Raw genomic sequence first — 144179 nt, 5'->3', positions numbered from 1 at the left:
ATATTGTACGTATTTCACTCACTGCTCACTTCTCAAAATTTGCATTCAAAGTGTGTGTGCAACAGGGGAGTATGAACTCTTCACATTGGTAAAACACATATAATTTTAGTAACCAGTATAAAGTACAATGTAAAAAAATCTTTATGTACTCACAGACTAACTTTAAGCCTTATCAACTGTTTTTCATGTATTTATTCTTAATATATCTTGTAGTCATTCCTTTCTTTCTGCTTCAGTTGTTCTCAGGTTGGTTCCACATTTTCCCCTCCACAGCCCTTGCAAAGGAACAATGCCCTGCTGCTTGAACTTTTCCTCCTCAAAACAACACCTGATGAAAAACTAATGTTAGATTAGCTAAATAAATAACACAAAATAAACACCAGTTCATCCCAGAAAATGCTCCTTATATATATTACTCCTCCCCCTCCTTCTTCACTGACCTTGGCATCTGCAGCAGTTCCTTTCACAAGAAATTCTTCACAACAGGCTGGAAGACTCCTCTTAGGATCTCTTCACATCTCATTCACTTCTCCTCTCCACTTCTTGCAGCCAGGCCGGGCCGAGTTGGGCCCAGTTGGCCACCCAGCAGGAGGCCAGAGGGTGAGGCCTGCAAGGCCCACAAGGCTCGCGCTTCCCACTCTCTGTCCCCGCTTCAGCTTCTTCACATGTTTTTTTTTCCCTGTTTTTCCCCTTCTTAAATACATTATCACAGAGGCATCATCATGAACATTCTGCTACCAATTGGCTTGGCCCGGGCCAGCAGTGGGTCCACCCACTGGACAAAAGCACAAGTCCACTGGACAAAAGGGAAACAACTTCTAGCAGCTTCTTACAGAAGCTGCCACCGTAGCCCCACCCTCACTAAAAAAAGCCCAACACACCAAATCTCAAAAGACATCACTATAGCATGTGTATTTGCAACAATATAGAAAAGTTTATGGGTAGGCTGGTCTTACAGGTTGCGAACTTTAATTCACATCAAGGTAATGTCACTGCCTTCAATGCAAGCATTTTAATATACACCACAGATTATCCCTCTTAGATTTGATCCTGTTGTCCACAGCCGCAAGAGTAATACGCTGGTAAAGACCGGCAAATTACAAGGTGTGCACTACACTTCAGTTGTGATTGGAGAGAGAAGAAAACTACCCAATTCAGGAATTGATTTTGCTTAAATGTCATCTAGTTCTTCAGGATAATATATAGGTGTGCACACAGTTTCATTACTCTTTTGCTCCTCAGTTACCTGTGAGCAAAGTGTATAGTTTGAAAAAGCTTCAACACCAATATGTGTAGCTTTTATGCTTGAATGAGGTGTGTTGCAGCTGTACCTAACTTCAACAGTAATACTATCAGAGCTGAGGTTGTCTCTGCTTCTATGGACTATATAAGATTAAAAATTTTATTTTCCCTAAGAGCAATTACTGAGAAATGCAAATAAACAGCAGAAAATGAATGCAGTAAGGATGACAGTGCATAGATTTTTTTGTGAATTTCTTATTGATCAATCATATTTTCAAAATAATATTTCGCAGTACATCTACCCAGAAAGAGGATATAAATGCTACACTGTCCAAAGGCCTGGTGCAGCTGATTTAATGACTAAGTCACACAAACCTCAATATTAAAGGTGATCTCAACATATAGAATGTTTATCTAAGAAAATTCATCATTTTCTTCCTTTTCTATTGTTAACATAAGACAGCACTGAAAAATGAAATGCTGTTTGATTGTTCTCTAGCTTTACTTAGGCTGTAAATTACGTGCCTGAAGATATTTATTACTTAGTGGATTAACTTTACTGTGAATAAGAAGAGTTGGTTTGTCTTTGGCAAAAGGAATTGAAGTTAAACTTTAAAAATATTTTGGAGCTGCAAGGTGCAGTGTATTGGGTATTTTGTCTATAACTGTGAAGGAGTTCATGAGTATCTCTCATAAAGCATCCCAGAAGAATGAACTTGTACCTTGTGATTGCAAATATACGTGAAAGTAGGAAATAAAAAATAGCACTGACATTTAAAGCATGAGTTCTACTTCAGAGAGGAGCTGGGAAGACAAAAAGAAAAAACTAAATAAAAGTGAGGATATGTACATATTTATCTTTCCTCTGGTATGTCTTTACATTAAAATATGACAACTATAATTATAGTTAGTTCTTATAGGATGAGATCTAGATTTTGTCTGAGCTACTGTAAAGGTGGAATGAGCCTTTGGAACAAACAAAAGTTTGTTCATGATGAGTCAAAAGCTGGATAACATCCCAAAAACTTAGAACCCATGTAAACTTTCGCTTTCAAGTGTGAACTGCAATATTTAAATTTTGGTATTTCTGAAGACAGAAAAAAAAAACCACCCCAACAATAACCAGTATGGCTATAATTAAAACCAGTAAGTACGTAAGTGAATTTTATGTTGAGACAGGATAACAAAAGAATAAAAATAAATAACACATAGATAATAATTTAAAAATGTCTCTGTGACGTAGTGAACACATTGAATGTATTTATCTTAATCTCATGTGGGGCTGGTGATCTTGAATAAAACAACAGGCTAAAGCAGTTTGTTATTTCATCTGTCATTGAATTAAATTTGAATATTCTCCAGTAGATTCTCATTAATGTACAAATAGAGTGAATGCAATTTTATTGTTTCTTTTTTTTTGTCATTTTGTTTTTATTTTTCTCCATTATCCACATTCAAAAACCACAACCGTCTGGCTGACTTAGAAGTCCCTGTCTTGAAGCCAGGTTACTGATGAATTCAAATACTATTTCCTATTTGGTTATTGATCCATCTGCCATTCACAGTGTATGCAAGACTGAGATGGAAACTAGCTCTTAGATCATCCAGTCCATCTGGAAGTGCTTCAGGCTTTCTACAAGATGGTTATGTCTTCACACCTCTTTTTGGTGAATTAGGGTGTACCACTGAGTGACTTCTATCATCAAGACTTCTAGGAAAGCAAAAAAAATTTCGTGATGGTTTTGAATGAAATAAATATATTGATAAAGAAAGGTTATGAAAATACCTCACATGGAAGTCTTCATCCAGGAGTTGGAAAACAGCAGAACTCTGCCATAAAATACAGATAAAATGATGAACAACCCAGAAAATGGTTTCTAGCCTTTCTTCACCAATAATAATGAAATGCATGTTTGATATTTCTCTTTATATTTCATGTTTACTAGGACAGACTGCTAAAAGCAAGTAGGTTGAAATACTAGCAGAAAGCAAATTTTCCATTTTAAATCTGAATTGAGGATTTATATTAGATACCCGGTACCTAGAAGCTGGTTAATCAAAACAGAGGATACTAAAATCTGTTACTCTCTGCCTTCATTAAGCTCATCGATGTTGGTGAAACTGAGTGTCCATCACTTCAAATTTAGATCCTTTAGTCTTCCTGTAGGTACAAAAATTAGAATATATTCTGCCTGTTTATTGCAGTGTTCAGACTAGGGACCAGCTGAAGAAGCAAAACTATTCCTCAGGTAGCTTGCTAGCTAGTGAACTGAGATAACCAGGTCCCCATACCACAAATCTGAAAACCATAAAATAGCTTAAAGCCATGATACAGTTGATATAATATGACTAAGGTAATTTGTACTGTTTTATTTTGGGTTTAAAATTTTCTTTTTTTTTTTCTTTCTACAGCTAGAAAAAAATCTGCAATTAAATGTACATGAATTCAAGATCCTCTTGTATTTGTATTCCTCTATCTTCTATCACAGACTTTTACAATATTACATCTAAAATATAAGGAGTATTTCTAATACTATGAGTCTCATGGTAAAATCTGACCTACAGTGATGGGAATGATTTACTGGTGGAAAAAGGGGAAAAAAAGATAAGAAAATTATATTTCCTAGATATCAATAACACTTCTGTTTGTTAAAGCAGGTTGTGTGAGCATATAGATACGCTGAGCAGCACAGCCTGATGCAGGAGCAGCGAGTTAATTCTGATCGATCCAGAACAAGGAGTAATACATTTGTGTTAGTGCAGTGCCAAAGACAAACTGTTTATCCTTGCTAAAAAGGAAGATCTATTAGCTCAGGCAGAGCAATGTCTCTGTGATTATACTGATTTTAGGACATGAGGACATAAGAACGGCTGTATTTGGCTGTAGCAAAAGCCCACTTAGCTGAGCACCTTGCCTCCAACAAGGTCAATAGCAGATGTCCAAAAAATATATAAGAATTAGAAACCATGTTTTATTCCTAGCATATGTTCCTAGATACCAGCTAACTTTAGCTCAGGGGCTTTGCAAGCCGTGGCTTATATCTTCGTGTTTCAGATGCCAAATTACACAGAGCCGTGAGTGCAGCTGTCTATCCAGAGAGAGCCTGAAGATCTCCTGACCAAAACAAGCGCATGACACATGGGTATCTGCAATGTCTCAGCTGCAATCAAACAGGAAATACCAAGTTCATTTAAAATGCTTACTAACTTAACAAATTATTGTAGCTAAATTTTGCTAAATGTAAACAGTGCCCCAAAAATTATCCTTAAATTAAAATGTCCATGTAAAATGTGGCTTAACTTAGAAGAAACTATTTAGATTAATAGGCTATGCCAAAAAAAAGCTAGTTTATGTTTCTAATTGTATAATAAATATTAATCTGAGGTGACTATTTTCTGAATTACCACAAGCACAATTCTATGTGAATTAGTTAAATTAAAATTAATTCATCAGCTATCTGTTCCCTTTTTTTTTTTTTCTTTCTTTTTGTTGAGCAAAAGTTAGGCACTAACTTCCTTGCTTGAGGTCAAAATGCATTAGTGGCAATACTACAAAACCATCTGACACTAAAACAAAACCATGAATCTGTCTGTCTATGACCTCTCTGATACTTTGAGTAGTAAACAGAGACACTAAAAACAGAGGATGACAAAGCAGATGAGCTATAAATTTTGTTTTGATCACACACACACGCACACAAAAGTACCATTTAATCCTAAATAAACATATTTACTAAGCATACATAAGGACCAATAGGATGGCTATCCTCAGGTGTCATCTCCAGGATAGGGTACTGATCCCTGTAGCTAAGCTGGCCAGGCTGTTTGGCAAAGTACATGTACCAGAAATAGAGTCACTAAATATACCTATACTAGTAAATAAAGTATGGCTCAAGCAATAACCCGTAATTGTCCAGGCTGTTCAGTTTTCTGTTTACATCCTGTTTAAGCCAAGTAGTAATTAGTAGATGATGTTTGCAAATGATGTGAGCAAATACTAAAAACCGCTCATGATAGGCAATCTGGATATGATCATCCTATTCAGGGAGGAGGAGGGCAGATTAAAGAATGTGTATGTGAATTGTTCAATGCCTTTTGACCCCTGGATTGAAAACAGGTCTTAACTTGTTTATTTGTACCACAGTTGCAGATAGTTCTGGAATTTTCATTTGTTTGCTTGGTTTTGGGTTTGTTTTTTTTTTTGCACCACATATTTGAATAACCCAAGGTAATTTGTTATAATTTCTCTATAAGCATAGTGTGCCTAGAAAATAATTTTCTGGCACAAAAGTCAACTGGTGATGTGACTTTGTCATGCCCTGAAATGGCAAAGCTTTGCTGGCATAACTTCTTTTATATAGATATGGGAATTATTAGTGTTCTGATTAGGTTCTGGAAGCTACTGAAGCACATAGTACAGGGAGAACTTCTAAAGAGTTTGCAGGCCAGTTACAAGGGCTATCGTGCTGTTGTTGTGTACAGCAATTAGACGATAAAATACTGTCACAGTCCTCTGAATAGACAACAGTAAATTATCCTAGTTTTTTGTGTGCTCATGCTGGAAAATGTGAAGATCGTTACTGTGTAGCTGTTCTCTACTGTTTTCCTGAACACGAAATATCCAGAACAAAATGCAACCATTTCAGGATCAATGGTGTCTCCTTCAGAGGCATGTGTCTTTAAAAAAAAAAAAGAAAAAGGAAAGCAAAATAGAACTCCACAGTTATGTAGCTGAACGTATAACTGATGGAATAATCAACTCTGCCCAAGAATCTTAGTCTTGATGAAATTCAGTAAAAGTTTTTTTCATAGACATTAGATCTTTTTTATTGGCTAAACTTAGCTCTCAGTCATAGATCTGGAAAAGAAATTAATTAAAATGTGTAAAGTTGTTGGGAAATGGTAAAATTAAGGTAATACTTTTGAGAAAATTTTTTCTTTCTGGTACTTAGCGATATGAAGGACAAAATAAACAAGCATGTCATTTCAGTCCACTTGAAAGAGAAATGCCTTTATTTCACATGAGATTTATTCGGATTTGGGTTGTGCAACACAGTTCCTGTGATCACAGTTCACTTATATCTGTGCAGATGAACTCAGGTGAGCATCTGAAGCTGTGATTTTAAAATCCATAGCTCATCTGTCTTCTGACAAAGTTGTTGCCTCCTGAGCAGACTGCAGATTACCTATTCAAGTTTGTCAGGCAAGATCTAAATCATTTAGCAGCTTCCTAAGGCATTGGGGGTGCATTGAGAAGCACAGAGGTTTAAGTATCAGACGTATCTAACTACTGATTTCTAGTCTTACTGTCTGTATGGACAGCATGAGTGGTCTTGAGGAGGTGGGTCTCAAGGTGCAGCGTAGAGATATGGACTGGTGATATCTACAGTAGTTGCTCTGCTGCATCAAAGATAAACTATCATTATTCTAAATCAACTCTCTAGTGAAGATAAAGACATCTGGAGACTTCCAGGGTGCAAGGTGACCTGGACATGCACCTAAAAAAGGACTACAGCTTTAAAACTATAGGACGTGAATTTGACTAAAGAAGGAAAAAGTAGAGACAGCTGAATTCTGTTAAGACAGAACTGGTCGAACATAATTTCTGAACATTCAGACAGAAAATTAATCTTGTACTCTCTTATTCCTGGTCATGGCCATTTAGCTAATACAGTTAAGAATTTAATCCCATTTATACAGTACTCCTGTACCAGATCACACTATTTAAACAATTTCAGCACAATTTTCTCACATATTACAGTCATACATCTGATTTCTGACTTTCTAATATAGTGAGTACAGAAGAGAGAGATCTATAGTTTGCTAACAGGAGGTCTACCAGCAAAGGCAAATGATCCTATGCTTTCTATATCCAGTGCAGATTCTCTCTTTGAGGCCATGGATATTTCCAAAGAAATTACGCAACTGAAGTATGACTTCTTTTTGTAAGACACAAATTTGTACTACATTTTCAGACTTCTTTGCAAGTGCTTTATCAGTGTGCAAGAAGAAATTGTTGCAGTATTTTCTATATAAAATATGACAAGTGCTAATAAGCATATCTGTTCACAACATTTTAGATTACTTAGAAGTAGATTTTGTTTAGAGAATATACCAAATCGACACTTTGCTGGGAAAATTATTTGTACTGACAGATGGTGGGATGATTCTTGTTGCTTTCCCCTTTCCTTTCAGGCCCTGTATTGACCATGACAGACATTTCAAGGCCAAAACCCCAAAGGGTTCACAAGCTTATATGAAATAATAGCATGAAATAAAATTAAATAGGACCAATATCTGCTGTGACTGGTCTAACTCCCCTTGACTTAAGCAAAACCCTGATCTGGAAGGTGACCACTGAACAGCAGCAGTATTAATAAATTTCTGTATCAAGTAAGGTTGGTTTTCTGTGAACATCTTGTGGAGTTTTTAGAGCAGATTTGGACAGGTACTGCTTCCCCATTAACTTCTGGGCCGAATTCCACAGCAAAATAAATGCAAGAGCAATTTCCTCCCTCCCCACACTGCTGCTGCATTTCGCCTAATACCCTCTGTAGGAGTTGCACCTGCCTTGTCCAGTTTAAATCTGGCTTTGGCCTTGCTGTGAGTTTTGTACCATCTGCATGGACTCCTTTTAGCATCTGTGTGGCTGTATCAGGGCTGCCTGCAGCTACAGGGCTTTCAGAAATGCCTTCCTGAGCCCTGGGAAGCACCACTGAAGTTAAGAGGTCATATCAGGGGTGGATTTGTTTTCCTCCTCTCCCCACAACCCCCACACAGAATAGTGATGTCAGAAAAAATACTGGTTTTCATCTAGCTATTGTATGTTTGTGCTTTTTGCCAGTCTTATGTAGTATTTCCTTGCCATATTTAAAGATGTAATCTATTTAATTTTCTAAATCTCTTCTTGTGTAAAGTATGTAACAATAAACTAACTCTTCAGTTCTGCCTAATCTGAATTGGATCTGTCACATCTGGAGAACCACAGTTTATTGCATTTTTGAAGAGCGTATTTTTGTCTTTGGAGATGCATAATGTAATAGAAAAATGAGTGCAAATGGTGAATGGCAAAGTGCCTCGTCTGATTAAGACAAACCAACTGCATAGAAATTGCCCTGGCAAAACACAGCCAAGAGGTTCACAATTCAGTGAAGCTAGGGAATATAAAAGATCTTAACACTCTATAATGCAATGGAAAGCAATCAGTCTTTGTCAATACAGAAATACTTATCTAAGTAACCAGAATATTCAAAGTAACGAAACTCTTTGCTCCTTTTTCATTTAAAGAAGAAACTTCTACATAGGAATTATTTAATAATTGTGATCTTCTTGCCAAATACTGTGCCTTAATTGGAAATAAAGCTGATAGAAAATACAAGAACAGTGAGAAGACTTTTACAAGAGAATATAAGGTGGAAATAAAAGAAGCAAATTTATTAGGAGATGTGTATGAAGTGTGCTTTAGAAAAAAGATTTCACACAGTCCATCGATAGAAATTTTTTCCTCCAAATCTTTTAAATTTCTTCTCTGTGCATATCTATCCCATGATAACTTATTTTCCATCTTACCTTTCCAGAAATTCTCTTTAAATTTGAAAAGATCAGAAAACTGTGGCTTAAAATTTGATATTTTACAATTAATTGTACTTATATATTTTTTTTTTTTGAGTGGTGAATTTTTTTTTCTGTAGTTTCCATCCCCATGGGGTTTGGTTGCTTTATTAGTTCTGATTTTTTTTTTTCCTTTCAGGATTAAAATTTCACACTGGTTAGTGCTGGCTTTTGTCTCGGTAGTATACAGACTTCCCATGCTGAGGACAGGAAGGCTGTGCAGGAATGGGTGGATAATATTACTTTACAAGAATAATTTCAAAGGACAGTTATGTTGACTCTCTGAGAGTCTGATCCATCCATAGTGTTTTTTTTTTTTTGTCAGTAATAATTTCTCTATAGGTCTCAATTAGCTTTAGATCACAACCCAAGACCAGATAATGATTTCCAAAATCACAAGAGTGGATAGATGTAAACTATTTATGACAGTTTAACTTCATATGTACTGAATGAAAGTAAAGGTCAAATTAAAACCAAATCAAAACAAATTCCTGCTATCTAATAGTAAATGTTCAGTTCTTTTGGTCTTCAAAATGCTGTGTGCATATTAGCTGATATTTTTCAAAACACTCACATGAGATAGCAAAACAGTGCCCGCGTGTTTTAGAGGTACGGGTGGCTGAGAGAGGAAATGAGTCCTGGTGAGTCAATGGCAGAGCAAAGATCAAGACTCTGAAATCCCTAATTCCTGACTTCCCTGATTATTTCAAACCATACTGCTTCAGCAAGTTATTTTTAGCATTCAAACCAAATTACAAAGGATGCACTTTAGGCACAAAACAGTAATTGAATGGAGTGAAATAAAGGATTTCCTGCATTAGGGAGAGATTGTACACTACATAAAACAGACAATAGGGAGGTCATGTTAATTTGCTGATTAGAGCTCATGATTTTACTATCTGTAAAAAGAGGAATCCTAAGACTTAACAGGAGGAAAAAAGCTCCATAGATTAGTGCAAAGAAAAAAGTTTGTGAAGACGCGGGCTTAGCTCTTTCTGTTAATTCTATAGTGTAATTTGCTAACTTGATCCTCTGTGAAGCTTTGTTGTCTTCCAAGGCCTGAATATGCATGCTACCTATGCAAACTTTTCTGAAAAGTCGTCTGCAATTAAGTGGTGTTATCTCACTAATGAAAGCCCACTACTTATTTTGAGTCCCTGGGTTTTCCAAATGGGGCTGATCAGGTTTATAACTGTTCATTAATCATTTGACAAATTGTTTCCTAGCGTACTTTAGCAAGAAAAATATTTCCTAATCATGGGAAAAGCCAGCAAGCAACAAGTGAAAGAATTGCTCAAAACTTTAGAGGACACTATCTTATTAGATCTGTCAAATAAAAAGTTTAAACAGTAAAAAAAAAACTAAAAGCATGTGGCAAAAAATGTGAAGTTCTTTCAGTCCTTAAGATGTCCTCACAAACTCTTGAAAGAAGGGCTGAACTGCATTCCGTGCTGGAGTTAAAGGGTAAGTTTGCAGATCTGAGTACATGAAGGCAATTGAATCACTGCTTCTTGCATGACACTTCTCCCCTGATGCTTGACTGCCTGACATCCCTCCTGGCTTTAAGCAAGTAGAGCCAGGCAGGAGACTGCAAATAGACAGTGTCAATACAAGGAATTAAGATGAGATGTTGTCAAAGAGCATCGGTATTGATTGTGGACCTGAACATGGAAAGATAAATATTAATGCGTACATAGAACCATCTATTTATATATTCCCAGCAATTGATTTGGATGTAGTCAGTGCTGTTCCATAGAAAATATTAGAAAATCTTACAGATTTGGGCAAGGTACACTCTTTTCTCTATTGAATTTCTAAAGTATACTAGACCAGAGAAACTCTTTTATGGCCATGTGGTGAGTCAAATGAGAAACTGATCTGTTGTAAACTAACCCCATCCTTATACTCTAAGAATAATTCATTTTCAGGATCCAGCTCCAACTTTCCCTCCAGTTGTACAGTTTTTCTTGCTGGCGCAGAAGTCGGGTGGAGTGGTGTGAAAAAGCACCTAGTAAGTGATGATATAGGGAAAAGTAAAGGTTGGAGAGTATCCTTTCAACACCTCATGGTGCGTAGACAAGCTTAGAATGACTGTAGAATCAGTTTTAAACTCCTCATGTACCATTTAAATAGGTACTGTGCTGTTTCTAGGACCCCTGGCAAGTGGTGACATATTTACTGGCAACTGTATAGCAACATAGAATGTATAGATAATCCCTACCTCAAAAAAAAATTGCAGAGCTTGAAAATTTTGTGGAAATCCCTTAGTGAAGAGAAGAGGAATCTAAATATTACCAAGGCAAACACTAGTTGTTGATTTTTTTTTTTCATTCAGTTTGAAAAGGAAAATGACAGTTCTTTCACAAAATTAACATTCAAGTATTGCGTTATCCTTTGACTGAATAGCTAGCTTTCAGCAAATGAAAATTGTTTATTGATTTCACTAACTAATTTGATTTGCTTTTTCATAATGGGCTTAATAAAGTTGGCTTTAAAAGCAGAAGAAACATAAAACATCTGTGAAAAGTGAGGAGTTCCTGTGAAAGATTTTATTGTATGAAATGAAAAGTTACGGCTTATAGAGTTTAACCAATCAATAAAAAAAAGTAAACAGTAAATAACCATATGATAATGAATTCAACTGAAATAAAGAGTTAGTTGGCACTAATAAAAAGATATTTTATCAAGAAAGTAGAAGAAAACTCTTAAATTATGTTTCTGAAGAATTGAGAAATAGTGATATTGAATTCTGTCTGCAGACTTTTCCGTTGTGATCCCTTACAGGTTATATTTTCAGAATCACAACTCCTGCATCTGAACTTCTGACAAAATTGTTATGGTATTTAAGACTGCTACGACAGCACTTTATGCTGAGCAGCCTTGGTCAGGAAAATACCGAGACAGAAACAATATTTGGATCTAGATTTGGAAGATACTGAGCTTTGGGACTAAAAAAAAAAAAAAAAAGAATAGAGGTGTAAGTGTATAACTATTCAGACTGCTATCCCTTTAATCCGTCATCCTGTTTCCAATGGTGGTAAACGCCAGGGTCTTCTGAAAGGTGTGTAAGAAATGTTCACACTGCCAAAGACAGAAGAACATACACATTGGGAAAGTTTTATGTTAGCTATTCTCAGTAGTTGCCTCTTGCTCTGAAACCAAATGTGTAATTGCATTCAGAAAAATTGTTTGATTGTTTTAAACTTAGTGCAACAACATCTGCTGTGACTTTAGATAGTCTTATAGGATGCCAGAGGTGGCCAGGCCTCCCAGGGTGGAGTTTGTTTATAAGAAATATTATTATTTCCTAAGAAACATAATGAAGTGCTGGCACAAACAATAAAATAACTACAGAACTGTCAGCTTTGTGGCTCTCATGGTCAGCTTGAATAATTATTTTAATAATCTCTCTGCAGCTATTTAACTACAGATACGGAATATAAAAGTAGCGTTAATGGTGTTAGCCTTTTTTCTTAATCTCAAGAAGGAAGCACAGGGAAAGATTATGACCAGCATTATATTGAAACATTTTTTATCAATTAGAATTTAAAGATCTCATCTGTGTTTCTGTCTCACTAATAACATGCAGTACTTCCAGGCTTATAAAATATGGATTTTTTAAAACTTATAAAAATCTATGTAACATGTTGATTGCCAGAAGGCTGATATAACTTTTGAGAATAAAAGAGATTATAAATGAATCACCACAGGAAAAAAAAAAAAAAGTAGCAGAGGAAGAGGAGGAAAGAGATGGAAAAAGCATGAAAGTATCTCAGGACAGAATAAAGCAATGGGTTATTGAATTTTGGTTTTCTAGGAGCCTTAGGCCTCTGCTGTTCACTGAGTACCTCGGAGAAATATTGATCAGAATTATTGCTAATCTACCTTCCTTTTAGTGTTAGCATTGATGACTCCCTTAAGAAATACTAGGTGAAGAAAAGGTATGGTCCATATTAGAGTTCATGAACATAAAAATAGCTTCCCATGATCAGACCCAGATTACCTCACCAAGTTTGTATGCTGTCCATAAGAAGTGCCTTTGCCCCATTGCCTGACTGAAATATGGATTTTATATCCAAATAAATTACAGCAATAGCTATTCATAAAAATGAAGCACATTTTTATTATTGATCTGTTTCTTGGGGGGATGGCAAAAATGGTGCTGCATGCTATTTGTTTCTGCTGTTTGCTACATGACGCAAAATGTTGTTTCTGCTTCTTTGTTTCATTTGTTTTAAACTTATAGAGCTTTAAATCATGTGAACTTTAAATAATATTTCATTTTAATGTAACATATAGAGGACTGCAAAACCAAAGAACTCTAGCATTCTTTTTTTTCTCTAATATGACAAATCGTTTTTATCACATTTTATGTAGAAAACATTATTTTGAAGAGGAAGAGTAGAGTAGGCATGCAGTCCTTCAAAATATTCAGCAATTCATCATAATTATGGTGCTGAGCTCTCAAAAAGTGCAGTGAGGCTATGATGAGATATAATGTCAGGAAGACAACTGTCGAGTAAGAACTTCTAGGTGTAGGGAACTCCCCAGATGTATTAGAAGTTTTTTTCCAGTGAGGTTTTTATGTCATAACATTCTGACAATTCAGAATGTCTCAATCTGAAAAACACTTAACCAGTTAAATCAAGCACCCAACTGGTAAACAAGTGTCTACAGATCTAACAATTTATTTTGTTACACAGATGAATTATCTACGCTTTGAGGTGGGCCAGCTGGATCAAACGTCTTAAAAGATATGCATGATCTGTTTCACTTAATACAGGGATATTGTGCATTTTGGGTAGAGAGGACCAGAGATTCCTTCTCTGCTTGTGTACCAACACTGAAAGGAAGATTTCCCTTTCCAAGTGATTATTCTTACTACCAGTCTAGAATATTTATGATGCTTTCTATACCTGATCTAACTCAAGCTCCCTTGTGTAACTCTGGGACTGTGGCATTCACAGAGAAATCTGTTTACAGAATCAAGAGCTTAGTTCTGCAAAATGCATCCTGCTATTACTGCCAAGAATGGTCAGCTTTTATTATCTCAGTGTCAAAATATAGCACTCAGTATTTGGATTAAATGCTCTATACTTGGAAAGTCTTATTGATGATTCGGTTTTGCTATAGCAGTATACTTATACTCTAAAAGAGCTTAAAATATTAAACAGTTTAACTGGAGATACTGATTCAACATGTGCTGAAATTAATGAGTGTTTCCGCACTGATTTAATTGGCCGTTGGACCAGGCTTTTTGAGTTAGGACCGATGAGTATGAAACAACATTTACTTGTCATCACTTGGACACGTTACTGATTTGACAGATCTCCAAGGAAGGCAGCACAGTGGGCAATCAGCACAGTTTCGTATGAAACCTGGATTACAGAAGACACTACTGTTTTCCTTTGATTGTTGAATTTGCAGTTCCACCATGTGTGTTTATTTGTGTCTGTGTAGCAAATCAACTGTTGATAAAATAGCTACTAAAGCTAGAGAAATGAGAATGAAACAAGTTCCTTAGAAAATGTGCATAAGTTGCCTGGAAAGCACTGTGGGCTAAGAATAAAGTCTCAGAGGATACATATTTATCATATCAAAAAAACAGATGGAACAAGAGAATGTATGCAAATTCCTTTATGAAATTCATTTATTTGTTGAAATGTATTTCATCATGCCACATACCCACAAAATGAACAGTTTTCCTACAAGATGACATAGAAATTAGAGTGAACAGCAGGCCACTAAAACCTGCAGATGAGAAAAGAAATTACTCATGGTACTTAAATCCAAATAAGACCGAGAAGAAATCTGGATGTATTTTCTCCAATCTGTATTTCTCAATATCAAATTAAGTTTGATGGTAATAAGCGTAAGTTATACAGGGTGAAAAGGGACTGCTAATGACAGAAGACCTCATGAAGTTAACAGCCAGTTAACTGCCCAGGGTCAATAAAGACCCCTGGGCACCACTAGAGGCAGTTCACTGTTCAATTGATATTGTCCCCAAGAGGATACAGAGGTGTTACATCCATGACAAACAGGACAGAAGATAATATTACATTATTGTAATGCATTATACAAATTAAGTGACACAGCCTCTTCTGAGCTACTAAGCTCACTTCTAGCCACCCTTCAGAAAAAGACCAGAAGGTTAGAAGGCACCCATCTCATGGCAATGAAAATTATGCTGGTCATAGAAACCCTCCTTCCTGAAAAGGAAAGATAAAATTGACCTTTGCTACCTTTGCATGCGGTTTAGTGATTGGGAGCTTAATAAAAATATTTACAATCGGGAAATGGCAACAAACTTCCCAATTACGCTACGTAACACTATAATAAAGAGACAATCAATGAATTTTAAAGGTGGCAGGTTTGAATTTGGTGAAAGGAACATTTCACAAAAGTCACTGTTAAATGGTAGAACTAATTACTCTATGGTGTAGTGAAAGAAAATATTTACAGAGATTTGAGAGGGAGATATATTTCTGTATTGTTAACAAAGATATTTAACATCAAACAGAACATTTCAAGCAAAAAAAAAAATACTGCTGGAAGAGAATAATCATCTCATGCTTGGTGTGATGAATCAATCATCTACTGATTTTACATAGCAGGCTGAGACCAGCAGATGAGAGAGGGATTACTTCACAACTACCTGCTCTGGGGGCTTAATGAAACATCAGGTGCTGCACAAGTGATGTAGTTTACTGGGCTATATGCGCATTGGTTCAGACCCTGTTAGATGGTGCTGAGACACCAAAAGAGATGGAATAACAATGAAGTTCTGATGACAAAAGTTTCAGAGTGCTGTAGTAAAAGCTGATTTAAGGCCATGGGGATGAGACTCTCCAGCGCAGTTTTATTTATTACCTCATCAGTACAGTGTGGAGGATTTGAATGATGTCAATAACTGTAGCCCATCACTTGCATTCATCTGATGCTTTGCTGTCCAGGTGCCAGTAAGCTCCTTCCTATGGATCCATTCCATCTATGGTTTTCTTTTGAAAAAGCTCATGATTTGAATGTCAAAATTACCTCCAAATTAAATACTGTTAGAGAATATCTCCATTTTGAGAAGATCTTGTTGCAAATATTTCAAATTAACAAAGGGGAAGGGAAGTAAAATATATATTTTTTAAGTCTTTCAAAGCAATACACAGAAGAGGAATTTACAGTCTGAAAAGATACTGTTGCTTTTTTTTTCTTCCTACTAGTAGTACTACTGGTGGGATATTAGTGCACTTGATGAATCTTCCTTTTAAAAACCTGAAGAATATATTGCATATGCCCCATGATTATTACGTTACACACTTCCGTCCTCCAAAAGTTACACATAGGTCTCAGATTCTGGCTTATAGCCTTTCTTCTGCTAAGCCTGATCTGCTCATATGTACTGGTACTGGTACAGTATTTTAATAACCTTCTAGGAACAGCAGATGGCTTCTATATAAAAAAAAAAAAAAGAAAAAAAACCCAGTAAAATAAATAACGTGATAGATGGAGCTTGAACCTTTATCTTACCTTCTAAATTATTAAACTGTCTGTCATCATATAGACGCCTAGTTGTTAAATGCTTGCAGAATCTTCTAGAACTTTTTTTTGTATTGAGTTTTTACTCATTTTACCATCCATTTATTCATGTTTTGACAGATTTATTTGACTACGCACTGAATACAGTGAAGATTTCGTCTCAAGAGGAATCTACTAACACTGTATTGCATCCTATTGACAGTTTTTTCTTGTTCTGATGAACTGCTGCCTTCTGAGAGAAAAAAGAAAACCAGGAACAAAGTATTTTGTTTTTCAGAACCCATTTTTGTTCTTTGTAGTTTGACAATATTTTTATTAAATTATTATTGAAATGAAATTATTTACTGAACTCTCAGTTTAAGAGATTTTTTATAAAGACAGAAAAGTAATAACCATGATAACTAACATTCAATAATAACAATAATACTGTAATCTTTAAGAATTTACAATATTTCCTAGAAAAAATATGAGAAATGTTTATGGCATTCAGTACTTCAGCAGAAAAAAAAATACTTCCTGTAGAAAAACATTATTTTAAATGGAAATAATTTTCCCAGAAAGCATCTGGGTCCAATAAAAAAAACATACTTCTAAATTTATCAGAAAACACCTTTTTTTTTTCTTTACTTGTGATGTTTTGCAATACATATCTAGAAAGAGAGAAGAATTTTAACCCATGTAAACACTACCAAATGATAATAATGATCTGTTTATATTTGAGAATGAATTAATATACTTAATACAGTCACTAAAAGCATGCCTACATTTAGAGATGCCCATGTCTTTTTTTTTTTTTTTGCTGCTCCTTCTGTTGGGAGAGGAGTTAAGTCTGTGTGGAAATTCTCCAGTTTTAAGATGACCCTCCATTAATTAGTACACCCAGTAGAAAAGAATGAGATCCCAGGCTGAAACCTAGCAGTGTAATAGTCTATTAGTAAAACTAATGGCTAGGGCTGATTTGATTCTGTTCAAGAGACAATTTGTAAACCTTCCCAATCATCTATTTAAACTTACCTTGTAAAACAAGTAAGAGTAAGAAAATAAAAGATAATCAGGAAAATCCAGCTGTCAGTGTAATCCAGAGAATAGTCTTGTGAGGGCCTGGATCCACTGTCAAAATATCACACATCACCTGAGGCACCTTAACTGTCTGTGGATGTTTTTAGCTCATAGCTAATCTGACATAATTGGACTGAAGCTAAATTGAATTAGCTTGTGATAGTCTGACTAATAGGACACACACGGACAGTTGCTGTGACTCACCTAGCCTAGTAACTTGTTAAGCTGAGATACTTCCTTCATCTTTCTGAGCCCTGGGAAGAAAGTGTCAACCTTGGTGACCCTTCAGACAAGACACGACCTAAATGTATTCTATGACCAATCCTGTGCTTTCGGAGTAATGGACTGAATGATTCAATGTAGCTTTTTCATTTCTTGACTGTTATTATTTTCTGAGAATGGCTTCCCTCTAGCCACCTTCCTAGATCAATGTAAGAGTACGGTCCTAGACTTTATCTTAGAAGGGTTTTACAGCCTACACACAAGCAACTTGAGCACATGTCTTTTCTCTCATAATAGCCAACTACTGTGACATCTAATGATTTTTTTTATGCCTCAGTGGCAGATCTGATAAACAGACAGAGGGGACTCAAAAGAAAAGAGACAGATGGTAAGCCAGAGGCTTTTCTGTGTTACTTAGCAATACAGCTTACATCTGTGATGGGCCTGGGTTGAACCATCTATTGTGAGCAGAAGTGCTGAAATTCATACTTATTTAAGACAAGTATCCCTTTTTATGAAAATAAAGTGGTTATTGCTGGGAAAAAAACCCAGAAGCCTGCCAGACATCCTATGGCTTTTGGATTTACAGTGCAGTGACCTTCACACTGGCAGTCTCTCAATAGGAAGTTTTCTGAGAAGTTTCTTAGAGGCTGGCAGAGTGCATTGGAGTCTGTTACTCTCACTTTCTGGAACGCCAGAGCAGAAAGATTGCCTGGCTCAAAAGGTAAAATAACCTGTTATGGACGGAAATAATGTTTTATGGCCATGGCTTTTCCAAACTTCAACTTAAAAATAAGTTACAATTTTTCTTCTTGCTGTTCTAGCTCAATGTCTCTAGAAATTACTTCTTCCAAAAGTTGGATATCATCATTTTAGTTACATCTTCCACTTTATCCATCACGAGCGCTTATTCTTTACCCATCACTGTATTCCAAAAGATAACTTTGTAGGGTCCGTCTGAAGATACACGTGCTTTTAAACATTCTGCTTAACAGGATTTTAAATGAGTTATGTGGTAAGAAGCCCAGAGGGTGGGCTTTGCTAGTGAGGAGACAATATAAATGTTAAGCACAATGTACAAAACTATTTTCTTTCATCTTATTGTTCTTGTTATGGCCAATAATCTCCTTTGAGCTGTAGACTCAATTTTTTTCTGCCAGTAATGCAGTCACGAGAAAAAAGTGAGGAGCATCAAAGGGAAAGAGGCATACAGGTTGCTACTTCAATAATGTAGGAAAAATGTTGGTAAAAAAATAAAAACATCTCTATTTTGAAACACTGCCAGCTGATATGGCAAAATTGTGGAGTGTCAATTCAATCTAATTTATGGGATAGGAACTCTTGTGCTTGAAGTTACCAGATCAACAGACTGACATCCAGTTCTCCTTGAAAGAGTAGAGGAAGGCATCCGCAAAGGAGGTCCCAATCTTAGACCTCTATCTCTGCACTGGATGAATCACCCTCTGAAGATATTTTTCTCTCTCAAATGAAAAGCAGGTAGCCTGTTGGCTTTGACTAGAGATTTAAGATTTGGAAGGCTAAACCTGCAGCTAAGTCCTGTACCAGTATTCTCATTGCCAATTTTGGATTTTAAATGTCTTTGATGCCCCAACACTCTTTCCCTGGGAATGTTACTGTATTAACAGGCTAGCTTAGATCTTACAAGATTATTTCTATTTTCCACTGACTTCTTTCTTACATAATATATTATCATGCAGGGAGCGTGTGTGGAAATTATCATCCTGTGCTTTTTGCCTGCGGGCACTGCAAGGGAATTTATGCTGTGGCTCAAAGTTCTACTGAAAAAAAAAAAAACCCTCTTTTTATATTGCAGACAACTTATCAAGAGGAAACCCCTGAGTAAGACTTTTATAGCCCTCTGCTGGAGATTTGCCACTAATCTGCTTTAGTGTTAAAATCCTATGCCAGAAGTATCCCCCATTCCAATTTTTTTTTTTCTTTTCTAATTCAATCTATATCGAAGAAGAGAAAAAACTTTGATGGATTGCAGTGGAAAAAAAGCTTTCACTTCAATTATTCATAATGTAATTTCACAGCAACTATATCATGTATTTGCTCAGTTTTTTACTACTTTTAACATAATGTAAAATGGAGGGAAGTATATTATAAATGCGTGTGCTGGTGGTGTATCTGCCGATGGGAGGGGACTGAGAGGGGTTAGCTGAATCTGTATTCCAGGAAATAATTGCTTCATTACTTGAATGAGATACATTGAGCTGAGCTGGTGTGATTCTCCATCTGTTTCTGTTCATTTATTGAACTGGTGCCATTGGACAGTTAAATAAATAAGAGCTGTATGCAGTCAGTGCAAGAAACTCAAGGAAGTCAGACTGAAAGTGCTGAGGCTACAGCTTCTCCTGCTTCAGATTTGATGGGCAAAGTAGAAGGTTTATGCCTTTGATATGTGAGCTCAATTTTTCACACTACCTCAGACTTGCTGTAGAGCTTCAGGCACCAAGTAACTGCTCTGGGCCTTCAAACTACAGGTGTAAAATGGGAATTGTAAGGTGATGATTGGCTTCCATCTCACTGTATTTATGTGATTTAAATTCTGAGATTAAGGATTTTTCCTTTGTTCATATATGTAACCTTCATATATGTAACGTATATGTACAACACCTTGCCCAAGGAGTGATGGATCTCTGTCAGTACTTGCAGATAGCTTTCATTTAATTAAGTAAGATTATTATTAATTATTTAATTTAAGTAAGATATCCCTTCTATCTCATTAAAGCCTTATGGGTTTGTAGTAAGATCACTATTTCAGGGTCTCATAAATAGAAATATATCTGGATGTACATCTTTATAGAATCATAGATTGGTTTGGGTTGGAAGGGACCTTAAAGACCACCCCAACATCTTCTGCTAGACTGGGTCACTCAAAGCCCCATCCAACCTGGCCTGGAACACTTCCAGGGATGGGGCATCAACAACTTCTCTGGGCAACCTGTTCCAGTGCCTCTCCACCCTCACAGTAAAGAATTTCTTCCTTATGTCTGATCTAAACCTACCCTCTTTCAGTTTAAGCCATTACCTCTTGTCCTGTCACTATATGCACTTGTCAAAAGTTCCTCCCCAGCTTTCCTGCAGGCCCCCTTTAGGTACTGGAAGGACCTCTTCTACTTAAAGCTTCTTCTGACTTCAACTCCTCTCAGTCTACTATGTTCTGTCTATGATATTGTATGCTTAATATTATACATTTCTTGGAATAAAGGATGTAACATTGCAAAATATTCTTGGATCTGTGGAATATGGGTGAAAATGCTGTGCCTCTTTAAAATGCACTTTAAGCAAATTTTATTTTGCTGTTACAGTTCACATGTACATCTTTGACTCATTTGATGGTTTCAGAAATCTTTAGATCAAGAGGTATTTTTCAGCTTTCCAAAATTTGCATGTCATTTTTTTTTCCTCAGTGAAATAAACCAGAAATTTTCATATCAACAATGTCCAGACAAACATGTGAGTAGGTTGCTAAGCTGCAGCTCTCAACAAGAATGAAAAAGCTGTGTTACAGAGCTGTTATAATTGCCAGAGGCTCTAAATGGTCAAGTAAACAACAGAATGTATATTACTGATGCATGTCACTTCAGATGATGAAATAAATTGTGTGGTCAGCATCCATATTTTTCTTACTGGCTCCTCTACATTAATAAGCACAGAGAAAGCCAGTGTTGTTTGGCCTGTCTCTACTTATATGTAGTCCACCATCAGCACAGAAGTATATTGGGGTAGTAGTGTGTCTGAACCAATACAAGCTGCAGGTCTTTGCTACTGTTTGATTACTGTTCTGGAATTGGTTTGTAGTAGAGATGATCCTGTCATGGTCCTGTCTACTCCCAACCTTACAGGATATGTCCTTACACAGTTGTCTGAGTGCTTCACTAGAAACATTGCTGGGCAGATCTTATTTTCTTTGCAGGGACAATGCCTTCCTTTAAGGTCGCAGTTAATGTCTTTAAAAATGTGCTAATGCAGGTCTCAAGGTGGAGAAACTCAGAATATAAAAATATTCTTGCTCTTCCAAAGGATTCAGTGCATAGAAAAGGAAAAATGATAAATATACAGAACTAGTAAGCACAAATCTAATGGCAGATTCCCAGCTGAATTCAATATTGGCATAGTTAAGGGGCCAAAAAGTAAGTTGAATAAATCCAAGCTGTGCAAGAGTAGGATGACAAATGGAGTGCGATTGCAGTTAGTGCCAAGCCCAATCTTGTTCACATTTTGTATTGATGAGATGAGCAAGAGGAAGGAATGTTAAAAAAGGTGTACAAATAAAAAAGTGACACCAGAGTAGGAGCATTGATCAATACTAACAAGGCAAGAAACTGGATCAAAGTAGACCTTGAAAAATTGCATGAGTTTTTTCCAAATGACTGCTGAAGCCTTTTGTGGGAATAGGAAAGTACATATAAATCCTGGAGAGCTAGGGAACCTAGTTAACTTTAGGACTTTTAAAGTGCAGTCCAAAAGCTTCCAAATACCAGTCATATAAATAGTACCAATGAAACACATACCTGTGTGATGATACATCACAGCTTAAAAAACATTGTAATGAATGGATGTCAGCAGAGAGGAAAACAAGTGAGAGAATGAAATATATAGGGGAATAGCACAAATTGAGGCTATCAGGTGAGAGAAATGTCGAATGGGGAACCGGAATCTGTAAGCTTCGGTGTTGATTCCCTAGTGGACTTTGTCTTTCTCCCTCCTTCAACCACAGTGCTTAATCATTTCTTTTGCCTTAATTAGGACTTTAAAAGAGCTTTGCTGACAGAAAAAGTCAAACAAAACTCTCAGTATTGTTGGTAACAGGTAGAAATTAAAAATGGCTGAGCTGAGAAACAGAAGTGAAATAAACTCAAAATCAACCCGAGATCACCAATCACAGAGCACATAGTTCCAGTTTGTGCCTATAATTGTAGTCAGTGTTAGTTTTGGTGATTTTTCTGTTTGTTCCTGCTTTCAGAAAAAAATAGGCAAGGACCACCTGCATATATTATATTTAGTTATAGCTGTCCAGAGGATAATTTTATTTTGCAACAGCTTTCCAGGTATACATGTTTATATTCAGTCTACATTGGAATAAAACCTGATGCCCTGGTACCTCTGGGATCAGGCCCAGCCAGCATGGGTTCATGAAAGGCAGGTCCTGCTTGACCAACCAGATTTCCTTCTATGACCAGGTGACCCACCTAGCGGATGAGGGAAAGGCTGTGGATATTGTTTAACTAGACTTTAGTAAAGCCTTTGGCACTGTCTCCCACAGCATTCTCCTAGAGAAGCTGGTGGCTTAGACAGGGTAAAAAACTAACTGGATGGGCGAGCCCAGACAGTTGTGGTGAACGGAGTTAAATTCAGTTGGCGACTGGTAACAATTGGTTTTCCCCAGTTTGGGGAACCAGTATTGGGGCCAGTGTTGTTCAATATCTTTATCAGTGATCTGGATAAGTGGATTGAGTGCTCCCTCAGTAAGTTTGCAGACCACACCAAGTTGGGCAGGAGTGTCTCCTGATCTCTGGATTTTTGTGTGCATTTTCATATTCCAGGTTGGAAAAGTCTCTAACATTTTGATTCTGGGAAGGCTCTCTCAGGGCAGTGATTAACACACCTAGTAGCAGCTGCAGTCTTACGTTTGTGTGATATTGAGTGAACTAGGAACTGTGTGGACTGACCTCTGTCTATTTCTATTGAAACCAGAGGGATAGTGCAGCCAGGATATCAACCTAATCTAGCAAACTTTCTGAGAAAGGTGGTAGAGAGCAGGTGATATGGACAGATGTTATGAACAGTGGCTCTGCACTCTGGATGCAGATGTTGATTTAAGGCAAAAGCCAGGCCAGTCATCTACTGTGCCAAATGTTTCTAAATACTAATGGTCTTTAAATGATTGAACTGATTACAAGTAACTTGATGTCTACAAAGTTAATTTCTCATATGTTTCCTGGAAAGATACAGAGCAATGCAATGTGAAAGTACGACTATGACATCATAATGTTATAATAAAATATAATCAAATACTTAGGATGGAAAAATGCTTCAAAATCAATTTGAAGAGACCATCGATAGTATTTCCCTGTTGTAACTAAAACACATTTAGAACCAGGTTCTGAATGAGCAAGCCAAATGGTATTTACCTGGATGCAGTTTCCTCCCACATTTGCCTGCTGAATTCATCAAAATTCCCTTGCAGCTCTCTCCAAAGGTGGATATCATCCTCATCAATACAACCACCACAATCTGATTGTGGTAGAGTTCAGATTAATCTTCTAAGTTCTTTCTATATTTTCTAGAATTCCTGTCTGGCCCTGAACACAGGAGTGTACCTCCCAATAAGTTCATATCTATATTTCCTCTGCTGGTGAGTTTTACTTTGATCAGTTGTTCCTATGAGTCTTATTGTGAATGTATTTTCTGGTTTTCTGCGACCGGTTCCTTGCCAATATTCTTTATTCCTGTTTACAGTAGAAAATTTGAAATTTCTTTTTAATTGATGCTTTCCGTATTGCCCCAATCTAGCTGCCGGGGTAAAGCCTTGTTCCAAAAGTACTAAGAAAAAAGTTATAATTCTAGTCCCTTTCAAAAAAAATAGTTAACATCTTTTATGAAGCCAGCTGGTCTAATTGGAAGAAACAGATGATATCTGAGACACGTAAGTCTGTCCTCAATTCTGCAGCATCTCTTATTTGCAATGCTGAAAGCTTCTAAGAAGGTTTCCAAGCATTTTGTAGTAATTAATTACTAAGTAGTAAGTTAGTCTATGAATTATGGTGCTGTGCAGTACTGTTGGCTCACATTACTGTATCAAACTTGAGTCTGAATTTTAAAAAGCATATACATTGCATCTTTTGCAAAATGAATATATGTGAGGGTCAAAAGGGAGCCAAACATGTTATTGCTGCTGGGAAGTAGAAATGGAACTGAAATCTATGTGATTTGTTAAGGTAATCTAGAATTAAAATGGTATGATTTTGGCAGGAACAGAAAAGAACTCAGTGGTAAACAACTGTAAAGACTGAGAACATTACTGAATAGTGAGAGTCCTGCTATGGAGGCTCATTTACCTACACTATGTCATTAAGACAAATTTTACAAAATATACATATTATTACACCTTTTATAGTCTTATAGTACCTGGTTTCATGTTTATAAATAGTAGCAAGGTTTAACAATTAATGAAGCTAGAATACTGACTATTTAAAAAAGAACTAATATGACCAAAATTTCAGAAATATGGTGCAGGATATATTGATATGATGCTATGAAAATACTAGAGTAGGAACTGGAGATAATTCATTTCTGTGTTAACTAAAGTAGTGCTGAAATCTAAGAATTCTTGCTTCCAAACTGCTGGATAATATGGTGTCTAAGCAAGTGTGTCTTCCCTAAAACAGCACACTGTGTTATAGAGATCTGTAAATGTTCCTTGGTCATTAACCAAATCTAAATTAAAGGTCAAAGCAAACACCATAGAGCATTTCTTCCCTGCTGCTGATTTAATGTGCTTTCATTCCAAAAGCTCCTCATGGAGACCAAAGGAGAAAGATAGCTGTTGCTGAGCAATGGCATGGGTAACATCCTGACCCTCTAAAACCAGTGGCACTTTTTTCATGTAATTCTCCTCGTGGGCTCAGCATCCTTTCCTTCCCCTCTTTGCTGAGTTATTAAAAGATAAAGAAGGGCAGCTGCTGCAGTCGACATAAAAATTGACAAACTTACAATAGGTGATGCCACCTGTGCCTGCCTAATTTAATCACAGCCCAAACAATCTGCCATCCATTTACAGTGGAGATAATGTTCAAGAGCATCTGAAAGTGACTCAGAAGCAGTAGGGTGAGGGGAGATGAAGCAGCATGGGAGCAGTTTGCTCAAACACCCTCAGCTACAACGAAAGTTTATAGAATATGGCTAGTGGACATGAAAAACCCTTCCCCTGCTTTTATTCAGAGAAGGGAAAAAATCTGCTAAGCAGCTAACAAACACCGTATCGAACACTTACATGCCAGATGGATTCAGCTGTACGGTATTACATCAGCTACTGCTGATCCATCTGTAGTGAATGCTCCTTGCCAGTTACTTGGCTTAGAGACTGTCTGGGAGGACACGCCAAGGGAGGAAGAAACCTGTTTATTGTAGAGGCATAAGTGTCTTTTCTGCTGATCTCTCATTGCCTCACCTACAATAGTCTCCTCTTCACTTCTTTTGTATAGTTAGTCTCACACACAACAGCAATATCTAACTTTTTGTGAAAACCCCATTTATCTAAGGTAGACCCTATTGCATCCTCATTAGTTATACAACACCAAAATTTTGTTCTGTGTCTTTATCACAAAAATGGAAGCAAAGGGGCTGTATACTGATTTTCACACCATCCAGTGATATCCAGAACTTGTCCCTTCAATACTACAAGAGTAAGTGGATCTTCCTAACTAAAAGGATACAGGCTTCAAAACATCAGTAAAACCTCTAGGCTTTTAAACTCTTCTTTTCCTCCCCATTTATCTGAAATATATCTACATATTTTTCTGAACTTTTCTCTCATATTCCGTTCTTTTTTTCTCCTTGCCATTATAATAACTCACTCCCAGCAGTAAGGAAGTGCTTCCCCTGAACTTTCACCCCTAAAGTCTAAAGGAAATCAAAATTATGTTATCCATATTTGTGAGTTGATTACTGAGGTAAATTTGGTATTTAAATGTGCAAAATGGTAGTGGGAAGACGGTTGGACTAGATGATCTTATAGGTCCCATCCAACCATGTGATTCTATGATTCTATGATTCTATGAGACAGAGAACAAGATAACCTCCATCCACCCCTCCCTCTTCCCAAGTTTAACATTATCTCTACTACCTTCCCCTCCTGAGCAGCACAGGGGGGAAGAGGGAATGGGGGTCGCGGTCAGTTCATCACATGTTGTTTCATGCCGCTGCTTCATGGTCGGGGGAAGAACTCCTCACATTCCTCCCCTGCTCCAGCGTGGGGTCCCACCCCTACGCCACAGTCCTTCGTGAAACTGCTCTGGTGTGGGTCATCTCTTCCATGGGGTGCAGTCTCTCCAGAACAGCTGTCCCAGCAGGCCCTCCACAGGCCACAGCCGCCTTCAGGCATCCACCTCCCCCGGTATGGGGTCCTTCACGGGCTCCAAGTGGATCTCTGCTCCTCCGTAGACTCCATGGGCTGCAGGGGGACAACCTGCTCCACCATGGTCATCACCACAGGCTGCAGGGGAATCTTGGCCAGGAGCAGCATTACTCCTCCCCCTCCTTCTGAACTGACCTTGGCATCTGCAGCCGTTCCTCACAACAGGCTGGCAGATGCCTCTCCGGATCATTTTTACATCTTACTCACTTCTCATCTCCTTTCCACTTCTTGCAGCCAGGCCGGACCGAGTCAGGCCCAGTCGGCTGCCTGGTGAGAGGCCAGAGGGTGAGGCCTGCAAGGCCCATGAGGCCTGCGCCTCCCCCTCTGCACCTCTGCCCCCACTCAGCTTCTTCACATCTTCTCTCTTTTTTTTCTGTTTTCCCCTTCTTAAGTACATTATCGCAGAGGCGTTATTATGGAACATTCTGCTACCAATTGGCTCGGCCTTGGCCAGCAGCAGGTCCGCCCTAGGCCCGGCCGAGTCCACTGAACAAAGGGGAGCGACTTCTAGCAGTTTCCTACAGAAGCTGCCACCTTAGGCCCCCCCTCACTAAACAAAATCGCAACACCGTATTCAGGCAAAAGTAAACAGGAGAAAAGAGGAGTGAGGGGCACAGCTCTTAAGTAGCTGTTTGTCTGCAACGGTATTGTTTAATACACTTTGAGACCTTAGGACATCAGAACTGTCAACAAGTGGATGCTTTCAGGCTTTAGTTGCTGTTCAGTTCATAAGTTAGATGTAGTCAGAATATTTACTCTTTTTTAATTACAGAAAAATATTTTGTCAAACTAATCAATATTGGAACAAATTTTCAACTGAAATGTGGGCATTTAAACAGAGGTCTTCTTTTTTACTAAAAAGTTAATCTTTATGAGGTGAAATAAATTAATATTTTTACATAAGAAATGTTTAGCCAAAAGTCTAAGTTACTAAAAATGTTTGAGGAAAAATGCATCAGTCAAGTTTAGATATATATTTTTTTTCTTGTTTTACAAATTATCTTTCTCATTAAGCAAAGATTGAAGTTGTGTGGATTTTTTAGGGTTTTTTTTTTTTGTTTGATTTTTTGAGGTTTTTCCAGTGAGCAATGTCTCACCATAGAGCAAAATAAAGTGAATTTGGTTGTCCCAGAAAATACAGTTACTCTGTCTTTGTACCTGGAAATTTTATTTTATTTTTTTTTGCGTAATCATAAAAAAAACCCTTCTATCTCCCTTATATCTACTCTATCCTACATTCATTTGAGGTGCAACTTGTCTAAAATTAGTTCCACAATTATTGGGAGATTTATCATTTCTTTATTGCAACCAGAATTAAGCAAATTTGAATAGATATAAAATATTTTTATTAATAGTTATCAAACAATTAGTTTTAGAAACACTGTTTTAGTAAGTTGTGGTGTAAATAGTCAAAGAATATACTTATTTTTTCAATTACATGTGTTACAAATATGCAAAATGAGGTTACAGAGAGGTAACAAATAGAAAAATACTTTTTTGAATGTTGTATTATTACTAGTGGCTGTGGCTTTTCAGAGACTGTGCAATCATGTGAAACGAATGACAGATTTTTCACCATTTTAAATGAAACTGTATTTGAGTCAGACAGGAAAATTTCTGAATATGTTTTAGAATGATATTTTTAAATTAATCACACTTCAAGGCTAAGACTCATTAAGATTATTTTCAGTAAGAAAAAAGGTAAGAAAAATGTACATCACCTTGATTAATCTATAAATAATATTATGCTTTTCTGCACTATTTAAATATTTCCTTTAGTAATGTGGTTATAAAGTGTCATATAATTTGTAAAATTATTCTAAAGTAAGACTTATGTTACAAAAGAATCCTTCCTCTTTGAAACTCCTCTTTGAGTATTTCCGTTAGTCCTGCTGGCCCAGAAGTGTATTCCTAATGAATGAATAAACTAATTGAAGCAACTTCTTAATTCATTCCATAGTGTCTTTTTTTTTCAGAGGATATGATTTTACATTAACAGATCTAACTCTAAGAAAAAGAAAGAATAGCTAAAGTTAGACTTCAAAGGACATTTACATCCCCCAGTGTATTTTTATGCTAATATCTCTTTTGTTTCCCTTTTCTCTTTCCACTGAAAGCTAAAAGCCATAAAGTAAATCTTTTAAAAATGTTAACAGGGAAATATGTCAAAACTTCAAAAACCTTTGAAAGTGTTTCTGAAAGCTGAAAAAAAAAACCCCATATATTAAAGCTTCACTTTCTTTAAAATGGCACAGTACCATTTAGTCATAATAAGAGGTGGATGTACCAAAAGGCTGGTGCATGTATGCTCTTTATATATAAGTGTATATATATGTATGTAGTCTATAATAAGTGTATTGAACTGAACAGGTTCAATTGAAATAATCTAGGAATTCTTAGAGTATTACTTGAGGAGAAAGTCAGGACCTATGCATAAGGTGAGATATTAAAAGAGTCGTATTACAGTTTTTAATGTGCACGTGATGACGACAGCCTGGAGCTTAGCAAAGCTTTTTATACACTTTATTCTGAAAATATATTTTTGGGGGAAGGGGAAATTCAAACCAATCTTTAAGTCAATATCTAATTCATTCGCTATCGTTATAAGCAATGGGGAGGGGAAAAATAAAAAGGGGAATATTTTATTCCAACTTTTTCAACTTAAAAAATTTGCCTTTTTTTCACTGTGAATATTTTGCAGGCTATGATTGATTAAATCTATTATACTCTGAGAAAGGTAAAAAGACCTGAAAATGGAAAAAAAAGAAAAATATAAGTTTTGGAATGCAAATTTTTAGACTTTTATGGTGTGCTTTTATCAAGTAGAAAAATTTAAAAATCACTTTCTGCAATTCTATTTTGATTTAAGCTGAAATATATTTTTGTTTTTCACCATCAAAATAAATTAAAATACTATATCAGCATATTATTTTGGTTTTTATTCTCTTTGATCGTGAGCAGGTCTTGGATATCAGGTCACAAACTTCATGAACTGAAATTTTGCCAAGCAACAGCATTTTCTAAATTACTATGGAGTAAAAGATGGGAGACAGGTTTTGGGTTATAACCCTCAATACGCTACTTTTGCTGTCCTCCTCATCCACCCACTCAGAGTAGTTGTCTCCGTGAAAAGTTTTTCACAGAGCAATAGCTTTGTGGTTGAAAGCGATCCTCCTTTTTTAAGTGCACATTAATTTAAAATATATATCTCATGTATCTGGAATTCAGGTAAGTGGTATAGGGAGGACAAAAGTATGTGTGGTCCAAGTTGTTCAAACCTCAGACACCCACTCTTTGTTCAGAGTATAATACCTCTGTCCTTACCTCCCAAGTTGCTCACAGATAGTAGTTACAGAGTAGAAGCAAGGGAAAATCCTCAAATCCTTCCTAAGCATATTTATCATTAATTCATCTTGGAAGGATACCATACACATGATGGTATGGGCTAAAAGGAGAGAGATTAGATTTTATTTCATGTACTGTTGAAGATGCACTGAAATCTGGACTTTTTTTTTTTTTTTCTTTAAACCTTGAAGTAAAATACAAGCTGTGCAGCTACCCTGATTAAGTGTAGCAGTAAGCTAGGACTGTAAACCCTTCTTTGCACAATCCAGCTACCGGCATATTGCACAGGCTAATGAGAAAAATAACAGAAACTTCACAGTGATTTTCTTCCTGTCTCAGATGCTGGCTGGAAGAGGAGTTAATTATTATTCTTTCTCCAGGGTAACTGTCAGGCCTTAACTTGGTACTGTAGATGCTGCTCTCTGAGATAATGGAAACAAACAACTACCGGAGTATAAAGAAATTTGTATTTGTCAAGTGTTCATAGGCATTTCATCTACTGTCTTTGGGGAGAGGGAGAGGGGGGAAGAGGGTGTTACGTTAACCTCACTTTCTCTGCTGAAGGATTGCCAGTGTCTATTTTAAAAATAGAGTTGTCAAGCATTCAGTACTCACACGCCTATAATATAGCTGCCACAACGCCTTTCCCCTCTTTTATGTGTTTTACTAGCTACTGTCAGTTTATCCTATTAACTTGTTCGAGGCTGCGTAGGATCAGAGAGTTCCCTGCAGCTGATTAGGGCTTTAAAATTCAAGAGTGCCTGCAAATACCCTCATAGTTCCAATTACTCCTTTAGAAGAAAACAACAACAGTTTTCGGAACTGTGCTCTGGGTTAATCCTACTTAACTGGGTACAATATGCCATTGGATACTGAATCACAGGTTCATACTTAATTATCTGCTTTTTCTTATTTGGTTTTTTTTTTTTCATTCTATCATTCTATCTAAATCAATCTTTAATATGTACAGTTAAATTTACTACTGAGGAACTGAGAATTTTTTTTTTAATTATTATTACTTTAGATACAACTTTGTCTTCAATCATCTCTTTCATTTGGAGGGACTGTAGATACTTCCCCACTTGCACATGATGTGTTTTCAGCTGCTGATCCTAAAGTGAGTTAAAACTACAATTCCTTTTTACACATTCTTAATCCCTCCTTCATGAGGGATTAAGAACGTGTAAAAGGCAATGATGTGTTCTCCAGACAAGTTACTTCCATTCTTTTGGAAATGTTTTTGGTGAACTTGGGTCCATATCTTTTTTTTTTTTTTTTCTTCTCTCCTTAGGCTGAATTCTGCTTTTCTGTTCCACAGACAGTTATTGTGCAGTTTTATAGCTGATACCTAAAGCGCAGTGCCTGCTGAGTCTCATGATGCATTGAATAATCCAGGTAATAATAAGCACCAAAGGAAATTCAATCTCAAATTTGGCACAGCATTATGACCACCTGGTACAGTTTTCCTGCAGCTGATAGAGGAGGAGGAGAAAGGAGAGTGAAGGAGGAATTAGCACTCCTCACATGCCTGTGCCCTGTTTAAAGCCAGTCTTTCCTACTGTCCAGCTGTGCCACTTGAAAATTTCCCAGTATCCATCACACAGTTCTTTAGCTCTTCTCTGGCCTCAGCAAAACCACAGAGAATCAAGAACTTCAGATACCAGCAAAGAGGTGACCACTATTTTCTACTTGCAATTTCCAGCTGTGACCCTGCACTGGAATATGACCTTGTGCAGGGTTCAAGATAAGGAATTTCTCTCCCCAGTCTGATAGGTGATTTCCTCAGCTCACACTGGATTTAAGTATATTTTATTTTCAATACTAATGCAAAATTAATACACATTGCTGTCTTTTTATGAATTGCAGGGAGAGGTCCAAAATGCTGACGAACTGTCTTGCTTGCAATGATACTTTCAGCAGAGCTGAAGACCAGAATCTCTTAGATCTGACTGACCATAATTTTACATTCAAGTGTACATATGTTCTTCCATAGTAAACTAAATAATTCTTTATTATTTTTTGTGGGAGAATAGTAACTTACATAGTGACCTTAATCTTAATAATTTATTATGACTCAGATGTAATTCGCACTGAAAAACTAATTATTGATTAATAAAAAGTGTAATCTTGGCATTTAGTATAATAAGCTTTTATAAAAGTTTACTCTCTGATTTTTGACCTGACATTCACTCTATAATTTTTCACCTGACCTTCTCCTACCTGAGTACGTGATTTGCCACTAATGAAGTGGAAACTATTCCTTTTTTTTTTTGTTTACAAATTTCTTCTATCTACAACAGACTGTGCTAGCAAACGTTAGAGACCATTGCATTGGGTAAGGTGTCCAGCTTAGACAATTATTTTTGCAGATATGTAACATGTCAGAAGATGCTATTTTGTCTGTATAAACACAGGAGTTGCCTCAGGTGGCTTATGAGTCCTTTTTTTTGTATGCCTGAAGGAAACAGTGGAGAGGTTATTCTGGTTAAGAGGGTGGGAGAGTGGAAGTCATGGAGCTGCTGTGTTTGTGTGAGGTCACTGAGAAAAATATATTCATTAGCTATGATTGATTAACACTGAAAACACTGGACGTTGACCAAGCCACATGGACTGAAGACAAAGTAGGAAGGGAAGTTACAATTATCGGCACAAAATATTTCAGAGGAACCAGTTAAGGATGATGTATCCTTTATAGACTTTCTTTATAGCTCTTAGCAGTCAGATGAAAGGCTTGCACATGCAATAAGCTGGTAGATTGGTTTATGAAATAAAGCCCTTTTCTCTGAATTTTTTAGATTCTACATTCATGCAAAAGTCAACCAGTGTTAAGAATAATAGGGATTAGTCAACTCCTGAGAATTGTCTCAGTCAGATTGCCACTTTTGCTGGGTACTACATGTGCAATGTTCTCTACCAGCCACTTCATACTCTTTATAAGCCTGTTGTGTCATAAAAGTATTTTAGATTTGTCTGTAGATGTTCTGAAAAGCAGCCTTACTTTGATGAAACACTGTGTATTAAAGAAAATAAAGACATTAGGGATGTTCTGTGTATGAGCTATGACTTTTAAGAGTCCAGGTCTTCAAAAAATAAATTTTAACTGGCTTATGTTGCCTTGTTTTGCCAAGGACTTTCTGCAGATATAAAGACTTTTTTTTTATTATTATTTTTTTTTTTTTAACTCTGGACTTGTCCTCAAATACAAAAGCATTATTTGAGTGTAGTCTTTAGAATCCAAAATACAAACAAATAAAATGCTGCCACAAAACTTCAGAACAGCCAAATCAGTACAATTTTTTTATTGAGTGAAAGTCCTTTTTGTTATTTCTTTTAACTACATGCTGCCTGAAATATGCCAGAGAAAACAGGAAGATGAAAAAGTAGAAGATAATGATAAAAAAAAGAAAATGAGAAATGATATGATAAAGTAAATGATAAAATATAAAAAAAAGATAACAAGTCAATGAAAAATATCACCAAATTTTCTTCTAATCACAGTGTAAAGAAAAATTAGTGGATTTCCATAAGAAAATGCACAGATTAACATTTCCAAGGGGAAAATCTTTAAAGGGATTAGATACTCATACTCACAGGTAGATTAACTGCTGTGAATAGAAAATGTCAGCTCTGTTCTAAGTCGGTAATACCAAGAATACTGTAAACACAGAAAGAAACATGAAAGCATCAATTTTAGCAAGAACTGAAACAGCAAACACAGCTCAGAGAGTAATTAATTATAGAAAGAAGATCATCCAAGCACTCCCTCTGTGTGTCTTTCACGGAAAGATGAGAAAAGAGTTTCCATAGGCTATGTTCCATTCATGAAACAATCTCTCTGGGAATGAGGGAAGTCTATTATGTGTTATCAGTCTATGCAGACAAAAGTAGATGGAGATAATGTTCCAGAAATTTCCCAGAGAAGGAAACTTTGGATAAAAACACTCATTAATTTCTCCTAGGATTCACTGGTTAAGTTCTTCAATGTGTGAGTTTGTCTGGAGAAGTACAAAGAAGGTATATTCAGCAGAGAGGTAAGGCAGTAAGAAAAATCAGAATTCACAGCTGAAGGAAGCAAGATAGGTACCCTACCAAATTCTGACATCACTCCTTTTAAATGTGAGTTAATGTGAAGATAATTACATATGCCTTTGTCAGCTTCCCTGCTAAGCACAACTGGAAGTCAGATGCTTAGAACTTTGGAGAAAGAGTTGCTTTCCAGAGATTTTTCTGCAAATCAAACAATTCTAAGAGTGAATCATCTGATCCATTTTGTAAAATTTTATTAAGAGAATACCATCAATAATTTATTTTTCCCTGTGTAATTTATTAAGAGATAATTCAGTCTTGAATGTCCTATTCTCCTGAAAGAGGTTTAGACCAAAAATAGCAGCCATAGAATATCCTAGTTAGACTTTGGACCCTAACTCTGTAAAGTATACTCTTAAATAGCCATATATATGCCCTGCTTATTCTCCTGATAACTAGTTCTTGAATCTGTTTCTATCATCTGTGGCATTTCTACACTTATTTATGGACCACATTGTTTTGATGCAGTCATTGGAGCTTATGAAGAAAGAAGATACTGAACTGAAATAATACTACTTCAGTCAGGAGGCAGTCCCTGAAAAAAATGCATTAAACTTAGAAAGGAAATTGCGGTCTTTGTTTTTTACTTTGTTTTCTGGTTTCTTGAGCTCTAAAGGATCACATTTTCAAGGTTTTCTTTGAACTGCTTAATTATATGATTCCAGAAGTTATGGCTTTTAATTGTCAGAATCACAATAAAATTCACAAAACCAGCAACCTTAAAAACAGATTCACTTTCCATCTACAAATATGTGTGGTTCAGTGGAGGTAGGAAGGGAAAAAATGTGTTTTCATTTCACTCAAGTAACAGTTTAACAACTTGTGAAAATAAGGTGAAGCTGGTGGAGAATGCATGAAATGAACATTTCCAGAACATAAAAGGCAGAGAGAATTTTTGTATTATTATAACAATTGCTGTATATCGCAGGATATAAGATATTTTGTCCCAGCAGACAGCAATCTGATTATGTAAGGCATTCAAGATGACAAGTGTTAATAATGCCTCTCATGACAAATTAGCAAGTGAAATAATATATCAGCTGGTCTGCAATACTAAGGCTGCAGAAATTAAAATACAAGTAGCTATATGTACATTAGAAATACCATTAGTGTTGCTTTCACTCTCTGAATCACAAGCATCACTCTGACACCTCTGTATTCAATCCAGTTGGATATGGAAATAGGAAAACGGTCAGTAAAATAGATTCCTGAAATACATTTTACTCCTTAATTACACAAATTCAACGAGAGGAAACTGAGCTAAGATTTCTGTAATGAAGAGTGAGCCCTTTAAAGGCAGTAAATAGTGAAGTGTTAGAAATGGGTGGTATCTGTAGACCAACACTCCATCATAGAAGGCCATCAGATTGGTCACTATTTGGCCTTTGTGACGTCGCGTTTGTTGTCTCTAATAACCCCCCTATCATCTATGTGCTTTGAAATGTCTTCAAGAAGCGTCTGTTACATGATCTTAGCGGGCAGAGAAGAAAGGCTGACAGATCGATAGCTTCCAGGGTCCTTATTTTTACCCTTTTGAAAAATAGGTGTGATGTTTCACTCTTTCTAGTCACTGAGGACTTTGCCTGACTGCCATGACTTTTCAACTATGATGGAGAATGGCTTCATCAACTTCATCTGCCAGTCCCTTCAGGACCCTAAGATTCATCTCATCCGGTCCCATAGACTTGTATACATTCAGATTCCTCAGACAGTCTTGAACGTGATGATGTGAGGGACTTCATTCCCCTAGTCCCTATGTGAAATGTAGGGACTTGAGGGATGTGGGAAGAGGAACTGTCATTGAAAACTGAGGCAAAAATGTTGTTGAGTACCTCAGCGTTCTCCATGTCAGTTGTCACCAGATCTCACGTGTAATTTATTGAGGGGTGTGATGGGAAGGTGGAGGTACAATTTCTTTTTTTCTTCCTTTTCTCTGTAATGTACCTGTAAGACACATAGCTCCACTTTGAGGTGTAGACTTTAAGTGTTTGATAAAATGTTTCTGTATATTGGAAAATAATTTAGCTTTCCAGTTTGCTCCCAGATCCTAATTCTTTGATGTTTCAATCATGGTTTTGAAAAAGTTAATTAATTTCCTCTGCTACTAAGTATGTGTGCTCTTGATGATGGCTGCAATTGTAAAATCTGAATTACTGTAAGGGATCTCAGGAGGTCATTAATCCAACCTGATACTCAGGAAGGACTAACTCGATGTTGGATTATTTACTCAGAGCCCTGCCTAGCAGAACTCTGAAAATCTCTGTGGATGGAGATTTCATATCACTTTAGGCAACTACTGTCACAGAAAACAGTTGACTCCTAAATCCAGTAAGTATGCCGCTTATTGAAGCTTGTGGCTGTTGCTTTTTGTTTCTCTGCTGTGCTGAGAGGAGCCTGGATCGGCCTTCTCTAGACACCCTCAATGTTGAAACACAGTAGTTAGATTCCCCTTTATCATTATCAACGCTAAAACCCAGGTCCCTTACCTGTCAACTTTTTCTATCAGGACCTTCAAGCTCAGCTCTGCAGAGCTATTTCATGATTATTCAGTTCCCAGTCTGTGAATCTGCTTCAGATGATGTCAGTCCCAAACTTTTCTCTTTTTTTAAAATGAACTTCATAATATTCCCCTCTGCCTGTTCCTTAAGCTCAATGATGTTTCTCTGACTGTGTTTTCTTTAGACTTTCAGTGGACTGCTCTCAATTTTCATGACAGATACTTGAAAAAGAGAGGAAGGGAAAATGTATTGTCTATTTCCTATTCTGTGAAATATTAAGGAAAATAGAGATCTTGAAAAGAGGAAAGGAAATTGCTGTCAGGGCACAGTGAGGGCTGGAGGCTCCCTGGGGACAAGGTATCAGGGACTTCAGGGGCTCCTTGGGCCAGGGTCCATCCCACTGCCCCTAACGAGAGAGCAGGGCATGCTTCAGAGAAGAAAATCCATTTCTGTACCCACTCCAAAATCTCACAGCTGGCAATTTTGCCTAAGAGACAGTGGGACCAAGCCCTACACACTCTCTTCATATAAGTATCATTATTATTCCAAAGGATAATGAATAATTACTATTGCTGTTTTGTCATATAAAGCAACCCACACTAACTGGTATGATAGACACAGTGATATAATTTAACTTACAATAGAACATAACACATTCAAATCCAGATGGTCACTGATAAAGAGAAGCTTTTAAACATAGCCAGTAAAAACCCAGCCTCACCTACACGAAGATGTGGTTCAAGTGGATGATTTCTGAACTGCCACGGAGCAATAGAAAGATGAACAAAACACTGTGAAAATCCTTATCATTTATAATTAGCAGCAAGAAACTAATAGTCAGAACCCTGCTGTAGCATATATCCTACAGTGATTGTAATTCTGATGGTAGGACTTATTAGCTGCAAAAAAAAATCATTACCCTTAGAGACAGCTAATCAAAAATGTACCAGTAATAAACATAGTGATCTTAATGATAATTTATGACCAGCTCATGGTCATAATGAACATTTTGCAGCTAATGGATGGTGCTAAATGGGAATTAGAAAGTAAATACTCAAAGAGAGGCATTACATTTCAGAAAACACACTCCCAAAGTCATGCTGTCTCTGTTCATGTTGCTTTTAAGCATTAGCAGTGAGATGCGTTGCTGTGAAGTCATATAGATGATCAGCAGCTATTTAGGAAGCCAATCTAGGAAGGGGCAAGCATCCTTTAATTCCACCTAAATATTATTTCAGTAATTGCCAGTTGTTAAAAATATAAATTACATTCTTTTTACTTGTGATCAGCTAGAGAAATATCATGATAGATTACAAGTTGTAGGAAAAAGCATACTTATTCTGGCTTTGGTGCTATAGCCATTCAAATTGCAAGCTAGCATCAGTATTTTTTCTCATGGAGTCTGAAGGCACATAAATATTAAAATGCAATTTGAAAGTTTTGGCCAGGTCCCAGAACAGTATTGTTTATGCAGTGTTTGACAGTGCTATTCAAATAAATCAAGTAACAAATGTGTCATGATTACTGTTAAAGTGGAAACTGGAGCACTAATAACTATTAAGATAAATGACACCATGGGTGGAAAATATGAAAATATTTTATGGTGCTCTGTCTCTGTGTGTATGGCTGTGCATGTATGCACAATCAGCTGTCTCTCAGGAAAATTAAAACTGCATCCAGGGATGAATATTGCAAACATCCAGCTCTGTAAACAACCAGCAACGACAACGTATTAACTTGTTATGCATGGGATAAAATGGACTTCTGCTTTGATTTTTCACTAAATCTTTACTGAGGTTTGGATAAGCTTGGGTTTTAAATTTTTTTTTTCCTTCCACACAGAAATATTTTTGGCAGCAATCAAAGAAATGTAAGGACTTACTTGTTTGTCTATAGTCAGCCGTCTGTTTCTTTTTACAGCAGCGTGTTGCTGAGGGATATTAAATTGTAATCAAAAGTACAGCATAAGCTTCAGCGAAAAGAAGGCTGGAATTAGAATTTTAGCAGGGGCCTAATCTCATCACATTTTAGGCCCCATCTCCACAATGTGGACATCTACAGCTGAGCTATTTGGTTCTCTTTATGGTCATGTGAGAGAAACAGGCATTTTTAGAGTACTCATCTGACCTATTTGAGATGGGTAAAATTAGTCAACGCCACTGCCACTGTGACATGTACACTGAGCATCGCTGAGTATCCTGCAGGCAGTGTTTGCACTCATGTCACGTATATCTTCATACGAAGTCTGGACCATTATGTGTTGTTCTGTTGTCTGTGGCTATATGAAGCCAACGGGATGTAGAAACATATTTATCTTGTTAGCTGTACAAGGAGCTTAGAAATGTCTGGTTAGTTGTCCTCATCATCTGGTGTTAGTAGGATCATGTTTGAATCTAGCAGCCATAAGTTAATGCAGATTTCAGCTGGTGAGCATCCCTAAAATAGAGGAGGTAAGTATGTGATGACTTGTTACATAAGTCTGACATGAATACAAATAGAAAGTTGATGTGGATCACTGACCAGTAAAAACAAGCACATTATTTTACTGTTAGTAAAAGACCTCAGACTTCATCTTGAGCTGACAGCTCAGGGTCTCAGAACTTGTCTTGAGCTCATCTTGGCTTGCTCTGAATTGGAGTTGTTTCTCTGTAGTAACAACAATTTAGCCATAAGGTAATGAATGAGGAATGGTGTTTTAGTTTAGCTTTAGTTTGTAATGGTAACAAGCACAAGTAATATTTGAAAACTGAGGACAACACCGGAGTAAAGGGGCAGTATAGAGGAAGAAGGTCTTTGTACAACAATTTTAGCTATATTATTAATTAGGCTTTTCTGTAATTATGTATGTAATTACATAATTTGGATTAGATAGACTGTTAACTTTAATTGGACTGACAATAATTTCATAGCTCTGTATGTATGGCATGCTTTGTTTTGGCCACAGCAAGACTTTAGTATAACAGGATACTAATGAGCTTGGATAATTAGACATTAGCAGCAGGTTTAAAAACAGAGTAATTGCAACTTAGCTTTGCCTATCTCTACTTTCAACTTTGTAAATAATGAGAACAGCATCCTCATTGGAAAATTGATTACTGTATATGAAGTCCATCGGCTAATTCTGTTATTAGACTACCTATGATGTAGTGCATTGATTAAAGACTGTTCTATGAAATTTTCATTGGTCTATAGTCCTAGTAAAGTTCCTTTGGCCAAAAAGGTGAGAGTTATGGTTTCAAACTGATTTTATAACATAAGAGACCAAGGTCCTGGTTAGTGGGAAGAAGACATTGCCATTAGAGCCAACAGAAGAACTCAGGTGACAGTTGGATATGCTGTGAGAATAAAGTAACCCTTGTACCCGTAGAAGAAATTTTGTTTAAAAGCATGTGTTACTAAAAGAGGACAGGACAAATGTATGCACAGCTCATCATCAATGTCTCTACCTGTTACTGTGGATCTACCCACACAGAAAAATCATAATCGCTCTTAGTGGAATTGCCACACACTCCATCAGCTGAGCTCAAACAAACCAGAGACAAACCAGTGGAGTATGCTTAAAGAAGAAGTGTAGGGAGGAGAGAAGACTCATATAACCTTTTTGAAGAGTTTGAATACTGTGCATGTAAATAAACTGCAGTACAACTCAACAGCTAGATGCACCTATTAAGATTTTAATTAAAGTTGATGGAGCATGTGCAGAAAAAGTGGAAGAAAATTAGAACTGCAAGAAGCATTGAAAAATTTAAGCAGGCATTTGAGACCAGGTGGAAGATTGGAGAAGGCCAGCACCAATAGTCCTGACAGTCCATCAGAAATGGTTGAAAGCTGATATTTGATCTGCTTAGAAAACTCATTTGGCAAAATAGGACTTCTATATGACTGGGAAATTGAATCCAGCTGTGGTATAAGATGCCACAGGCCTGAGCATGAATTTCGTCCTGACCGTGCACCAAGTCTGGAAATGCTGTTTGTGATCTTTCTATGCTTTAGATAATGTGATGTTACATCCTAAAATGCTTTAAAAGGATAAAAAAAATACGTAATTTGGAATTTCCATCCTATTAACAAGTTTTTTTTTTCCTGCAGGCATGCTACAGGAGGAAAAACTTGGTATATTTTGAATTTATGTAAAAATATACATGCATGCATATAAGCACATTTATTTCCTAGTAATCTTTGCTTGTGGCCTCTGAAGGGACTGTTAGTTATTATGAACACACTTATGAAACACTCCCCAGTTCAATATCACGAAGAGTGGGAGCTGCTGTTGTGTCTTATAAACACACCTGGAGGAGATGCTTCTCTTTGTAGTGGGTATCTGCATGCAGATACCCACTGGATATCTGAATTCATTTCTGGCAAACAGGAAACTTTGGTTTGAATCCCACCTCTGTCTAAAGTCTGTGAGTAACCCCACATTCTTTATTTTAACAGGTGTGATAAAACTGATCTCTTAGCTTTTCTGAGGTCGACAAGACTTTTTATGCCTTTTCTCCACTTGGTATTTAAGAGGATCTTTAGGATCACAGACTTCCAAGACTTTCCTCTTGGAAGAGTTGAGTCTTGGCTTTTTCTCTAAGGACTCTTACATTGTGCCCATACCGAGAGTCAAATGTACTCTGACATGGTCCTGCATACCCTGGTCTACCAGTTAGCTAGATGAAGGAACGCATTGAAACATACAGGACTTTTCCTCTACATGAACCCAGGATATGTATGCAAGGACAAGATCAGGGTTTAACCCTTCTTTTCCAGTGCTGTTGAAGTTTTGCCCGTGCCCATACACAGATGTGGAAAATAGACAACCGTATGTGTTCAACTACTTAAGTAGGTAAGTAGATCAGTTGCAATGTCAGTGCATACAACTTAACTGTGTTTTAAGAGGGACATTTTCTGTAATTAAATTGCAGGATGAAGTTGGCTTTCTTTGGCTTCTTAGCCTGACCACTAAGCGGTTGTGGAAGCTGTAAGAAATACAAAGCCTCAACTCAGAGAAGACTTTGCATCATGGAATAAGGAATTACAATATAAGCATTATATCTATACAAGGAAAAATCTTTGCCTGATCGTTTTGATAATTTTCAATATCATTGCAAAAAGTTTGCTATAATCTATAAATTCTTTGGTCTGGTAGTAAACAAATTATTTCTGCAAATAAACACACAAGCAAACTCCTACCTTTTTTTTTGGCAGAACAAATAATTTGGGAAGATATGTCCTCTAGCAGGGCCTACTGGGCTTGTATTAGCTGCATACGCATTCCTTGTTTTATGTAGATGGCTTTATTCAGTTCATGAAAAAAGATTGAGTTGATCTATTGTAGGTGACAGTCACTACATGAAATGTTACTGACAGGAAAAAGATAAAGACAACACTGTAGCTTACCAGTATTGAAAAGTTAGAAGACTAGAGTCTAAAAACCATGTGTTGAAGGTTAATGTTATGCCTTAACGAAATTTTTTTGAAGTTTATAACTAAAAAATCCAGATGGTAAAGCAACAGCTCAGGTGAAGGAATGAGCCCACCTCATATCCTATAACAAGGCCAATGTATAATTTAAAATGGCACACAAATGGCTTTCCATTTGCAGCTCCCTCATAATTCTACATAATTAAAGGTTTGATAATGTATGAAAGTTATTAAATGCAATGCTGAAATCCTCAGAGAGTCATCTTTTTACTATGATATTTGAAAATATCTGTGGTATATTATGTTTGGTTTCGTAAATGATATACATTTTTCATAGCTGCTTTCATTAGCAATTTTCTTCTTCTAATGGCTGTATAATTAAACCATAATGGGATATTTAGGCTTATGTATATTCATGGAGAAGCAGTTGTAACAAAACAAACTATAATTAACTGTGACCCCACAAAAAATATTTTCGTTTATACACTAATTTTTATTTTTCATAGTCCTTATTTTTTATTCCTGCAGAGAATAATATTGACAAAAAGTATTGGATATGGACTTTCAAATCCACTAGGACTTGGACTTGTGTACTGTTTCAGTGCTCTCACTGCACTTAAAAGGACACATTATTGTCTAGTCCAAATACACACAGTGGAAAAACTCCAGGTGATTTGTATGATACTTCATTTACTTAGCCCATGGTGCAAAATTAGCTTCTTCAGTATCTTTTCTAGCATGCTGAATTTAAAATAGTATCCACTCAAATTTTACACCATTCTCTCATAGTATTCTGTGGTCTACCAGCTCTCATAATCTCCAGATCAGTAGAAAATCGGACACCTCATGTTTCCACTTCCTCCCAGTGCACTGCAGAGAGGCATGAGCTCTGCATATGAATGAGATTTCTTCACCTCCCAGTTTTTCTGCATGTAAAATCTTGAGCTCATTAAATTCAGGAGAATTTTGTCATTGACTTCAGAACTTGCATTGACTTCTGTGGTGCCAGAATTTAATCCTTTCTCTTTTTTTGCATACCTGCATTCAAATTTGTAGTTTCAACCTTGAATTTAAAATTCATTTTCCTGTCAAATATATAATCATAGATTTTCAACATTAGCTGGAAAAATGAACAATCTGAGTAACTAATTCATTCCTTGGCATTGTCTTGTGGTGGGATTTTTAATATTTTATTAATTATTTTGAAATGCCTGTTTCAGAATACTTGTTCTTATGTTGTTTTTTTTTTTTTTTCTAGTATTCAGTGTGGCAATAATAATACTTTTCAGAATAATAATTATTAGCAATAATTAATGATTTCTGTTTGAAGGTTCATAGAATGTATGGATTTCCTAAGTGTGCTGTGCAGCCAGACATGAAAGTGATATAAAAGACCTTTTACCGTCTGAAGAGGCATCCATCCATCCAGCAAAGCATTTGCATGGAAATGGTTGAGGCATGCAAGTAGCCCTCTCTGAAAAGCAAATGAGTAAAGAAAATACATGAACTTGACAGAGTTGTATTCCAGTGTTGAATCTATAAGTAGATTCAGAGATAATTTTTCAAATTATGTCCCCTGTTTTACATGATAGAGATAGCTTCTCCAACCAATGCAGATATATATGTTAGCACTAACCTTTTTTCAGGGAGAAGGAGGTGTTAGTTTTGACCCAGGTGTGTTTTTGCAGAAAGCAAGAATGTTTCTTCATTGGTACCATTGGCTTATTCTGCCTTAAGGTGACTGTGGAATTACAACACTGATCTCCATGGCCACACACCTTATTACTTCTTCCAACTTGACTCCCATACAGAATAATATACTCAGCCAGCACAAGCAGGGATAGATGAAAGTTTCCTACACTTTAGTCTGAATTCCTGCTTTCTTGAAACTTCATATGAAGAATCTTACACTCTTCATAGACGAGCACCTCTTTGATAAGAAATTTGTGAGCACAACAGACAATGGACATCAAAGATTAACACAAAGCTGTAAACATGAGAGGTGATTATGTTTTGCAAGTGTATCAGAATGCTATTTCTGGAGTATATTTTCAAAAAAAGAAAGGTTTGCAATATGAGAAAGATGCAGTTCTGTGATATTTCTTCAATACTTCTTGTCTGACTTGAAGTTCATCTAGACAGATTGGAACTTTTCAGTTGAGGAAAGGACATGAGTCTTGGCAAAGACATGATATATGGATGATATAGGCAAAAACAATGACATGACAAATTACAGAGGTACCATGAGGGGGACTAAGAAAGGAATAGAAAACAATTGTTCTCTGACTTTTCTGAAACAACAAGGGCATCTAATAAAAGTTGGAGATGAGAAGTTCAGACCAGATGAAAGAAGTTGTTATCTTCATTCTACTTTTATCTAAAGCTGTGGAACTTGCTGCTGCTACTTCTTATGGATGTTTACAGGGGCTCAAATTTTTCTGGAAGTGCAGCCCTTTCAAAGTTTTAAAATGAAATTACATTTCTGTTTAGCACTGAATATTGGGCTGCATGGATGGGGTTATGGCTGTTCTATTTACATATTTTCAGATGCTTGTGGAATCTACACACATACTGAGAAAGGTAACTGAGGACACAAGGTTTTGTTTTGGCTCATTATAGTTTTCTGACATGTGTCTAGGTTGTGATTTTCAGAAATAATGGATGAATGAAACTCCAGCTGGCGTCGAGGAGTCTTATGTATGTTCTTCAATCAAAATGAGGTCCTACACTGCATAATAATGTATTGAGGTTGAATTTTTATTTGTTTGGGAGTTGGTTTGTATTTCTTTTCTTAATCCGAGGTGGATTGTTTAGCAATTTTTAGTCAAAACTGGTTTTTTAACACTGGATAAAAATATGGGGTTTTCAGGTATTTGTACATCTAATATTTAAAAAAATTATAATAGAAATTTATTGTCTTAATCACAGTATCAGCAGCACGCAAAACCAAATTAATAAGTGAAATCAAATGTGATAATGAAAAGGCAATGTTAGTAGACTCTAACTCAAGCAAACTGAATTCTCAGAAAAGACGATGTGAATTAAGTTCTATCTATTGTATAAACCAGAAAAGAATAAAAGGAAGGGTCACATCTGAAAAATGTATGTTCACAAAACAATGTAGATGAGTTAATTTGGAATTAAGGGTTAAATGACCTCCATAAAGTGTACTGTGGCACATATATAAGTAATCACTTTAAATATGGAATTATATATGTATGCATTTTTAATATAATTATCTCTTTGAGGTTGGAAATGAGGTTTAGAACAAAAATATTCAGTAGTATTTTTTAATGAAGCCCAGAATTGTCCTCTCCATCTAATATTGTTGATTATCTTTTCCTTTGAAAGAGGTCTTCATAGCACATTTCCTTTTAAGCAAATGCTTATTTAGTCAAATAGTGATAACTTATATGAATATTAGTCAATCAATAGTAAATAAGGCACCATTTTTCACAGAGACAATGTTCATAATCTTTGTCTCTAGCTATAATTTCAACTGACTGCCATCTGTGGATGAAATGACATGCTTATTTAAGGAGAAATTACTTTTGACCTTAGAAACATGGTGGCAAAAATTACATTTTAAATCTGTGGAGCATTTTCATAGCATTTTTTCTTTTATCAAAGGGTTGATGATATAACATCTTGCCTATTGAAACTTAGGAGATAGGATTCAGTATGAATCTACCAGAAAGAACTGGAATAATTTTTGCTTTTGCAGAATATTCGTATAGCAAAATCAGTTTGATTACTTCCACAGAGTATTTAAATAAATGTTAGTCAGCTGGGAGTTCACGATTTTCCAGGAACATCAGAATATCTATTAATATTAATAGTGTTTAGTGCAATAAAACAGCTTTCCTCTTCTAACTTCTTCATGAAGCAGAATAATAGCTGACTCCTGAATTCTCATCAGTCTAATGCGAGTCACTTTTGAGGATGCATCTAGACTTTGGAGCAATGTTTTAGACTTTTCAGCACTGGATTGAGTCCAGTGGAGAGCCACTAAGATATTTAGGGAACTCAGAAAGCAGAGGTTCGGAGGGGAGGGGAAGGGAAGGGAGGGGAGGGGAAAGGAAGGAAAGGGAGGAGATGGGAGAGGAGGGGAGGGGAGGTGGTTTTTTGCAGGTTCTTAATTTTGTTCTGCTGGGAGCTTAAAATGCGGGCATTGGATTTGTTCTTTGTGAGTGCTGAGTAGCTGAAGTCTACTGTGTAAGCTCAACATTTTAGCAGAGACTGCAAAAGTAGAGGAAACAAGACACTGAATTTCTTTTAAATTAAGAATGGTGATATGAAGAGCGTTTTTGGAAGACACTCAGACCTGCTACAGGAGTTAAGAGTGATATTTCCTGTCACATCTGAAACTTTAATGTTGGGGAAGTGAGGAACACTTAAGAATAAGGAAAAAAAAATATTGCTTTGAGTTAGAGGGTCTGAGATTACTCAGAGTATGTTATAAATCTAAACACATTCACTTTTTTCTTAGTACTTAGTAGCCACTGTAACCAAAAGTAGTTCTGTGCTTTTGGAACAACTGCTCTTATCACAAATAAGTTAACTCTCTTCCACAAGCTAAATACAGCCACTTGTGTTGTGAAACATGGAGATGGTTCAAAATCATAATTAGTTCAGTGGCAGAAGTTGTTATAAAATGGAGGGTAAAAACTATTTTGAGAATGTTAGTGAGATTTTTGGTAACTATCTGACCAGTCCCACTTCTGGTTGGGCAGATAATGTTACACCAGTCATCTTTGGTTTTTAACTACATGTTGATTAAGCGTTTTTTCAAAGTGGCTAAGCTGCTTTTATTCTAATATGAAAAAGAAGTAAAAGGTTCAGGGCTAAATATATTTCAGACTTTTACAAGCAGAATAGTAATATGTACAGATGTTTCCTCATCAAAATAATTTGCTGTTTGAGAGCTATTGAAGATGTCTTCTATTGATATAAATAGCTAGTGGAATATGTTAGTATCAAAATTGTTATTATAAAGAGCCAGAAACAGGAATTATTGCAGTTTAGATAAAGACAGAAAATTGGTCTTCTGATGAAAAACAGGTCATCCTTAAAAGAACAATAAAGTATCTAGTGTCATGAGTTTTGTTCTCTCAACTTTATTGCAAAGTTTTTTGTGCGTGTGCAGCAATATAAGCCTATGCACATGTACAACTGAGAATATAGATAGATCTACACATTCATATAGATTTATACATTAAGAAGTGCATATTCTGTGTTCATTTCATACTTCTTTCTCCTGTGATGGTCTTCTTTTCTCACTTTCACTATGTTTATTTCTTGACTGACACATTGTGTTATTCCCCTTTGAGTTATTCCAATTATAGACTCAGATTTTTCCTGAAAATTCTCTGGGGAAAAATCAAAAGCAACCATGAACACTACACTTTATGAGATGATGAGGTTTTGACAGTGTCTGAAATCATTGCTGAGGGCAAATGTATGCAATTGCTGGCATGGGAATAGATGGACCAGATAATTTCATACTCTAACAAACTCTTTTTTGGTTATCTTTTTTGTGTCAGCCCAATCCCCAGTCCTCCACACTGAATCATGAAAGGTCAGCAGCTTACAAGGTATTATGTATAGTCATGACAAATGTGAGTTTGGTTACAAGGAAGAGGGTGATGATGGTTATGGTTGTTATTTAAGATTTTTCCTCTTTTTATTTTTTTTTCCATATGATCCTGAATATATATCATAATTCAGCAATTTACTTCAAACTCTAAGGGATCTTTGGAGAGGCAGAGTAACCTTTAACATAAAGTACTAGAGCAGAACACAACTCATCTAGTGGCATTATGATACAAATTTATAAACCAGATTTTTTAAGAAGGGCGGTAGGTTCGCACGATGGAAAGGCTAAGCTCCAACCCATGAGGAATTTTTCAGTGAATTAGTGAAAATATAGATCAACTGTTCAGTACTACTTTCATGCTGTGGAGATACACATTAAATTGTGCATAGACTTATAAAAGCATCGTACTGCATCAAACACTAGTTACCAATGTCATGTAGATAAGAGTATCATAAATCTGAGTTTGAAAGGTAACGAAATGGCATGAGTGATGTATCACTTAAACTGTTTCAGCATTGTGAAGAACATGAAAAAAATTACTGACAGAAGAACTGAAGGTTAGATAGTGCACTCAAATGAACAACAGCTAGAGTTGCAGTGAAGTATTCACAGTGGTGAAGAAGGGTTGTGCTGAAGAAAACCAAGTGACTAACACCAGATGAGATCTTAGAAACTCACAGCTCTTTTCTCAGCTCGGCTTCTGCCTGGTGATGGGACTAGTGGCAAGTAACTTCACTTCTCCAGTGTCATCTCTTCATTCATAATGAAGGTGGAGCTGTTGAGATGGGTCTCCTTTTAGAGGTGCCTACAGAAATGTCAGTAGAACCATATTGCAATGAAGGCAAAACATCTCATAAATTGTTAAATTCTCTGAAAATATGTTTATTTGAGGAAAGCAAAGGAAGAGCACTGCGAGAAAATTTAAAAACCTCATCATATCTATACATGCTGATTTTTATTTTTACATTTTGATTTTATGTTTGGATTTGGGCTTTTTAAAGCATATGAAGAAATTTTTAATGTTTTAAGTGGTGTCAGTATGTTTGATTTGTGCTTATGGTTTTCTATTTTTATCCCTTTTAGAATCAGAACAAAAAACAAATATGCTATTGATAAGACCTTCACACCTTCTTGGACACTCTCATATTGTTATCATTAAATATTTATTTACCTGGAAACTTCATTCACCACCAATACCAGCTGAAAGAAGACATCGGGTTGGATTTTTTTTTTAATTTTTTACCATAAAGGAATAAAAAAGGCATCTATTTTTTTTTTTTTTTGTGAAATAATATTATTTTAGAGGTCTCCAGTTTTTTTTTTTTTTTCCTTCAGACATCTAGGAGAAGAAAGACTTTGGTCACATTTCTTCAATGTACTAGGTACCCCTGTATCCAACTGCAGAATCAGATCCCTAACTACAATAATTACCTTAATATATAACTAGTGTCAGGTATCCAGAAAACAGATAGCAGCTTTTAATTTTTCCTGCAAGACTGCAGTCTCAAACTTCAAACTTTAAATGTGAAATAAAAAAATAAATAGATAAATGTTAGGGGAGGTTATTCCCTTTTCTAACTTTTAAAGTTCAAAATTCAAGTTTTGAGCTGAACTCTATACTCCTTATGGCATTTTTATTGCCTATGTTGTGCATGCAGACCTTCAACTTGCTGGTATCTGGAGCATAAGCTATGTCTGGAAAATCAGCTTTAGGATTAATAGACATTTCTGCCTACATTATTTTTCATAAATTAAAGTTTCTTCGGCGGACACTGAACAAAACTGTTCTTCTAGAAAGAATTTCACACAGGATTTTCTTTACAGGTAAGATGAACCAGGAAATAGATAAAAAGGGAAATTCAGAGTTAAGGCTAAGGATAACAAAATCCAGTTATCTAAAGCAGTGATTTTCAGTCAAATGTCTAATGGCCTTTAGAAATTAGTGGATTTCTCTGAAGGGCTCAGCAAGAAGTGCGTAACAGAAGGAAGTTCACTGTCTGACACTTAAAATCCACTGTATTACAGTTATTACTGTAAATTTATAGAATATCACTTACTTTGATAACGTGAATTAATGAATATTTCCTTTTAGAATTAACAATTATGCCACTGCATGATGACTTTGCACTTCTTTGTATTTTCTACTAAGAACAGTGGCATTCTGAAAAGGGTTCATCATTCAGTGTGCCTTTTTGTATTAAAAACCCCCAAATATAAATTAAAGAGCTTTATATAAAGATGTGTTTGCTTTTTTTTTTAATAAAGACTTCTATGAAATTATTAAGTATGTAGTACCTAATGATAGAACTATATCTGAGGAACTGGGGCAAATACAACATGGGCCACAGATGAAAACTGAATTCCCAGAGAGATAATAGCCTGAAAGATTTGTGTGTGGTATCAGATTTATTTTAAAAATATCAAGGTCCTGCTTTAATTTCACATTAATATTTAGAGAGTATTTCAAGTCAGAAATACACAAATCTGAGTGCTACTGGAAATAGATATCCAATTGTCTTTAAAAGTAATTCAGAAGACCTTTATGTGTTGTTTTATTGGTTCTGGGAATATTATTACTTCTAGATTAATGAAATTATTATCTTTTCAATGCAGAGGAAAAAAAAAACAACTTATAAAACCTACTCAGAGACAAATATTTAAAAATATTGTATCATGGTGTTTTCTTTGCTGGTTGCAGGCTTAAATATCCCATTGCCATTAACAAATCCTGCAGCTGGGCTCAGAGAGAGAGCAGTTGTCTATCCAGGCAAAAACTCTGGAGGTATGTTAGAACCAAGATATATTTAAGGTAAAGCTGTGGTAAGAGCTTCACAGGCAATTAATTAACCATGAACTGAAAAGGAGTCAAGTACCTGAAGATCTGAAGACAAATAGGGTTTAAACCTCTATAGATTTCCATCTAATCTCATGTAAGTCCAACTCTGAGTGCTCGTGGTTCAAAGATACATATCATCATCATATGCTTCAGATGCGAAATGTTTTCATTTGAGCAAGAGAAAGAATATGAACATAAAATAATGAAAATAATGACCTTATAAAGAAAGCTAGTTTACTCCTGTGCTCTTTTAAGCTTGCCCCTTGCACTGTAAGTTCTCTAGATTTATCCTGTCATTAAAGATGAGAGGATTATTTTTTCAGTCAGATCATTTGAGAATTTAAGTTAATCCATGTTAAATTGCCATGAAAATTTAAAGTAACCATTAAACAAGTCACATTTGCACTACATGGTTGTCTTATACCTTCGTGCCCTCTCATTTTCTGCTCCTGCACTCTGACTGATATGGGTGGATTCTCACATTATCAACTCAGTTTGCTTATTCAAAACATAGATGTTTGTAAAAGCTTGACACCTTCAGAAAGGTGGATCTCTCCAGTGGGTATCCTAAATAAAATTTCCAAACAAACTTCCTCAGGTTCTGGAGTTGTCTCTCTTTTACTATCGACTGTGGATTTGATTTTAACTTCTAGCTTAAATTAGGAGCTTTCTTTCAGAAATCTTACATTTGGTGACATCATCAACTCTTTTAACCGATAAGGTGACTAATCTCCAGTCTTTAAGAGTATACGTATAAGGAATCATCTCTATATTTCCAGAGTCTGAAAACTGTGGCCCTAATTTTGTGAATAAATACAAAGTTTGTAAGAAGTCTTCAAAAACTAGATAAAAAGCTGTGCTCATATCTACACCCATGGAGGAGTGGGAGGAATAAAAAAAGTATTTATGCTGAACAGCTCAGAGTTTTTGTGGTAGAACTCATCTTGCCTTATTTTAGAAGCCTACATTGCAGAGGTCTCTATACGAGCTAGCTGTCCATGTCCTTGTTACAGTCGACTCATCTGACCAAATCCAGTTAGCTAAGGTTATATGAGATGAATCCTGCCCTTAACTTAGCTAGTTTTCAATACACACTGGGAGCTGTCTTCTTTTCATATGGAAAATAAGGGAGCTTCTTCCTCACACAGGTGCTTAGGAGAAGAGCCAGAGGTCTGCCCATGGCCGTGTTCAGAGACACTCTTCACTGTTTGTGCCCCTAGGCTACCACGAGCTACATCATGGGACCATGGGCAGTATCTTTCACCCTTCAAAACTCTTTAGAAAAAAAAAAAAAAATTTCTCTTCTAACAACCTAAGAATTGCTATTCTTCCTAATCCAATCTACTGACAGCACACTGCAGGAGACAGCTGAAATATAAGCAGTAAGGATATAGAGAGTGCCTTATGCAAACTGACATGCCTTTGCCTTCCTTTCAAAAAACAGATTCACTCTTTTTTTTTTTTTCAGTTTGGGATGGAAGAAGTTTGAAATCTCAAAAATACCCACAGGACAGAAAGTTCAATTTGTTTCTGGTGCAATCCTGTCCTGAATTTTATTAGGGCCTCCTGAAGAGAATTCCTTTAATTGACTCTTTTTTGACAGGTCATATCACTTTAAATTATCATACTGCTCTCATGTTGCTCATTAAATAGGAGATATTATGATAAAGTAGATGCAGCTAATTAGTAATGAATACATAATTTATGGCTTCTTGAAAACATGAGTGACCTGTAAGTTAACATTGTTGCGAATTAATTTTTAATTGGATGTGGTCTCACTACTCCTTGCATTTCACCTCAAAAGTTTTAAATAGCCATTTCTTAGTTCAAAGATCTGAAAGTTCACCTGTCAGAATTGGTAACACAGGGCAAAACAAGGGTATGCTTCTATAAACTGTCTTTGCTGTGATCTCTGGAACCTGTTAGAGTTCTGCAATAAATTATTTGCAGAATGAAATAAAAAAGCACCAAATCAGCAAATAACTTAATTGTATGCTCAGCCTTAAGTTTGGGAGAGATTTACAAAGGTAATAAAGTGCTGAGGTACTTAAACCTTGTTTTCTCTCAATAAGATCCAAAGAATTCCTATACTGAGATGAGCTAAAGTTTTTTGCTAATCCAATGTATCAGTTGATAACAGGAGATACCTGTGTTGTAAAAGAAATAGGCATACGCAGACAAGTTCTTCTCTGGGGAGATTCTCTTTGCAATCAGCAGTTTATGGACTTTCTGAGATACTGGTTTATGCATGCAATTGTATTTAACAATTATTTTCCTGGGTTTTTTTTTCCAGCAAGATCAGGAGGTAACGTCAAATATAGGGAGATCAATTTAACTTAAGTATCTTTGAGCATGCTCAATGATTCACACTTTCTGTGGGAAGTGATAACAATGCCATTAGTTTTAAATATACTTTAAAATCAGTATACAGATGTTCTGTACAGCAAGTATCACGTGAGGACCATGTAATTTCTCAGTGTCTCAGTTAAATCAGTTCAGCATCACAAAAAAAAAGAATATCATAAATATGTTTATTTTTCATTTGAATTAAGTTACTGTCACTATTAATGTTTTAGACATGTGATAAATATTTTAAGAAGTAAGTTTTCTTTATGTTTATAGAATATAGCAGCTGTTGTATAATTTAAGGAAAAAAAATGTATACAGGTATTTATTTGAAGCACGTAGTATTAGCCTCAGAAAATGTCTATGTGCATTTTCTGTGAAGATTATTCTATATGAAGTTTATATTTTTTCCTTTACTCAATTACTTGACTTTTCAAGAAATTTCAGAAGTTTCAGAAATTAAAACATTTCCAGACTAATCAATGCCTTAGACTTTATAAAGGTAGAAAGTAAAAAGACTCCTAGAATTTCTAGCTGGCTGTCCAATCTAGCCAGACTTGACTTATGACTGCGTGTCTTTTTCTCACACTTTCTTTTGTTCTTGTTTTCTCAATCTAAATAGGATTATGGCAACACCTAGGTTCTGTTGTGGCCATGGTCTTTCCAGATGTACTGTCTGCTTAGGGATTAATTGTTTTCTTAGCCTGATTATGCTGTTAGAATTATGAAACAGGAACCCATCAAATAAATTCTTCTTCAAATTTTATTTTCTCTAGGTCCATCTAAACATCATTGTCAGCAATGTAACTTAAAAAAAGAATACCTTTTTCTGCCTGACATCCATTCTTTAAGTATCACCACTTAAATAATCTTTCCCTGTCCCTTCCATCTTTCACTGTGTCCTTTCTATACATCAGTTAGAGGGAGAAACAGATTTATCATCCTGGCCTTAGTAATATTGCCTCTGATCTACTAAGTGGGAGAATCAACATTTTTTCCTAATATCCTAATAGGTTTGGTATGACGTGAATCAGTAATCATCAAAGATTGCTTTTTCATTTCGTATCTTTTCTGTATCAAATGGTAGGTGATTTACAACTAAGCTCTGTAGTTATCTGCAGAAATACCATACCTAGAAATACAGCAGGCTCCAAGTGCATACAAATGCCTACAAAATACTGAAGGAATTTGCCTCATGACACACTTGTCAGAAAGGGAAACATTACAATTTCCACTTTTTTAACTGGGAAATTGTTGCAGAAAGAGACTAAACAATGTAGAACACATAAAGAGTGAACCTGGTTATCAACTTCCAGTAGGATGACATTTTTTTCCTAAGATTTACTAAAATGCTATATTACACACAAATCTCAGTGGTTCAAATTCAGAAGCATACGTTTTAGAAAAATATTTTTGGCAGAATAGCTTTAGATTTAACATACAGAAACTGGAAAAGCTTGGGTAAAGCAAAAGCAAAAACAAAAAAAAACAACAAACCCAATACCGATCCCACTCCCCAAATTTGAGATGAGAACAAAAACCAAAAGAACTTGAACCTCCAGCCTTCTTATATTACCTTCCCTGTAATACCACATTGATACACTTTTCAGAAATAGTTTTCTCAGTCCAACAAGTCAAGTTTTTCTCATAGTGTTTTATTTTCTTTACTATTTAATATCTAACTTCACTCTATAAACAATGCCAAAACAGATTCCTCAATTCCATTAAACAGGTATTCAGAATTTTTGAAAATATTGAAATATGTTGATATCCTGTAGATAAAAAAAAAAAAAGAAATATTCTTTTAACTTGCTTCTAAATCCCACTTTTTAAAAAATGCATGAAAGTAGTAAAAAGGTGTGCCTAGGTACAAGCAAGACAAAAAATAATAGCTGCACTGCCTGGATATAAAGAAATCATTGCTTTCCTCTGACTTGTAATTCCATGGATTTTAGAATGATTGCCCTTGGACATAAGTCAACTAACTCAAGCTATATTCTACAGTAGATATTTAGAGTTATTTTCTTTCCATTCTTCTTTCACACCATGCTTATATTTTATCATTATATGGAAAAAAAAAAAAAAGAGCATAGGATCTCATTACTTTATCTGTTTTTCATTGTCTTTTAAAAAAGTATTCACCTCTGGCCATGCAAAGTGAATCTGGTAATTTTCTGAATTGATTGTTCACTGCCCTTTACCTTCAGGGTCATTTACAGGAAAGCAAAATGAGACTAACTCACTGGAGCTGCAGGGCAGTCTTACATCTTCTTGTGTTTTCTAGTTCACTGCCTGAAGTGCAGAGTGCTGGGGGGAAAAAAAAAGAAAAAAAAATTATTTTCCCATAACAAATTTTTATTTCAGTTGTATATTAACTGCAAACCCTAAAATTGATTATAGCATCTTACTTCATTCCCTTGCAATGAGAAGTTTAATCATCTGCTTGGATGAAACATTTCTGCTTCTTGCACATTGTGCTTTTTCTCAAAGCACGCAATTCTTCTTCTATTCAAAGTTATTATTCTATGTTTCCAGTAAGTAGCTCTCAGGCTTCCCAGAGAGGTGGTGGATGCCCCATCCCTGGAAACTTTCAAGGCCAGGTTGGACGGGGATCTGAGCATCCTGATGTGGTTGGAGATGTCCCTGCTTCTTGCAGGGGGGTTGGACTGGATGGCCTGTCCCTTCCAACCCAAACCATTCTAAGATTCTGTGATAAATTCGTATGTGTCTTTTTCCTTCTATCATTCCCTTCAGACAGGCAGAACATGAAAACAACTGTCATCTTCCTACTGAAGATTCATCTTTAAAATCATAAGAATTTAGGATTAACTTCTGGAAGGACCCTTTTGGAAGAAAGGGATGGTGCTGTCTTTGCTTAATGAGGGCTGCTGAATTTTCAATAAGACTTTTCACTGCAGCTTGGCAGGATCCATCGTTCAGCAAGCTGCATTTGTTTGCAGTGAAAGAAAAGTCTCTGTGAAGGAAAAGGAACAGACCTTACCCCTTGATGTGATCAATATTTAGATGTAAAGCAGGGAGTGCAATCATTGATTGTGTATTGTCGACTACAAACAAAGTGTTCAATACATCTGACGTAAGTATCTTTGGAGGATACTATTAAAAGCATCTCAGTGAATTTATCAAGTACCTGTTGTTATAAAATAGAAAAAAATAATATTAAAAAAAAAAAGACATCACAGAACAGCATAAGGTTTGACACATCTGGAGTGTGTCCCTAAAGAGAAAGATCTGGCATTTCCATTTGTGAAGACCTTTTAAATTGAGACGACCTTTGACTATATCCTGATGGGGGGAAAAATGCATTGTAACTATTATTGGCAAAAGCAAACTGCCTCTAGATGCAACTTTGAGGACCTTTTTCACTTCAGACTCAAAGTGAAATCTCATGAGGTACAGAAATTATAGCAATAAGTCACCACAGGTAATGATCATCAGCAAGGGTAAAACCTGGGATTTTGAAGATTAAAAGCAGATTTAAAATGTTCTCTGCATGACAAATGCTAAGATGCATTGCATTTACGTAGAAAACTAATTGAAAACAAAGAGACAGGTGGTGCTGCCTCATGAAACATTCTCTACAATTTAAACCCGATCTGAATGAATCCTTCAGCCTGCAGTTTCTCAAAATTAGGTTCTTTTTACAAACACATTTTAAAATAAGTTTTATTATTTATAATTTTTGTTCTGATCTTTTGAGCTCATAGGAGATTCATAGATAGAAACACACGTGGGGAAACAAGTATTTATCAACGCTTAATATTGTTTGGTTTTGATCAGAGTTAAATAATTCAGATTTCCTTCCTCACCAACGGATTTCCAATGGCCAAAGTACTATGTAGGTTTTGGAAAACCTATGTTGAGAAGTAATCATTGTCCAGTGGCTACTATATCGTACACTTTCAAGAAGAGCATTAGTTCTGAGATTCATCTTCTCTCAGTTTAAATATCAAGAGTTTAAATGTCTAAGCTTTCACTATTGTGAATGAATACAGGCATCCTTTAAGGGCTTTTCCACATGTTTCTTAGCAAGCTGAGGATAAATTTATTAAATATGCACATATTGGACTTCATTTGTCCCAATGCAATGGATGAAAAACCAGTAGCTCCCCGGTCCCAAATTGTTTGTGCTAGTCTTTATTACTTTGCCTCTCCTTTTTGAGTTTAAATATTTGTGGCATTTTACCTTCATCTACACAAAAAGCATTATGAAGAAGGGCCATCCCACTGGAATTTCCTAAGAAGATTAACAATTAAGTATCCCAAACCATCTCTGCATTTCTTTCTGGAAGAGGTAGAAATGGAGTGGCAAAGGAAGAAGGCTTGAGTAAATTAGTGTGAATAGAGAAGATAAAATGATGGATGTATTTCTGAAAGTAGAAGAGAGTGGGTCAGAAATGCACTAAAATATCTTACAGGTGTCATCATTTCTGCTGAATGAAAACCTGTTCTTTTTACTAACCTACTTTGAATTAAAAGGTGGGTTTTTTTACATTTTTGTATTTTTCAGAATGAAGGTTTTTTTTTTCTTTATTTTCTCCCTGAAGTGATGTAATGTCTTTTTTTTTTTTATCCTAAACCTGAATTTGACCAAATTAGTTTGACATCAAAGGTTTCAAAAATTATCCAAACTAGTCTAGTAAATTACATATTTTGAATTTTATTTCATATGCAAAGAGCAGGCAGGAAACCACCCCAAACCTGTGACTTTTGACTGGGAGAGAACTATATGCATTGTTGCATGACAGAAAATCTAGTGAAATAAAAATGAAATCTGGATCCAGATGCTCCAAGGGTTGAGATAAAACCCTTCTGGGACTTCTTGAAACAGCAGTAAGTCTACAGAGTTACATTGCAATCGGTATACACTGTATATAGAATTTGACAAAGGTGGAGTGGTTACACTGTGTGATCACAATATAAGGTTCTGGCTGACCAGAAGTCAACAAACTACATATTTTCACAAGCCAAAAAGTGAATCAAGGAATGTGATATCTCAATATAAGTTAGGACAACGATAAGTGAGATGCTTCATTAGTGGTTACCCACTTTGCACAGTATGACAAGGGCAGCTCGAAACCTACGTAGAACAATCACTACCTTGTTTCAGTTCTGTGAGATATATAGCAGGAGTTTTATAGAACATAGACTCTCTATTGACATTTCTAAGCTTCCAGGCTAAAATGGAGATGTTTATAATCCTCCTGATGAAGACAGGGAGTCTACCCAGACTACAGCTCATGCAAAATGGCACTAACAAAGGCATGCTTGTAGCCACTTTGCTGTGTGCTCCACAGGCTAGAATCATCCTTTCAGACCTAACAGCAGCTGAGTCAGTTGTGTTGCCAATATATAAACAGAGAGGGCTTTTCAATATTACATGCCACTTAAGACCTACTCCTCTGGAAAGAATGAGGAAGGGCAGACACTATTTGTCTCTTCATATTTTGCCTCTCCTGCTCTGTAGAGTGAATTCTATTATTGGTTATATTTAAATGGAAAATAATTCTTTTTTTTTTTTCTTCAGTAGAAGAAGTAAGCCATGGCTTCAAGTTGCTCTCTCAGAACTGAGTTAAGGCATCCATATATTTGTTCCTTTATTTTTCCTTTTTTTTTTTTTTCTTTAAAATTAGGCTCAGAGATGTATTTGTCTAGTACAGGAGCCATTTCAAAGCATTGCCTGGAGAGCTTAGTGTGTTTCTCAATTTGTATCAGATTAACTTTTGGGAGGGTGAGTCAGGAACATAACAAGGAAGCTGAAATGAGGTTTGTTCAGTGATATATATTCAGAAACATGGTGAGACATAGTCACGCAGAAAGTTCAGAGGCTGGCCAGCCTTTTCATCCCTGCAGACACACACAAATCCAGGGAAGGTCAAATTGAGTTTGAGAGCTTTAGCTTCACCTTTTGTGAATGCTTGTCCTCATCACAAAAACCAAATGGAATTTGGTTCAATTGAGTGGAAAGGCAGGAAAAACAGACATTACGAGCCTCAGCTAAAATGCATTGGCAGCAGTGTCTGGGAAGCATGTAAGACATCTGCACTGTCCTTTAGCAAGCCTTTATTGTCAGCCTTTCAGCCTACTCAAAGCAAAAGCCTCATCAAATCAACAACCAAAATAAGTTTCCAAGCTAGCAAAAAGAAAAAAAAAAAAAATGACTGCAACAATACTTCCTAAACAGCAAACAACAACTGGGAAAAAAAAAAAAAAACAAAACCAAGAAGAAAAAGCTATTCTTAAAATTATGTACTTAGAAGACAAATGGAGTAGAGGCAGGGGAAACAACACTAAAGAAATGCTGAATAAACTTTCTCAAGAAAAGTACCCAGACCAGGCTGTCTTGTGGGAATTTTTATTAGTTCTGAAATTAGAAACAGGGCACTGGGGTTGGGGAAAGGGGAGTGTCTCAAACCAGCTGCAGCTCATTTTAATTAAGGGCTAATTAGCAAGTAAAGCGTGCTGAAAGTGGGAGAAGTCTACGTCCCTATATAATACATAGCAGCTCACTGAAGTAGTTTTTGAGAGCTTAGGGATGCTGGTGGGGGAAAGAAGAAGAAGAGTGATTCAGTTTAGAACTGCTTGAATGCTTCTAGAGGTCTTTTGTTTCCAAAAATCTGTATTTGCTTAGAAATTTCTTGGGTATAATGCTTTTGTAGGAGAAAAAGGTTAAATAGGAAGATCTGTGATTTCAGGTGTAGAAATTTACCCTTCTAAATCTTCTTGAAGCTTATGAGAGTTCTCCCCTAACTCCGTTCTTTTCTACTTATTTCCTATACTAGTTATTCAAATACTTTAATTTTGCTGTGAAGAAGCATGTAACATCTCTTTTTGTGCAATAACTAAATATCATAGAAGTTTTCTCCTAGTGCTGAGATATTTCTGAATTGCCTGGATACCTGTGATCTGTACCTCCTTACAGAATGAAGAGCAGCTCTATGTTTACAAGATCTATCTTAATATTGGTTTATCTAAATCTAATCTCTTTCACATGCGAGATCTTAATAGGTGCCTAGGTGATATTTCCTGCTGCTCGGAATTCTACTTATGAGGTATGAAAAAGGATAAGATTAACTAGGAAAAAACCCACCTGCTTGTTTAGTCATTTGAGGTTCACTAGAGATTAATTAACTACTTTTCTGAATAATAGTAGCAGAGGTATTCTCTGTCTAGAGATGACAATGTGGTGCTCATGTCTTGAGTTCTGCATGTGTATTTAGAAAGAGCACACTCATTTGAGTCTAGCTGTTCCTTATTGCTCCCTAAACTGTGTTAATCTGAGGACGGTGTATATCAGAAAAGGCTGCTTTATTGAACAGCATAAGGCAGCAAATAAGAATTTTTAATCTTGATGTTATCTGGCCTATCTGTAGACCAGGTGGGTGGAGGGCCATCAAAGACTAGGTGATCTTTTGATGGAAAGATACTTATGAATGAAACCTCAGGGCTGTGCTATGAGTGTGTTTCCCAGTGTTCAAAAATATTAGGAACCAACTGATGGAGATGAGGAGGTTTTTAATAACTGAAAAATGGCAGATGTGGTGCTTACCTTGTTAAGGTCTGGGGGAAAGAGAAGAGGTCAGAAAAGAACATGAAGGGAAATAAACATCCTAAACTTCAGTTCTGTGGGAAATTGTATAACAAGTATTCTTAGAAGCTGTTTTCAGGTATGTGGGCAAAGGGAAGGTGACTTCCAGTGGGCAATGTCAATTTAACAAGGGTAAATTGTGCCTGACTCAGCTTTTTTTTTATTATTGTGGTTTTTTAAATATTATTTACCTTGACTTCAGAAAACTTTCAGCATGGTCTTCCATAGCACCCTTTTTATCAAGCTGAAGATGCATAGATAGATGTGTGAATGAATTATGTAATGACTGATGTTTTGAATTTTAACCAGGAGATGGCTGAGTCATCTCTTTCTGATGGTCAGTACCAGTGTTGCTACTGTTTAACGTCTTTATCCGTGACCTGGATGATGGTTTGTAGCTGTTCTGGTTCCCCATCTGATCCTCCCTCAGGCACTCTGTGGATGAGACTCCTGATGCCACAGGTCTGGCTGTTTCAGGTGTTGCAGGGGTTGTGCACTGTATTATCTGTGTTCTGTACTCTGCTGTTTTGCTGACTCCTGAGATCAGTCTCAAATGACTTCTCTGGGGCCCTTGGCTATGCCAGCTCTGTTGTCCTCTTCCATGTCAGCTACTGTATTAACTGTATAGTGTCAGTTTGTTCTTAAGTCAACTGTTTGATGTAAGTCAACTAAGTTTGTGCTTCTCTTTCCTCTTTGCCGTGCTCTGAACAGACATAGTTAAGCAACTGTTTTGGCGTGTCCTCTATTTGTTTCCTTCCTTTGTCCAACTGGACACCCAACATTTGTTAAGGTATAAGCACACGTTTTGCTCACTAAACAGTTTCATTTACTCCAACCTAGTCATATGATGTAATTAGAAAAGTGTGTTGTCAGTGCAATTTCCTCGATCCGGTAAGTTTCTGAGAGAGAATGTATTTTACTTGGAGTGGCAATGGTCAGTTGGGTTTCATGCATTTCTGGCAAGCTAGCAGTCCATCAAGACAGTATATACCTCAGAGCTGTTTGATCATACGTGTGGTCCAGAGGTGTGTTCAAACTGGGGTACTGCCTGATCTAAAACACAGTATGCCTTTTAATGCTAGATGGGTACAAGAGACATTAATGCTGCTGGAAGAGCACTAAGTGCTGCAGAATTGAATTATGCTGATTTATTTAAGTGTTTTTTTGGTTGTTTTAGGCTATATATTCTTGGGACTGCTGATGTCAGAGTGAGAAGCAACCATTGAAAAGAATGACATGGCCTGACACAGATAAAAGGGATCTTCATTTGACAATTATCTTGACCTGAACATTTGTTATAGGTTTATTCAGTATTTGGTAATGGAACTTTTTAACTTGATGTTTTTGTTTTTTTGTTTGTTTGTTTTTTTGTTTTTTTTCTTCAATTGTAAAGGCTGTTCAGTGCTCAAATATATATCCAGGTGATTTCACAATCTCCCAGCTTCATGGAAACTGGCATCAAGATTTACCATCAGCAGTGATGTTTGGGAGCTGAATCCACTAAGTGACAAAGGTGAAAATACAATGTGATGTATCATAAAAGATCTTTCATCCAGGAAGGAAAGCCATAGGAAGAATCTTTGTCTATAATCTAAAAAAAAATAAACAAAAAACCCAACATGATAAAAGACCCCCTGAAGTTAGAAAAAAACCCCAACCAAACAAAAAATCCAAACCAAAAAAACTTAGATTATTCCTTTAAGAGAACTCCATATGCAGTAAGAGTAACAACATATTGTAGCTGAATGTGGGAGTAGTGGAAATATTAAGAAAGCAAGACTTCACACAAAGCACTATGCTTTTATAAGGTATTCTGTCAGAGAACCAAGTGTAGGCTAACAGTAGAGGCTGATGTCTGTGGACGTATGGCATGTAGTGCTATTTCAAAGTACAATACATTTACTGCTAGTATGCAGATGTCTTCAAAGCAATATCCAAAAAAAAGAAATAAAGCTGCAAAGTGAAGTGGCAATTCACATTTTGGAATAGCATTGTTCTTAATGTAATACCTACAAGCAAAACAAAACTAAAATCCTAGTTTAATGACAGGGAAGTGATCTGGTAGTCTTGTTTGGAAAATAGACCTCACAACCTAAAGAAAAAAAAAATTGCTCTTGTTTGTTTTCCTTGAAGGATAAGGAGTTCTTATTTTTCTAAAAAGCTGTGAAACTGTCTGTGTAAGAAGATCTGCCTTCTCATTAACGTGAAATTTCTTCTGTGCTGTAAAGAAGTGTTGGCTATGTTAAACTTAATTATAATTATTTTCCTCTTAACACCTTTGTATCTGCTGATTCTTGTCTTATCAAGTATGACAGCAGATGCAGAATTAAAAGGAAAATGCAACTAATGTTTTATGCATGGTAATTTGTTCCATTTTTTATGATCTGAGCAAAATAATCTGTATGAGATAATATATTTGATTAATCTTTTTATCTTGGTTTAATATATTTGTTAGAAAACATCAAATAACTACAAAAAAAAAAACCAAACTCTTTAGATGCACCTTATTACCATAAATAACTTCTTATTTGAATTCTTAGTTCAGGCAACCAAGAAAAGAAACAGTTGCATGTGGCACTGTTGAATATGTGTATGTCCTAATTTTGCTCTGTAAAATATTTGGAGATACTTCTCCTGATTGTAATACTATGAAGCAAACTTAAAATGCTTCAGGACCATAACAACAACTCTGTAGACATGAACATGTTACAGTCAATGTTAAGATAGCTACTAGTCAATCTTATTTGATCTCTTATATTTTGTCGTAGACTAACTTTAAGGCCAGTGCCATTACTTTCTCTAAAATTTTACCAAAAATTTTACATTATCTTTATTAGCATTTGTCAACTGTGAATCACCGGATGATGGGTTATATGGTTAGGATTTAAAGAGGCTTGGAGCTCCTCCAAAACCTAGTCTGGGGTAATGAAGTGTAGTTTAAACACACTGAAATGTGATGGTAGTATTTCCAGAAAAAAAAAAATATTTTTTAATTTTCAATTCACAGTGACTATTTTGTTTACTTTTACCTGGTTTGGACATAATCAGAACCACAGAAATAAGAAAACCCAACTTTTCTGCCAGCTTGATTGCCAATGCCAATGTACTGAGTGGAAGCTGGACCTCAGGCTTTGTGTTTCTTTGCTGTTTTAGCACATGGCTACAACTGTGGTAGATTAACTGTACCTGCTGCAATGCTGTTAGATTAAGTAGCAGATGATAAACATTTCAGTATTTTTACAGCTTTTGGAAATTGACAGCAGGTCTTCAAAATAAGTTTCCTTATGAAGATGCTACGTCATGAAGTTCTGTGAGGAGCTTATATACATGCCACTCCTGAAACAGGTAACTTTGATAACCTGGATACAAACTAATCTATAGTTTTCTCCATGTCTGTGACTAGCCAGGTTCATAGTTGCCAAAAAGTTGGAAATATAAGATGTGTAGAGCTCAGCTCCAATGATAGATAAAGGTTGGACATTGCTCAGTTGCTAGAACCAGAAGTCTTTGACCTGTGTTCTCAAGCTGTGATGAGACTATCAGTGGTGTCCTTTTGCTCATTGTGTATGTAGAAAGAGTCTGAAAGTATCTTTGTTACAGAAGTATTAAATGAACAACTCATTGTCTAGCTGAAAAAAAAAAAGTTTTCCTAGAGAGACTTAGTTGTAAGTGCAGAATGGCAGCTTAGAGTTACTGCTAAGCAACAGTACTGGTTTAAAGGAGAAGTAAATTCCTCATCCCAACAAGTATAATAGAGATACCACTTCCAAAAAAAAAAAAGTACGTTAGAAATAACTCTGCCTTACAACTAGTCAGATATTTGTTCAACCATCAGGTAGAAAGTCACCTGAGTTTTTGACTTTTGGTTTTTAAATTGTACGTGAAAGTTGCTTCCATGTCTTTGTGACCTGTGCACTGCTGAGACATCCAGAGAAAAATGTCTCCCATAATGAGATTTCTTGAGTCTCTTAAGCAACGTCTGTACTAGCAAATAAAGTGGGCCCTGTGTTCCTGCCTGTGATGGTCCAAGCTGTTCAGTGCACTCTGGTGCAATTCTGTCCTGTGCCAGCTGAACCGTTCCCCCAAACTATGTTTGTGCTCGGTTCAAGGCATAGCACATGGCACATGCTTTTTCCATAGGCAATTTGGATGTAGTCTGACAGTTCTGAGGAAAGAAGAGAGTTTGGGTATGTGGACATAAGCTCTGCTATGGCACTTTGATTCAATATCAGTCACCTTAATCTGATTTTTTTAGAAATTCATGTTGTTTTGAAAAATGTCTGTTATTAACTATAAATTCAAGCAGCCATTCAGTGGAGCCGAAGACCTGCTCTTTGAAAGGGGTTCTTCAGGGGAAATGGGAACTTTATGGGAATAGCCACACAGGAATATTAGTAGCATATTCCTGAAAGTCTTACAAACACGTTATGAAGAGATGTTCAGGTTCTTGCAGCTAGGCTGATCAGAAGAGCTAAACATTATCGGTGTAAACAGAAAACAACCTTATTCTTTCTAAGAAGTCTGACTATGGACAAGAGATATTTTTTATATATGCTTCAAAGGACCCCACTTATTCTGAATCTATTGGAATAATAAACTGGCATTTGGCAAAAAGAGTTGGCAAGAGCACTTTGACTTCAGTCAGATGCTACGGTGCTCAGTGGCTTGCCTTAGCCTTATCCAGTTCTAGCTATAAAGTTTGTTTGGTTTGGTGGTGGTATTTTTTTTTTTTTTCCCCCCCAGTGTCACTAGTATGATTAAGTGTCTTATTTCATACTCTTGGTGAGATCTCTAGAGATAAAATACAAAGGGTTAAGTTCAGGACACTGGATTGCAGCTTAGGTTAGCAGAAAATTCCTGCTGATTTGTCTAGGAGTGAAAAAGCAAGGGAAGTAGTACATTTCTTCTGATGTATGTGATATGTGATGTATTAAAACACTGTACAAAATATATTGCTGTATTTATTTACTCCTACTTTTATATGATAGGATTTCAGTTCTTCATAGCTCAGGAAATAACTTCTTAATTTGTATCTGCAAGCAATTATGCCAACACATCGCATAAACAATTTTATTACAAAGTATTAAAATTACTACTTGGAAAACATTGCAGAACTCCCAGACGCCTGTCAACTTCACACTAGTTGGAAGATATAATGTGTAAAACTGTCAAAATGTTAATCCCATGTTTAACAGACTTTTTTTTTTGTAGTATTCTTTGATATCAGCGGTGGATATCATCTGTCTCCAGCTGGACAGAGTGACAGAAAACTTAGATTCCACCTCAAAAATATCCCAACCAGTACTAATTGTTACTCTGATCAGTCAACTGGGTAGTGCTATGTCCTGCTATTGAGGCAATTTTGTTTCCTCTTTTTCCTTTAAAAGAATGCTCTGAGCTCCTCAGACCAGCATAGCTGAAAGTGACTGCAGCTGTACATGTTCTGTCTACAGGGACAATTACAGGGAGTTACTCCTCCCCCTAGGAATTATTCTTGGCCTCCCTAAAACTACAAAAAAAAAACAAAACAAAAAAAAAAAAACCACCACAAAACAAAACCAAACAACCCTGGAGACCAGAAAAGTAGTACATCCAGACAACAATCCCCTGGTCTGTTCAGCCTACGGACAATTAAGATCCTAAATTCTGGTTTTATGTTCTCAAAGCAAGGAGATTTTGAATATTTAGCTGTTAAAGATAACAGTAGACAATCAAATAGAGTAGCAGTTTCAAAGCCAGTGAAGATTTCTGACATAGGTTAAGTTAGTGTTTTAATTGAATGATTTTTTTTTTTTTTTTGCTGTTTGGAATAGCTATAGTATAATACCTGGTTTAAACTGTGCTCCCTTCTTGGAAACAAGACTTTCAAATTGACTTTGAAATCTAGTTTCTTCTGAAGGCAGACTTTTGATCAATGCAATTGGAATTAAGCAGCTTGGAAAACTATTGAGTACAAATACAGTCTTTCACTAATTCATTACATGTGATATTCATGGCAGGAGTGGCTTGAGATGAATCACACTGGTGTTGACTTCTCTTACCCTGTCCCTCTAGTTCTTAGCAGATGTTTTTAACCTCTGCACTGATTTTGAGCTTCTTGGGCATCAAGATGTGTTTGTGCCTACATCTTACCTACAATATCTTTGCTCTAATTTATTTCCTTTGCCTTTTTATCCATTGTGACATTCTTTGTGAGCTCTTCTGTACTTTAGAAGTCCATTGAAATAAATGAGAAACACGGAAGGACACAGTTGCAGTGATCAGAAAAAGGAAAAAGGTGATTACAGTTTTTTTCAAAGAACTCTCCTTGTGTAACGTACATGTACTGTCTACTCAGAGTAGATACGTACCATGCCTTATTTCTAACACCATACTCTACCAAACTTAGTATAGCCACAATCATGTCTTCAGGCAAAACTTTAGGATGTCTGAAGAAAAGTCAATGCAAGTAAATTTTGTGATTTATAAAAACTGGACTCTAAGATTATTAGATTTTGAGTAATGTGGAATAAAATTGGAATAAAGCCATACCAGTATATGACTGTATCTGAGAAGAATTTGATCACAGCTAAATTTGAGACTAATGTTTAGAACAGTTTTGGATTTTATTCTAATATATGCAAAAAAGGCTTGCCTCTAGGTTTAATCAGTTTGAAAATCTTTGCCTTTTCAAAGAAAGGCCAAGCAGAGGGTTTTAGTCAGGGAAAATTAATGCATGCTATGGGGGATTTTTATATTAGTTCATTCTTCTTTCCTGCTGTCTGCAGTGATGTCAGTTGCTCATGTGTTCAACCAGTAAAACACAAGCTAAAATTACAAGATGCTAAATATAGATAACTTACCACATCATTTAGTTTGACAACTTATTTGTAATGAAGACCCCAAAGCAAATTCCAAAATGTTAATTGGGGCAGAAATGAAACCTTCCAATAACTTTTATTCATAGCTTCCTAATTGCAAATTAATAACGAGCAGAAAATATTATTATAAAGCCCAAAAATAAATGAAATATGACTGTGGTTAACTCAGAGTAGGGTTACTCTCACTGGATTCCATTTAAGAGGCAAGGGTCACAATTCCAAGGTAAAACATTCTGCAGCACAAGGATCTTTTTAAACAAAAAGTAAATAAAAGTGATTTCTCCCCTTATAAACAGATTAAATCAGGTTTAGCAATCGTAGGCAAAATAAATAATGCACGTTTTATAATCCCAGATTGACTTCAACTGCCTTGGAATTGAGGTTGTTTGTGAAGGGAATTCTTTAATTCTCTAGGAATTAGAATTCTGTGTAGGAACTTGTTTTATGTTTATGTATTTATGCACTAGTATGAGTACAAAAAGATGGGGTATTGCTATCCATCAACTGAAAAGATAAGTTGTTGGATTATATAAAATATGAATTAAACACATTCATGTTGCATTGATCTTGAAGATGCATATGCATATGTGCCTGCAAACAGGGAGTTGCAGGAAAAAAAAATAGTGGTCAGCAGTGGTAGACTGTCATAGGGTCTCTAAAGGGACTTGTTCATTAGAGGGAGTAATGGTGAAAAAACAAGATTTTCTGTATGAAATTTCTCTGATACATTGATACAAAAATTATTCAACAGAAGCAAAACTAAGAACTAACTTAAAAGTAGAAAGGTTTTATGCTGTTAATGGCTAGTTGGCATAATGGCTGAGACTGGCAGAGATTGCCTTTTAGGCTCCACTCACCTTTCGTATTTACCTCTGCTGCACTAGCCAGCACACTCCTTGGCTGTTGTCTTTTCTAGAAAAGCTTTTATTCATATTCCAGCTTGTTTTGTGTCAAATAGACTCTTCTTTACTACTAAGCCTACAATAGACAGTCTGCTGTAGCTTATTTTTCTTTCAGAAATATTCTTGCAATGACCATCTTAAATTTCTGCTTATGGATTATTTTAGACATGAACATTCTTTTTCCTTTGCACACAGATTTTCATAGTGACATGAACTTCCTTGGTTATATGTAACAAAGATACTAAGATAAGAAGTTATAGCAAGGCTATTTGTAATAAATAACTTTGCAATAAAAGCACAGACTTTTGCAATAAATGCAAAGAATGGAGAACAGGTGGAATTCTTCATTGTATTCAAAATGTCAGTGTTTTAGCTAACTATTTCTTTATAAAAGCACATCAAATTATTAATAATGTAGTTAGTAATCAAAAATTTTAAACTACCTTTAAAGACTGTACTAAAAAAGGTAAATGCAATGTTTTACTCCTTCTCTCTGCCTAAATGGTTAATTTTCACATTAAGGGATGTTCTAGATCCTGACATAGTTATAAATGTAAACACATCCCATGGACTAAGGCATTATATTAGCAGGAATTATATTGTCAGCATGGTTCACCTTAATCTATAAGCATCTGCTATGAATGCCAAGGGGGTTATTTATCACTTCAATTTTGATGCAAATATCTGTCCACTAAGAAGTGAGATGAGACTGATGCTTGCGTGTTGTATGAATGTGGAAGATGCAACTTTTTAATCCAGGGATACATCAGTTTGAAGTTTGGTGTTTTGAGTTTTTGTAAGGGAGCACAGGGATGGCCATATGACTTTTTTTTCCCTATATTTTTATGCAGACATTTAAACTTTGAGTGGGGTTCTTCTTACTCCACAACTACTAAAAGATTCATTAAGTGAGCAAGAGGAGAAATTGCAGGGAAAGTGACAGAGAAGGAGGAGAGATATGAGCTATTATTCCAAGGCCTCTGAAGTATTTGGCCTAGCAACAACACAGATAAGTTAGTTTCCCATAGTCCTTTTATTACTGCAATACTGAAAAATTTTTTAGGCAGCCATTTTGGCCTAAGCTATCTTTACAATGTATGATATTTAGAAGAATAAACTCCCTCCTTCACTTCAGAATTCTTTGAGATGCTTTGAGTCAGTCACATGCAAACAGTCATTTATAAAGACCAAGTCTATAATTTCCAATATCTCCAATTTATGTGAGCCTGAAGAACTAGCTTTGAGTTGATAGCTGGACAGTTCATAAATTCAAATATCTTCTTCGAGCCAAAGGGTAGCTCGTGATGATTTATCTTCCTGTGCAGTTTGTCTTGTGGAACTTCAACTAATGCCTCTTTATTAGGTCCAATAATTTTATCACTTACTCGTGCACATTCTGAATATGTGACATTGAGAATGTCTCAGATGCACATTTGCAGCAATGTACAACATAATTTGCTATTACTTTTTGTAGCTGGACACCTAATTGAACAGCTTACTCATCAGAACAGTGGAGATACATAAATTTTTTTTCATCCCAGCTGAGGACATTTTCCTCTGACATTGTCATATAACAATAAGACGTGTTAAGGATGACACCAGCACTGCTGAATTCTCTGAGTAGTAACAGACCCCTTCAGCCAAAATTGTCAGGTTTTCTAGGGTCCTGGTGCTCTCTTTATGACAGGATAAATCTAGTCTGTGTACAGTTACATTATAAATAGAGGATTTTTTAAGACATAAGGAATACTATGACTTGTGACCCAGCTTCCCTTACAACAAGATGAGAACAGTTTTACCAGTTCTCTATTTTGAATCCTGAAAAGCTTATTTTACCTAAAGACTATCCACTCAAAAGACATCCAGTTCTAACACTGAGCAATGGATCTTCCAGCAGAGTTTGTTATGTATGTTACAGGTCATAGTTATTTAACTTACATTCATAGGAAAAAATGTATTGCCATGCAGTGACTGTACCTCTAACTTAGCTGTTATTCAAGTTACACCTGCCTTGCTGGCAACAAAATAACATAGCCAGACAGTTGCTGGGCCAGGAACTATGAAGAAAAACTGACTTGCTAAGAAAAAAAAAATATTGAATTATATGTAATCTAACCCAATATTAACATACTCTAGATTTAGCCACTTAGAGAACAGGGGCAAAGAACAAGCTAAAATGACAAAAAGGAGAAATAGGTAATGTGATTGTCCTCTACTTCTCATCTCATGTAATTTTGGCAGTCCTGAGTTAGGTCTGAGCTATCTTGGTTACAGAGAAATTTTACCTTAATGGTCTATAAAGGAGAAAAACAATATCTCAGGTTCTTTTTAATGATGCATGAGATCTACTTGATCTCAGTTAACTATAACTTTGCTTAGTCTTAGCAAATTCTAAGTGAATTTCTAAATGTATTCTATCTCTTTTGAAAATAGTGACATACTGGGATAACTAGGGATGGTGTTTTATTCTGTACTTTCAATTTTTATGACAAACCAGAGTACTTATTCAATCTTATTTCGAGGGTTCCATGGCAAAAATTTTAAGCAAGAATGGATGACAGGACCAAAAATATTTCCTTAATCTGCTAGTCTAGTTTCTGAGTAGTAGCAACCCTCAAGTAATATATGACAATAAACCTGTTGAATGTTACGGTAACATCTGATGGATCGCTCTATTGGTGGTCTCCAACACATACAGTGGTAAAACCCATCCTTTTCTAAAGGTAGGAAATAAAAGGCTTGTGTTAGTTCCACCATCCCCTGGGATTAGGCATTGCATATCATTACAATGAAAAAGAAACTCTAGCTAGAAACTAGCTACTTTACAAGAAGGCTGTCTTCAAGACTTTGAATTCCGCCTCTTCCCTGGATTATGAGAATGTATTTCCAGGTCCCAAACAATCTTGTTTTAAGTGCGCAAAAAGTCTGGTCAGATTTCCATAAGGACAGATATAGGAAAATGAATGTGTTCTTATTTATTAATGTGTATGTTTTAGTACTATTCCATACTCCAAATGAGGTTGCAAGGCATTCAGAAAAGTCTATTCTTGACATGAAAATATGGTTATTTTTTCTTTATATTTTCCAGGCAGGATACAGTATTTTCCACAGAGTTGCACTATAGGAATGGCTGTAGTGCATCAGATTAATTGAACATCTAAACTTGTATTCTGCCACTGACCATGACCATTTGATAAATGGATAAAAGCATAGGAGCAGGGGAAATAAACTGTGATCCTTTTCTGGAGTGTTTTCTCCCAGCTTGAGGAAATTTCTCTTCAATGTCCCACTAACCAGCAGAAGTGCCTTTACTCAATACCCTACAGGGAATTTATTTTATAAATGTCTTCAACTTCTTCAATTGCCTTTTGAATACTTCTGAAAGTTTGATGTGCAACTGCCTGTGGCAAGGAGTACTGTTTTAACTATACACTTTGAAAAAATACGTGCTTATTTTGGATCTGCCTGCTTTATATTTCATTCCATTGAAAGAGACAATGAATGACTTATCTTTTTATCTTCTGTGTGCCACTGATGGCATCTGTCGTGTACCTCTTTACTCATATTTTTTTTCCAGGCTGAAAAGTGTTAGCCTATTCTACACTCATGCTGACTGTACCTTTGATCATCCTGGTACTTCTACAAGAACTTGAAAAGGTACTGAGAAGCTAAATGACACTGCAGGGCAGCTCCAAACATGAGTGAGTCTACAGGCCTCTCAGAAAGGTCTTGTTTTACAATACAACATTGCTTTTGAAACTATACATCGTACCTCAAACCGCATCTGCAGCAGTTGGAAGTGACCATAGCAGTTTTTTTTTCTTTTGAGATTATCATCAGTATTATGTTCTTCTCCTGGAATACATTAAGCCAATCAAGCATAAGAAAAGAGGAGGATTGTAAAGGAAAGTGGGATTATGTCTATGCTCAAACCACTGAAGAATATTAACATAATAAAGGCAAAATTTATTTCAGTGTCTGACACTGTTGGAAGAATAAAGCAGCCTTTCTATTTGATCTGTATATCTAATGCTTAATACCTCTGACATTTCAAGGAGTGGTAAGAGTGGTTACTATTTGATAAATATAAAAAAATACTTCAGACAATAAAATTCTTTGAAATTCTTTATTTGCATTTCATAAAACAGCTTGCTACATTGAGAATGACATGCCTTTCTGCTTCCTTGCCTTTTATTTGGTGTGTCGATTCTCTCAATCTAAACCATAAACTATGTGGTGTTTTTAAGGACTATCTTTGTAAACTTTGCTTGCAGACTGTAATCCTTTAGAGAAAGGTGAATAGAATCTTCTATGCAAGAAAGACTTTTAAAAACAAGTATATAATTTATTTTTCTCACCTGAAGTAGTACTTTGGAAGCAAGCTTCATTCACAATGCTTGTGGTGTAGCTTGGTTCTGGGAAAATTTTAAAGCACTGTCCATCCAGGACTGTCTCTATATGCAGTTCAAGCTACCTGAATTCAAGCTATCCACAAATCCCATAGGATTTTGTGTCAGGATGTTTTGTGGCCTTTTGAGGAAGGACTGTTTATCTGCCTGTCTATGACAAATGGGTTACGTGTAGATCACGTGCTGAGTATGCTCTTAAATACATTCCACCTGTAAATTTTTCTTGTATTTTTTTCCACTGTTGGAAAATGTGATGAGGTCTACTCTAGAACAGACTACAAGGGTCATTACAGGCAAGCAGTGAAGTATGTGGGGTTAATTTGGTCTTAAACTGGCGTGCTTTGCTCACACCCAACACCACCATGAAGGTAGATGTAGTTCTTCCACCTGTACAGGGACAATTTTCACAGATACTGAAGGTCAGCTGCCCATAGATCTTGAGACTTACTACAATATAAGAAAACCTACTCCATTTGCAGGAAAAAAAAAAAAAAAGTTCCTTTTCTCGGCAGTTACTGGCAGGAGTTACAATGCTGGGCTATTGCTCATTTGCTGACAAGTCAATGGTGCTCTTGGAATCATCATTTGATTTCAGATGACATTTCTGGGAAGGAAAGGGAAAACTTCAGATAAAAGAGCCAGGTCCTTAGCTGATACAAAGTGGTCAGGCTTCAATATGGTTGTAGCCTTAGTTTAAGCCTGCATCTTTTGTGAGAGATACAGTAGTCTCAGGTATGAAGGTCCTTATCTTACTGCTGGATTATGCAACTTCTCAGTAGTGTAATATTAAAGAACTATGACAAAATACTATACATTTGAGATTTTACCGAGAGACAAGATCCTGCTCCTCAAACTGTTTAAGTGCAAATGCTTTGGTCTGGGAACAAAGATTCTTTAGGAGAAGGGATGTCACAATATGAAGATCTGGGTGTACATAATAATGAGCTGTCACTGAAAATGTATCAGTTAAAACAGGCCACACTTGTGTGAATTAGTATCGTATCTGTGATGATATGAAGACCTCCTAATATGTACTGTGATGTTTCTTCATATGTTTCAAGGTCAAAGTATTCCCAAACTTGAGTAAAATTAAATTTTATCCTGAGATGCAACACATGCTGGACAATGAATAGGCCTTAAGATCCTACATGAAAGGGAGATCTTCGGGAAGAACCTGAATTTTGAATGGAAGATGTTTTAAAATTATAATTCTGAAGCTATCTTGATGATGTGTATACAAAAACTTCTGAGGGAAGATTTAAGCAGAGGTGTACAGGCAACAATACTTATGCAGTGTGCCTCAAAATTACAGTTGTAAGCTTTTTGGCATTCAGATACTTTACATTACAATATTTATGATATTTTCATGCCTGTTTTACACAATGTGTACTGAATCCTCTTTGGGAATATTAACAGAACTTTTGGACCAAGGAGACAGTTTTCTTGCTGGAAATAAATTAGTAATGCAAAGTCTTGATTAAAGTACCTAGTAATGAGTGCTTTATTTTTGGTTTACACTACAACATACCTCAGATACAGGAGGTAATTAATTACATGCAGGTAAAGTCCTCTCAAACACTTTCTCAGTTCTGATTTCCAGTAAAAAAAAAAAATCTTCCTGAGAAGTAAATGAGATTGAAAGAAAAGAGTAAAATCTATATATATTCTTAAAATTGCAAGTAAAAACAGTATAGAGATTGCACAGTAACTAAATGTACTATGCTGGGGGGCATGTGTGTGTATAAACAGATTTATGCTCCATGAGAAGGTAAAGCACAGAACCTATACTGCACTTAACTCTGTACTTGTTACTGCTTTTATAAACATGGTCAAGAACCTAGGCTTGATAGACTTGCATGTGATATCAAAGAATACTTGATCAGATAGACTGAGGGTGTTTGTCCATGTTTATTCCACCAGTGTTCTCACTACTTGCACCTGCCACCATAAAGGAATAGAGAGGTTTTGTAGCAGGTTGTCCAAATCAGTGTTGCCATGGAAACTCTAACATTCAGAATTGTCTTCTCAGTCACAGATTGTTCATTTTCACTTTCGGCACTGATACTAGCTTTGCATTTAATAATAGGCTTTTTTTTTTTTTTTTTTTTTTGTAAGCCAATAAACAAGACTGCATAGATTCACCATGGAGTGTGATCACCTGCTTCCAGAACCTTGGACTTCTGAAAATATTGTACTGACCGTGGCAGGGTGTGAATGAGCCAGCAATATACACGGAAACATTGTTAAGCTTATAGTTTTCAGATACTCTCTTCAACATATCAATGAAAGTGGTAAATGGCAGGCATTTTCTCAAGCTTTAGTCCTTACAAGATTTATAACAAAAATGCAAAAATCTTACCTCCTCCTAGAATTAGCTGCCTACACACAGCCTTCCTCACAATGGATCTGGTAGCATGAAAAACCACATCAAATAATGCATCAAATAATCGTTCAATGAGTCTCAGACTTGAACTAATTATTTTATAACAAAATTGAATTGTTTCTGTGGGGATGGAGTAAATCTACCTTACAAAAAAAAAAAATTGGTATAGTCCCACACTGAAATTTTGTGGTTTATTTGCATAGGATAAGATATGACATAGTAGGAACAACTGCAGTTCTTAATAGTCATCATGCCTATTGATCACTGTCTACTGTAATTGCTTTGATTTAAAAAGATCTCAGAAATAAAAAAAAAGCCAACAAAGACAACTATGAATTATTGAGATTTTAAAAATAATTCAAATTTTCACCCAAAACAGATTTAAGTTTAGTTGCAGTAGTTACTCTTGAGAATAAAGCAACAACAACAAAAAAAAAGATAAAACTTTCCAGATGCTAATGTTCTGCAGCCAAAACTGGCTAGTGAAAACTGGCTTGATATTGTAACATTTTGAAATCTTGGCTAATTACCCTAAAATAAATCAATCCATCAACAGGTAGTTCACCTGTTTCTAATGAATTTGTCTTCAAAGCTGATATCGTAGCTATTTTTCTTGCTATCCTGAGGAGCAGAGATACTTACATGAATGAGAATTTTTCCTTTTGCTTATAAAGGCCATTTCCTCTAGTCATTTTGAATATACTGATAAGCCATACCCGGAAAACTCGGACCAATTTCATTCTGTGTGGGTGCCCATTACAGGAAACATTACTGTTAGTGTGATTTTATAATCATTGAGAAAATCTTCAGAGGAAGAGTAGGGTGAGAGAAATAAAATTGAGAAATATATTAAAAAATTTCCAAGAGCACAGTATTTGGAAAAAATGGAATGTAGATTACTAGATTCTCATTGGAGTATCGTACTTGCCCAAAGATACGCCCATCTTTAAGATGAAAAATTCTTCTTTTCTTTCCTTTAGGTGCTCAAATGTCTTTTGGAAAAAGCAATCTCATTGACATTCAAATACTTTATGCTAATATACTTTTAAAAGAAATTCAGCATTACTGCAAATTATTTCAAAATCATGTTAGCTTCATTGAAAAACCCAAACAACAATTTAAAGTAATTCTCTTTGGTTTAACCTATTTGTAATTAAATGGTCAATAACTCCTTAACTTATATTTCAAAATTAGATTAAAATGCTGGTATCATTTTTATGTAATAATAAAAATAGGTGAGAGAGTCACAAGTAAGTGTTACTGTTGATTGAGTTCTCCATGAGACACTGCAAAGTGACACCTTATACACTCTGCTTTTTGGCCCATGCTAGTGCTGTCTGACAGTGTCTGAAAAACTCCCACTGACATCAAGTGAAATTACTTCATGGTGTGTAGACTACAGCACAAGTAGCTGCTTCTTGTGGTAACTATGCTACTATGAAAGGTTTTGGTTGGTTTGTTTTTGCTTTTTTATTTTCCTCCTCATAAAGCCCATATCCAATTGTTACTAGTACTATGGAAAAGGACGGACAAAAGCCTGGAATAGCCAGGTATGTTCAGGTACATCTACCTGGCAATACAACTGAACTCTTAAGCCTGAAATTAGTTATGTTTTCTTTTTCTGAATATCAAATATATGTTCAAATTTGACTTGTTAACCAAGATATAAACAAATTCCCAGAAGAACAGTCAAATTACAAATCTGAAAGGCATTAAGCAAGAACTTTTAGCATGATCTCATTTTAATTGTCTGGGTATGTTTTTCTGTCCATCTCAGTAAAAAGAAAAAGCTACATAGATGAGTAATGGTATCACTTTCTATCTCAGAACATTTGTGGAAGAACATAACATCTTTATTTCTGAAGTGGAGAGACATGGATTTGACGGATGGACCGCTTGGTGGATAAGGAGATGGCTGGATGGCCGCACTCAAATTGCTGTGGTCAATGGTTCAATGTCCAAGTGAAGACCGGTGAAGAGTGGTGTGCCTCAGGGGTTGGTATTGGGACCGGCATTGTTTAACATCTTTGTCAGCAACATCGCCAGTGAGATAGATAGTGCACCCTCAGCAAGTTCACCAGTGTCACCAAGTTGTGTGGTGCGGTCGACACGCTAGAGAGGTGGGCCTGTGCAAACCTCATGAAGTTAAACAAGGCCAAGTGCAAGGTCCTGCACATGGGTCGTGTCAATCCCAAGCACAAATACATGTTGGGTGAAGACTAAGTTGAGAGTAGCCCTGAGGAGAAAGACTTGCGGGTACTGGTGGATGAGAAGCTCAACATGAGCTGGCGATGTGCACTTGCAGCCCAGAATGCCAACCACATCCTGGACTGCATCAAAAGAAGCATGGACAGCAGGTTGAGGGAGGTGATTCTCCCCCTCAATTCTGCTCTCATGAGACCCTACTGGAGTACTGCATCCAGCTCTGGGGCTCCCAACACAAGAAGGACATGGACCTGTTCGAATGAGTCCAGAGGAGGGCCACAAAGATGATCAGAGGGCTGGAGCACCTCTCCTATGAGGACAGGCTGAGAGAGTTGGGGCTGTTCAGCCTGGAGAAGGCTCTGGAGAAACCTTATAGCAGCCTTCTAGTACATAAAGGGGGCCTACAAGAAAACTAGGGAGGGACATTTGACAAGGCCATGTAGTGACAGGACAAGTGGTAATGACTTTAAACTGAAAGAGGGTAGATTTAGATTAGATTTTAGGAATAAATTCTTTACTATGAGGGTGGTGAGGCACTGAAACAGATTGCCGAGATAAGTTGCTGATGCCCCACCCCTGGAAGTGTTCAATGCCAGGTTGGATGGGGCTTTGAGTGACCTGGTCTAGTGGAAGGTATCACTGCCCAGGGCAGGGGGTAGGAACTAGATGATATTTAGGGTCCCTTCCAACGCAAACCATTCTATAATTCTATGATTATATGATAAGAAAAATGTGTTAGATCTTTGTTAGTTTTCTGCATAAGTATTTAAGAGTGGCTTAGTATGAGAAAAATCTTCCCTATGTAGTGTATTTTACAGCTGATTACTGCCTGGCATAGATACAGATTTCTGGACATGCCTCAGAGCTCTCCTGAGAACATAACCTGACACAGATCCTTTGAGTTCTTCTTTGAGGTATGCATATCATTTCGTTCCTTTGAAAAAAAAAACAAAATGAACAAAGAAAAAAAAAACAAAAAAAAAAACCCCAAAAAACCAAGAAATGTGATTTATAGGAGGCTGGGGCATGGTGGAGTCTTGCCCATTTAGCCAGCACATTTAATCTTTTTGTATATATGCTACTTCAGGAAAAAAAATATATGAACTAGTATAAATAACCGGTGAAGGATGGATGCCTCCATGTTTTCTCTTCTGTTAAAAATGTGTCATCATCCACTGACTATCTCAGGCCTTTCTTTGGCAGTGTGTTGGTCAGAATAGTTAAGGAAACATGCTAGATGTAAAGAGAAGGATAACAGTAAATCTAACATCTGATATCTTCTAAGTCTCTTTCTGAAAAGTTATTAGCTATCTCCATTACACTTTGAAGCCCTGAGGTAAAGAAGATATAAGGATCATTATTTGTTGTTAGGTCTGTCCGTTTCAAATTACAGCAGAAGTTTCCAAGACCAAATACCAAGTCTGATTTCTTGTGTTAATCGCCATAAACTATAATGGGATTCATATCTGCAAACATTTATTGCTCTGTATCACAAGGATATTTTTAGCTACTTTGAAGGCTGTTGCTATGAAAAATAGTTTCTACAGGGGGAAAATGATAGCTACTTTTAATTAGATATTATTCTGGGAGCGACACTTAAGCTAAACAGTATAACAAAGGTAACTTTTCTGGCCACTTAAATTAAGAGCCTGTGATGTGCAATTAAAGCAAGGAGTCAAGTACATAGGGCTTTCTTTCTGTTTCTGTCTTTTGCTTGCCGAGTTGTGCATTTTGAAAGTTAACCATTGTGAGAGTTCTCTGCCTGAGAAGTCAAACTGAGTAATTCAGCAGGAAGGCAACTGCCTGTTGGGTAAACAAGTATATAACATGCAGAAGGAGTAATAAACCCAGCGATCCTGAATGCTGCATTTGCCTATAAAAGGAAGAAAGAGGATAAAAAGGATGAAAATTTACAAAAGAAATGTGCAGCTTTACTTACCTCAGAATCCAACCTTTTCAGTACATCTGATGACTGCCTTTTTCTAGATGAAGTGAACAGGTTCATAGAAGAGACTCTTGTCATTGTGCATCATCTCACCTACTGCATAATATTGACAAGAGAAATCTCTGCAAAGAAAGAAAACAATTGTCTTTGAACAATAGTATTTAGAACTTACTTTAGAAAATCATCTTGTGACAATAATGGACAGAAGAGGAGTTATCCTGACCCTGAGGCGAGTTGTACTGATTAATGGTTATTTACCTACTCTGCTCAAGAGTACAAATAACTTCTGGATTGAATGCATCTGGTTTCCAACTGCAGCTCACATGCAGTCAGGGAACTTCTCATCTCTCTCTGATAATATAACAGACAACATAATCCCAACCTAAAAGGGATGCAGTTGTATGAAGAACTCCCTCTGCTTCCCTCATGATCCAATCATGACATAAGAATGCAGTGAGACAGGGTTGGATGGATGAGTCTACATCTATCTACTACCCTGTGCCCTAATTCTTGCTATGTGGAAATAACTGGGTTGTCTTTGAGTTTGTGTAGCTGTCAAGAAGTGCTAAGTTACAGGGCAGGTCTTGTTTCTCATTCCCTGTGTTGGATTCAGCACTGTTCTAAAAAGGATTTCTCCTATGCTTTTCATTCTTTACCAGTTTAATGTTGGTAGGCAGAGTTTCTTATAAACAAACTTTCATGTAAGTATATTTTTGCATAAAATGGACAAAAGGCTAACACCCAGGACCAAGCAAACAAATCATTCTTATGGCAGAAAGACAGCGAGGTCACTGTTCTTCTGCACGGTCAAAATTTAGTCCAGCTGATGTAGGCAAAGAATTGCTTCCAGCTCTGATTAGCAGAATATTATTTTTTTTGGTCACAGCAAAAATTTCCTGAGACATTTTCATAATTAAGTCTTTTTGCACCAACATTGTGTCACTGAATAACTTCTAACAAAAGCATAAAAGGACCTGTCTTGAAAAGTAATTTGCACATAGTTTAAAGGGCTAAATTTTTCTGGTGAAAGATCATTTTATCCTGTCTTGTCTTTAAATTTTTCCAAATCATGTAGTTACAAGATAGGACAGACTGCAGACAGCCATTTTCCCAGGCAGTTCCCTTAGACATTGCACAAGAGACCATCTTGAGGCATTGCATAACGGCATTCAAGATCCATTTTCACATTGCCTCCAGAGAAATTTAGGTATCGTTCTGCTGACTTTTCCTTGCTCAGAGAGAAGTAGTGAATTAGGCTGTGGAGCTGCTGCTCAAAACAGAATATTACCCAGCTAAAGGCAACACTTGAGTTGCAAAGAGCTTCACTCTGGGCTGCACCACTAAGAGCTGCATAAGCTCTTCACAGTGGGAAGAAGAGCTGCTCAGAAGTCCTCTGAGAATGACTTGATTCCTTAGTAAGAAGTGAAGATAACATTTATCACAGATGAACAGACATGTTCTTATGCAACATTTCTGAGTTAGCCACAATCCTGTTATGTACAAGTTTTTTTAAATTTTATCTATTTTCTCCTCATTTGCTTTTCCTTCTTAGTTATTAAAATTTGGATTTTTTTATTCAACCTGATAGCATTAAACAATAGAATGAAGCAAGGAAATAATGAAAAAAAAACCCCAATTCCTGTGATCTTGTAAAGTGAGTTCAAATTTTTAGCTTCAGAATTCTCAGAAGATTTGGATTTTGAAATAATGGGGAAATGAAAATTTCAAGAAGGCAAACATACAGAAAAAGAAAAGAGAGAAAATATATATTCTCCATACAGCATACTTCTTTCACAAAATTACAAAAATGAGAGTGGAAGAAGCTATTTGAATCAGAAAGATGATGGCTTTTAAATTTTCTGAAACGTAACTAAAATTTAATTATTCCTCTTTTCACTCTTTTATTACTAGTGTCCCTTCAAGGGTGCCAAATTTCCTCTCAAAACTTGGCTTCAGTTTTATTAATCTGATGACCTCTTTGCAAGACATTTGCTTTGCTTTTAGTTTCAATTTATTTTTAGTTGGATGCCAAAAAATACAATTTCATGACATAACCTGACATATTCATGCATCATTCATGAATATTTGCTGAATGATCAGTTCTTGCTCTTTCTTTTTCTCCACTTGCTTTCCGAAATTAAAATAATTAATTCTTCCCTGTCCTCTTTCAACATTGTACTACAATAGATCAGAAAGGAACTTTTTGATTCTTCTAATTTCTACATGACATTTTGGAACAAAACTTAACTGAATGTAAATTCTGAAAATTGTGAAGTTTGTAAAATAAAAAAAAAAAAAGTTTTGTATTTTCTATTTGAATAGGGAAAGGAAATTAAAAGGTTTGTCTTAAAGCAATATAGAACAACTTTTCTTCTTCCTTATGATATGTTTATTTTGAGCAACATTTTCAAGAACTTTACCAACAGGCTTTTGTATGCAAAGAATAACTTGAACTATACATTGCATTAATCTATAGTTAATATATACTTAGAACATTCACAGAGCCAAATGTTACACTTTTCTACATTCCCATCATTTTCAACAGAACTGGGGCTCCTAAAGACCATATGCGTGTATATATATAAAAGGTTTTGCTTGGCACTGTTTCATTGGTACTTCTACAAATATCTTAATTATCAGCTAAACTTTCTCACACTGGCTGGGTAGCCTCCTGGGTAGTCAGGTATAGTACATTACTGAAAATGAAATAGCTGAATTAGAAAGATTTAATTTTATTTAACATGTCTTTTGTTGGCCATCACAAAACAGTAGCACTCGTTCTCTGCTTAATATTATAGCTCAGTGGACAGACATTCTAGATATGCAGTAGTGTAAGAAAGAACTCAAGCCACGAAAAATACTATGTCATGAGAATTTACATTTCCAGGACCATATGCAGTCTGAATGTGTCGCTATGAGGTCAATTCAGGCCCACATGTCTAACTCTAAACCAGTAATATTGAACATTAAAATGTCTTCTTGTCTGTTGAGTTAGATATGAATAACCCAAACCAGATTTGGTGAAAAATTTTCAGATCTGGGCAATGAACTCACATGAACTCCCCTGTCCTAACACTACTCCAAATTATTGCAGGGAATGAGTTGTCAATTGAAAGGAGCATGAAAGAGACTAATAAGTACCTTTATCTCAGTGTCACTGCTTTTGTGTTGAGAATTATTCAGCTTCATCAGTCTTTGACCTCAATATATCATAAAGATTGCTTATTTTGAATTCTGACTATTGCTGTCATTCATGTGCATATTATATCCTTCCAGTTGTGCGGATCTATCTGCAGGATCAGGGCCTTGGTTTACATATCTGAACAATATAATGATAAAGGATGTTATCTGGGTGAAAATGTAAACCTGCAATGTTGGATAATTTGCAAACAACATAAGAGTGTTTGCCTCCTGAGCATTTTTAGAAAGGTATGGGGAGCATCCAATTGATGATTAAGAGACTTCCCCATAGACAAACTAAACAAAAAGCAACAATTTATCTCAATGTTTTGGTTCATTGCTGATGAATTTTCTTAGCATCTGCTTAAGTGTTTGATTAAAGTATTCTACAAGCCCATCTGTTTCTGGCTGATACGAAACTCTGTGTGAAGGGGGAAATTTTAAAAGCTTGCACACCTCATTTAGCAGAGAAGACATAAAATTAGTGCCCTGATCTGCTGAATTTTCTAAGGGTAAGCCCACTCTGGTAACAGCATTAATCAATCCATTAGCTTCATGTTTTGTCAGCTGAGACTTTATGGCACTACTATGGGGTTTGTAATGTGCCAGTACACCTTACACATTTTGTTACACTACATACACAAGAAATTAGACTAAATGAGAGTTAAGATTTAAATTAAATTTTGCTAGTCTAGCAGTATAACATGCTACTGGATATAAAATGGAGAGGACATGTTTAAGATTTAAAGGGTCTTATTTTTTCCTAATCACCTTGAAGGCCAGGTCAACACAATCATATTAAGGGATGCACAGCTCACTTGGCTTCTATTACCTGATCATCAACTTTGTGACACATAAACTATATCACAATTTGGGTTCATCTTCTGACTGCCTTGCATTTCAAGGGACCAGCCAAAATTGTCTTGTTGGATGGATACATCTTTGAGTTGTCGGTTGGCCATCTTTGTTATAAACAAGGAGTGACAGTAGCAAAGCTGCATATGTTTCTGCTTCCACTTCGCATAGCAGAATTAAAATGGTATTTTCATACAAATTCAAACAAACAGCCTTGCAAGCAGCAAGACACTGGAGAACTGCAGCCAGGTATTAGTGTGAAACTTCAAATAAATGTAAAGACTGAGATACACATCAAGTCCCAAAGAACAGAGAGGCATGTCTAGGCTAGTTTAGAAAATCTCCATGGATGGAAATTCTGCCACATCTCTGGCCCCTTTTTCCTTATAGGAATATTTTAAATTATAATATCTAATAAGAATTCCTTTTATCACAGCTTGCCTGTTGAATCTTGTCCTTTGAATGTCCACCTCCAGCCCCAGTCAACGCTGCCCTATCATCTGGGAGAAAAGACTTCAGCCATCATTAAACTTTGCTTTAAACAAGGCCACAGAATGGGCTTAGTCCTGTTTTATTTACTGCTTTAATTTCCCTCCTAAATTCTGTTCCTTTACCATGCACTTATTCTGCAGCCTTAGGCAAATTAATAAATCTTCCTCTGTTCCAGTTTCCTATCTGTAAAGTCAATGTCATGACTACTACTTTTGTTACATCTCAGTTATAAGATGCTTGGGGAAGTGATTTTTCCTTTGCAAGAGTGGATTTTCAGCGGGTATAAAATGTGACAGATAACCTTGAGATTATCATGACTCCAGGCCAGTGTGTATTTCATGCCACACAGGAGTTGTGAGTCTGTGGTGATGTTTCTATCAGCAGGAGAACTTTGTTCATCTCTTCTATTTGTGCAGTTTCTACACAAGGGTCCTCATCTCAGGTGGACCCCTTAGATAGGGCTTTAATTTGAAAAAGAATCAGTATAAACATTATTGGCAGGAGGTTCCTGTTGGTGGAAATCCTCCTCCTGATGTATGCCAGCAGAAGGAAACTGCATAGGATTTGTTCATTCCTTTCTTCAAAACTATACTGGAATGGATCCTTGCTTTAGCATCTTCTGCCCTCTCGAGCAGGGGTGTGTCAGGGGCTCCACATCTTTAGGATAAACTTTTTCTGCTTGCTCAAATGGTTTATGAGTAGTGTAGAAGAAATCAAGGGCTTGTTTTTTATCTCAGCAAACTGGGCACATGCTGAGCTCACAGACTCTCCCTGGTATGGTCTGAATTAGAAAAAAACTCCATGTGCTAAATCCTGATGTTGTACTGATGTATGTGAGCATCAGAGAGAACTGAGATGTGGCTTTTTTTTTCTGAGGTCCTTCCTTGAATACAAAAAGAGGCATCAGTCCCATTTGCTCATGGCCTCTGTTCATATGCTTTATCTTTATACTGCTGTAAACTTTACAATGTCAGTCACCTTTTTGCACTGAGTGGAAAGGATAATAACAATGAATGGGAAGCTGACAATTTTTCTTCTCTCTTTGCTGTGTTTCCCATTAGAGAGCACGTACAATTTGAGGTCTCCCACTTTTTCTGTCTGGTACACACACTTATATTTCCTGCACTAATACATCATTTTGTACATCTCCTTCTCATGGTATGGCTTGCATTATTTCCTTTGCGCAGTCATTTGAAAGCAGCCTTAGTTTCCCTTCATTCACAGGTGTTAGTTAATGCTCCCTTCTCTGCTGAAGAATAGTCTAAGATTAAATAGGAAGATGCTAGGTTTTATTCGAGTCTGCTGAATATTACATTTCTAATAATGAAAGTAGGGACCTTTTTTCCTTGTTTGTACTTTTAAATGAGTAAGAACAAGCAAAAGAAGATAGTCCCTACACTGAGATGAGATATCCATTAAAAACATTAAAACCAATGTAGAATCTATCTTTTCTGAAGCTCAAAGGTTTCCCTCAGCCTGAATAAAACTAGTAAGAGTCTTATTTCCTATTCCACGCAATGTGTGAATATTTACTTTTTGCTGTAATTATGACAAATAAAAAAGGATAAAGGTTAGATTACTAACTGAGCTGCTGGGAATCATTGCACATTTTGTTATGTAACCACAAATAAGTATGTATTTATTATCCTGAATCAGCAGAAGCACTGAGAGTCTTGACTGGCTAAAGGGTATTTCAAGACTACTGTGTCTTTCAGACTACCACTGTGATAATATCATGTATGTACTTATTTATCAAACTGCTTTCTCTGACTTTCTTAGAAACTTAGGAAGCCTTCTTTTCCTTACAGTGACGTCCTGAAGCCAGTGTTCTGGAGATATTTTCTCATCCTATCAGCTATTATTTGTTGTTTCAGTGTTCAACAGCACAATCGAGTTCTCAAAGCAGCAAGAACACTCACTTTTTCCACAACCATGGAAATTTTATTGATATTATGGATTGTAGAAAGTTGAGAAAAGCAATAACAAAACAATTGCTTCTTTAGACTCTTTTATTTATGGGCTCATCAGAATAAATTCAGAATGTGCAGGTATTCCCTAAGTTTTGAAGGTTCCTAGATTTTAAAGCGATGTAACTTCTCCCTCAAAATTTGACATTCCATATTAAGGAGGGAAAGCACAGAATCAGGAAACTTAATTTTGGGAGTCCAATATAGGAGCATATCCCAAGTATGACAGGTATTTAAAAACCTTATTCTCTACTTGCCTATGGCATAGACATTTGTAGATATCCCTGGAAACATTCAAGGACAGGTTGGGCGAGACTCTGAGCAACCTGATCTGGTTGGAGATGTCCCTGCTCCTTGCAAGGGGGTTGGACTCGATGGCTTTAAAGGCCCCTTCCAACCCAAACCATTCTATGATTCTGTGACTGTAGAGTTGTTTTAAAGTGGGGTAGATATAAGTTGTCAATGCTACGCATGAAGCAGGAACATTTTCAACAGCACAGAAAATTTCTAAGTCAATAAAGATCAGGTAGGTGTGTGGGATCTTTCAGAAAGATCTAATAAATTTACTGATTAATATTTTCAAGATCACCAGGATCACTGTCATCAACTACTATATTTTTTCTGTGATGAAATGTTGAGAGAATAGAGTCTTCCTGTTCAAAAGAAAAAAAAAAAAAAGACTGAAGAAATACAGTTTTTAATTTGTCAATGAGTGTTTGTTATAAACAGCAATAGACCTGCACGTTCACTACATTGAAACAAGTACCAGTGAGATTCAGCATGCGCCTTAGTTATTTAAAAAGTTCAAACACTGGGAAAGCCTGCACAAAAATGTTGCAGCATTCTTAATTGGAGTTTTAAAGAACATTTAGAAAAATGTTTGTCAGTGACTATTTTGGTCTAGTTGATGCTGTTTGGTAGAGGGTGTTGACTTCTACTGGTGCCCTCATTTGTTAATTCATGCTTTTTTTCTGTACATCATATGCTTTTCTGTACTTATATTAATGCTATTAATGTCTAGTTAAATTAAAATATAATTTTTGGATACACTTAAGGCAAGTGTGGCATGACAGCAGATGAATGTTCAACAGTGGAGAGGAAGGTAAGAAACTTTAATGTAGTAGCAAGCATACAATGGAATCTAGTTAGAATGTACCTCAAATCATTACAGAAAAAAAAGTTCTTGAAGTCTTCATAGATAATTCATTATGCAGCTGCAATTAAACAAACAAAACATAAAGTTATTTAAAGAACGTCTAGAAAACGAATTTGCAACTATAAGAATATAATCCCATAATTTCCAGGCTTGGCCTTATGTAACCCCATTCATTCTTCATTATCTCACCTCAAAAACATGTAGCAGAAATGGAAGAGATCCAAGGATTAAGTTCCTGAAGGCATGGAAAGACTGCTTAGTTTTGAGATGATTAAGACAGGACCTTACAGAACCATATAGGGTAATGAACATCACAGAGAAGGTAAATTAAGAAGTCCTTGCTTACTCTTTCTTCTAATAAAGCACAAGAGTGTGTAAAGACCTACAACAACATCTACAGTTGCAAAATAAAAGGCAATGTAACTGTTAGGCTTTGACAACATTCAGGCTCACAAAAATATTTGGGTAAAAAGCTCATTTGAATTTCAGTGAGGATAGATTTTATTCTGCCTTTGGATGTGGTTCTCACAACCCCAGAGCTCCCATTTGTCAGGATCTTTCCCTGCAAGAGCTGGGAAATTAATGAACCTCAAGAGACCATGGTTGAGAATCTCTAAGTTGCTTGCTGTAAAAAGTTAGCAGCCTCAGAATCATGCCTGAATGAGATAAAACAGACATAAACTCTCACCATTCTCTTTGTGACATGTGCATCTGATTTCTCAGCCTTTCTAAGTGCAATACTTTGTCAACATCTATGCTTGCACTAAATATCACCTGTTCTCCACCAAGAAAAAGGACTTAATAGTTAGGTGACACATTGGTCAGAACAATATACTCTTGGGTCCAAGCCAAAGTGATTACGTCTTTGAAGATTACTGTACCTATGTTGAGATTCATCTCAGCTGGTTTCATTTTTCTAGATTTTTCTATCCAAAGTCAAGCACCTAGATTCCCCTCTGTGGTCAGTGGCAAGAGGTATTTCCAGAGGAAGGCTATTAAGACCCCTTCCCTTAGCAATAGCTGAAACTTAGATAAATGGAAGTGTATTTTAGTTATATTCAGGTCTGAATGCCATGATAACAGCCCTTCACAGATCTCACAATTAGCTAACTTTGTTCAGTCCTAGACAGCTTTGAAATTAGTTCACTGCATACCTGACCTTCCATAGTTGCTTTCAAAGTAAGAATAAAGATGTCTGCAGCCAGCATTTTTTTAAGAAAACTTATTCTGCCACTCAGTGATAAAATACATGCTCTTCTGATGATGTGACCAGTAACTGGCAGCATTATTCAGCAAGCAAGATTCTATAGAACACTAAAAAATAAAAACTGCAAAGCCAGCTGCTAAGTGTCCTCTTAGAAACACAAAAATGGAATAAAAGCATTGGTCATTCCCCCACATGGGCTGTTCTGCTTGTAAAACTACATTTTTCAGCTTAAAGCCATTCTTTTGTAACTTTACTAGTTCAGATGATTGAAAATGAAATATTCAGCTGACTTCCACTAAAATCTTGCAATGCATATTTCAGAAATATTGCAACTCCACTTTTTGATGGATGAAAAAAAGGAACCTGAACATGTACTGAAGTCTGCAGTTTGTAAATTCATTGTTGTTGAAGTTTTGGTCTCTTTTCTGTGTCATTTACAATTATATCACCACTGTCAAACTGCAAACACAGAATTCCAGGATGGTGTCACTGCTTTTGTTTGTCTGGCATTTCACATTACACCACTGTCTTTTTATGACTTTGAACAGCAGACAGTAATCATTTGGAGTGAGGAGGTTTTTGTTCTTGTTTTTCCCGTGCCATGTGTCTGCCTCTTGTTTTGTTGCATGGATTCTCTTTACTGAAACAGAGTTTTAAACATATATTTGCTTCAGTTGATTTTGACAAAAAAAAAAAAAAAAGATTAAGGGGAAAATGCTTTACTCTTTCACAGTGTTAAACGTAATTTCTCATCTCAAGCCTAGGCAAGCCTGAAAGTACATAGTTATCCTGGATATTTTGTCACCCATGCATACTGCTTGTATGTCTTTGCAGCCATACCTTCATCTTCCATTTAACACTTGCTATTTATTCTGGTTTCTAATGTGGTTGATACCATGCTGTTCTAGTCATTTTTTTTTTTTGTCCTCCTTTTGTGATTTCTCTGATCTTTGGCAATTTTATCTCAGTGCTGTGCCAGTTGTCTTAGAATAGGAGTGCAGCCATTGTCAGAACAGCTGCTAGTGTAGGTTTTGTTTTATTTTTGCGTTCTTTCATTTCTTGTATCCCCAGTGACAAATTATCCAGGCCTTTCTTCCAACTCTTGTCTTGGCACTGAATAATTCTCCAGGTAATATATATATCTGGGATATCTGTCACCTTGATGCACAATATTTGCCAGGAGGTACGTAACTCATCCTATATGCAAATAAGGATACATGTCTCCTTGTAGCTGTTTCTTGGATCAGTTTAATATATCCAGCAGTTTGAATCATGTGCTCAGAGTGGATACGTCAAGATAAACAGCAAAAAAATGCATAACCAATGCAGACTGAAATGCATATCTTTTAGTAGTTACTTCATTCAGCACTGTATATCACGTCAGTGCACTTGCCAGGGGTGTTGGAGATTCAAGCTCAGAAACTCACTTTGTGGAGTTCTGAGTCAGAACAATTAGTCATCTACTATTTCAGCTCAGACTGTGCTAGAACCTGAATTTCATTCATTCAGATCTGAGATGAGTACTCTAAGTGTGTAGCTATGAAACCAGTCTCCTAGCAACCTTTACAGAGCAAATTAGTTTGCTGTTTGAGGCAGCTCTATTAAAGTGTGTCTGGCTTCATGACTTGTGTATTTTCTCTATCGAACTTGTAAGAAGCCTAAGGGGATCTATAGGATAGAGACAGATATGTTTAGGAAAGGGGTCAGCATTTTGCCCCACAGTTGATATCCTAGTGACATGAAGGCATCACTGTGGGCTGGCAGCATCATTGTGCAGTGTGATCGTTGTCCTAACCACTCCATAGGAATTCTTTTGTCATTAGAACAGTCAGGTTTATTCAAGGAAATTTTTACATCAAAACAACTTTTGATCTCCCAGCCATGTAATTCCTCTCTAGAGCCTCCTACTTCTCCATCAATGTGTAAAGAGACTTGGGTTCTCATGCTGTTAAAAGGTAGTAAGATGGCAATTCATTCTGGATATTTATTTTAATAATAAAGGGATGGGAGGAACTGCATTTTTAAGGTATCATCTCTTTCGTTTAATTTATTGTAAAGAGAGATACAAAATACAAGCTCTGACTGGCCATTGAACTCTTAAACGGCTCAGATAAATAGATGAATCCCACTATTGGGTTTCCACTTCTGGTCATTGATCATTTCATATAAACATTTTCCGTATCTGGTTTATAGCAGCCAAATCTCACAAGAACAGAGAGAACAAACTCAGGAGTATAATGTCTGGTTCGTGTGTTAATCACAGCCTGTCAACAGATCAACAACTTGCTTTCAAACTCTTTACATAGTGCCTGGATGTTGTTAGGGCTTGGTAAAGTTGACTGCTCAATACTCCATACAAAGCAGCTGGCTTCACTAAATCTTTCCACTGGGATATTTAAATGTATGATAATTTACAGTTTAATCAAGTTTGCTGATATTTGAGTATATGAGATTCTTGCTATGCCATACTGTCAGAATAACATTAAGCTCAATCCAGACTTAGAGAATTTGGATAATTAAATCATTCGCATTACTAAAAAAAACCCAACAACAACAACAAAAACAGAGCACCACAAAAAAAAAAAAAAATCCCATAACACCAACCAAAAATAAACCTTCTTCAAGTTCTCAAAAACTCTGCATTCAGACAAAAAATAATTTCAGGTATTATTTATAGATAGTTCTAAGTCACCTAAACACATCCAAACAGAAAAAAAAAAAAAGAAAAAAAAAAAAAGGAAGTTACTCTCTAAGTCCCAACACATTCTTCACAAAGAATATAGTGTTTAATTTTTTTTTAAGAAATAGCTTACAAATGTATGCAATACTTTTCAGATTCTTTGAATAATCAGGGCTCTTAAAAATTTAATCAAACCACTACATGCCTCAAAAATTCATCATAAAGGTATTTAAACTTTAAAACGCTGTTATCTGTCAAAAGCACTTGAGCGCTTCCTAATCCATAATAAGAAATCGTTCAAAAAGTGCTGAGTATGGTCCCAGTAACAGACTTAATAAGCAAACGAGTGAACAAGCAATACCTACCTAGTCTTCTCCATTTTAAGAAACAAAAAATAGTATCAGTAACATTGGTTGTGAAAATATATATACTTTGATCTGAGATGTATTTTGAGGCTCTGTGTCCCAGTGTATTTTAAAGTCCTCCATTTCAACCAAGATAACATGTCTTAAAAGGTTTAAATTGTCTTCTCTAGATCTAATTCCTGAAGCCATATATCAATCCTGACTCTACAGGTTCAATGCTTTTCAACTAAAGCCACATTTTACACTGAAGTTTTGTTGGCAATATAACTGTAAGCAATGGTGAGTCCTGCTTAGAACGCTCAAATACATCAACTAGCAGTTTCTAAACATGACAGCAATTTCATCCCTGCTTTAACCATTCAGAATAAGCACTAAGACACAAATGAACCATATAAAGCTGTAATCCCATTTGATGGGAGGTTTGTCAAAGAAAAATAATGAGCAATAGTCCTAGCTGATGGGAGCATACAGCTCTTCTGGGTTTAACCCAGAAGTTAAACCCTGGGTTTAACCAGGTTACACTATGGATGCTCCAACAGTTTTATGTGGCTTCACATTCATAGAATCATAGAATCATAGAATGGTTAGGGTTGGAAGGGACCTTCAAAGGTCATCTAGTCCAACCCCCCTGCAAGGAGCAGGGACATCCCCAACTAGATCAGGTTGCTCAGAGCCTCATCCAGCCTGGCCTTGAACATTTCCAGGGATGGGGCCTCCACCACCTCTCTGGGCAACCTGTTCCTGTGTTCTACAACTCTCATTGTAAAAAATTTTTTCCTAATTTCTAATCTAAATCTACCTCCCTCTATTTTAAAACCATTACCCCTCATCCTATTGCAACAGGCCCTACTAAACAGCCTTTCCCCATCTTTCTTGTAGGCCCCCTTGAGGTACTGGAAGACCGCTATCAGGTCTCCCCGGAGCCTCCTCTTCTCCAGGCTGAACAGCCCCAACTCTCTCAGCCGTACATTGCTGCAAAAACTTGTTGAAATAGAGGATCAACTTTAGTGAGACCAGAGGAACAGATTTTTCTTGCTGTTTTCTGGATCTGAACCAGTTGAGAGAGATGTTGAAGGAATATTCTCCTAGGGAACACATTTAAATGCCCAGCCTAAATTGTGCCTATTATGTCTTTTCTGTATCCAAAAAACTGGATGTTCTCTTTGTCATTAAAGAACAATGGGAGGATATAGGGGCCATTGTTTTGCCTAAAATTTTAACTAATTTTTGGGTTGAGAAGCTGTTCTTTTTTTTTGCTTTTTATATGGTGAGGATATGGTATGTGATACAAACTAGCATTTGCTTCGTTTTCAGGCAGACTTTAAGTGAACGTGATTGCGTTACATGTAAACTAGAATTCATTGATCAAAACCGTCAGAACTGCATAAAAAGCAATACCAAATAAACATACTTACAGGGATATAATAAAAAAATTACATGCTATGACCTGCATAATATATATTCGCTGCCAAGTAAATTATAAGTAACACGAAGAAATTTCTCCAGAAACTGGAAATCTGCCATTCAGTATAAAACTGAGGGTATAAACATTTAGTGGATAACAAAAATTAAACATAAAATCCCCCCAAATATTCAATGTAAATATTTATTTAATCTTGGTTTTTGTTTCTACTGATAGGAATTGAGAGGCAAATCTCCTGCTGCATGAATAAGTGAAGGAAATGAGCTGTAGAGAACCACTAAATAACCTGGAGGTACCTTACGGAAAAATCTGAATACTGAACACAGGGATTTTGCCTATGTCAACAGCAGGAAGCCATTTAGTCTCTAATATACTGCAAAAGTGTTCTAATTTCCACAGTACACAGGCTGCTGTGTCAACCTTGCAGTGTTATTAGAGCACAAGAGAAAATGCATCAGTGTGTAATAAGGAACAGTGCATTTGAAGGAGCTGAAATGTTGTATGTGCAAAGATGTGTAAATGTTTCAAAAATATATCTAAAATGCAAAATGGCATTTTCATCAGCACATATTAACTTGAATTTTTACAATTTAATACAATAAATAAAAATTTAATTTGATTTATAATGTTAATTGATGTGGATGTCCCTGCTTCTTGCAGGGGGGTTGGACTAGATGACCTTTGAAGGTCCCTTCCAATCATTCTATGATTCTATGATTCTATGATTCTTTTATTAACAGTGACAGCATTAATATGGTAGCACATAAACAAAGTTGCAAGACATGTAGTATGGCCTTGTCATCAGCTATCCGGTTAGGTGGATGTAAAGCTAGCCATTCTACTGTGGTCCTGGCTACAGTCTTTGCCCTGTCATAAACTCTCCTGAAGTGCTGCCCAGATTGAGCCAGAATTCTGTACATAAAAATCAGTATGAAACTTATTAATATCAACAATCATGATAATGCTTTTATTATACTTTACACAAGTGGTGTCATTTATATAGGTCCCTTGAAGCTTAAAGGCACAGAGAAGTCCATTAGAAATTTGCATGTTTAGTCTGCTTCCGTGTCCTTGATAGTCCTACTGTGGTGGCATATAAAGGATTTGCTTTTAATTATCCAACAGCTTACTAAAGACTGCCTGATTCTGGAAAGAGAGGGGCTTACTGGCTGCACTAAGAACAAGTTGACTGAGCTCCCCACTCCCTCTTGGAGTGAACACAGAGTCATACTTGGACATAGGCACAGCAGCTCATATTAATACTGCAGCATTGCCACAGCACAGCCCTACGTGACAGCTGGATAAGAGTTGGTAATGGCACAAAGTTTCACATATGGTAGTCCCCAGCTGCTAACTCATCTTCTCTGTTTTACACAAAATTATATTTCCAGTGACTTCTGAGCCAAATCCAGGCTCTACATATCTGATACAGTGTCTGTAGCAGCACTGTGCAGACTATATCATCTAAGAAAATGGAGCTGCAGGTCTTTTTGATTGTCACACTCATTTCAGATTTAATGTTAGAAATCTTGGCTGTTAGCATCATCTCATTTTTCCTTTTTAAAATTATTAAAATTTAGCAGAACATATCGCTGAATCAATCAGATCTATTCAGAGCTCAATAAAGATTCACTAAAATCTTAGCAAAAGTATCCTTCTATGCCCAAAAGAGGTATACTTGCTGCGAATGTATGTAAATCAATAGAACTGAAATCTTGAATTCCCTTCAGTCACTTTGAAAATGAGTTAACCTACAGATCTTTGAAAAAGAGGAAGAAAATATATGAATTTATCAGAGTTTTATAAAACGGAGAACTAATCCAATTACATATTATTTTATTTCCACATCATTTAGTTAATTAAATTTGCCTAATTTAAGGGCTCAAAACTTAGTTGAAAGTCAGTAAGAATTAACCTCTGCTTAGAAATTATTCTGTTTGAATATATAAGCAGTGATGTGAGTATTCTTATTTTTAATTAATATTCACAAGAACTAAATGTAAAACAAATGTACAATAACTATAGAAAACAGAGACTAAGGTGAAGAATCTTAACATTTCGTGCCTAAACTATATCCTTATTACTGACAACTGATCTGTCTACAAAAAGAAGGAAATGGAAGAAGAGATTACAGTATTTCTAATGCACAGGACATTCTAGAAGGAAGATTTGGTTCTAGTGAGTTACAAATGGAAGCACCCTTGTCATCTGAATTTTCTTTCTGGAAAATAAACATTGTCAGCTCCAATTACAGCATTCAGTTTGCTCACTGCTGAGCATCACCTTGGCTGTCCAGCTTTCTAGAGAATTCACAGCCTTGAATTAGTTCCTCAGGGTCCCCTTTGGGAGTACAGAGTTAGTCACCCGAGGCAAGGAACTCTTGTTAAATAATAATAATAGTTCGTTAAGCAGTGAATTCTAAAAACTGGTCAGGAAAGAGGTGAGATTGGCCACTTCAGCACCTAAGAAACTGTCTTGCTCTTTTTCCTTCTTCTCAGATTTTTTTTTTCTCAAGGTAGGTACTTAGAACTTTGTATTTTTTTCTGTCTATGAGATAACTCACAAAAAAACCCAGTATATTTGCTACATGCCTCCTTGCGTTACTCCCTTGAGACATGAGAGACATCAGTCAAGTCACCCAGCTTTTGCAGGAAGAACTTCTACCTGCCTACCAAGGCACACTTTAATCAAGCTAAATATTTTAGCAAGAGACAAATTGAAAATTTTTCTGCTGGGAATAATAGATTAAATACTAATTTGGACAAAGGCAGGCAAATTCTACTGAGCTATGTAAGAAGTCAGGTACCTCAACTAAGCATCAGGTGACTTGGAGAAGAAAGTATCACCTACACACAAGGACAAGTTTTTAACCATGACACTATAATCTCTGGAGGTTATTGCCTTTTAAACACAGCCTGACTAGTGGAAAAAGCGGTGATTTCCCTGGCAACAGGAAAATTTATTGGCATAAAGTAAATATAGCAGTTGTGGAAAATACTTCAGTGTGCTGAATACATAGAGTGAACTACTTCTGCTTTAAGCAGTGGAGGATGGACATTTAGGGCCAAACTATCCCTCCTGCAATGCCACTGTCGTATATTGGGTGCAATGGTGACTTTAATTTTTCCTAAATACTTCTCAGCTATAGTCTCACACTTTAACACAGTCACTACTCTGCCAAAGTTGGAACTGTTAAAAATATAAAAACAGAAAAAAATAAAACCCCTAGTGAGTAACTGTTCAGCAAGTAAGTTAGGAAATCAGACACACCATTTACAAAAGGAGAAAATAATCAATTTAAAAATGGCTAAGCTGACTGAAATCTTATTTTCACATCAATAGCTCTAGTCTCCAAACTGATTTAGTGCTACACAAGGAGGACAGAGAAATAAAACATTCACACTAAAGCCAAGGTTCAGAAACAAGTTTCTCCATGCATTTCTCAAACAGCTGGATATCTGTACAGAAAGTAGAGCCCTCTTTAGGACACGTAAAGGCTATGCACACATACAGAAGTTACTAAAGAAGGTAGAAGGTTAAAGGACACACATTGAATGGAAGAACTGGGATGAATTAGACTAATTGAGCATGTGCATTTTCTCATTATTTTCCATGCCGAGTTTAGATCTATCTGCAGTAGATCTGCTTATTACTCTGCAGTGTCCTAGACACATTGCTGCAAGTCTCCCTCCATCGTGCAGAGCATATTCATGTTTTAGTCTGATTATGAAGTATTTAGGACACATGAAAGGTGGTGTGTGCAATCACTGACCTTGCTGTGAATGAGAATTTGTCTTCACATGCACTGGGAACAAAGGACAACTCAGCTCATAGTCGATATAATTAGAAAACTACATGTTCCGTTTAAGGTACATTAAATGTAAATTACCAATTAAAAAAAAATTCTTGGAGGATGATTCTGAGCCTTGGGAATAAAGTGCTGGTTGCAGAGATAAAAGAATTTTATCACATTCTGTAATGACATACACTGTAGAGCAACACTGCCTGAGAAGTGACCCAGATACAGCATTTAACAAGGATTTCCAAATCCCTTCTATCCTGCCAGATCTTGACATGTGCTGGTCCTACAAGACTCCTAAAGTTCAAGTGCTCTAACTCGTTAGATTATACAAGCACTCCATCCCAGCATAGCTGCTTCCCAAAGGGAGACAGTTACGAATATCAGAGGTGTAGCTGATACTAATTGATCCTTTTCTTCCTGGGAACTCACTTGAGCCAGGAAGAAGATCTGTGGGGATGGGAAAATAGAATCGTAGAATCATAAAATACTTACAGTTGGAATGCACCTTTAAAAGTAATCTAGTCCAACCCCCCTGCAAGGAGCAGGGACATCTCCAACCACAACAGAGCCCCGTCCAACCTGGCCTTGAATGTTTCCAGGGATGGGGCATCCATCACCTCTCTGGACAACCTGTTCCAGTGTTCTACCAAAACGCTAGACCCTTATTTCCTACAGCAAGGGGAGATCTCTCATGGCCTTGTATGACCTTAGATTCCAACAGTGGAGGGCTGTAGATTCCAGTTTAATTTATAGCCTTCATCCAGAGCCCACTGAAATCATCTTTGACTTTGTGTACTAACTCTAGAGATAAATACAGGCAAAATTTAGGCTAATCAGAGCTGGCTGCAGACATGGGCAAAGATGGCAGCTGCAGAGGGCAATGGCTTGCTTGGGGCAGGGAGGTATAAAAGAGCCATGATCCTGCTGCCCACTTGATCTGTGCCAGAGCTGAGGAGAGCCAAACTGGCAGCAGCTGATGCTGCTGTGGAGGAAATGGGAGTGAGCAGAAAGGGGGCTGCAGTTGAGGGGCTGCATGGCCATACGCCTGGAAGCGGCTGCCTTGGACCTCTATGCCCAACCCTGCCTGCTTGGAGAGGGGTCAAAAATTTTTTTTTTGGATGTACCTCTGAGAAATCTTTAGCCAACTTTGAGTCAAAAAGAGCTTGGAAAATGTGAAAGGGAAAAAGTGAAATAAAATTTACAGAAAGATACTGCCTTTCTTCATGTTGTAAGTACTCAGGAGAAGAGGATGGATAAGTAGTCTCAAAAAAGCTGGTATTATGGGATGCAGGCAGAAAGATGGACTGCAAAAAACTTTTTTTTCTGAATAAAAAGGTGATGTACAAGCTGATAATATAGTACGTTGATTTTATAAGTTACTTTTTTTTTTTTTTTTAGTTTCCCTTCATAGCTTTTCTTTATTTCACGTAGAATGCTATAGGAAATAGATATGTAATAGACATGTAAAAGAAATTCCTTGTCTGACCATCGCATGTCTGCTTCCAGCTATGTCATATCACAATGGACTTCCCTTTCCATTTGAAGCAAATTACTAGATAGATGAAAAACATTTTCGCTTCAGAGATCATTTTGCTGTGGTTTAGTTTTGCTGAATCGAAGTGATGATTCACAGAGCCTTTGTTCCAGAAACTTTTCAAGCTGAATATACATTTTGAAACTAAGAAAACCAGAGGTACTTACTTTTTTTTTTTCTACAAAATAACTCCAAATTTATCCTGTTAGTTGAAAAAAATGCTACTTCATCAAAATGAGTATTTAGATATAAGCATTTAACTAAGGTACTCCAAACAAACATATAGAATGGATTTTAAAATAATTGATTTATATTTTTAATATTTTTCATGCTTTCCTTGGTGCAAGGGTTTTTGTTGTTGTCTTCTCTGTTATGCAGTCAATGTGTTAGGAAGGGTATACTGGTTACTCCAAAGTATCGTTATCCAGCAAAGCTTGCAAGATTCCTTCATAAGAACTCTGTATTTTGGTAGCATATAATTCAGGTGATTGAAAGTATTGTTGTCAAACTCAAGCTCTCTGCGATGCAGCTTCATGACTTGTCAAATTTGCTCCTGAAAAAATGCTTTTAGATGAAGTGAATTATTCTCTCAAATATTTTACTCTATACCATTCCCTGAGGAGATAAGGGAGAATGTAAAAGGACCAGGTAAAAGTGGTTTTCAGATGAAAACTACATTCTGATTTCACTTGGTTTCTTTAAGTAATAAGCACTAGAATAAACAGCAGCCTAAAAATAAACAATAGTGTTTTGAGCAGCCACGTCACCTCAGCACAAAGCACAGAGAGCTGTGTCTATGTCTGAGTTAATTAAACGACTTAGCTTCTCTGTAGCATGTATAGTAGGAAGACATTATTCATCTCATCCAGTACTGATAGGCTGCTAGATCTCAGGCAGATGTCTGAATCAAATCATAGCAGTTGCGGCTCAGACAAATTCACTCAGTTCTTCTCAGAAAAGATTAAAGAAAGTCACGTTGTGTCCTTTACATATGTTGACACTTATTTCTCATTAAAAATGGATCTTTGAAGAAGAAAAATTTAAAGGTAAAAATATCCATGATCACACGATCCATGCTAAAGACAGCTTTGGGTTTTCCCCAAATCACTTTGTGCACATTGTGATTCATTGTGATTTCAACAGGGGTTTTTGTTCCAAGTGACATGGTTGTTCACTGTGTCTGTGGAGTTTGAAGTAGTCACTACATCCACTCTTAAAGCTGGCTGTGTTTCACTGGAGAGATGGTGAAGTTCAGTCCTGGCTTTTTTATTGTTATTGTTTCTGCAATCAAGTATTGTGTACATACATCGTATTTATTATCAGCATTTATGAGCTGATTAGATAGTGTATCTTTTAATTTTGCATCAATAGTATTTATGGTTAAATATTTATTTTCTGTGAAGAACCATATATGTAAATAGTTGTAAAACCTTCTTCCTGGCTTACTTAATACTGACCATGGAAGTGATTTGTTAATCTGAAAGGCTAAACCATTTATACTACATCACTCCTAATAATACTATATATATATATATGTTTATTGGCTCTGTATCTACAACACTGTGTTAATTCCAGTTCTTTTAATAGGACAATCAATTTGAAGGTTTCACGGCTAGGATTCCAGGAACTGACTTGGTGAATTCATGCCCTTGGTGACCTAGAACCAAAATTATCTACTATAATATTCATGTTTCTGGAGTATGACTACATACAGGAGCAGGAAGAGCTAGAGAAATAAGATCTGCCTCCTGCGCTGAATTTCCCCTGATGACTGTACTACACTCCAGCACACTTACACTATAACTGGTAAAAGTATCAAGCTGAGGACTATTGAACACTTTTAATTTCCCCCATGTATCCTAACGGCTGAAACATCTGTTCTAAATAACTTTGTCAATACCTGGAATGGAGTGGTTCATATTCACCAATTATATTAGTAATCTCTGGTGGGATGGTTTGCCACAAAGTATGGGGAAAATGGAGTGATAAATCGATGTAGCCCTGTTTTCTGTGGAATCAATCACCTGTTAACAATTTATAATGCTTATTCAAAACATGTTCATCAATGGCCCTTTTGTGTGTAGGCTGTGAAATGATGATCAGATCTTCACAGGAAGCATTGAGTAAGAGTGGTTCAGTAGTTTAGCATTAGACTAACGTCAAGCACTGGCCCTGCAAATCATGCAGTAACGTCTGTTCTTTGATTAGATGGTATTTTAACCACAAACATACTTCCTTGCCTCTAGATAGTGCATAGGCATATTAAGAGTAAAAAGTCATTAACAAAGACATTTGTGTTTGTGCAGGTGTTAGCACAATGTATTTTTGTCTCTTACACAAGCTGTTCCCTAAGTTTTTGCACATAAAAACATCAATCAATAGGGTTTTATTTGAAAGAGCATATGTGAGTGTTCATTTTGGCTTTGTCTCCTCTGTTCTGAAATTTAGGTATTTGGTTCTTCTTACAGATAACTCATACTAGAACAGGATTAATATATTGAGGAATCAGGCATGAAAAAGACAATATAAACATTTTCTAATATTGTTCTAAGTGCTATGAAACTAAACTGTTAGGAAGACACATTTGAATTTTTCTATGTGCAATTTCCATAACAATCATAATTAGAAGCACATAACCTAAAACATATTTATCTGTTTTAGTTATCAAAGAAAGTGTTGATTGAGTAATTGGGGCATTGGAAATAGTCACAAATTGTCATGACAATGAAACAAAAGACTACAGGAAGGAGATTGAGTGATTGCAGTCAAAATCAGCAATGTGTTTTGTACATTAACAAGATAAAATCACAAGTGTTCTTCTTAGATGTCTTGGGAAAATGAAAATGAAAAAGTAAAAACTAAGTGCCAGCCGTGAAGTTTATTACTCCTGTAAAGTTTCCTGCAATCTAAGAATCAACACTTTGCAGTGAGATTTTTTTGTACTGATCTCGAGTGATACAATGTACTTACGCAGACTGTGGGAATCTAATGACGATGTTTTTCCCTAGTAGTCAACTAAACCCTGACCAACAAGAGACGGGTTTGTGATGCCACAGTGCAGGAGAATGAGATAGAAAACAAGATAACCTGCCCCCACCCCTCCTTCTTCCTGGGCTTAACATTTTCTCTACCACCTCCCCCCCACCCCCGAGCGGCACAGGGGGGAACAGGGAATGGGGGTCGTGGTCCATTCATCACGCATTGTTTTACACTGCTGCTTCACTGCCGGGAGAAGAACTCCTCGCATTCCTCCCCTGCTCCTTCGTGGGGTCCCTCTCACGGGCCACAGTCCTTTGTGAAACTGCTCTGGTGTGGGTCATCTCTTCCATGGGGTGCAGTCCCTCCAGAACAGCTGCCCTAGTGCGGGCCTTCCATGGGCCACAGCCTCCTTCAGGCATTCACCTGCCCCGGCATGGGGTCCTCCACGGGCTGCAGGTGGATCTCAGCTCCTCCGTGGGCCTCCATGGGCTGCAGGGGGACAGCCTGCTTCACCATGGTCATCACCATGCTGCAGGGGAATTCTGGCCAGGAGCCACATTACTACTCCTCCTCCTTCTGAACTGACCTTGGCGTCTGCAGCCGTTCCTCTCACAGGAAATTCTTCACAATAGGCAAGCAGACACCTCTCAGGTTCTCTTCACATCTCATCTCCAATTCTTGCAGCCAGGCTGGGTTAAGTTGGGCCCAGACAGCCGCCCAGTGGGAGGCCAGAGGGTGAGGCCTGCAAGGCCTACAAGGCTCACGCCTCCCCCTCTCTGTCCTCACTTCATCTTGATTCTTCACTCTTTTTTTTTTTTTTTACTTTCCCCTTCTTAAACACATTATCACAGAGGCGTTATCCCTTTCACCAGTGGGTCCACCCTAGGCCTGGCTGGGTCCACCAAACAAAGGGGAAACTTCTAGGAGGTTCTTGCAGAAGCTGCCACTGTAGTGCCTCCCACCCTGCCACTAAACAAAACCAACACACACATAAATTAGGGTGTTTGGTTGGTTGATTTGCTTATTTATTCACTCAGAGTGAGTATTAAGCAAGCTTCCATCACTAGTCAGCCCTGAAGGATGTCCTCTCTATCTACCTGTTAAACTTCAGAGGTCACTTTTCTGTGTTTTCTTTATACTGAAGAATATTCCTTTATCAAGTTATCTATATCCCCTTTTAGTAGTTAAGCCTCTGAGGCCTTAAGACTTCTGCTTGTCATGCTGGCCTATGGCATTTCATTGTCTTTCTTAATCTCTGTTGATATCTATTTGTGGACAATTTTCTCATATTTGATTTACCACTCTTTAGAGTTGTTTTTTTTCATATAGTCAAGTTCTGGTCTAGAGCTCCCAAGAATTGTTAAGATCGCAATGATGAAAATGTGATAAAATTAAAACAAACAAACAAACAAACAAACAACAGAAAACCTCCATAGTTTCTTTAATGGAAACTGTCTCATTCTACTTAAACGTAGACATATTCCTAATGACTTGATAAATCCAGATCTCACTCAGGAAGATGATGATGTTCAGCATGGGTTTGAAGCTGCCATCTGAATCTTTAAGAATAAATGAGCTCTAGGTTTTTTAAAAGATGAGCAAACTCAGATAAGGTACTTCTATAAGTTACATATCACGGTAATGGTCTAAATCCTACCTAAAACTTTTATTGCATTTCTAAATGATGAAAAATTGAAGGCCTCTGGCTTTCCTCTTCCTTCTTTTACTCATAACACAAATGCAAATATTTCAAGCAAAAGACTCTTCCCTGGAGTTTTTTATTTTAATACGACAAGTTTGTTTTTGTAAGAAAAATGCTGGAAACAAAGCAAAAAGAGTTGCTTTCAAGAATGCAATGTGAACAATTAGAATAGTGTAAATACTTGCTCAAAGAGAAAATAAAGAAATATTTAAAGTATGGAAAGATAAAAGTAAAGTCCTGCAGCAACATAAGTACCTATATTTTGTGTCCTGGTATACATACACTCTAAGAGAAGAATACACTATTATTATTATTATTTCTATTACATTAGTGAAGACAGACTGGTTCGGGAAAAATGAGACCTAAGGCAGATCAAACTATACAAATTAGGATTTTTTTTTAATCTGCTTTCCTGACTATTTTCCGATATTGTCAGCATAAGGTATCTTGGTTTTACCTTAGGGATATGTTACATATAGTAGACTTTCTGCCAGTTCCATGTAGGAAAGCCAACTCATGCACAAGCTGTTTTCTGGAATAAAATCTATTCCAAATATTATTTTATCACATCAGAGAAAGCCCTCAAATCAACAGATCCTGTACACTGAAAAACCTTCCATAAATTGTTTTTTCTATATTATAAGTGATAATTTTTTTTTTCAGTTTGCCAAACTATAGTGACCTACATCAAATTTAGCATTTTTCTAAAATAGCCTGGCAAGAAAGTGAAAATTCCAACAAAACATCTTCATCATTGAAATACAAACACTAGCTAGTTTGGAAGACAAAAGCTCAGAAAATGATGATTGCATTCATCATACTCTGACTTGCATTTGCATAAATGATCATGAACCTGGAGTTGCTCTACATAACTCATCCAGAGCAGGTGCTAGTGTTCTCTGCTGTCATAGAAATACGGCATATAAAATATTTAACAATATGCGTCACTTTCATGAAGCAGCCAGTTGTCTATACTGTACTTGGAAACTTTTTATCTCCCTCCTTAAGGTAAAGATGCCCTTTCCCTTGTCTAAAATGAGCTGGCACGTAATTTGTTATTCTGCTAGTTAACCCAGAAGGCAGTCAATTTCTGTCATTTCGAACATATCTGAAACCAATGAAGAATTAGTGGGATGTTTGTAGTTAGCTGGTAACAGTTCTGCATTGCACAATTATACTGGAGTTTACTTCTGAAGTACTTGTCCTGCTCAAATGATTTTACACTACACCTCTTCATGTACATTTCCTATATTCAATTTATTGCAAAGCTATAGTAGTTATATTAATTACAAGTTAGTAGTTGGCTCATTTGATTTATGTACACTCTCCTTTTTGCCTTCCCTTCTTCATAATATTACAAATAGATCTAACATTGCAGACTATGCTTTTGTCAAAGCACGTGTTCTCATGTTCAACACAGATAGTTATTTACACAGCATCCTTATAACAGTGGATGTGGCACTTGGCTCTCCACTGTTAAATTATGTACACCATTTAAAAATAGAGAAATATAAAAGATGTAGAGGAGAACAATCACTGACAGGTAATGGAAGCTGTTGTAGCTGTGAAGAGGCATAAGTAATAAGACAACTGAATGATTTTTGAGTCCTGCACCTGGGTCATGGCAATCCCAGGCACAAATACCGGCTGGGCAGGGAGTGGATTGAGAGCAGCCCTGAGGAAAAGGACTTGGGAGTTCTGGTGGATGAAAGCTTAACATGAGCAGGCAACGTGCCCTAGCAGCCCAGAAGGCCAACCGCATCCTGGGCTGCATCAAGAGAAGCATGGCCAGCAGGTCGAGGGAGGTGATTCTCCCCCTCTACTCTGCCCTGGTGAGACCCCACCTGGAGTACTGTGTCCAGTTCTGGAGCCCTCAGCACAAGAAGGACATGGACCAGTTGGAGAAGGTCTAGAGGAGGGCCACGAAGATGATAAAAGGGCTGGAGCACCTCTCCTATGAGGACAGGCTGAGAGAGTTGGGGCTGTTCAGCCTGGAGAAGAGGAGGCTCCGGGGAGACCTGATAGCGGTCTTCCAGTACCTCAAGGGGGCCTACAAGAAAGATGGGAAAGACTGTTTAGTAGGGCCTGTTGCAATAGGATGAGGGGTAATGGTTTTAAAATAGAGGGGGGTAGATTTAGATTGGATATTAGGAAAAATTTTTTTACACTGAGGGTGGTGAAACACTGGAACAGGTTGCCCAGAAAGGTGGTGGAGGCCCCATCCCTGGAAATGTTCAAGGCCAGGCTGGATGAGGCTCTGAGCAACCTGATCTAGTTGGGGATGTCCCTGCTCCTTGCAGGGGGGTTGGACTAGATGACCTTTGAAGATCCCTTCCAACTCTAACTATTCTATGATTCTATTTTGTAAAAGGTTGTCATGGGACATGGAATCCTTGGGCTGTTACAGAATCATAGAATTACAGAATAGTTAGGGTTGGAAGGTATCTAGTCCAACCCCACCTGCAAGGAGAAGGGGCATCTCCAACCAGATCAGGTTGCTCAGAGCCTCATTCAACCTGGCCTTAAATGTTTTCAGGGATGGGGCATCTGAGCAACCTGTTCCAGTGTTTCACTACGCTCATTGTAAAAAAATTTTTATTAATGTCCAGTCTGAATCTACCTCCCTCTATTTTAAAACCATTAGCCCTTGTCCTATCACAACAGGCCCTGCTAAGGGTGATCTTTCCTGTAGGCCCCCTTGAGGTACTGGAAGGCTGCCATGAAGTCTCCCTGCAGCCTCCTCTTCTCCAGGCTGAACAGTCCCAACTCTCTCAGCCTGTCCTCATAGGAGAGGTGCTCCAGCCCTCTGATCATCTTCATGGCCTCCTCTGGACTTGCTCCAACAGGTCCACGTCCTTCTAATGTTAAGGGTTCCAGAACTGGATGCAGTGCTGCAGGTGGGGTCTCATGAGTGCAGAGCAAAGGGTCAGAATCACCTCCCTTGACCTGCTGACAATATTTCTTTTGATGTAGCCCTGGATGTGGTTGGCTTTCTGGGATGCAAGCACACATTGCCTGCTCATGTTGAGCTTCTTGTCCACCAGCACAGCCAAGTCTTTCTCCTCTGAGCTGCTCTCAGTATCAATGTGGAGAGACCAAATAAGGTGCTGTGGCAATCATATCTGCAATGGGATTAAACAAGATGAGCTCTAATTAATTCCTTTTGGGAGAAATCAAGTGGGTGGGCTTTTTTGTGTTTGTTTGTTTGTTTTCCTGTAATTCCACCTAGTTTCAGCTTGAAAACTACTTTCTATGTGAAGACTCCACAATTCTTTACACACCAAACTAGAAATGTGGGAGATGTAACACATCTTGTGAAATGAAGTGCTTACAGATCAGATTGTGACATAAACTGTGCTATTAAGTCAAAACAAAGTACTCTGATCAATTTGCCAGAAAGCAAAAAATAGTATAATATAGAAAACAGTATCATATGGCCTCGACCCAATGAAATATTTGGGGAGGTTTTTTTATAACACTTGTGATTAAGGAGACATTTTCACAAAACTTTCAACTGTTGTCAACTATGTAAATGGAAAATTTCCTTCTTCGAGAGATATCGTACTATAATAATTTCTGACCAGTTCCAGAGGTAACCTCTTCTTTAAATAAATTGTGGCATATATAACTGTAGTGACAAAGAAATTACCTTCACAGCTGTGCATACAACAGTTTCAACAAGGCTGCATATTTCAGGATGTCAGTAATAAGTCCTGAACTATCACAAAATAACCAGTTTGAATGTAGTCCAGGTCATCAGTGATGAAAAGTTATTGCCGCCAGATAGTTGTTTGATTGCCTGTGTGCATTGAGCTGATGGGATTGATCTAACATGTAGTGAGCAGTGCTAAAATATACTGCCGTTATTAAGGAGTATTTCTTGAGACAAGAGATAAAGAATCCTAGGGAGCAGAGGGAGAGGACTGGCGGAAGGAGAGAATGGAGAAGACCTTGATACAGCTTAGCAGAGGAGATGTGGAAAAGCAACACATATAACTTAAGTCATCGTGGTGACTACTTTGGGTCTTGAGTATATGACTGTGGTAAGTGCCACAGACAGAGACCTGTTGCTGGTAGAGGCGCTCAACAGGAGATTAAGACAATCCAAGTTGGTGCCTGATCTAGGAATCATCCATGTTAATTAATTTTCTGGATTTAAAGGCCAGATTCTGCTCTAACACTTCTGTATGAAGACAAATGCATACAAACTCCAGTGACATCAAGATATAATGAATTAAATTAGACACTGCATTTAAATTTGAATGTAAATTAAAATAAAAATTAAATTTGACAGCATTTGACACTGTCCTGCATGATATTCTTGTCTCTAAATTACAGAGACATGGATTTGATGGATAGACCACTCGGTGGATAAGGAATTGACTGGATGGCCACACTCAAAAAGTTGTCAACAGCGCGATGTCCAAGTGGAGACTGGTGATGAGTGGCCTTCCTCAGGGGTCAGTATTGGGACCGCCCTGTTTAACATCTTTGTCTGCAGCATGGACAGTGGGATAGAGTGCACCCTCAGCAAGTTCGCTGACGACACCAAGCTGTGTGGTGCGGTTGACATGCTGGAGGGAAGGGATGCCATTCAGAGAGACCATGACAGGCTGGAGAGGTGGGCCCATGAGAACCTCATGAAGTTCAACCAGGCCAAGTGGAAGGTCCTGCACATGGGTCAGGGCAATCCCAAGCACAAATACAGGCTGGGTGGAGAATGGATGAGAGCAGTCCTGACTTGAAGAACTTGGGAATGTTAATTGATGAGAAGCTCAACATGATCTGGCAATGCGAGCTTGCAGTCCAGAAAGCCAGCCTCATCCTTGGCTGCATCAAAAGAAATGTCACCAGCAGGTCGAGGGAGGTGATTCTCCTCCTCAATTCTGCTCTTGGGAGATCCCACCTGCAGTACTGCATTCAGCTCTGCAGCCCCCAATATAAGAAGGACATGGACCAGTTGGAGTGAGTCCAGAGGAGGGCCATGAAGATGATCAGAGGGCTGGAGCACCTCTCCTATGAGGACAGGCTGAGGGAGTTGGGGCTGTTCAGCTGGAGAAGAGAAGGCTCCAGGGAGACCTTATAGAGGCCTTCCAGTTCCTAAAATGTAAGCCCGGGAGAAACTCTTCAGCAGGGCCTGTTGCAACAGGAGAAGGGGTAAAATTTTAAAATAGAATGAGGCAGATTCTGACTAGATATAAGGAAAAAAAAACTTTTTACAGTGAGGATGGTGAAACACTGGAACAGGTTGCCCAGAGAGGTGGTGGATGCCCCATCCCTGGAAACATTCAAGGCCAGGTTGGATGGGGCTTTGAGCAACCTGATCTAGTTGGGGATGTCCCTGCTCCTTGCAGGGGGGTTGGACTAGATGACATTTAAAAGTCCCTTCCAACCCAAACTATTCTATAAATCACTGCAGCATGCATCACCAAATCCTTAACAGGAAGGGAAGGTTCCTCTCGTCCAACAAAAGAAGGGAAAAAAAATGTATGTCTGCATGCATCACTAAGAAGTAGAATGTAATAAATAGTCTCACTGTAAATGTGATATATTATTTCAATTATGAGAGGGTAGCCTTAAAGTCTGTTATTGATAGCATTCTCTAGATTATTGTGTTATACCTGGGCTCTTTCCAATTTGAAGTGTTCTTTGCATATGTACAATTCAGTATAAACATCCTTGAATCAATAATATTTCAGATCTCTCTGAAATATATTCAGTGATCTCATTCCAAAGCTTTCCTTGGAATATAGATTTATTACATTATACCATGGACAATTAAACATAGGATGATAGGCTTGTCCTCTCATCTATTCATATTATCTAACTGGAAATGTTTTCTTAGCTAATTGCACTGGGAAGATAAGCCACAATTGTCAGTCTTACAGGCTTTATGGGCTTTTTGTTTTCACATACGACTAAATGTGCTCTGCCTTCTTTGTTTACGTGACTGATTTCTTTCTTTCTATCTCTAATCTATAATCAACAATTTGTACATATCAAATACAAAGGTTTTCAATTTGTATTCACTTCAATGAGAAGAAAACGCAAAATGTTTCTAGGGCAGAAAATAACACTTTCTTTGGCTAAAAGTAATTACGCAAGGATAACAGAGAATCAAGCATTTGAACTGCAATCTTTAAAACTTGCATAGCTGGGTCAAATACCAGAAAGTAAATTTTTAAATTATACAGCAAACCCAAACATAGTCTGTAGAAGAAGTAAAGTTCAGCTGATAGTCACGAGACTGTGAATCACTTTTATCTCTGGTTACCACTGGGTTCAGGTTTGTATGAGGATGTAAGGATGATTTGAGTGGCAAAAAACCATCAATGCTTCTCCCATATTCACATGCAGTGGGAAGACAAGTTCTCTTATGATTGTCACTATAGCCATGGAAAAAAGCTAAGAGCATCTTCACCAAAAAAGAGATTCCTACATATACACAGGTCAGTGGAAGGTGAGGACCTAGACCTGGAAGCTGGGTGTTTAAGGGGGAAAAAAACAGAAAGCAGAGACATATTCATGCTCTGCTAACCTGAGAGTTAAGGCTCAGGTATAGCTCTGTAAGACTGTCATTGCAGACACTCTGAAAAGCTTGAAAGGCTGAAGGTATTCAGATGAAAAACAGCTTTTTCAGGAAACAATTAATTATTTCAACCAGCTTGTGCTTTATATAACTCTCCAATGAATCCCAGACGTAACTCCAAGGCAATCCTACCTGGATTACTGGTAGATTACCTTCTGGCTGCAATTTTGGATTCTAGATAGACCCATGAGCAGACTGACCTGGAACAGGAACTCTGAGTTTGTGAATCCTAGGGGGACTTGCCAGGTGGATTATCCCTGGAAGATCTGGACACCAAGGGTTTTTAGGGTCTAGAGTGCCAAGAGAGCAAATAATAACAGGAGTTCCAGGAGGTACTGGAAGCCTCAGAGTGCCAGGTTCAGAGTCTCAAATCAAACTGCTAAACCCATGGATTTAAGGTAGCTGCTCAGTGGAATTGATGTTTTTATCAGTTTCACTGAACAACAGAAGTAACAACAAAAGGAAAGCTTACTTGACTGGGCTTCTATAACAGATTTTACTCAAAATGTCTTTTTTTTTCAGAAGATTTCATTTTCTGGGTTCCGCTAAAATTGCATTAAAAAAAAAAAAAAAAGATCCTAAGAAGTACCGGAAAACCTCATTATTTAATTCTAATCAGAGACATCATGTAAATTATGAAGGGAAGGTATAGTGTAAACCATAATCTCTTTCCTTCAGAGAAGTGCTGTTTGCTCTCCACAGTTCCCTCATTAGCCCTACACACTGCTCACAATGTTTAAAATTGAAGTCATGGTGATTCCAGCTGTTCCCTCTTTCCTGAGGAACAAGCTGAGTGTTGTCGGCACTGAAGCAGGAATGTGATTGTCCCTGCCTGCATCATATGAAAGCCTGGATCATTCTTCACTCTCCATGCACCAACACTGGAACCACGTACTGAGTTGTATTTTTCGGACTTCATGGAGACTCATTTTTTGCAACTGCGAGATGGAGGTAGATGGAGGAAGATGGAGATAGACTGGAGGTGGATGCAACTGCAATTTGGATAACAAGCCTTTGCAGGTTCTTCTGCATTTCATGACAAGTAGCACATGCTATTCCAGAACTGCAAATGGTGAAGAGATAGCTGTTAACTTAGCTGGCCAGTGCAGTTATGCCTGTGAGTGTCATAACAGGGTTTTACATTCTACCAGTGTGAGACTAATTTTGTTTAAAAATAATACTTGGCACTATCATCCACAGATTCTCTACCTGCTTTTCAACCGCTTTACCTTTTTGATACCAAATCCCTCTGTACTCTGCCAACAGCACTTTTTGTAGTCTCTCAAAAGGATTTAATGACAATTTTGGGATACTTCCAGCTTTACAATACTGTTTCCTTCACTCCCTCGATTATATATGTTTTTATACATTGCTTTTTGAAAAAAAAAAAGCTTTTATACTTGCAAATCTATGAAATGCTGGGATGGTCAGATTTGGAGAGAAAAATAGAAAAAAAAACCCTTAGAATTTCTGAAGTTATTTTCAGGTACTTTAAACAAAAGTGTCTACTGTGTTGTGCATTGCATGCTGTGAAGACCAGTGGGAACTCCCAATAGTTCTGTATCTTGACTCCTTGCACAGCAAAACTTAGTCTGGATATATATAAAGTAGTAATTTTCAGCACACGCAAACACCAAAAGAGGACCCTATCCTCTTCTCTCAACAACAGGAATTTAAAAAATGGAATACAGCACAGACAGTCTACCTGAATGTAACAAACATGTAGCACTGACCTTTGTCTTTAAAAATGGAAAGGTAGAATTGCACTGTCAGCACAAGGCAACCTGAGATTTTATGCACGTGCAGAAGAAACATATAGGGACAGTTTTGAAAGGAAAGCAAGATCTGGGAAATTCCTAGGTTGCAATTACTTTTGAAATTGAACAATAAATCATTAAATGTTGATGCATTTTTGTTCAGAGGGTTACACTGAGTACATATTTGCTGTAAGGAAAAAAAAAACAATTTAATCTACCCTTTAAATAAGACTTCAGAAACACTGTTAGATTATAATTTCCAGGAACAACTGATAACTTGGAAGAATCTTCCTTTACGATTGTAGCAATCAACTATGATTCTGCAACACATACAGGGCTTAGAGAGGTATCTTTCAGTGCTCTGTCCAGTCCATTATTTAACGTTGCATCTACTCCATTTCCCAGCACTTAAGTTCCTATAAATGGGAGATAAATCAAGCTAAAAAAAAAAAGTGCATTTATCAAGTTTAATAGTTCTGGAAAAAAAAAAAAGAAAATGAGGGTACTTTGCAGCATCAAGGCTACATGTATCCATACAAATAGGGATCCAGGAGTCTGGACACTGTCCAAAGAAATACAGTTGTATTTATTACTTTAGCCAAACAGTACTCGGTTACCTGTCAGAGAGGGAAAGGGGAAAAGAGCAAAAATAACTTCAGTGCATTCTCAAATTTCTTTAAGATCTTTGCTGTCCTGATCCCAGACAGTAAGACGAGTGCCCTCATCTGCACTCTTAAAGATTTCTTGGGGTCATTCTGATAGACACTTATAAGCCAGATGCAAGGGTGCTTAGGTTGATAGACAAGTATTTTGGGGAAAAATCTTAATTTACAGTTCAGTGTGCTGAATTAGGGCCTTATTACTCAAAAACCAAAAATGAAAGAATCTAATGATTCTAACATTTGCTAATGTTGCAGATACAGAGCAATAACAACAGTAAAAACTTTCGTAAGACCCCTTCAGCCCAGGGATAACAAGAAACACTTCATGTTTTAGGACTAGAAGTTTAAATTTTGGGAATAGCTTTGCTACACCCAAGCTATTTTACATGACATAAAAGCTTTTTCATCACAGTGGATTTCTACCAGCAACCATAAATTCTCTTTTATTAATGTATCATACTGCCCTCTGCCTACACTTTTTTTATATTTTACAGCTATCGGTGCGATGTAATCTAATATGAACTCAGATAAGAGTTTAATTCTTTAATTCTACTTGTGTCTAAGATGACATTCAGTGGTGAAATATTATTCTGTGTTTATGATTCTGAACCATCCTTAAGCAAAGACTGAATTAGTCAAAGAGAAAACGTTCTTGCAGGGTTCAAAAGTCATTTATATTTTTGCTTCTCCAGCATTACAGTTTCAAATGGCTTATTAACTCCTGAAAATCTCAGCTGGAAGATAGCTCATATACATGCATATTTGTCAATGGTTTATGAAGGGAACATGAGGGAGAATAACTTTGTGTCATTACCATATAACCTGCTTAAGAGAGAGCTCTCAGTGACTTTATAGCAGTAACTGTGATTAATTACAGCTATGAAGAAGATCAATCTGACAGTTAAAATAATGCTTATTTTCCATCCTTTAATATTTCCCTGTGAAGAAGTCATCCCAGATATCAGAGCAATGCCATGTATGTGTACTCTTCTCTGAGCAAAGGAATGTGAAGGCCCACTTCACAACTCTTCGATGACTTTTATTCCTTTAATCCTTAAAAAAAACCCCAGCAACATCAAAGGTAATGGTGTGTTTCAGTTTTGCTTGAGATTCACATATTTTTTCCAAATAGATTTAGAATAAAGCCTGGCAAATTGTGGCTGCTTTTTTCAAGTGTTACTCATTCCTTTAAACACAAATGAGAACAAAATAAAACAGAAGAAAAGCAAACAACAACGTAAGGAAACTTTGCGAAATGTAAGCAAGCACCCACAGGTCTGCAGATCTGCTGTTGCTGGAAGTCCCTGGCACTAAAGTAATTCCAGTTACATCTGTAACATCAGTTTCTCAAGAAGTATTTCTATCTTTGCACTGCGACAAAGCCAAACAACTCTTTTACAAAGGGGAAATGTCAGAAAAGAAAATAATTCTGTGACAATTTCTTCTGGCACTGAAAAATGTCACTGTATTCCATGGAGAGTCTGTCCTTGTTTAGTTCATTCAGTTAGGCATCTGATCTTTGCTGTCTTCTACATTTTACTCCTGGCTTGTTCACATAGCTTTTCCCCAAAAATGTTTCTGAAGACTCACAGCGCATCCGAGTTTTGTCCTGGCCTTTAGGTGGGAATTCTGAGTGCACAACTCATGACTGATATGCACAGGTCACCACGGAGGAGGAGATGATCCCAGTCTCCTCTTGGGACAATGCAATTTTATGCTTGCAACTGCAGTGTAGCACAGCATAAGGAAAAATGGGCACTCTGCTGATGGATGGGTTCCATTTTCTATTTAGAATGCAAATGGACATGCATTTCAGTCCTCTACATTTCGGTGACTCTCCTCCGGTGTGAAAGTCTTCCTTGAAGGTAAAGACTTTGCTAGACTTAAATGTTGCCTTCTGCCAAGCTCCAAAGTAATAGCAGAGCACAGGTTAAACATACTGTAATTGCAGATCATTTGGCATCAATCAGCAGCAGGCAGACTGTGAAATGTTCAGGTGAGAGACAGCTGGCAGGAAATAGGTTTGGAAAGGATTTCCACAGCCTCAAAGGCTGGAGGGTTTGTAATTTTGTCATCTGGCATTTGAAAGTTTGAAAGAGTCTGGTAGTCTTCATTTGAGATTTGAGTGAAAAGTTTGAAATTCCTCTGATAAGTAGCATTGGAAACACATTTTTCCTTTTTCCCCCTCTTTTTCCAAGTGAAGCATGATTTTTTTTTTAAACTTAATTATTTAAAATATTAATAAACACACACACACAGGCACACAATTTTTTGTCTCAAAAGGAGATTTCTAAATGACTGGTGTTTTAAAGAGAATCTTTAGCCAGGGTGAAAAAGTTCATTTTCTCCAGATAAAGCACACAATACACTCCTGCTCCTACTAGATCTTCAGACTACAGGACATGAATCAGTAAAGCACTGAGAGCTGGACTAAGCTTTAAGGATACTTTAAATGAGTGTTATGTTCTTTTGTGGGTGGAGTTCAGAAAACTATAGTCAGAACTTGAATTTCTATTTCAGGATTTGCCTGTTCCTGCTATTTCTTGTTACTTGATCCCTGTATGCCCAGAGTATGCTACAGAGTTTGGTTCTTCTGTGCTGAATCTTTTAATTCAGAGTACAAGAATTTAATGGAAATTTAAGTGGAACATAGCCAGAGCGCTCAGCAATTTGAAGAGTTAAGCCTTTTTTTTTATATATATCCATACTTATATTTTTAGAGCACTACCACTTCTTTTCTTTTTTCTCCTTTTCTTTGAGTAGTAATGTTCTGAAAGAATGATGCAAAAAAAATTGAATTATTGTTAGCCAAATTTCTACTCTAACTGATGCCTGCTTCTGAAAAGCATTCTCATAAAATTCACAAAAAGCAGAATATGGGATCTCAATGCTTTTTATTCTTCAGAGTTTCCCAAAACATTTATCTGTGTTTTGACATCAAACAATTCAACATTTTCTTCTTTTTAAAAGCTACAACCTCAAATGCTTTTAAGGTCATCAAACCAGAAACTTCTGGTTTTCAGTGAATCATTCTTCTGAATCACAGTCCTAGCACCCTGGGACAACATTTGTTCATTCCTTATTTCTCAAATATAAATCATAAGTCTCAAGAGGAGTTAGCAGGACATTGAGGATTGCAAAAGATTGTAAAAATATTTATATGGGTTTGGTAAATCCATGCTTTCCTTTAGACAAATAAAGAATTGCACTTACAAAAAGTCTGATAAGTACAACTGTGAGGGACAGAAGCAGACACGTGGCTGAGCTGGAGAGTGCCATGTGGCTGAGTAACTTGACGTGCATGTGAGGTACAGATTGTTGTATAATCTTTCTCCTCACATGCTTAGATAAGACAGCTGAGAAGAAGCTAGCTCCAGCCTGTAGGTTGTAGAGTGCAGTACACTAAATAGTACAGAACTGAATTCAGATTATTGTTGCCAAAGATTGAAGATGGAGAGCCTCCACAACTTCAGCTTGCAATAAGGCCACAGTCACTACTGTGAGAGTGGATTGACATCATCAATAAGAAGCTTTCTGGTTGGAGACCAGTGGGAATTCTGGCGATCATGGACTTGCACTAGGGTATTCGGGATCTCAGCAATGTCAAAACCAGAGATTAAGGCATTCAGAGAGATGTGCAGATACTCAGTATATTTGCAGATGTAGATATAAACTGCACACACTTAAATAAACAAGTGACTGGTCTGACAACTGCTTGCTTCATGAAAGCTAACTGGAAATTTTTTAATTCGACCCTTATATGCGAAACCATTTACATTGCCCTCTTTGTGGCTTCTATACAGCTCAGCAGTGAAAGCAGTGATACATACATGCCTCAAAAGTGGTGTTAACAATGACATTAATACTTTAATCCAAATAATCTGTGGATGGAAGTTATGAGATGAAAACTTTTAAGACAAGACTAGTTGGAGGAATATGAAAGTTGATTTAAGGTATTTTAATGAAATATTCTAAGGGATAATTTGTTAATTTCTAGTGATAAGGTGACTGGTTTTTGTTTTGTTTCGTTTTGTTTTTTGCTATTAGACAAAAACAGCACTATGATTCTTTTTAATAGGTTTGTTAAAACATCTGTTATGGTACCAAAACAGGTACTTAATCTAAGACGACACAGTATTTTCCATTTAGAATGCAGTCTGCAAAATGAATACTAATATCTCAGTAGAGAATATGCCACCTTTACCTTATTTATTGCAGACATATTGGCATTGATCTTATCATCTATGCTAAATCACTGCAACATAATATGGGATATAAAAATTGCTTGTTGTGTGAAGTAATCAAAGCATATTCCTTTGGATTATTACAACATGTAAAGTAAACAATAGCTCTAAACCCTGTCTTTATCTATATACACATTGGTGGACATAGAAAACTGCTGCCTTTTATTTATTTGTACAGTTGAGTGTAGACTGTTATACAGGCTGATTTTTTTTTGTAATCATTCTTTTGTTCAGTGCATTATAGAGGATTTAAAGTTTTCCTCCAAATATAGTGTTAACAGTTTTTTATTCAGAGACTATTTGGTTGATGACAAAACTCTTTAACAGAAGTAAAGAAGCTTATAATGGCTCCATATGGAGTTAGCGAAGGTGCAGCTTGTCTTACTAGTTTATGCCCAGCATCAGTAGATCTGACTTTCTGTGCTTACATTAAAAGCAATTTGCAAAGCAGAGTGGAAAAACACCTCACCTGGGTGCTGGAGGTATGGTTAGTCTGAAAGTAAAATTAATTTTATACAACAATTTATTTTTTTTTCAATATTCAGGATGTTTCCATCTTCTGCCATCTCACTTATGGAGGAGGTGATTGTTCTGAACTAAAATCCTGGCCACCTCTTTGACTGCACTGGAAACCCTTAGCCTTCTAAATACCCTCTCTAATCACTTTCTATCCATTCAGTAACACCAGGACTTGCATTAAAGTGTCATTCTAAATAGCATAAGACATTTTATTATTTGAACTACTAATCTTCCCTGACATGCAGGCCAGTGTCCTGTACAGCCCTTAATTTTTTTTTTAACTTTACTCAGCAAGATTACCTTTATTTATTCATTGACTTGTGGATAAGAAGTGTAGTTTAAACATCTTTAACTAAAATAGCGGCAGATTCTGATTGAGTGCTGTTCCATGCAATTTAGCACTTTGACACAGAGTCAAGAAAGGGTCTCTTCCTAGCTGTTTGTAATTGCTATTACAGGAAATAAACACTTCTTAGGAATACCTTCCATGATATATCCATTTATATAACTGTATTGCAATCCTCCTGAAGTTTACTTTTCAGAATTGGACTGTTTGTCAGAACAGGAAAGAAGTGAGATCAGTAACTGTCTTTATAACTGTTCTCCCTGCACCAGCTGTGGTTTCAGAGATGAGAAAAGAATAACAATGGTCATGGATAGTTAGAAACTGTACACATAAAAGCCCTCTAGTCACCTTATGTGCCAGAAAAGCAAAAGTGGATTAAGGAAAGAGAAGAAAAACAGAAGTTTTTTCAGTACAAAGGATTTCCATGTAGTCTGATGTTATAAAGAAAGATATAGAAGCCCAAAAAGTTTATTTTGGAATTGTGACTTTGCTAACCAATTTTCTTGTCTCATTAGATCATTCTGTGGGTATGGATTATCATGCTAATTTTCAAATCTATAAATAAAAAATGTGATGTTTGAAAGTCAATGGAGATTCATGTTTTGATAAAAGAATCTTTGGTCAGATGGGGAGGCAGTCATAGGATGCAACTGTATAAAATTTTGATGGTATCTGTGACCACTTGATCTGTGATAAGATAAAGCTTTATATAAAAGTGTGGGCCAGACACATTATGAAATGAAGCTACATACTAGAAACTTGATTTAAAAATTTCAAGAGCTCAATAAAAATGGATATTTTGCCATAGTGTCTGGGACAGGCAGGGGAATTACCCATGTATTTGTACTTCAATTCTCAGCCACTCACTGAAGTTACGAACCCTTCAGGTCCTGAATAGCATTGAGAAAGTCAAATCCTGATAGCCCCATCATTTTTAATTATCAACAATGCTCTCAACTGAGAAACTGGATTGTTGTGTGAAAAAAATTTCTACTGAAGGACAGGTGGTCTGCAGTCAAGGGTTTGATAGCTGATCCATTTGTCCTAGTAAGATCCTCAACACTACTGTTAGACAAAGTTGAATATGACATAATAAATAGTATCTATGAACTTTCTGAACCACAGTTGTTGTGGAACATAGCACATGAGGAAAAACTTCAGAAGAGTAGGAATGAGTTACTGAGTTTGTGATCAATCTGATACTCAACACTAGAACCTGTTGAAAGTGGGAAGTGGCTGAAAGATGGCTATCATTAAGTTCAGCACTATGACTCATCACTGCTGGGTCCTCCAACATTATAGTAAACATGAGATTTATGAAAACTTACTCAGAGCAGTGACACTTCTCATGTAACAGTGTTAAAAGGAGGAATTACCTTAGCAAGACACCTATGCCTAAAATTTCTTCTGGTCTTTATTACAAACATTCAAAATTCTCATTAGGTGAGCAAACATGAGTGGTTTTAGGCATGAGGAGTCCACACATGATAATTTTGATCCAAGAAACCCTTTTTAGTGATTCACGGACATGAAGTATTTATGAAATAAATACATAAACTGGCTTTTGGTGTTTAGAGGATGACTGGCTTACAGTCAGATTGTTAGGTTTTTTTCTGTGATCCTGGATTCTCCTAGTAAAAGCCATAGTATAGAAAAAGGTGTAAAATGTGTTCATAAGCGTTTTGCAACACTGTTCTGTCTCTCCTTCTGTTGTACTACTGGATGAAATATCTGATATATAAATACTTCTGGAAATATCTCCCCCTCAGAAAGAAAAAAAAGGTGGTGCTTAAAAGTAGTCCTAAAGGATGGGGAGAGATAGAGAAGGGTAAGAGGATCTTTTCAAATATATGTATGTATTTATATATATGTGTGTGTATACGTAATGTGCATGCCATTTTTGCTTTCTCCACTCTTATTGGATTATAAATACATACATGTCAGTATGTATACATAAATGTATATAGAAGGACCAGAAGTCCTGCACTGTGTTCCATGTGTGTTTGCTATTACAAAGTGACTGGTACATTATATCTATTAAAAATCATTATGCCTTTTACAGAGTCATCCCTTAGGCATTGCTGTTTAATGGTCTATCTCTAAAGAATGAGACTTTCCCATTCAGCCAAAATGCAATTTTCTAGCTTGAACTCCTGGATTCAATTTATTTTTAAAGGCAGGTTATCCAGAACAGTAACAGATATGTTGGCAGTTTCTTTAAAAGAAAAAAATATAGTATTTTGTTTGCCATTTAAGATAAAGAGAAGATTAGAAAAGTACAGGAGTAGTGCACACAGGCTTATTTTGCTTATTTCATTTCTAAGCAGCAAATAAAGTTCTCAGAACAGCTATAACACTGACCATTGCGTAGACTAGATCATCAGTTTCCCGGTTTCAGCTGGGATGGAGCTAATTTTCTTCCCAGTAGCTGCTGCGTTTTGTATTTAGTGTGGGATTTGGCATGTGAAGAATGTTGATAATACACTGATGTTATCAGTTGTTGTTAAACAGACCAAGGACTGTTTCAGATCTCAAGGTTTCACTAAAGTGCAGATGCAAGAAGCTGAGAGGGTTATAGCCAGTACAGTTTACCCAAGTCGGCCAAATAAAATATTCTGAACCATAAACATCACGCTCAGTACGTAAGTGGGGGTTGGCCAGTGAGCTTGCTCTTTCTCTCATTGTTTGAGATAGTTCAGGGATTGTTTTTAGGGTTTTTTTTCATGATTGTTGCTTAGGATGGGCTGTATCAGTCATTGGTTTGTCAAGTGGTGAGAAACTGTGTGTATTTTTTTTATATATTTTATTATCCCTATATATTAATAACAGAGACATATATCTTGTTTGAGCAAATGTTAGTGCTGTGTAAAGGGAGCGATGGTGCTTTCAGACCTTGGACATTTGTTCAGTGGGTCCAGTTCAGAACTCATTCTTGGATGAGGCTATAACACCTTCTATATTGCATCATTCTGTTTCACACAATCTCACAAAATGGCCAGTAGTAAACACTGGAAGACAAGTGTAAGAATAAAGTAAATGTGCAGAGATACTTTCCAAAAACACTCCAGTTTCCACCAGCTCCACTACCTCAAGGGGGCCTACAAGAAAGATGTGGAGAGACTGTTCAGTAGAACCTGTTGCGACAGGACTAGGGGTAATGGTTTTAAAATAGAGGGCGGTAGATTCAGATTACATATTAGGAAAAATTTTTTTACACTGAGGGTGGTAGAACACTGGAACAGGTTGCCCAGAGAGGTGGTGGTGGATGCCCCATCCCTGGAAACGTTCAAGGCCAGGCTGGATGGGGCTCTGAGCAACCTGGTCTGGTTGGAGATGTCCCTGCTCCTTGCAGGGGGGTTGGACTAGATGACCTTTGAAGGTCCCTTACAACCCTAACCATTCTATGATTCTATGACATCCTCTGATGGATTTTTCTTCCATGAGTTTTTCCTGTGTTTTATTTTCAATTTATGTAAGTACTTAGCATCCACAATACTTTGAGGCAAAAATTTTCTCAGCTTATCAATATATTAAATTTAGACATGTGTATATTAAATTTAGACTCAGTATTAAGCTAAAACTCCCAGGTTTTGAATGACATTTGGGTTATCAACTTGAGGTCCAGGCAGACAAGTTCTTAGATTTCCATTATAAAAACAATTCCTTGCAGTAAGAGTTGCAAGCTCTTAAAATATGCTAGGTTGATAAGTTGACTCTCTCTTGTTGATTCTGGGAACATGCAGTTGAGTTAGTAGTTCACCTGTCCCAGTCTACCCATTGTCGTCAGTTTATTTGTAAGAAAAAGTTTCCTAGCACAACAGGAGTCTGTCTGGCAAATAAGGCTCTTACATACTATCACAAATTGAGCAATGAAAGACTGGCTGTGTAGTCAGTCCCCAGGTTCTGTGCTGAAACTTCCAGTATGTCCTTTGCCAGGGTGGAAGTTAGATTGCATGACTTGGACTTAAACAAGCAGTTGGAAAAAGATAAATTTTAAATATTATTGCTAATTCTCAAAGGTTTCCCTACTGCTATTTACTAACAGAGCACTCTAACTTCTAAATTTTCTAGTCGACCTGTGCTTTTCAGGTCATAGTGTTAACCAAGGTGTCTCGAAGGGCAGTAAGTAATATTATCTGTGAAAAATTATTGGAGACTGAGGATATAAAAGAACTCAAACAGAAGACACATTGAAGAAAACAGTAGAGGAAATACTGTAAATATCAGACCACACAACTCTTTGCAAATGTATTTACAACATCATTATGATTATTTTTATTTGTGTTCCTATTGTAAAAAGGGGGAAAATACTGTCTTGAGTTTTTGGTGCCAGAAGCTGAGGCTTGTTTAGTTCTTTGTCCTGACTGGAAGTTTCCACTGTCAGGAAACAGGAATACAAAAGCAGCAAAATATAATCTACTGTGTTGACCCAATAAAGAAATACACATTTGGGTCCACGACTAGCTGACAAAGAAAAACACCAGCAAAATTTCTCCTCCAAACTACTGACTGCTTGTAAAATGTACAGCAAAACAAACTTTTATGCCAGGGGGTTCTTTCCAGTACTCTAAACATCTACAGTAAATTCCCTACATGCTGTTCAGTTAAGTTCAAATCATCTGAGTTATTGAATATGACAGAGAAAACCATCCTCATCTTGAAAAGAGCTGCACACTCCTAGGGGCTGTTGAATTCAGGGAACAGAAGTAGTGCCAGATCCTTCTGGTGCCACCCCACTGATGCCAACAGACTTCCACCAGCATAGCTGACAGCAGAATTTAACTTCATTTTTATGTAAAAGAAGCCTTTATGGTAGCATTAAGAAGCCAGGCCATTGCATGTTGAAGTTAAAAATGCCAGTCCTCTAAAAACTGACTGTAGAAAAAAAATAATATGTGTGTGTATATATATATATATGTGTGTGTGTGTGTGTAAAGAAAAGCCATGTTTTAGCCTTAAACTTACTTCAGACTTTTAAAAAACCATTATGTCATCTAACAAAATACTTGCATTTTGCCAAAAGTGACACTGTATGCAGTTACAAACACTATATCCTCAGCTAAGGTTAGAGACATATAACAGTAATCACTAAATAAAAGTTTAGCAGCATAAACCTTTTAATCTGTCTCATCTTGGAGAGTCTGCAACCTAGACAGAGAAGGCAAACAGCACCACACAGGTGATCTGTCTCAGACAAGTTTTATACTCACTATCTGGTGATGGCAATCCTGAATTCATTGGAGTAAATTCAAACACCTGGCAACATTCTTCCCTGGCGTTGTCAGGATGTTCCCTGGGATTAATTTGGTCTCTTTAAACTGACATTTTCCAGGAATAATTCCCATGTGGAGTTTTGTGTGTAGGAAATTAGAGAGTTCACTCCCAGCAGTCAGGTACCATTCTCAAAGAAGAATAATTTCTGCTTTTTGTCCATAAAAAAAATAAGCATAATTAATTACACCCTAACAACATTGTCAGCTATGCATACTACTTCTGCTTGATGTCTGTGCCTAACAGTTGTTCAGTCTTGCCATGCATTGCTAAAGGGCAGCTGAATCCTACTCCAGGGTGGCTCCCAGGAAAAAGAAAAAAAAACAAACAAACAAAAAAAATGGTGAACTTTAATCTGTTGATATGCAACTTACCTAACTAATGAACACTTTCCGTAGCTTAACAAATTAAAGTTTGTAAAGTCACATCAGATATCTGACTGTTCGTCGGTTTAGTATGATGAGTGAAGAGGAATATTGTATTCTGTAACATGAAAACAGTTCAGAATATCTCTAAATAGAAAAATAAATGCCTTATCCAAAGCCGTCAGGAACACAAGAAAGTGGATCACATTAATTAGAATATTAAGTAGGAAAAACCTGCTAAGTTGAAACTGATTCCACTTTCCTGATTTTAAATTTTGTTCCATAGATTCAGTTCCTAAAAAAAAAAAAAAAAAAAAAGAAGAAGGTATGTGGACACTGTACTGAAACCTGCTTAGGATAGATCTTCACCACATTACAGATATTCTAGGCTTTCCATGAGACAAATATGTAAGTATAGTCAATATGATCAGGGCAAAAGGGATGCGGATATCATTTTTCACTTGAGTCTGCCTGATTTACAAAAAGAACCCACCAGAAAATACTTAAGCACATAATTAACAGTACAATTGTTCACAGAAGATCCTGATGTCCATCTCCCTCCTGAGTAGCAGGAACCTCCCCTCAGCACCATCCCTACTTTATACACTGAGTATGATGTCACATGGGATGGAACAGCCCTTTGGCTAATTTGGGTAAACTATCCCAGCTGTTGGCTAATTAATAACCTATCCCAGCTCCAGCTCCTCTCCCAGCTCAGGCGAAAATTAACTATCTTAACTGGAATTGGAACACAGCTAGAGCCATAGATATCAAGAATGATTCTTGATGAACAACAACAACAAAATTAAAATGTTTTAAAGAACAAAGGAAAATGGAATCTGAAAAGGAGAAACAACATAAATTGTCCCAGGCATATATAAAATTATTAAATGTTATGTGTAAAAAATAAAGTTAATCAGATATTAGGCACCCAGTGTTTTCTTATAAAACATGAAAGCTTTGGTGCCATTAGACTGAAAATAACTGACTTCTAAAGCAATAGGAGAACATTTCTTTCTCTGATGCATTCAGTAGTATCAGAGCTGAAAATGTGTTTTGTAAATTACAGCAAATATTTTTTAATGAGGTTTCCAAAAGCAACTGAAAAGCTGGACATATACTAGATGGAAACTATTATCACTGCTATCTTTACATGAAAGATCTGAAAATATACTAGATTTAAAGGTTACTTTAAAAAAAATTAAATTTTCTTCAATATTTCATTAGTAATCTTATTTTTAATCACATTGTTAAAGAGAATGGAAGTCCTTTGTCAAAGATTTTGTTTGATATTTAGGGTGATTAATGCTTTTGAAAAATAAGCAGTTAGTAATAAATAACTACCATCCCACAGTCTGATGTAACAATTTAAGACAAACATAGTTCTCAAACACATCATTCCACTAAGCAAAATTTCTTTCATGGGTATGTACTCCTTAGATATGGTTGGAATACTGAATTATCTACTTCTAGAAAATTTCAGCAACTGTTTTAATTCAAAATTAGAACATATTGTTCAAAACTTTATTGCAAAAATTAAAACATCTGGAAAAGATATTACTTAGAAATATTACTTAGAAAGGGGTATTACTTAGAAATTACCTAGTTCATTTTTGGAACCTATTTCATGTTTTCACTTTTTAATGTTATGTATGATTAACAAAATCCGTTATTATGCCATGGTACAAAAATCTCAACAGTGGCATAATCTTATTTGGTTTTAATCACTGAAAAGACACTGTTATTCTGTTGAGTTGAGTGCAAACCTCTTCAGCAAATCAAAATGTCTATTTTTTTTCTTGCAATAGAACAGTTTTGTTTTTATATCAACATTTCACTGTCTACTCTCATGACTAAGCATGTCCTTTGATTACCTTCACCAGCCATTTTTCAAATTTGGGGACATAATCTCAAAAATTGGTAGCGAATCTACATGGAGGAGGAATATACATAAATAACATAAATTTTGTTTTTGACAAACAACCATAAGACCATAGAATAATTTATGATGGTGAAGACCTCAAGGGGTCTCTACTCCAACATCCTGCTTGAAGTGGGGTCATCTCTGAAGTCAGACCACATTGCTCAGGGCTTTATCCAGGGCTTGAAAACCTCCAAGGATGGAGATTGCAAAACTGGGTAACCTGTTCCTCCATGTGATTGTCCACATAGTTTTGTTTTTGTTTTTTTTTCCTTTTATCTGGTCTGAATCTCTCTCATTTCATCTTACGCCTGTTATCTGTCATCCACCCACCAAGCACCTCTGTGATGAGTTTAACTAGTGTCATCTCACTGACTTATCTGCTGTCAGAACACCTCACAGCCTTCTCTTCCCCAGACCAGTTTCCTGAATTCTCTTAGTGGGCCACAGGCTTCAGCACCCAGACATCTTGTTGGCCCTCTGCCACCAAAAATATGAATTTTTTTTAATTAATTAATTATTTATTAATTAATTAACTAATTTTTAAAATTAACACCTCTAACGTGGAAATCCTTTTAGAGAACATGCTCATTGTGGGTTTTTTAATAGAAGGATGTATCATTCTGCCCACAGATAACATTGCTGTGAATAATTCAAAGATGATAACCACCTTGTATGTGTTTGAATGCATCTCATTTGTGCACTCTAAGATCAAGTCTTACCCCACATCCCTTTCTAACTTTCCTGGCGATTACTTCTTTGAGATCGTAAATTCAGTGCACAAAACCGAATGGTTTTGTTTTTATGGGGAAAAGTGTTCTCATGTTCACAACAATGAGAGTGATTATACTCAGTTTAACCTCTCTTACATTAAACAACCCTCACTCACATTTCATGATCCTGCTGTCCTCTAAACTGATTAGTGCCTCCCAAATCAAGGAAAGTGTTGAGTATATGTCTACAACCTGAAGGGAAATACGAGCATGCCAAAGGTTTCCTAGGCAAATCCCCATGTCCTTTACTGAGCTGAGCATTCTGCCACCTGTGGCAAAGAAATGTTAGGGACAGCTCTGATTGTTCATCAGCCCACTGTGGTTTTTTTTGTGAAGTATTAGCAGCAAATATTGCTTTTTATGTGCATCTTGAAACCACAAGAAGTACATGGAAAAATTCACCCACAGATCCAAAGCTTTCATCCTGAGAGCCAGTGTAATTTAATTGGCTGCTATGGTAAGCAGTTTTCAATTATTGCCTCAGAATTTATTGGCTTCTCTTCCTGCTAGGGACCTTCAGAGTTAGGCAGGGAATTCTACCAGTGATTTCCTTTAAGCAAACTGTTGCAGTGGGTAGTATTTGTTACGTTGTAATAATTAATATAATTGTAGGTAAAAGAATACTTTGGCCTGTTGCCATTCCTGAGCAGCAGCTGAAGCAGCAGTCAGGTGCGATGCTCCATAGAACCTTAAATGGTGGTAGATAACTATGGTCAAGCTATTGACTCATATCCTTAACAGATAGTTATTCTTCTCATCTTAAGGTTAGATACCTCAAGATGCAATCTGCTGCTTGCTTCTAGAGGTAATAAAGCATTACTACTGGATGGTGGGTTAGCAAGGAGAAAAAACAAGAGAGAAGTCACGGCAGAACAATTTCAGGGATAGTCCAGCTATAGAGCTGGACTGTGCACAAATAATGGGCCTCTGATTTTGGTACATCCGTGACCATCCAGCTACGTACCCCTGCTAGTCTTTTGAGGATAAATTTTGGTAGTTTTTAAGCCTCAGCTGTGCAATCTAGTCTACAATATTTGGGGGATTGAAGCCAGCTAATTTAAAGCTCGCTTGAGCATCTTGCAAACCCTAGTCACATACAAATCAGAGGACAGATAAACTTTTCACAGAAACCACCTGTTCCGTCTTTCTTTTGCTGGTGATAGTAAGTTTGGAGGAGAAATCCATTCTGCACATCTAGAGCAGGCTGTGACCTTTACTGAGCAGAGAAGTTGTGAGGGAAGCAGGGTGTGAAATTGGAGTTACCTGCTGTAATTTTGCAAAATTAAAGTGAGGTGAGCAGACAGTGCTCCTAGCCAGCTTCTTGCAGATCAAAGATGGGCTGCTCTGTTCCAGTAGCTAACAGGCGTGTTGGTAATGAAACAGACTCACAAGCTGACATCGCTTTCACCGTGAAACACCATCTTCTTGCAAATCTGTTGCCCTTGACAGAAAGGGATCAGAGGATCATATTCTTCTCCCTGCTGAAAGTTTATTACATAGGCAGATGCTCAAGCAAAACTTATTAGGGGGATTGCTTCCTCTAGCATCCATCTCCTGCCAAATGTCCATTTTAGTGTGCCACCTGAATTGGCGCATGTTGAAGCCAGGACTGATTTTTTTTTCCTTTCTTCCTTTTTTTCTTTTTTTCTTTTTTTTTTTTTTGAGGCATACTGCACTGAGTTCTTTTTACTATTTAATAAGCTGTCTTTTAAATACTGATTTTTAATCTCTCTGACTTTTTTGACTTCTAGCAGCCTACCCCTCGCTAGCATACTGACACTCGGAGCTAGTGTGACGTGCAGTGATGTGAAAGCAAATAAAAAGGGCAATGCCCTGGGCTTGTCAGATTACTCCTATGGACCCTTCTCTAAAACACATGCATAAACTACTATATTCACACTTAAATTTTAAAAGGACTAAAAAAGCACAAGTGAAGTGGGTTTTGTACCAAATTTTCAATGAAATTGTCCTTCTGAATTTTATTGCATTCTGTCTGAATATATATGAAGGTAGCAGGCAGGCCCAGAATGGTTTATGGCATTTACCAAGTCATTCTTTCTGCCCCTCACTGACCCGCTGTAGTCTGATTTTGGCCCTGTGCACTGCTGTGAGGAAAGTAAGGACTATTCAGAAGTGCTCAACAACACTGATCAACTATAAATGACAAATTTGTAACGTGTGATTACAACTCCATCTTTATGTATCTAATGGGGTAAGTTTATGTGAGTGGGCCAACTGTGTCTCCCATCGTTCTGCGAAAAGTATGCAATTAATTCTGTACTGACAAGTTATAGTGATATGTGAGTGTCATGTTTTAACCCCAGTCAGCAATCCAGTACCACACAGCCATTCTCTCACTCTCCCTTTCCCCAGGGGATGGTGGAGAGAATCAGGAAGAAAAGAAAACTCATGGGTTGAGAAAATGACAGTTTACTAGGATAGCAAAGGAAGAGATAATTTTACACACATATATAGAACTGATTAAAATTATAATTATAATTATATATAGGGATAATAAAATACACAAAATAAATGATGCACAATCTCTCACCACCTGACAACCCAATGACCAATACAGCTCACCTGAGCAGTTCCACCAGGCCAAGTGCAAGGTCCTGCACCTGGGTCATGGCAATCCCAGGCACAAATACAGGCTGGGTGGAGAATGGATTGAGAGCAGCCCTGAGGAGAAGGACTTGGGAGTGCTGGTGGATGAGAAGCTTAACATGAGCAGGCAATGCGCCCTTGCGGCCCAGAAGGCCAACCGCATCCTGGGCTGCATCAAGAGGAGCGTGGCCAGCAGGTCGAGGGAGGTGATTCTCCCCCTCTACTCTGCCCTGGTGAGACCCCACCTGGAGTACTGTGTCCAGTTCTGGAGCCCCCAACACAAGAAGGACATGGACCAGTTGGAGAAGGTCCAGAGGAGGGCCACGAAGATGATAAAAGGGCTGGAGCACCTCTCTTATGAGGACAGGCTGAGAGAGTTGGGGCTGTTCAGCCTGGAGAAGAGGAGGCTCCGGGGAGACCTGATAGCGGTCTTCCAGTACCTCAAGGGGACCTACAAGAAAGATGGGGAAGGGCTGTTTAGTAGGGCCTGTTGCAATAGGACGAGAGGTAATTGTTTTAAAATAGAGGGGGCTAGATTTAGATTAGAAATTAGGAAAAAATTTTTTACAATGCGAGTTATAGAACACTGGAACAGGTTGCCCAGAGAGGTGGTGGAGGCGCCATCTCTGGAAACGTTCAAGGCCAGGCTGGATGAGGCTCTGAGCAGCCTGACCTAGTCAGGGATGTCCCTGCTCCTTGCAGGGGGGTTGGACTAGATGACCTTTGAAGGTCCCTTCCAACCCTAACCATTCTATGATTCTATGATCTCAAAAAATGAGAGAAAGAGCGAGCCTACCGGCCAACCCCTACTTGTATACTGAGCATGATATTTATGGTACAGAATATTTTATCTGGCCAGTTTGGGTCAACTGTGCTGGCTATATCCCTCTCAGCTTCTTGCATCTGCACATTAGTGAAACTTTGGGATCTGAAATAGTCCTTGGTCTCCTTAACAACAGCTAATAACATTGGTGTGTTATCAACATTATTCACATGCCAAATTCCACACTAAATCCAAAACACAGCAGCTACTGGGAAGAAAATTAGCTCCATCCCAGCCAGAACGAGGACACCGTGTTACCACATGAAGATATATTCCTAAACTAGATATTATACAGGCTTCGATTCTCCCTCTGTCTTACCCAAACATACACATATTTTTCATGTGTATATATCTATAGCCAAAAATGTTATTTCAATATAGCATATGAGCATAATCTAGAATTAATATGAAAATGGTGGCAAGATTCACACTAGGTAATTTTTTCGTTCGCTGAGAGTAAATAATAAACTCTCATTGCCAGTTTGCTTCTGGTGCAAAACCAATCCAAATCTGTGATGACAAAGAATCATTAGTAGTCTACATATAATTAGAAATTAGTATCCATATAGTTATTATTTGATTGCTAGAACAGTCCAGTGAGAGGCTGTCTTGGAGACAACTATGTGGTCCTACAGATGGTGAGGCCTTCCACAGCTCATCTAACTTAGGAATGTACGTTCACAAAACACTAAAGGCATTTAACTTGGTTTAATTCCAGCTACAGATAGGAACTGTAAAGTCATCAATACCATGACTGTCATTCAACAAAAGGTTTTCCTTGCAATCTGTTTATTTCCTTCTGATTAAGTCTGAAAGTGCTTTGTCTTCACAGTGTTTTTGAATCCTGTTTAGGCCTTGCCTACACTCCCAGTTGGCTATCCCTCCTCTTACCTCACCTACAGAGAGCCTCGGAGGATGCCCAACACACAGGACCTCAGCCACAACCAGGCTCTGCATCAGCAGAAACAGTTGCATGAGGAAAACTTTGCCAAGGGATCAAAAAATTCGTATGTCCTCACCTATAGGGACAAACCACACATCGCAGATGAATGTTGAAACCAATCAGATATGAAAAGTATATGGTGAAAGCAATTCTCATCACTTATCTTCCGAGCACTGATGCTTTTCAAGCAGTTACAACTCTCATCTTTCGTCAGCCAGGCATGTGCCCTAACCACTAGACAGAGTCATGATTCTTTTTGCTCCTTCCCTGTAGCCTGATGAATCTTTAATTCTTTCATTAAAACTGGATCAGCTTCAGCAAGAAGACTTGTCACAGCTTCCCATTTTGGTGTCAAAATTTATTACCATTAATCTGTTGCTAGCAGCCTGCTTTTAGCATGCTTCCTTAAAGTTTTGCTGACAAGATTTTGTTGGCTGTTCATTTGCCAGTCTATCCTTAGATACAGAAGTCTGGATCTGTTGACAAATTTCACCAAGTTTGAAAAAAGGATGGAAGTTTTGTAGATAATTGAGTACTGACAAGCATTGTAAAGATGGACAGGTAAACAGAGAGAACAAAATTAATTAATTTGTCCAAAGGAAGAGGAAGAACTCAGGTGTTATTCTTTCTACTTAGCAGTAGTGAGATTGCTTCATGTTGCAACCAGGCTACAGCTATCTTTTTGCCTCCTCTTCTGCGACGATATGACACCTGATGGTGGGGAGAATAAACACAGTAAATTTCAAATTCCAGCAGTTCAGGAAAATATGCTTTGTTTTTTTCTGATGAAGGAAACTCTATTTTCCTTCAGAATTACATGCCACAGAAGGTTAAATGAGATGTTCCTGGTTCTCGTCTGTCTGCTACTTAAGATCTTTTCTTACAATATTTATAAAGTGACTACAATTTAATCTCTCTAGCTCTCAATGGTGCTGTACTCTTAGTGATGGGTTTGTTAATGCACCGACTCAAACAGATATGTAGTATAATGGATCCAGTTTAAAATGTGATAACCTAGACCATGAAAGCAAACTGCTCTATTGCTTCAAATAAAAAAAAAAACTTTTAGTGAATACAAAAGGCTGTTTGAGATATTAAGTAGTGGAAACAAAGAATAAACACAGCAGAGGAAGATCAGAATTATCCCCGAAGAGTAAGTCTCTATGACTTTCCATTGCATCCATTGATTTTTGTAAAATATAAGACCCACACTTACTGTAACCATTTGTAATGAACTTTGTCTCTTACATTTCCATAGTAATGATGTCCACAGTGAGCCATCATCTTTATCCATATTATATCAACTTGAAGAATTAAACAGAAAACAAAACCAAAATCTGAAGAGAAAAGGAAGTAATCTTGAAGTGAATATTTTTAACACAATACATGCTAGATTTTTCAGCTGCTAAAAGGTGATTTAATTCCTAGATAAACCAGAAGCTTTGCTGTTCGTAACAATTCAGGATAGATTCTGACCCCTTCTCATGCTGGCCTGACTATTCAGAATAATATAAGGGTTTTCTTTCTTCCTTAGGGAGGTATATTATCCACCAAAATCTGGTGGATATTAAATAAAAGAAGATACTACACTATAGAGAATGAAATAACGGTTGACTATATTTTGAAATTAGTAAAATTGAGTCTATGCAATCAAAGAGAATAAATCAATATCAAAAAAAGTAAATCTTAGACTGACCCTTCTGTGTAAGCAGGAAAAGAGATGAACAGAGTTATGCTGTTACCTTACTGAGAGAGAACTGGATTTTCTTTGTTTTTTTTTTTTTCTTCTGTTTTTGAAATGCCAGTTCAAACTTCATTATCCACCCAAGTAATTCTTATATCTTCAGTTAGGTGTTTTACTGAATTTTCTGGAACTTCACCATCTGAGAGCCATGGCTAGCTAGGACACAAGATAGGTTTATTTTTTACTCATCTTAAGACGACTATTAAAATGTAGTTATGCACATAAAAGAAGAGGAAGGGAAGTGTGAATGCCCTGCTGGAAGGGAAATCCATCCAACTATACCAGGGGAAAACTTATATGAATAAAAACCATCTATTGGGGAAAAAAAATCAACCAATATCCTTTTCTGAGTGAAATTTTTGCAAAGATCTTTGGACACTAGAGCTGGAAAAGGAAAATGCAAAAAGCAAAATCAAAGCTACATCACTTCCCAGGCTGAAGGAAGCCTAGTTCATTGTTGATAAAAAAAAAAAAAAATAACTAAATGCATGATGTATTGTATTTTCTTTTTTATTTTGTAAAAGAGGGAGACAAGCAGAAGGGGCAACCAGGAGGGCTCAAAGCCCTCTCTGGGAGTACTGAGGACAGCTGCTAGAGAAGTAACACCTCCTGCTGTGCCTCCTGGTTCCCTTTGATTCCTTGGGAACTACTCCTGCCACTTAATGATAAGACTCATTATTAGCTTGTCTCTTTCAGGGAGGAAGAAACTCTAGCACCTATTTCTTTTTCATAACTGGTGCTTACAGATGTAACACCAGAGTGTGAACCAGCAAACAATTATGTCAGGTGGAGGAGGGATGCTGAGCCATGGAATGAGATGGTAATTGTGATTTCATAGAGCAAACAGGTTATGAGATGATAACTAAGGAAAGAAGCAAAAGAAATTGTATAATGGAATTCAGGGAAGTAGAAAGAAAAAAAAAACAACTATTTTTTTGGCCTTTAAAACCAGATAGACCATGCCATAGGGGTTATTCTTGCATTAAATCTTTGAATATTAAGAAAAGATCAAAAAGATCATCCCAGAGAGGTATATTAGAGAAAAGTAACACTGAGAAATATTAGCAAGATTATTGATATGTAGGTCTGACTTGTATATTAGACTAATGTTAAATTACCTATCAGTTAAATTGTTAAAATGTATTTAAAAGAACAGAATTATTAGTTTTGTGTTTAAATATGATACAGTGGAAAAGAGTTAAAAAAGATTATGTAAAACAAGTTATTTCTTAGAGCTCCATCAATATTCAATCAGTATTTAAAAAAAAAAAAAAACAGAAACAAAACACCATCCCCTCTGGACAAACAAACAGACTAAATTCAAAACAAAAGCTGTTGTGGTTTATATAGTACACTTGGCATTTAAAAAAAAAAAACAAACAAAAACCAAACTACAAACTTGAATGTATATACAAAAAAAAAAGTATCAGAATAAGAGAGAAAGAATAGTAACTAATCCAAGATTTAAAACAAAACAAAACAAAAACCAGAAAACCAAACAGTTTTCACAGTTGTCACTAGAGGAGTCTGTGCAAGACTTGTGTTGTTTTAAATATTCATAAGTGATCTGCAAAAGGGAACAAGTAGCAAAGTGACAAAATTTGCAGATGGCAGAGAATGATTCAGGATATTCCAAACTGAAATACATTGTGAAAAGTTGCAGAAGGTTTTCATGATGCTGAGTGACAAGAGATACAATCACAGATGGAAGACAATTCTTCTTAAATGCAAAGCAATACACACAGGAGAAAAATTCTCACTGTATATAAATAGAGGCAATCTCTAAATTAGGTTTTACCACTCCGGAAAGGGATCTAAGAGTTACAGTTTCTGGTCTCTTCAGAAATTCGGCTCAGCAATAAAGCGCTGTCATAAAGGCAAATTACTGTTAAAAACAGTAGAGAATAAAACATGAAAAACATTAAACCAAAGTAAAAAATAATACTGAATGATACTGTGCCTGTATCTTTGTAACGTGTAGAAATCCTTTTCTTCCACCTAAAGAGGAGATAGAATGAAAAAAAAAAAAAACAGGTGAGAAAAAAGTCATGAAAACCCTCTATAAAGAACCACCAAGTAGTTTAGGACTTTTCAGAAGAGACAAGTGAGGGAGAGTATGATAAAGGCATGCCAAATCATGAGCTTCATGGAGTAAGAGAATGAGGAATGGTCAGGATAAAATCCTTGCATCATTCACTAAGAAACAGAAAAACAAATAAGCTGGTCTGAAACTAACAACAATGAAGCACTTTTTCATCCAGTATACGATTACACTGTGGAATTCAAGGCCACAGGATTTTCAGAAGGTCAGATGCATAACTGAGTTCAAAAGCAGACACATTTTTGGAAGAAAGTTCCCTTGGCAGCTATTAAACACAGTGCTATAAATCCATCATGCAGCACAGTTTACAGCAGAGGAGAGAAGGTGGGAAAGCTTGAGGGAGGTACCACTCTGAACCCTACTTTGATGTTTGAGCAGGTATTTTATGTATGAGCTTAGGACCACAAGCACAGCTACATAGCCGTTTGCAAAACCTTCAGCTCTTTCACCACTTGTAAGGTTGACTCAGATGCTGGTGTCACAGAATTTCTGAAATACCGGTCTTTAAATTAAGTGCCCTCTGCACAATTATTCATGGTTTGTTTGTTTACTTATTTAAGCCATGTGAGAACAGTCTTTAATCGGCAAAGGGACACAACAGATGCCTTTCAAATCCATTAAAATCCATGCACCAAATTCTGCTTCTCAACATGGTGCCGATAGCCTGAAATTGAAAGCAAACCATTTTTAAGTAAGTTGTTTTCTTTCTATTTCGGTTGACTGGTTAGATGTGCTAAACACAAAAAGCTCTCCTGGCAAAATGTGTGTTCTTATTTCATTATCTGCTGCTATCTAATTTATCGATCCAAATACCTCCTTATAGATTTTACCTCATGTACATCTGAAATTCTTTAAAAATGATAGTCGTGAGTATTGCTGCTTTCCCTGGCCCACCCTTTCTGACTGCTTGGGTAGACATTAATCCTGTATTTCATCACAGTCAGGCTGAAAGTAAGTTAACAAAAAAAGTCCCCCACATATTTTGCAATGTAAAAACGTAACGCTAAGTGCCTTCTACCCCTCATAAGTTCTTCTAAACTGTAATTTAATACCCTCTTAACTGCCTTTTCATTAGTCTAAACATGTTCAGCTCCTGAATCCCTTCCTTGTAAGAGTCCTCCTATTTGGAGGAAGCTGTGACATCTTTTAGATAAGGAGCCAAACCCTCACAATGTTGTCTCAGCGAACTTTCTATTACTCTTTGGAAAGTTGCCAGGTTCCAATTTAAAGTAAAGGGCACCAGACTGAGCCAAGGAGAGTAGAAAGGGGAATTAAAAAGACTAATTCAGCTGCAACCACAAATGATGGTCTGACCCAGGACTGACCCAGGTCTGACCCTGGGTCTGATCCAGGATTTAGCTTTGACAGGGCCTTCTAGACAGTCTTTCCTTAACCAGGCTAAGGAAGAATGGTTTATTTTAACAAGTGATAAAATGTCTAAACATTGGGATTAGTTATTATATTTACCAGGCACAGAGAAACACCGTTTTATTAGACATGGGATATAACATTTTGTATGTGATACGCTATAGTCGCACACTTTAGTACATCCTATACTGCAGTCGATTTTACATACAACAAATGTTCCCTATCAGCTCTCATTTCTGTTCTTCCTCCTCATTCCCACCCCCTGCCATTCCAGGAATAAATGTTCTGTTACTTCTTTAGCAAGCTGAAGCAGATTTCTCCTTCTTTGTGCAGGATTTTTTTTTTTTTTTTTTTTGGCTAGTGTAAGCAGAAATGCTGCAAAATATTATATTCATCCTAAATCTGCTTTCTTAGTATTTAAATTTGCAGCAAATCAACCCTTGGCTTCAGACTAGCTCGTAAAGGCTTAAAGACATACACAGCTGGCTATATACAACCATAAACTCCATGTTTTCTAACAGCAAAGGTCTTGGCTAACCTCTTTTTCAACTTCATTCCAAAGTGCCTATTAATTTAGATGATTCAGATCTGTAGCTTTCCATTCTCTTGGAAATAGTATAACTGTTTTCTAAATTGTAGCCAAACTGCTTTCATCATTACCTATGGTTCTTGTCACCAGCACTAGGAACTGATGTTCCAAGCAAAAAATCCTGAACACCACTGAAATGAATGGGTCTGATCCTGTTCTAAGTAAACGAAGGGAAATTTGGTTCCAACACAGCAAATTAGAGGATCTCAGAAGATCAGAAGCATTGTGTTTTGGCCTCTAATTTGATGTGACCTTCTCTCACTTCTTTCAGCTGTTCCATAAATTGAACCTCAGCTGGTAATTACTGAATGGCTCAGTCCTTTTATATTCATTTTTCTCTCTCTCTCATTTCACAAACGGAATCAATTGTTGCCAAATGCTGCAGAGCTGTTTGGATCAAGAGTTCTGGCATTAACAATCCTGGCAGTCCAGTTAGATTTGTTTAGTTTCCCGTGTAATCTCTGTACCCAATCGTAACTCCACAGTTTGCCAATCCAGAAAGCTTCAAAAAACTAAAAAAATACCAACACTGAAATGGCTTGATTCCCTTAACTTGATATAGATTTTTTTCATTCTGACACATTCACTCATTTTTTTTCCCCTAAATGGTTAAACTACCTGTGTAGTGCTATGCTTGTCCTTCTCCACGCATCTTATACGTGTCACTAAGCACACACTCTGTGAGGCAGCAGGGAGGCTTTGGCACACCGGTCCTCTTAGCTGTGCCTGCAAGTCTGTCCCAGGATAAGAAAGCTTTGTGAAATTAATGGGTCCAGGTAAGAGTTTAACTCCTCTGATGCCTTACTTGAAAAAGACCTGACATGGAGATTAAAGCACTAGCAGCTACCAGGATCTGATGTCCTCCGGTAGAACTGCTGCATGGGAAAACGGTGAGGAAGAAAGATCTGACTGGAGAAATCATAATGCCTGCAGACTTCACTGCACAACGTGGATAACATTTGAAATTTGTCCTTCTTACAGAGGTGTCATATGTTTTAATGGCATCAAAAGAACAATTCAATTATCACTTTATTAAATTATCTGTGTAGAATAGGCTTGTGTCTTACTGGATAGTTTCATTGTGTAAATGTGCATAATTTCTCTCCAGAAAGAAAAAAAAAACAAAAATCAAAGCAAACCAAAAGTAAGGATTTTTTAATTAAAATGTTAGAAAATTTGAGAGATTTTGAAATTACCATTTCTATATATCTGGATGAGTATTCACCTCTTTGGAAATCTGTGCAAGATCCCTACCAATCTAGGATTTAGGAAGGTTAACCTTCTTTCAGGCCAATGTTATTTGAGACCGACAGCTTCTTTTTATCTCTCAAAGTTACTGCTGCCAGATAATGTAAGGCTTCTCAAACAGAAAACAACAGCTTACTTTAGACCTGATTCAGGATAAGTAAACTTTATGCACTCATGCAAGTTCCACTGGGATCTAATTGCATTCCTAATAGCTATTCCGAGTAGAAATCCTGAGTCACGGCCTTCATAAACATTTTATAAACTAAATGTAGTCTCCCAGTCTGTTCAATAACATGCCAAAGGAAATAGCAGCATTGAAATTTCAAATAATGCCATTTTGCAGTTAAACATTAAAACAAGGCAAGTAAATATCACGGGTAAAGTTTATTTCAATTGCATCCCCTTTTCTTGACACTAATAATTCACATCTGATTTAATTTTAATATGTTTTTGTAAGTGTTGGAATAATTTCCTGAGCACATTTCTGGGCTAAAGGGTATTCAATTCTTTCTGGTTCTTCTGCAGACAAGCTCTTTCGGTTTGACTATTTTTCATTTAGCTTGTCCAAATAGGAATAGCCGTGGTTAAAGCAAGCTGATATTCCATTGTTACAGAGAGTAGTCAGGATTCAGGAGACATGCCAGTAACTACTGGAAAGTAGACCTATGTATCTTGAACAACCGGAGATCCAAAGGATTCAATGCAGTAAAGCAAGCAAGCTAGGAGGATGCAGGCAGTGTTTCATGTCTTTCTCATCTGCGCATATTTCACTTTATCAAGTTAATGTACAGAATATATCTTGCATCTGTGGCACTTTCCTCATGCATTTCAACTCAGACTCCTTCTGGGCTTAGCTGCTATTGCCTCATGTTAACTCCACTTTTTTTTTTTCTTTTACCTTTTCTCTTTTCCCCCACCCTTGAGGTAGCAACAGCAATAATAGTAGATAGAGTGGATAGAACTTGGCTAAGCTCATCTCCATTTTGGATATCTTGCTTACATGGGAATTTTTTATGAGTACAGACATTTTTCCTTTGCTTGTTCTTTCAGAGGAAGAAAGTACAGGTGAGATCTCATGTTGGGAGAAGTTTTCTTTCTAGTGGGACTTCAATGACATTCTTCGGTCCTTCACGACCTCAAGCACATCATGTTAGACTTCTGGATGTTTCATGCATTTATAACATTTTCTCATACTGCAGCAGTCACCTAAATCCTATTCTGTCAGCTCTCTGAGTGCTGACAGACAGTAGTTTTAAATATAAAGAAGAAAATAATAGAAAAGCGGTTTACAGGTTATCAATTTTCTACACAGTTAACTGGTAAAAGCCTCTCAATATTTGTAACACTACTTTTCAGTAACTACAATTAACTAATGTTCAATGTAGATTGATTTATTTAATTACTTGATCAGTCTAGCACTGGAGTGTGATACTTCAGTTAAACAGCATTGAACTTCACATTTTTCTAGTTATTATGCTGCTTTTTTTTTTAAGTATTATTTTAGTATTATGTCTCCTTTTACTTTTAAATCTTATCCTGGCTTCCTGCCTAGGTTAACAGCTATCTCATTTGCTTAAAGACAGTCACATGTGGAAGAGTATACATGATATATATAGGCATATATATGTGTCCCTGAGCATGATTTACTGTACTGGTCTTACCTCCAACTCCTTACACATGAAAGTAAATATATGTGGGATAAAACCTATAGTGGAGAAAATGACAGCCTGCAATGGATATAAAAGGAGTGGGAACAGGTAATTAAACAAATAGCTTAAGAAATATATCAACCTTGATGTGTGATGTATGAAAGGTGAGTACTTTCTGTATTGAAAGAAATATTTTTAAATATTCACACAAAATTCAGGTCCACATGAAAAGATCCAGGTGAGATTATCTTCCCATATTTCCTTACTTTAAACTGTGATATGTTGTCCTGACACTAAAAGAGTGATGTTAATCATAGAATCATAGAATGGTTAGGGTTGGAAGGGACCTTCAAGGGTCATCTAGTCCAACCCCCCTGCAAGAAGCAGGGACATCCCTGACTAGGTCAGGTTGCTCAGAGCCTCATCCAGCCTGGCCTTGAACGTTTCCAGGGATGGGGCCTCCGCCACCTTTCTGGGCAACCTGTTCCAGTGTTCTATAACTCTCGTCGTAAAAAAATTTTTCCTAATTTCTAATCTAAATCTACCCCAGTCTATTTTAAAACCATTACCCCTCGTCCTATTGCAACAGGCCCTACTAAACAGCCTTTCCCCATCTTTCTTGTAGGCCCCCTTGAGGTACTGGAAGACCGCTATCAGGTCTCCCCGGAGCCTCCTCTTCTCCAGGCTGAACAGCCCCAACTTTCTCAGCCTGTCCTCATAAGAGAGGTGCTCCAGCCCTTTTATCATCTTTGTGGCCCTCCTCTGGACCTTCTCCAACTGGTCCATGTCCTTCTTGTGTTGGGGGCTCCAGAACTGGACACAGTACTCCAGGTGGGGTCTCACCAGGGCAGAGTAGAGGGGGAGAATCACCTCCCTCGACCTGCTGGCCACGCTTCTCTTGATGCAGCCCAGGATGCGGTTGGCCTTCTGGGCCTTGTCCACCGATGCCGTCACCCCGTCATAGAAGGCCATCAAATTGGTCAGACACAATCTGCCCTTGGTGAAGCCATGTTGGCTGTCACCAACCACCTCCTTGCTCTCCATGTGCCTTAACATGGTTTCCAGGAGAATCTGCTCCATGACCTTGCCAGGCACAGAGGTGAGGCTGACCGGCCTGTAGTTCCCTGGGTCTTCCTTATCCCCCTTTTTAAAAATTGGGGTTATGTTCCCTCTCTTCCAGTCATCGGGGACCTCACCAGACCGCCACATCTTCTCAAATACGATAGCCAGTGGCTTGGCAACTTCATCCGCCAGTTCCCTCAGGACCCACGGATGGATCTCATCAGGTCCCATGGACTTGTGCACCCTTAGGTTCCTCAGATGTTAAGCTGAACTTAGTATAAGTATTTGGTGAAATGGGTCCTCAGTTCTGGAATGATTTCTATTCTTTGATTAATGTAACCAGCTGAGGAAGCTAATAAATATGTAAAGGTGATTAGATTAAAAATGGCATTGAGAAGCAGTAAAATCCTGAGTTATATTAATAATTCCACACCCAACGCAAGATTGTCAAATTCTATCAGCTAGCCTTGTGCAAAATGAAAATAGCATCTTTTGACAAGTCAAGCAGGATACACAGGCTAAGAGGACAATTTGTCCATTCTGTTATGTAAATACACTTGGGAAGCAAAATTATGGGGAAAAAAATACTGTAGGGAACTTCATATAAAGCTTCATCTCTCTTATTGTTTAAAAGATAAATGTATTAATCCATGCTAGAAATTGGATTCCCCCAGTGAATGGTCCATCACACACTAACATAGATCTTTAATATAGACTGGATCAATTTCTCTCTGATGGTTCTTTATTTTTTTTTCCAATGTTTGTAATGGAAACATAAGCTTACTAGCTCAGATTTACACATCTGACTTTTAGATGTCTCCAGGTTAGATTAATTTCTCCCTTCACTTTTTAAAATCTCTTTCGGGGTAACTCAGAGTAATTCTGATAGTCTTTGGACTATGACCAGGAACGTATTTCTTGTCTGAGAAAGAGAAAAACAACACCACACCGTTACTTACTTTACTTGCTTTCTTGATGTGTGTTTTTCCTCCCCGGCTTATGGATGCTTCCATAGTATCATACTTCCATAAGTGCAATAAAGGCTGTGAAAGGATTGCCTGCTGTGTTAAGGGAAATATCCCAGTATGTCTCCCTGTATCCCAGGCTGTTTCATGGTCCACGTCATCATTATTTCTGTGTGTCCCAGAATTTTATTTATCCTCTTAACATGCTGGTGAGGAGAGAAAAAGCTGTTATTGCTGAAAAGAGAAGGAACTGATTTTAGGAACAGAAACAGGGAGTCTAAAATGGCATAGGCAGTTTTAAATCACTAAATATTTCCCATTTTATGCAGGTGGCCTGCACTGTTCATGAACCATAGTTATAAGGTACCAGCTTTGACTTTGCCTAGAATGAATCTAAACAAGACGTTAGTAAAGACGTCTCAAATTGTCCCCAGCTCTGGGGCTGTAGAGTGCAATCTGCACAAAGACCTCATCTACAGAAGCAGCAGGGCCAGGGCTACAGCCTCTCATTTTCTTCACGGGTCATGAGAAGCTGCCTTATGCCATGCAAGACCCCTGCTCTTCTGCTGGAATTACTTACTTTCAGCTCTCTCATTGAAAAATAGAGGGGAAGTATGTTGTTTCTAAAACTTGGTAGCTGTTTGGATGTTCATGTTAGCCAGTTGTTTTAACAAACATGCTGATGTTTTCTACTGGAAAGAACCAGTATCATTCCACTTTATGTGGTACAGAGTCTTATTCGGCTGAAGAAAGGTCAAAGTGCTCTCAAAAACATCATGTGTATACCTTGTGCAACACAGAAGCCCAGTCAATCCTAAATTTACTTCTGGCTATGGTCCTCTGTTAAAAGAGACAGTCTGACATACAGCCTAGAAACGGCATATACATTTTGGGTTTTATTAAAGGTCAATATTTCATGAATTTTTAAATTTTTAGTTAAGATACATAAAAGGATTAAAACATGTCACAGAGATTGAAAAGGATTAAAACCAAGGAAAACAATTTTCTCTTGACCATACACTAAGCGAGAATAAAGTAGAGGTCTTGCTTTACTTTCTATGAAGCATTAGGTGTATGGTAAAATGGGTTTGTTTGGGTTTTTTTTTTAAAGACTTTTTAAGAAGGAGAAAAAGTACAGAGTAAAATGCCATGTTTAAGAAGGAAGTAGTGCATGCCAACTTTCAGTCCAAAGCAAAATGTCTGTAGCTGAGGTCTTAACCTCTGGAAAAAGGGATTTTATGTTACACAATGCTTGTAAAACAAACAAATAATTATTGCACATGCCTGTGTTAAAAATGAACCGAACATTCCCATTTTATAAATGAGTAATAGTGAGTCCTGAACATTTTCAATTATTTTATTCAGTTCCACTACAAGGACACCAGAAAAGGAGCAAAGATGGCATTGTAATAAGACCCTGTCAACTAAAAAAAAAAAAAACAAACCAAACCAAACAAATGTTGTCTACATTCTACAGCAGAGTAAACCTGAAATTACATAATTTTGAGACCTGCTTCCTCTGTAGGTACCAAACTTTCATGCACATGCTTGGATACAGCATGATTGCCTCTTTCAGAGCATGTGGGAACCAGACCAAATCACACTGGCAGTGTTCTGCCAGGCACAAGGAGCTGAGAGAGATACTAGGCAGAAAATGCTATTTTGCAATCTCTGTTAAACTGCTGTCTTTGAAAAGGATAGGCATTGTTAATGGCTTGCTGTACAAGACTTTATTTCTATGGTCTAGACATTAACTGACATAAGAAAGCAGATACTGTCTTGTACAGACCAGAAGATAGTAAAGAAGCTAGTGTGAGTACAACTTGACTAGTTATTACAGTAGTTTGAGTAGACACGCAGTCTCTCTTCTTCCACAAGATCATTAAAACTTCAGAGAGCTTTAGAGCAAATCCCAGTTGTTTAATCAAGAAAACGATGGTGCATAGTACACTGCCCAAGAGTTCTGCTTGCTGCTCAGCATTTCGTCTCCGGGTAGAAATAGGAGTAGGTACTTGCTGTACTGTATAATGCTGACTCACAGCATATGCCCCTGTAAAGCCCACATTTGAGGCCCCGAATCTCCTTCAAAGTGACCATGTTGTACCCATATTACCTAGCCATTGTCACAGCCTTGGCAACACAAATGTTCCCACATCCTTTTGCAAAGACTTGTGCAGTCTTTCATGTGTTAGTGTCATATAGAATAAACATTAACTGTATGACCTATGAAATACTTCATAACAACAACCTAGTCTGGTCCAGCCCTTATTAACAGCCCAAAATTTATGAACTGGCCCTACACTGATCATAGACTAAGAAAGCAGTGGGACAGGGAGCATTCCATGTTGAGGGCTCTATAGAACCTCAATGATGGCAAACTGGGCCAACTCCTATGATTGCAGGGGTTGGATACTTGTGTTGGTGTTCTACCATCTTCATGTGGGCTTTCAAGTAAACTCTGAAAAGCTTTCATCATTTAGTTGAAACTCTTAGCTGTTCATGAAGTTTGCTAACAATTGTAAACCTAGTGTCTCTCACTACCTATAAATGGCAATCAGCAATTAAGTGGTGGTGGAAGTGTGTGATCTTTGAGATGTGGCGTATTTATCTATGATTTTTTGGTTCAGAGGTACACAGTCACGTTCCCTATTCTGTGTGACATTCTGACCTTATCTCTGTGGCAGCAGCTTGGTAACTTTGCGAGTACCCAATTCTGTCAAGAAATTCCCAGACACTGGGAAGCTGATCAACTCAGACTCCTACACGCTGGATTTGATACTACGCAACAATTTGGTAAAAACAAGTCTCCTGTTATGGAGATCACTGTGCATGCTAACTACACAATCACAAAAAGTGCTCATGTATCTACTTTGCCTGTGGGGTTGGAGTGTACTCTCTTCCTCCCTTGTCCGTCATGCTGCCTGAAAAGAAACCATTTAAATTCTTGAATTCTGCAGATGGGTTGCTTAAGTGGCAGGTCTAGTCTGGTGTGCTGTCAACACTGGGATGTAGTCTGATGTTGTGAGAGTGTGAAATGTATCACTTGATTCCCTAGAGCATCTCTTGGAGAATTTGAGATAATCCAGAATTGTCCACATTAGAATCAAGTGAATATTCCAAACTGGAAGGTATATAATCTGGGTCATTTTGAACCCCAAGGCCAAGACCTAGAGGAGTCCCAATACCACCTTAGAGCTGCTCTGAAATTTGCTGAATAAACAATGCGGGCACAAACCTTGCAGTTGATGTGAAAAGAGGAACCTAGCAACCTAAAATACTTCTCTGTTGCCGATTTTGAAAGAATGTTCTCTTTTCCAGTTGTAGTGGTTTCACTTTTTTGCTTTGATGAAACTTAAGGGCTATTTTTGTACTTCTGAAGAAAACAGCTTGGAGTTAACTGCCAATTCAAGTCCTTCAGGGCATTCGTTTCGCTGGCAGCAGTTTAATAAAGAGTCTTGGCTTATCTTCTCCTCACCTCCACAGTGTGTGCCGTTATTGCCAGTTCACAGATAAACTCAGTTTTTTCTCAGGAGGCTGGAGACTACACGTGAGATGTAGATAAAAGGGAAAGAAAACTCTTTCTGAGAGCTAGATGTGATTAATCACTGGCTGATATTCCCTCCACTTCTTTTTAGGTTTATTGCATAAGACTCCTCCCTAATCCCCCTGAAGGGCTGTAATTTGTAACAAAGTTGAAGTGAACAATATTATTTTAAAGCAAAACAATATAGCATAAAGGAACACAAGCCAGTAAATACACACAGGGCAGATACTGCGCAAGTAAATAGATAAAAATTCAATTTGATGAGGTTAATTATGCTCGGAAGGGCTTTTCCTGCCTTAAAGAAAATCTGTTTCAGTTCCCTGTAGATATGGATAACGCTTAATGAAGACTTATGGGTAATGGAATATAGTTATTCCGTGGCTGCCTATGCTTCTCAGTGGCCTAGTCATAGGTGTGGAAAAGTCCTGAAAAAAAACAAAACCAAAAAAACTCTACTCCTAAGGCATAAGTACTTTCCAGTGCCT

This window comes from Chlamydotis macqueenii, chromosome 4, assembly GCF_036417535.1.
Source record: "Chlamydotis macqueenii isolate bChlMac1 chromosome 4, bChlMac1.mat, whole genome shotgun sequence".
Taxonomy (NCBI): Eukaryota; Metazoa; Chordata; class Aves; order Otidiformes; family Otididae; genus Chlamydotis; species Chlamydotis macqueenii.
Note: the sequence above shows the minus strand (reverse complement) of the source record.